This window comes from Halichoerus grypus, chromosome 1 (genome assembly GCF_964656455.1).
Source record: "Halichoerus grypus chromosome 1, mHalGry1.hap1.1, whole genome shotgun sequence".
Taxonomy (NCBI): Eukaryota; Metazoa; Chordata; class Mammalia; order Carnivora; family Phocidae; genus Halichoerus; species Halichoerus grypus.
In genome coordinates this window covers 211252925-211393715 of record NC_135712.1, presented here as the reverse complement: position 1 = coordinate 211393715, position 140791 = coordinate 211252925, and the positions used below count along the sequence as shown (strand labels likewise).

General features: G+C 53.4%; 5 protein-coding genes and 2 long non-coding RNA genes across 21 annotated transcripts; 4 read left to right on the top strand and 3 right to left on the bottom strand.

The window, feature by feature from the left end:
• The first annotated feature begins 13845 nt into the window (after window positions 1-13845).
• Window positions 13846-15096, top strand: ACTL9 (actin like 9). The gene has a single exon (XM_036066123.2). The coding sequence runs from the start codon at window positions 13846-13848 to the stop codon at window positions 15094-15096; it is 1251 nt and encodes a 416-aa protein (XP_035922016.1).
• A 16868-nt stretch (window positions 15097-31964) lies between these two features.
• On the bottom strand, window positions 31965-34536 carry NFILZ (NFIL3 like basic leucine zipper). Its single transcript, XM_036066088.2, has 2 exons — window positions 34445-34536; window positions 31965-34126 (listed from the first exon to the last, which is right to left on the bottom strand). The coding sequence occupies exon 2, from the start codon at window positions 34109-34111 to the stop codon at window positions 33251-33253; it is 861 nt and encodes a 286-aa protein (XP_035921981.1). The 5' UTR covers window positions 34112-34126; window positions 34445-34536; the 3' UTR covers window positions 31965-33250.
• Window positions 34537-60873: 26337 nt separating this feature from the next.
• LOC144378770 (uncharacterized) lies at window positions 60874-62801 on the bottom strand. Its single transcript, XR_004908931.2, has 3 exons — window positions 62200-62801; window positions 61242-61362; window positions 60874-60997 (listed from the first exon to the last, which is right to left on the bottom strand). It is a non-coding gene; the product is annotated as an uncharacterized LOC144378770 (long non-coding RNA).
• An 18051-nt stretch (window positions 62802-80852) lies between these two features.
• On the top strand, window positions 80853-100267 carry ADAMTS10 (ADAM metallopeptidase with thrombospondin type 1 motif 10). Of its 15 annotated transcripts, none has more exons than XM_036066055.2 (27): window positions 80858-80965; window positions 83255-83336; window positions 83671-83825; window positions 84555-84741; window positions 84930-85276; window positions 85635-85791; window positions 86674-86891; window positions 88515-88598; window positions 88682-88827; window positions 89244-89287; window positions 89435-89540; window positions 89628-89774; window positions 89976-90117; window positions 92782-92889; window positions 93282-93427; window positions 93527-93590; window positions 94602-94704; window positions 94985-95118; window positions 95219-95342; window positions 96273-96353; window positions 96439-96602; window positions 96697-96823; window positions 96917-97046; window positions 97415-97619; window positions 97894-98070; window positions 98144-98303; window positions 99493-100267. In XM_036066055.2, the coding sequence occupies exons 4-27, from the start codon at window positions 84654-84656 to the stop codon at window positions 99600-99602; spliced, it is 3312 nt and encodes a 1103-aa protein (XP_035921948.1). In that variant the 5' UTR covers window positions 80858-80965; window positions 83255-83336; window positions 83671-83825; window positions 84555-84653; the 3' UTR covers window positions 99603-100267. The 15 variants fall into 15 exon arrangements, 14 of the variants coding, with proteins under 14 accessions (XP_077912596.1, XP_077912598.1, XP_035921951.1 ...); XM_036066053.2 differs by having other exon boundaries at window positions 83668-83825; XM_036066052.2 differs by lacking the exon at window positions 80858-80965 and adding an exon at window positions 82773-82789.
• LOC144379231 (uncharacterized) lies at window positions 87103-88515 on the bottom strand. The gene is made up of 2 exons (XR_013441824.1): window positions 88089-88515; window positions 87103-87265 (listed from the first exon to the last, which is right to left on the bottom strand). It is a non-coding gene; the product is annotated as an uncharacterized LOC144379231 (long non-coding RNA).
• A 1399-nt stretch (window positions 100268-101666) lies between the features above and the next one.
• MYO1F (myosin IF) lies at window positions 101667-133853 on the top strand. Its single transcript, XM_036066064.2, has 28 exons — window positions 101667-101809; window positions 109880-110017; window positions 110492-110581; window positions 110664-110758; window positions 111168-111255; window positions 111369-111458; window positions 113845-113976; window positions 114138-114269; window positions 114464-114596; window positions 114787-114983; window positions 115686-115766; window positions 115889-115975; window positions 116988-117074; window positions 117528-117695; window positions 118785-118870; window positions 121346-121427; window positions 122816-122922; window positions 123407-123505; window positions 123600-123744; window positions 129326-129440; window positions 129534-129703; window positions 130409-130554; window positions 130898-131044; window positions 131161-131309; window positions 131802-131900; window positions 132426-132621; window positions 132708-132877; window positions 133393-133853. Exons 1-28 carry the CDS (start codon window positions 101807-101809, stop codon window positions 133467-133469), a joined length of 3309 nt encoding a protein of 1102 aa, XP_035921957.2. The 5' UTR covers window positions 101667-101806; the 3' UTR covers window positions 133470-133853.
• Window positions 133854-136803: 2950 nt separating this feature from the next.
• ZNF414 (zinc finger protein 414) lies at window positions 136804-140578 on the top strand. The gene is made up of 8 exons (XM_036066085.2): window positions 136804-136950; window positions 137676-137988; window positions 138318-138425; window positions 138537-138642; window positions 139188-139531; window positions 139612-139662; window positions 140110-140283; window positions 140377-140578. The coding sequence occupies exons 1-8, from the start codon at window positions 136948-136950 to the stop codon at window positions 140448-140450; spliced, it is 1173 nt and encodes a 390-aa protein (XP_035921978.2). The 5' UTR covers window positions 136804-136947; the 3' UTR covers window positions 140451-140578.
• The last annotated feature ends 213 nt before the right edge of the window (window positions 140579-140791 follow it).

Here is a 140791-nt window from a genome sequence, read left to right as displayed (position 1 = left end):
CTGGGTTGAAGAGAAGCACCTTTGGCAAGTTTCCAACATGCAATTTTACCACTTTCTTTCCCATTATCCTCAGTAATGCCAAACTTGGGGCTGGGGGTCCCTTTGTTGATGCCAAGTGACCAGGGAAAAGACACCGGCATTATTCACTTCCTGTTGCCCGTACAACTTTCATATTTCTCCACCATGACCAGGTGTGATCTGGGCCCTTGGTTACCTGCCTAATCAAATGACAGTTTGCAGGACATTATCATTTATATTGTTTAATACTCACCTCCAATCACACCAGCTCAAGGATCCACAGCAGAGCTTGCTCAATAAATAGTTGCTGAGTGAATACATTCTGTAAGGGAAGCAATATTTTGGTTGGAATTCATGTTACTGACAAATGGGCTAAGGAAGGGTATGTGACTTACCTAAACTCGCACAGCTACTGAGAGGACAGGCTAGGATTTGGAAACAGTATATCCCTGGATGCTGCCTCTTTCTTGTAGTCAGGACTTAGCTCCTGTGTCCAGGAGGTCAGAACTGAGAACTCCTCTGGGGGATCACTGTTGTGGATGGCCAGTCCTCAGGAGGGAAGCTGAAAGTGCCCCCAACCCCTGCCAGATGGGTTGTTCTGGTACCAGCCCCTTGATCAAGGTCAGGTGCCCATGTGTGGCTGCTTCCAAATGCTTTTATGGAAGGTCAACATGAGATGACCTTCAACATGGATTGAACATCAACATGGATGACCTTCTGCTGTCTAGAGACCTGGCCATCTTGGGTTCACAACAGTGAAGACAGACAAGGAAAGAATAAGCATTCAGTAAAAAAAGACAACTGCCTGGAGGTGGGCAAATGTCAAAAGAGGTGGACAAGAATTCATCCTTCCACTCAATACCTGTCAACCTAGCTTGTCTATGGGAAACGATATCACCAGTTCCTCAGATCCATCCTGCCACTAATGTCTAATCTCTAAATCATGCCTGGACCCCCAATATCCCCACAAGCCTGGGTTCCAAGTTCTTGCCCGCACTCACGAGGGTCTGTGGGTAGAGTGAAGGAGCTTTCTCAACACCCCTCATTCAAGAAGAGTCCCGGATAAAAACCTCCCTGGATTCCAGCATCAAGGGTTTAACCAGTGCTGCCTCTATTTTTGCAGGGATAGATGTCATCATCTGGGGATGGGGGCTCCAGGGAGACTTGTTGCACAAGAAACCCCTCTGCATCTCCCTTTCGGCAAGGGAGAAAATTAGTTGCAGTGGGAGCCTAGGGCCCCTGATATTTTGTCCCTGGAGGTTGTGGAAAAACATTTACTCATCTCTCAACTACAGGAAGGATGAGCAGCTCTAATGTGGATAAATGAATGTGAGAGATGTCCAGGTCTTTTTGTTTGGATCTAATTAGGAGGAGGAGATGAGGGAATCCATTGCTGCAAATGGATCCCTTGCTCCAAAAAAAAAAAAAAAAAAAAATGTCCAGGAGATTTCTTCTGAGTTAAATAATGAGGCAGGAATGGTGGTAAAACAGCTAGGAGGCAGCTTCCCTGGGTTGTGATATTTCTTCCTCTAGACTCCATTCTTTAGGGGCCTCCAAAACTTGGGAGATGCAATGGTCCAAAGGTAGATGGTCTAGTGCCTGTGAGCATATTATATGTTCACAGCCAGAGTCAGGGGGAAGGGCAGAGACCAGAGAGCCAGTCTACCCTAAGCAGGTGCCCATGGCAAGAAGTCACAGGCAAGCCTCCCAAGGCTGAGTGAATTACCAAGAGCGTTGCTGAAACCAAAGCTGAGTCAGACAGGTGACAACCAGGTGGAAGCGGAATGGAAGCAGGAATAATGACATATGTTAAGGACTTGATATATAGTAGGCAACCACCAGCAAATTCCTTGCGCCATGCCACCACACTCTACTCCCAAGCCCATGGCAGACATTAGTAACTGGTCTCATGGCTTTCTACTTCTGAGCTTGGGTGGGGCTTCTCAGCTCAGCACACCATACAGCTAGACCTTACAAACTGGATTTGACATTCACCATGACATCTTTCCAAGCAGATTCTAGACCAGTACTCAAAGCAGTTGTGACAGTGTGCTTGGAGATAAGAAGCTTGTGTCAGAAAGTTATTCAACACACTGCTTCCTTAGTTGAGAAAGTCTTGCTCTGGACAACATGTCAGTTGAACTAAAGCTTAGCAATATTGTTATAGTCTGTTTCAAGGTCCTTTTCTCCTCAAAGGCCAATACCAGTTCATGGACTACACTTTGAGTAACACTGACATAGGCCATGAGTTCCTTGACAGCAAGGCTCCTTGACAGCAAGGCTATTATTCATTTCTGTGTCACTGGTACCTAAAGCACATAGACACATGGATGTTTATTGAACAGGAAGGGCTGGAGCAGACAGGAGTTGGGAAAAAGAAATCAAGATATGGAATAGTAGGGAGTGGGTCTTGAATCCTCAACACCTAGCATGTTGAACTGCATCAAGAATGGATGGATGGATGGATGGATGGATGGATGGATGGATGGAGGGATGGATGGAGGGAGGGATGGATGGAGGGTTGGATGGATGGATGGATGGAGGGAGGGATGGAGGGATGGAGGGATGGATGGAGGGATGGAGGGATGGATGGAGGGATGGATGGAGGGATGGATGGAGGGATGGATGGAGGGATGGAGGGATGGATGGAGGGATGGAGGGATGGATGGAGGGATGGATGGAGGGATGGATGGAGGGATGGATGGATGGAGGGATGGATGGATGGAGGGAGGGAGGGATGGATGGAGGGATGGATGGATGGATGGAACAAGCCATGCTTAAAGTTATTTATGGCTGGGCCATGTTGTTCTAAAGAACAGGGGAAGAGAAAAAGATGGCAAAGAAATTGTTATTACTCTAGACTTGTGCCTCAAATATTAATCCTTTGCATACCACCTTCTTATTTTTTGCCATCTCCGTGTGCCATCTTATTTTAACAGGTGTCTCCTATTTAGCATTAGTTATCCATTCCTGAAAATGAGATGAACATAAAACTGTCGACTGGGACTCTATTTACCATTATTTTAAATGGGAAAAGTTGTATTTTACATCAACCCCAAACTTTCAACCAATTTCCTAAACTGTAGCTAAAACCAGTAAAAAGCTTATGCAAAATGAACATATTTGTTTACAGTTGTTTAGTGTGAAGTCATATTTCTCTATCGCTTCCTTTTCCAAGATCTCTTTCACTCCCTCAACTCTTTGAAGACTCACAGTAGAACATTGACCTTTGCTTTTGCCAAAATGTAGAAAGTGCTGGGGAAGCAAGCTCAGCACAAGCACACAACAGCAGAGAATGACTCACATTGAGTAAGCTGGTATGATAACCTCTCTTGGTACTGGCAATACATGAGATGCACACTCTCCTTGGTTATCAGTTGGCACACTTTCTCTGTACGTTGTTTTCTTTAAAATCCTGTATTTCACTTGATGGAAATATAAACGTCCCCTGTGTAAACATGAGCCAGAAAACATTATACTGAGAGATACATGCATTTTATGAAGTTTGGGCATTAACACCAAGAGACTTTGCATTCTGCTGGGAAAAGATTAACCAGGTGGTCTGATAGATAGTCTGCAGAATATACCTGTATTTCTCTTGAATCAACTCACTTTTAGTTGTTTTTTGAATTGACTTAATTTGCCCTTTTTTGCTTACAAGGCATCATCACTTCTTGTCTTTGGAGGACAAAAGGCTAAAATTATGGAAATCCCTAGAAACCAATAATAAAACAGCAAGTCTTTTCTCAGTTTTTCTAACTTTTTACTCGAAAAATTTTAAACCTACAGAAGAGTGAAACATCCATATACCCTTCACCAATTGTTATTCTTTAGCCACACTGCTTTATCTCTTTTTATGCACATAAACACACACACTTTTTTATTGAGATGAAATTCACATAAACCTAAAGTTAACCATTTTGAAGTGTACAATTCTGTGGAATTTAGTACATTCACGGTGCCATGTACCCATCACCTCAATCTAGTTCCCAAACATTTTCATCCTCGCAAGGATACTCCATGCTCATGAGCAGTCACTCCCATTACCCCAGACTCTGGCAACCACCAATCTGCTATCTGTACCCACAAATTTTACCTATTTCATATCAATAGAATCATATAATATGTGACATTTTGTGTCTGAATTCTTTTACTTAGCATAACGTTTTAGAGGTCCATCCATGTTGTAGCATGGTTATAGGCTGAATCATATCCCCTTAAAATTCATATGTTGAAATTTTAATGCCCCAGGACCTCAGAACATGATTGTCATTAGAGATAGGGTCTTTAAAGGAGTAATTAAGTTGAAATGAGGTCATTAGAGTGGGCTCTAATCCAATATGACCGGGGCCCTTATACTCAGAGAAGATTAGCCGCAACATCAACAAAATGGTGGAATGGGAAGCCCCGGACTTCCTTTCCCACATGGACACACTGATTCAACAGCACATGGATCAATCAATTCCCTTTGTGAAAAATCCAGAGACTAGGTGAGGGGCTCCTGCACCCTAATAGAGCATGAGGTCAGCTGCATCAAAGCCAATAGGAAAGTACATGGCACCTTCTCCCCGTAATATCTCCCCCATGACAGCACCACACAACAGGAGGAAGCCCCCAGCTCCTGGCTTGTCCCTGAGAAGGGAAGGAAAGGACTGGACTGTAATCCAAAGTTCTAATGTCTTGAGGGGCTGCCTGAGGGACTGGTTTCTGTCTTGCCTGAGTCTGAGTGCTAATGGGAAGGTGCTCCAGATTGGCAGCCACTGAGAACAAAGGTGATGATTTGGAAAGCATGCTCTCGCTGGTCACAGACCTTCACCCACCTCAGCACAGAGCAAGTGGGGCACAAAACCCAAATCCTGGTTTCCTCTGGAGGGAAAGAATTAGAGCATTCATCCAACATTTGGGGTAGCTATCCAAAGGACGGGCTTCTGTGAGAGAGTCTTTTTTGGGAATCAACCAGTCCAAAAAAAGAAAACAAAATAAAAGATAAGCACAAACAACAACAAAATAAAACAAAACAAAAACTACCATTAAGAAAATCCCAAGGAAACAGCCCAGCGAGATTACCCTAAATAGAAAACCAAAGTATAAATGAAACTAACTCGTGTCCACAGAGCTTCCAATCACCTTTTTACCCAATTAACCAAACAGTATCTCACACAAGAGACAGAGACCACAACAATCGTACTGAAAATGAAAGCACTTCGGAGAAAACAGACTGAGGGAAGAAACCAAAAAAGAAACTCTTGGTAACATTAGAGCTATAACTGACTAGAACTCAGAGGTATAACTAAAAAGGCAGTATCTGTGAAGCAAGAAAAAGATTTTCTTCTTTAAAGAACAAAACGATGTTAGGGGCACCTGGGTGGCTCAGTCGTTAAGCGTCTGCCTTCGGCTCGGGTCATGATCCCAGGGTCCTGGGATCGAGCCCCGCATCGGGCTCCCTGCTCCGCGGGAAGCCTGCTTCTCCCTCTCCCACTCCCCCTGCTTGTGTTCCTGCTCTGTCTCTCTCTCGCCGTCAAATAAATAAATAAATAATCTTAAAAAAAAAAAAAAAGAACAAAAAGATGTTAGAATTTTTTAATGATAAGAGAAATGAAAAACAATAGGATTAAAATATAAAATGTAGGAAAATATCACAAAACAACAAAAAGGCACAGAGAAAAATAGTAGAGAAATGGTAAATAAATCAGAGAATCAATACAGATGGCCCAACATCAAAACAATAGGCATTTCAGGGATGCCTGGGTGGCTCCGTCGGTTAAGTGTCTGCCTTTGGCTCAGGTCATGATCCCAGGATCCTGGGATTGAGTCCCACATTGGGCTCCTTGCTCAGTGGGGAGCCTGCTTCTCCCTCTGCCTGCCGCTCCCCCTGCTTGTGCATGCTCTCTCTCTCTCTGACAAATAAATAAATAAAATCTTTTTTAAAAAATAGGCATTTCATAAGTATGGAAATATGGGGCAAGAAAATTTCCCTGAATGAAAGTTGTGAATTTCAAGATTGAAAATTGCTCATCAGAATAAACAAAAGAATGTACCCTATAAGCTTTCAGAGAGAGAAAACAACTTTCCTGGAAAAGTCAAGAATGAGAATGACCTTGAACTTCTCTCATTTTTTTATTTTTTTTTAAATTTTATTTTATTATGTTATGTTAGTCACCATACAATACATCATTAGTTTTTGATGTAGTGATCCACGATTCACTGTTTTCATATAACACTCAGTTTACTTATTTATTTGAGAGAGAGAGAGAGCAAGCACAAGCAGGGGGAGCGGCAGAGGGAGAAGCAGACTCCCCGCTGAACAGAGAGCCCGATGCGGGGCTCAGTCCCAGGACTCCGGGATCATAACCTGAGCCGAAGACAGATGCTTAACCAACTGAGCCACCAAGGTGTCCCTCTAGGGTGGCCTTGAACTCTTCAACAGGAACACCAAATGTTAGAATGCAATGGAGCGATGTTTTAAAATGCTCTGGGAAAATTAATTGAGACCTAGAATTCCATAGCTAGTCAAATAACCATGTAAGTATAAGATAAAATAACATTTTTTTTAGACCTGATGGGTTTTTCTTCCAATCTGTCTCCACTGCACTCACTCAGGGAGCATGTGTCCCACCTAAATGAGGCATCAACCTAAGGAGAAGAAACAGAGGATTCAACCTGAAAGAGAATCCCTAGAATGATGGTGAAGGGGGATCCTAGGATGACAGCTGTCGCCAGCTCAGCCAGAAGCAGGTCAACCTCCAAAAGGGGTTTCTTCAAGATTAAACTGATAGAAGATTTTATGTGTTTGAAAGTTTTGAGAGGATATTTACATAAATGTGAAGGTTTAGGATTCAAAAAAAACCCCAAAACAGAAAAAGATTGTTTCTTACCAACATACCTGGACAAAACTCACCTGCTGATACAACAACACCTGCATAAAGGTCTGTGTGAGGACACACAGAGAGTGGAACTGGTCCCATCATACCTGGAGAGCCTGCCTCACCAAAAACCACACACTGTCATGGACTTAACCCACAAAGATGGTGTCAAGTATCCAGATATTTGGTTCGCAGGCTGGCAAAATGGGCCCTGGCCCTTCATAGTGCTATGCATCCAGTTTGCATGAGACAAAGGTAAAAGACACAACTCCTGCTGGTTCCTTCCCTACCTTGCTCTGAAGTCCACTGAGCTAGGGCCGTGAGCAGACCCAGAGAGACACACCCATAGCTCTCCCCATCTCACAGTGACTCCTGATAAACCTCCCTGGAATGTGTCACTCCCCACTTAGCCCACCAGCTCCTTCTTCAGCCAAGCAGTGATGAACCAACTGTCAAGGGCTGGCGGTTCCAGGTGAAGGTATTATATCAAAAGCCTCTTCCGGCTTCTCCTTTCTACTGCAAAGAAAGTTAATTGCAGGGGAGCCAGGTGCCCTGCATCTCAAATTTGTCCCAGGAGAGCATGAGAAAACAATGATGTTCACCTCTTAATGAACCACAGGAATGGTGGAGGAAGCACCGCATGGATAACCAAGAGGTGCTGGGCAGGGCCATCCAAACGCCACTGAGCATTCCAAGCAGAAGGATGAGCAAAGGAGTCTGTTTTAAGATATAGGTTTATTATGATCTGAGCAGGTGAGGCCAACAGGGTAGGAGAGCAGTACCATTGAAAAGCTAGCTTGTTACAATTCCCAAGAGGAAGGGTCGTGGCACACTATTGGGGGCCCCTCAGAGAGGCACTAGGGTCAGGCAGGAGACATGGGGAGTGAGGGGGAAATGTGGACAATGCAGGGCATACAGGCTTAGGACTGGCTAGTTTGAATAATTTCAGTGGGCTCTGGGACACAGGGGCTATCCGTTGTTGTCTGGAACCTGGCCCTGGGGATCAGCAGAGGGGAACAGTGGCCCTGAGTGTGAAAGCCCCACAGAGGAGGGGGTAGGGAGTGTGGGCTCTGGATTCGTTGGTTTGCCCATGAAAGGTGCACTGGCAGGTGAGGTGTGTGCTATCTCTAGGAATCAGCTAGCCCTGGGAGGGGAGCCCCCAAGATGTCAAAGCATCAAAAATATAGAATAAAAAGGCATGATCTATACAGCATTCCTATTTGTTCTCCAGGGTTTATGGCAAGACTGCTCAGGTAATCAGTGGTGCTCAGCACTGAATACACAGCAGACTCACCTGCAAGCTTTTTTTTTTTTTAAGATTTATTTTATTTATTTGACAGAGAGATAGCCAGAGAGGGAACACAAGCCGGGGGAGTGGGGGAGGGAGAAGCAGGCTTCCTGCCGAGCAGGGAGCCCGATGCGGGCTCAATCCCAGGACTCTGGGATCATGACCTGAGCCGAAGGCAGCCGCTTAACCAACTGAGCCACCCAGGCGCCCCACCTGCAAGCTTTTTAAAATGCGATGCTCAGGTCACATTGCAGGTCAAGTGAGTGAGCATTGCTGACTGAAGAATGAATGGAGTTGCTGATGTCAACACAGCCAGAAAGAGGTGCCGTGTCCCGGCAAAAGTGGCATTTCCCCATGTGAAAAACACCCTCAATTCAGCAACATGATACTCTCTAGGGGGAGATCCACAGAAGGCTTCCAGTGTGTTTGTTGTGTTTTTGTTGCTTATGTTGTGTGGTGAATACACACAGGCACTTGAGATTCTGTGTGTGTGTGTGTGTGTGTGTGTGTACACACACATATATATATGATTCTGTGTGTGTGTATGTACAACCAATCCCCATTATTCACAGGGTCCGTATTTAAGAATTCACCTATTTAAATTTATTTGTAATCACAAACTCAATACTGCTGGGACTCTCATGGTCATTTGCAGACATGCACAGAGCAGCAAAAAATCTAAATTGCCTACATGCTCCTTCCCAGCTGAGTTCCCACAATGCTCTGCCTTCTTGTTGTGCTCTCATACCATAAGCAAGTGCCCTTTTCATGGTCTGTTTAGTGCCCCAGGTTTCACATTTTTGTCCTTTATGCCCCTGGTTTCACTGTTTAAATCAGCCAGAAGCATTGTGCCGCACTGCTACCTAGAGTTGTCATGCACAAGAAGACTTTGGGGTGCCTTGCAGAGAAAATGCGTGAGCTGGACAAGCTTCATTCAGGCGTGAGGTATAACGATGTTGGCTGTGAGTTCAGTGTTAGTAAGATCAATAATATATATTAATTAACCGTGTTTTTAAACAGAATCACACGTAACACAGGGTTATGTTTTGAATGGTTGATGAAAATGTTGTAACTAGAGTTCAGTAGTCACTGTTCGTGGCAACTTTGTAGAACATAACACGGCAATAAAAGAAATTCGACCACTGATTACCTGAGCAGTCTTGCCATAAACCCTGGAGAACAAATATGAGCACTGTATGAGTCATGTCTTTTATTCTGTATTTTTTCCAGTTTTATGGAGATATAACTGATATGCAACATTGTGTAAGTTCAAGGCGTACAATGATGGATATGCTTACATACTGCAAAATAGTTACCACCAGACGTTTCACATCTCATAATCACTATTTTTGTGGTGAAAAAGTTGAAGATCTAGTCTCCTAGCAGCTTTCAAGTATATATACAGTATTGTCAACTATAGTCACTACTGTACATTAGATCCCCAGAACTTATTCATAACTAGAAGTTTGTACCCTTTGACCAACATCTCATTTCCCCCACCCCACAGCCCCTGGGAACCACCATTCTACTCTCTGTTTCTACAAATTGGGCTTTGCTAGAGTCCACATATAAGTGAGATCACACAGTGTTTATCTTTCTCTGACTTACATAGCGTAATGCTCTCAAGTGTCATGTACGTTGCACAAATGGTGGGAGTTCCTTCTTTCTCATGGCTGGATAACATTATATATATATATATATATAAGTTTTATTGTGAGAAGTTTTCCTTTCATCTCCCAGATGTCCACAAGGCTCCAGACAATGCTCCTCAAAGTGAAGTCAGCCAACCAGAAGCATCAGCATCACCTGGAAGCTCGTTAGGAATGCAGATTCTCTGCAGGGCCCTGGACCTGCTGAATCAGAATCTCTGGGCAAGACGAGAACTCTGTGTTTTAACAAGCCCTTCTAGAGACTCTCATACACATTTAAGCATGAGAACCTGCTGATCCCAGAGAACTGTGTCACAACCCCAGACTCCCAGTCCATCGTTTCTGATGATCAGGGGGAATTAAGAAATTGAGAATGAGAGAAAGAAAGGAAAGAAGGGGAAGGAAGGGAGGGAGGGAGGGAGGAAAGGAGGGAGGGAGGAAGGAAAGAGAGAGAGAGGGAGGGAGAAGGAAGGAAGGAAGGAGGGAAGGCAGGAAGGCAGGAAGGCAGGAAGGCAGGAAGGCAGGAAGGAAGGAAGGAGAATTTGAGAATGTTGAAGACCCAGACCAATGGACCTCCACTTGCTTCACATTAAGGTCTCCTGGGAGCTTTAAACAATCACCCCTGCTTGGTCTCCATCTGCAGAGTTTCTGATTCAAGTCTGGGGTGCAGCCAGAACACGGGGATTCTTTTTTAAGTTCCTCTGGTGATCCTAAGCTGCAACCAAGGATGTGAACCCCTGAGCAACTGAGCCAAGGACTTAGCAGAAAGAAAAAGAAGCAGGTGGTCTTGGACGCCCTCTCTTGGCAGGAAGCTGTACAACTCAACTCCTGGGAAACACAGACGCAGGTGGAAGGCGGCGCTGCCCACGCAGGTTTCAGATAAGCCCAGGACAAAGATCTGCAGTCTGGAAAAAAATGCCCTTTCAAGAGAAATGCCCATCTAAATCCCTAATTCCACTGCAGAGCTGTTGTTAGATACTTCCACGTACTGGTTGCTCATACACACGACTGAAGCACACAATACCTGCAATTTGTGTAAACCTTCACAAAGCAAGATGTACCAGCCACTGACTTAACCACTTCACAGATAACTCGTCCATCCACATACCTGCCCTTTGAAGTCAGTACTATTATTACCTCTAACTAGCTAATGGGGAAGCTGAGGCACAGAGAGATTTAGTAGTTTGCTTCACTATAAAGGTGGCGGGGCCAGGTTTAACCAACCCCAGCAGGTGGCTCCAGATCTGTGGTCTTGACCACATTATTTCCTTGCTGCCTCTACTCAGTGATGCTCTCTGTCCTGTTTGCTGCAGTATCCGAGAATGGAGCATCTATTATGTGCCAGAAACAACAGAGGAACCTGAGGTCAACAGAGTCCCAGCCTCCATTTGTACTGTTTCAGATGGATCTTAGACCTCACAGTTTTCCAGACCCGCACTCAGCCACTGCAGTATCTCAGAGATCTGGGTTCAAATCCTGCTCTTGTGCCATCCCAGCTGTGTGACTTTGGGCAAATTACTTCACCCCTCTGAGACTTTATTTCCCCCATCAGAAAAAAATGAACATAGTACCATAAAGATGCAGTGAGAATTTACCTGACCCCCATCCCGAACTATCAACTACCATCCCTCTCACTTGCCACAATGATTCTTGAAAAGGGAAAAAATGTTTATTTTTGTCTTAAATGGCTATAGACTAAATTCACCAAAATACTCTTTCAGGAGGTCAAGGGACCATCCTTGCAGATGTGTTGAATGAGGGGGAATAATGGAAAGTGCCTCCCCTTCTGTACACAGCTACATCACTAGCAATACCAAAGGCTGGGCTCTGAACCCTGTCTATTCAGTTCTTTATGTAACAGTCCGTCTGAACCAAACATGTCTTTCTAACATGCTGATACTTAAAACTCTATCACAACCTCACACTCATTACAATAGCTATAATTAAAAAGAAAAAAGGGGGGAAAGGCAAAAACAAGTGTTAAGAATGTGGAGGAATTGGAACCCTCTACCTTGCTAGTGGGAATGTGAAAAGGTACAACCACTATGGAAAAGAACATGATGGTCCCTCAAAATATTCTGACACCTGCTTCAACATGGAAGAACTTTGAGGACATTATGCTCAGTGAAATAAGCCAGTCACAGAAGGACACATACGGTAGGATTCCACATCTAGGAGGTCCCTAGAAGAGTCACATCCACAGAGACAGAAAGATGGTGGGAGCCAGGGGCTGAGGGAGGGGGTAGGAGTTGGTGTTTCATGGGGACAGAATTCGTTTCTTGCACACACATCATCCAAAAGGGGGTGCATTTGAGAGGAAAGAATTGTCTCAACTAAGGACAGCAGGTTCCACAACAGAATGGGAGAGTTGCCTCAAAATCCACTTCTGAAAAAAAAAAAATCCACTTCTGGTGGTGTTATCACCTGTTAGTTAAAACAAATAAATGTGTGTGTGTGTGCGTGTGTGTGTGTGTGTGTAGTGATAGAAATTGCCAGGACTAGTGCTGAATGTCACAGGAATATGGAGGTAAGAAGGCTTCATTTCCCAGTTGTGTCCAGATTTAATCCCGGCCAGAGTTTTTAACCAATTTTGTGTGCGATCTCATACATGTTTTTGGAAATGTTCATTTACTCAGCTATTTACAAGAGTCCGTGAACTTCCCCACCCCCACCTTTACTGAGATGTAATTGACATTTAACATTGTGTGAGTTTAAGGTGTACAATGTGTTGATTTGATACACCTGTATATTGTAAAACAATTACCATTTAAAATAGAATTACCAGGGGCACCTGGGTGGCTCAATCGGTTAAGCGTCCACCTTCAGCTCCAGTCATGATCCGAGTCCTGGGATCGAGCCCCGAGTTGGGCTTCCTGCTCAGCAGGGAGCCTGCTTCTCCCTCTGTCCCTCCCCCTGCTTGTGCTCTCTCTCTTAAATAAATAAATAATTTTTAAAAAAATAGAATTACCATATGATCCGGCAATGCTAATTCTGGGTATATACCCAAGAGAATTGAAAGCAGGGACTTGAGATTTTGCACAACCAGGTTCATAGCAGCATTATTCACAATAGCTAAAACATGGAAGCAATCCAAGGGTCCCTCGACAGATGAATGGGTAGGCAAAATGTGGTGTAGACACACAATGGAATATTATTTAGCCTTAAAAAGGAAGGAAATTCCCTGGTTCTGCCCTGTCCCTTTTATCTTACTGAAAGCTCCTTTTTGGATCCCACAGAGCCCCCCTCCCACCAAGGGGAAGCCGAAGAAATCCCTAGAAGGAAGGTGGACACCCCTTCATCACCACCACCATGTGATAGAGAGAAGGAAGAGAAATCAGGGAAGGCTTTCAAGAAGAGGTGGTGTCTTGCCGAGATTGGAAGAGGCAAATTCCTGCTCTGTGGCAATGGGGTAGGGAGACTGTTCCAGGTATCAGGCAGAGCAGAAGGGTCAAAGAACAGTAGAGGGATGTCTGTGTCTCTCCTAGCCTCACCCCCCACCCTAGGCAGGCTTCTGTTTCCTTCAGGAAACCAGAAAAGCCACACCAGCTAGGCGACCACCTTCTGATTAATATTCTAAGGGTTAATATTTTAAATTAATTTTAAGATTGAATTCTAAGGAGGGCTGTGACTAGCTCTCCCTTACCACACTATAAAGAGCTTCAAAAGGAAGCACCAAGAGAAGGATTCTTGGGTCTTACTGGGCTCTGGGTCAGGGAGCTGGATCAGAGGTCTCTCCTCTGGCACCCTCTAGCCTCCTCCTCCAAATTTGCCACTTTGGGGGAATCCAGAATAGATGAGTATTCTGGGAGCTTTCTGGGGCGGGGAGGAGCTCGTCCTCATCCCCTCCCCTGCATTGTGAAATCTTCTGAAGGGGCAGCAGGCAGGGTGATGTCATAGACCACCGGCCAGGCCCCTCTCCCTGCCTCTGCCTGCCCCTGGTCAGCCTCGGCCTTTTCTCCTCATACCCTCGGACCCCCAGAGGAAAGCGGTCAGCCTCGCCAAGCAGCTTACCCAGCTACGTGCAGCCATGGATGCAAACCCGTCCAGTTGCACGAAGCCCCAGCCCTCCCCAAAGGCCTCCAGGACTGGCGTGAACCCCAACTCAATCCTGGTGAACAAGACCCTGCAGCAGGACCCCCCCAGCATGGTGGGCGACAGGTTGCCACCAAAGACCGGCGCGGTGGTCATCGACATGGGCACGGGCACCTGTAAGGTGGGCTTCGCGGGGCAGGCCCGGCCCACCTACACCGTGGCCACCATCGTGGGCTGCCAGCCCAAGAAGCCGGCCACCAGTGGGCAGCCAGTGCTGGAGACTTTCATCGGCGAGGCCGCCCGCACACGCCCAGAGCTAACCCTGGTGCAGCCAGTGCGCAACGGCATCGTGGTGGACTGGGACGCGGCCGAGCTCATCTGGCGCCACCTGCTGGAGCACGACCTCCGCGTGGCCACTCAGGACCAGCCGCTGCTGTTCTCCGACCCGCCCTTCAGCCCCACCACCAACCGCGAGAAGCTGGTGGAGGTGGCCTTCGAGTCGCTGTGCTCTCCTGCCATGTACGTGGCTTCCCAGTCGGTGCTGTCCGTCTACGCTCACGGGAGGATCAGCGGGCTGGTGGTGGACACCGGCCATGGGGTCACCTACACGGTGCCGGTCTTTCAGGGCTACAACCTGCCCCACGCCACGGAGCGCCTGGACCTGGCGGGCACGCACCTGACCGCCTTCCTGGCAGAGATGCTGCTGGGCTCGGGCTTGACGCTGGGCCAGCAGGACCTGGACACCGTGGAGAACATCAAGCACCGCCACTGCTACGTGGCCCCTGACTTCCTCAAGGAGCAGGCCCGGCCGGAGCAGGAATACCAGCAGACCCTGAAGCTGCCCGACGGGCGGACGGTCACCTTGGGCAAGGAGCTGTTCCAGTGCCCAGAGCTGCTGTTCAGCCCTCCCGAGATGCCGGGGCTGGAGCCCGTGGGCATCCCCACGATGGCCAAACAGAGCCTTCACAAGGTGCCCCTGGAGGTGCGGGCCGACGTGGCCCAGAACGTGCTGCTCTGCGGGGGCTCCTCGCTCTTTCAGGGGTTCGAGGGCCGCTTCCGGGCCGAGCTGCTGCACAGTCTGCCCCCCGAGGCCCACGTGGTGGTGGCGGCACAGCCCACCAGGAACTTCTCGGTGTGGATTGGGGGCTCCATCCTGGCCTCGTTGCGCGCCTTCCAGTCCTGCTGGGTCCTGCGGGAGCAGTATGAGGAACAGGGGCCCCACATCGTGTACCGCAAATGCTACTGACTCCGGGCGGGGGGTGTGGGGGGGGAGGCAGTAAAGCTTCCAATACCCTGCCGGCTCTATCCTGCCTTACCCCAGGGCCCAGCCCAATCCACTCCTGGACCCACCACCCAGACTCGCCTTGGGTCCTGACTCCACCAAAATCTACCTCCCAGACATCGTGGTTCTGCCCTGCCCTAACTCACCTCCCACGGATCCAACCCCAGAGACACCCAGCTCCGACTCCCGAACCCCACCTTCCCCATGATCAACCCACAACCCACCACCTTGTCCTGACCCTGTCAAGCCCACCTCCCATGATCCCTCCTCAAAAGCACTCTTGGGCTGGGACCGCTTGCCAAGGCCACCCCAAAGACATCCCCAGATTCTCATCCCCTAATCTCACCCCAATGATCTATTGCTTTTGCTATAAACCTCCCCCAAGTTTCCTCTAGGCTCTAAGCCCCCAATTCACTCCCTATGTCCCTCAAGGACCCCTGACTCATCTCCATGACCTGTTCCTCCCCAAGGAAGTTGCACCAGGTGCTCCAACTCCCAACTCCGAGAACCTTTCCATGAGTGTTCCAACCCCTAAGTGCACCCTCAGAATCTTCTCCCACTTCTTATCCCCCCAAAATACCCCCAAGAGCCACTTGCCAAGACACCCCTAGTTCAAGCACCCCAAATCCACCCCCTCAGCAGTTTCCCCGTCTGATTATCCGAAGTTCTCCTATACCCTGATGTTCTGAGCATCCCCCCACAAGGGCCAAAACTCCATACCCACCACAAAGACCGATGTTCTGATCCTCAACGGTCTCCCCTACAGTGGCCCACTAAAGGATCCTCCAGTGTCCAAAGCCCATCCCCCAAATTCCACCCTCCCCCATAACTCTGCCCTCCCTGCATAATTTGTTCTCCAAGATTCATTCCTTCCATCCCACACCCACCTCCCCATCCATAACCCCCCAAAGAACAGTATGTTCTGAATCCCCAGACCCCCAGGTCAGCCTCACTGCTCTCAGCTCACCTCCTTGCTCTGTGTCTCCCACATGGCCTGCCTTACAATGCACCTCCTATCCCCTTTCCTCAGCCCTTCAAATCCTCCTAGGAAGGTTCCAGTCCCCAGGACCATCCCATGATTACCCCACTAATGCCCTAGGCCCTCTCCTGTGTTCTGACCCCCCCAACTCCCTTCCCAAAGACACTCTCCTAGGGTTGCCCCATGATGGACACCCAGGACATTCTACCTCAGGGTTTTCAGATTCCCCAGAAACCCACTCCCACAACCAGCCCCCCAGGGCCCCATCCCATTAGTTGAGGCACCAATAGCCAGCGACATTCCTGAGGGCTGCCCAGCCTACCATGACCCTGGGGCAGATACCCCAGATGGGGGCTCCACCTGGACACTGGCTCCCTCCTGCACCCCACACAGGTCCCCAGGGACCAACTGTCCCGGGCTGTCCTCCCACGGAGGCTGGGCATTCTCCCCACACGGCATCCTGGGTCCTCCCTCCTCCCTCCAACCTCGTCCTTGGCTACCCTGAGCCCCTGCTGGAGGCAGGACCCTCTGCCTCACACCATCCAGCACAACCTAAAGAATGTCAGGAACCCCAGCCTGCAGCCTGGACACATCCTCCCAGCTTATCAACAAAATAAGCACAAGCTGCCCGAGCTCATCCATGTCCACACTGGGTCCTCGTCTCCCTCAGTCCAAGGAAACATTCATTCATACATCCAATCAGTCAGTATTTGCTGAGCTTCTCTGTCTCTGTCTCCCTGAGTCTCTCTGACTCTTATTTTGGTTTTTATTTGCTCACTTGGATTCATTCTCTCTCTCCCCCCCCCCCATTTCTCCCCCATCCCTTGTTCCCTCCCTCCTCCATCTGACTCACCGGCCAGCACTCTTCTTGTGCAGGCATTTTCAGGAGTGGAAATTCATTTATTTGTGGAGTACTGAGACCACCACCCCCTCTCCACCCCCACCCCCACCCCCACATCTGCCATCAGATAATGTGGGTGAACGAGGGCCCTGGTTAGCCCGACCCACAGTGTCCCACGGTGTCCTGGGGATTAGGCAGGAGCTCCGGTCCCATTCCTGGCCAGTGAGTGGTCCTCAGCTGGGGGGACAGCCCCGTAGTCAGGCCAGGATTCCAGATCACAAACATTCGGTGTTGAACCCCCTTGCCTCACCTCCTCACCAGGCAGGCAGCCTCAATCTGTAGCCTAGGCAAGAACCCCCAGGAGGTTACAGGTAGTGAGGCGAAACTTCTCATTCTTCCCACAAGGAGGCACCACCTCCAAGCTCAAGGCACTGCAAATGGCATCACACTTAGAACCTCAAAGACTGTAGCAAAGCAGTCCTCCCCAGACCTCAAGTGAGACCCACCCCACACAGTGGTGTCAGGGCACTGCCAGCCACACTCAAAAAAGGGATGTGGGACAGGCTGGCTCTGTGATGCTACAGGAAGTGAAGAGGATGCAGAAACCCCCACCACTTCTGGGCTGCTGGGTGGACTCTCATTTAGATCAGACTGAGGTCCCCCAACTCCAAACCTTCCCTGATGCAGAAATTTTCTCTACAACCCTTGTGACATGTGCCTCTCCCTTTTGCACACTCCCGGGGATAAGGAGCCCACTACCTCAAGCCTATTGTTAGAAATCTCACCTCCTCCCTGGAGTTGTAGGTAAACCTCTGCACTCTCTGCCTGCCCCCCCCAACTCCCAGTGGAGCACTGAGAGCACCAGAGACCCCTCCCCGTGCCCACGCACATCCCTGGAGTCTGCTCTTCCATGTGGATCAGGGACCCCATCCTGGCACACGCTGCACATTCCTGTCCTGGGTCCTGTGAGAGCAATACAAGGAGCAGGGACTCCATATCATGTACTACAAAAGTAGGGTTTAAGGAGATATGTATGTACCAAGGTGACACGAGTTGGACTTGTGATGGTTAATTTTGTGTGTCAACTTGGCTAGGCAAAGGTACCCAGATGTTTGATTAAACACCATTCTAGATGCTGTTGTGAAGGTATTTTTTAAAGATTTATTTATTTATTTGAGAGAGGGGTGGGAGAGAGAATCTGAAGCAGATTCCACACTGAGAGCAGAGCCTGATGCAGGGCTCTATTCCCCAACCCTGAGATCATGACCTGAGCCAAAATCAAGAGTCAGATGCTTAACCAAATGAGCCACCCAGGCGCCCCAGTGGAGGTATTTTTTAGATGAGATTAAGATTTAAATCAATAGACTTTGAGTAAAACATTACCCCCTCATAGTGTGGGTGGGCCTCATCTAATCAGTTGAAAGCCTTAAGAGAACAAAAATTAACCTCCCCCCAAGAAAGAAGGGATTTTGCCAGCAGACTACTTTCAGGTTAAAACTGCAACTCTTCCTGGGTCTCCAACCTTCCAGCCTACTCTACAGATTTTGTGTCAACCTCCACAATCCCGTGGCCAATTCCTTAAAATAAATTGGTCTTTCACTACATATGCATCAAGATACATGCCAAGTCCCCTTCCTTCCTCAGGACTTTTGCACTTGCTATTCCCTGTACTCAGAGTGCTCCTTCTCACTTCCTATCTTATCGAAGGTAGCCCCTTTCTCAGTATGACACAAAGCCCAGAAGCCATAAAAGGAATGATCAAAGCAGTTGACTTCATATAAACATCAAAAAAAAAAAATCTGCAAAGTAAAAATCACCCTGAACAAAGTCAAGACAAATGACAATTTTTTAGAAAAACAAATAATACATAATTTTTAAATAACAAATTGAGAAAGCTGCAACTCATAACACAGAGGGAACATGTCCATAATATGTAAAGAGCTCTTGGAAAGAATCAATAAGAAAAATACTACAACAGTTAGCAAAGGATATGAACCTTAAGCTCACAGAGAAAGAAAGACAAATGGTTCTTTGACCCAAGAACAGATACACAGTCTCATAAGGAAAATGAACATGAAAACTATACTGTGATACCATTTTTAACCCATCAGATTGGCAAAGATCAAAAGGCTTGATAACACCCACATTGGCGAGGCTGTGGGGAAACTGGCATTCTCTTACCTTGATGATGAGGAAGGAAGCTGGCACAACCCCAATGCAGGACGAGTCTCAGTAACTACTTAAATGACAAATGCCCACACCTTCTGGCCCCACTATGGCACTTCCAAGAATTTCTCCTTCAGATACAATCACTCATGTGCAAAATGACGTAAATGCACTTATCCCTTGTGTACTGCAGCACTTAATGGTGGCAAAACGTGGGAAACAACATTCTGTGTTTCCGATACTGCGTGACCATCCAGAACAGGTTAAATAAATCACCCTCGAACATAGAGGAATACTGCACAGCTTTCAAAAAGGAACCCCCTGGGCACCTGGGTGGCTCAGTTGGGCACCTGGGTGGCTCAGTTGGTTAAGCGACTGCCTTCGGCTCAGGTCATGATCCTGGAGTCCCGGGATCGAGTCCCGCATCGGGCTTCCTGCTCAGCAGGGAGTCTGCTTCTCCCTCTGACCCTCCTCCCTCTCATATGCTCTCTCTCTCTCTCATTCTCGCTCTCTCAAATAAATAAATAAAATCTTAAAAAAAAAAACTTAAAAAGGAACCCCAGCAAGCTGTGTTCATTGACATGAGGTGATTACCAACATATATTTTGAGTTAAAAAAAAAGGCCCAAAGGCTATGTTACTACCATTTATGGAAAAAAAAAAAAACAGGAATAAATGAGTATGTAGAGATTTGTTTGAAAACACGCAGAACATCTCTGGAAGATTTCACAAGGAAACTGAATGGTGGTTGCTTCTAGAAAAGACTTTCCCAATGTCCCATCCTAAGGGGCAATCACTTTTAGACATTTTTTCCTGCCTGTCTCCCATGAAAGTTTAACAGCACAGATCAACTGTGTATCTGTTTGTATTTCTATGTGTTTCTGTGCCTTATACATGAAAACACATTTTCCCCACACACACCTCCAACTAATTTTTACCCCCTTGGGGGCAATATCACCTCCACTGAGGGTTGATGCTTATGAGAGGGTAACCTGGCATCAAGACCAGAAGGGGACTTCCCACTGCCCACCCTTTTGAAGTTTTAGAATTTTGAATCATGTGATTCTGTTTTTTGTTAAATATGAATATTTCCTTTAAGTTCCTCTGGTATCCACCCAGGCAGCACCAGCGATGATCATCTGATTTGTTTGATCCTTATTGATAGATGGCGTCACCCCCTGGGGCCATGAGTTCCAGGCCCCGCGTGTGTCATGCACCCAGCTTTCAATCGAGTCCAGGAAATGTCTGTTGATTGACTGAATGAATGAGCCAGGATTTCAGATGAGCTTACAGGAATCCTACGTAGGGGCCCCTCCCTCTCATTCTCTGGCATCGGAGTCAGACAGACATGAATTCCAGTCATGCCTCCTCACATGCTAAATGACCATGGACAAGTGACCTGACGTTTCTGAGCCTCACTCAACACACCTGTAAAATGAGGGTGATATCAGTGCTCACTTCAGGGGGGAGCTTTATAAGGATTAAGCATGACACAGGTGCTCTAGGAAGTGTGGAAGGACACCACTGAAATTGCCGTTGTCTTTGGGGCTGCAGGGGGTGGGGGTGTTTCACATTTACTCTAGTTATTAATGTATCATTAGAATGTTCTACAGTGTGAATGCCTCCATAAAAATAATTTCTTAAAACCATTTCGAGTAGTGCATAAAATGAACTTAACATGCTCAGTACACAGTAGGGGCCAAATAGATGGCTGCCGTTTCAACTAGAGTGTTCCAAAGATAGACCACAAGTCCTCCAGCCAGCCAGCCAGCGGGCCACCGAGGACCTAGAGACCCTCCTCCACGGGTTTGAACAAAATGAGGATCCACCCACTCAGTCGTCAGGCATCTGCCTTCTGCTTGGGTTGTGATCCTGGGGTCCTGGGATCGAGCCCCACATCAAGCGGGCATCAGGCTCCCTGCTTGGCGGGAGGCCTGCTTCTCCTTCTCCCACTCCCCCTGCTTGTGTTCCTGCTCTCACTATCTCTCTGTCAAATAAATAAATAAAATCTTAAAAAAAAAAAAAAAGAGGATCCACCCAGTCACTGCCAGGGCTTCACCCCAGGTCCAGACCCTCTGTTCTTTGGGGGACCCAGGGGAGGACGTATTTGGAGGAGGTGGGGTCAGCCCACCAGGCAAAGCACAGACGGGGTGGGATTAGGGTGAGGCAGGAGAGGGACACAGAGCCAAAGGGCACCATCAATCCTTGTCTGTGTTTTAAAATGTGATAGTTTTGTTCATCAGGGGACTTATTTTGCATGAATTTTGATTTTTTTTTTAATATTGCATTGAGGGGCACCTGGGTGGCTCAGTCGGTTAAGCGTCGCCTCTTGGTTTCAACTCAGGTCATGATCTCAGGGTTATGGGATTGAGCCCCGTGCCAGGCTCCACACTCGGCACAGAGTCTGCTTGAGATTCTCCCCCCTCTCCCTCTGCCCCTCCCCCAGCTTGGCCACTCTCCCTCTCTCTCTCGTTCTCTCTCTCTCTCTCTCAAATAAAATAAATAAATAAAATCTTTTTTAAAAATTGCATTGATGCCAGGGCCTGGAGGAGGGAGGAATGGGGAGTGACTTAAGGAGTACAGTTCATTTTGGGGTGATGGAATGTTCTGGAACTAGATAGTGGTGATGGTTGCACAGCCCTGGGAATGTACTAACTGCCACTGAACTGTACATTTTCAAAAGGTGAACCTTAGGGTACGGGAGATGCTCTTAATGTAAAACACTGCTTTGAACGGATGATTTACCTTATAAGCCCTAGGGATTTAGCACGCAGCACTGTGAATACAGAGAGCATTGTATCATAATCATCACACTTGCTGAGGGACTAGAAAACCACCGAAAAGATATGATCATTATGGAACCAAAGGGAGGTGTTAATTAGGGCTACAACCACAATCATATTGCAATATATAAATGTATCAAATGTGGTATGCCTTAAATTTACACAATGTTATATGTCAAACATATGTCAATTAAAATAAGAAACATTATGTACTTTGATCCCTGAGATTTTGGGTGCCCCCTTAAATTTTGCTCAGAGGAATGCTTCACTTACCATGCCCTAATCCCAGCTTTATGGACAGAGACACCGGGGAGATGGTAAGGGACTGAGACTGTTTGCTTGCATGAGACTGGCCCAGGAAGGAGAGACCGGAAGATCAGGCTCCTCAAGACCACGGCCACAGAACCTGCTTCCCACAGAAATCAGGAAATCACCCACACCACTGCCCCACCCACAGTGGGGCACCTGCAGCTGCTGGGCCCACCCTCACCCTGGAACAGAAGAATTAAATCCAGCCCTGGGGGAGGAAAAGTATAATTCCCGACAGACAGGGATTTCTGGGCTTGAGCAGAACTTTTGTACACACTCACACCTATCCCCTCACCCTCAGCTGTCACCTGGGGCGTCCTGAAACTTTGCACGGACAGATGGGACTGCCAGATGTGGGGAACAAAAGGGAAGGAGCACTGGGCTGGGCGACAGGGTTCAAGATAAGTTGCTAATTGATTTCGCCAAAACCCAACTGATGCCTGGCTAACCAAGCCACTGGGCAGTGAGTGGAAAAGGTGCAGCTGGCCCAGCTGGTTGGCAGTTACCCCAAAGGGGGCTCATCTTACCTCCTGGGCCTTGCTCTCCACCCCCTTCTCCCCAGCCCCATGCCTTCCACATAGGCCAGGTTGCTACCCCCTCCTCTCCATGGGCACCCAGTATTCCCACCTTCCCCTTCCAGTCTGCCCCCCTACCTCGAACCTCAGGAATCTCTTCTGCCAGAAGCAAATCTAATCATGCCCCTCTCCTGCTCAATATTCTTTGCTGGTTCCCCATAGCCCTAGAGCTAAAGGATTTTCCCAGAACCCCACTGACAGTTGGACCAAAGCCCTGCTAACCCCTCAGGGCTCCTCACTGCACTCCCCAGTGCATTCTATTCCTGCATGCCTCAGCACTTTCCCACCCACCTCAGGGCCTTTGCACGAGCTTTCCCCTCCACCCAGAACACTGTCTTTCCTCTTCTTTCTTTAGTTGATGCCTATCCCTGCTTCAGATCTCACCTCTGGGAAACACTGTGTCACCACCCAGGTGGGTCAAGCCCACCAGCATCAGGCTTCAGTCTGACCTAACATTTATCAGGCTTATACATTCTATCTGCATGTGTGACCCAACCTGTGTTGGCCTCTCCCAGCAGACTATGACTTTCAGGAAGTAACTGGAACTGGCATGCAGTAGGTTCTCAACCAACACTTACCTGCTGGTGATTTCAGAACTTTCTGCCCAGCAGAAAGAAGAAAGAAGAAAAAGACAATAAATGCAAACAGAAAGAATTTCAGATCGTGAAAAATGCCCTGAAGAAAATGCAACAGGGCGATGTGACTGGTGATCACAGAGGATCTGAAAAGATGAGAGAAGAGCATTCCAGGCTGAGGGAACCACGAGGGTAAAGGCCTGGAGGCAGGACCAGCTTGGTGTGTTTGAGGAACCCAGTAGAGCGACTGAGGGGGAGAGGGGAGGAGGTGAGAGCAGGGAGGGGATGGGGCGTGTGATGAGGGCCTTATGGGCTGTGACAATATTGAACTTTACCCAAGCTTTGTGATCTTAGAAAACAGAGAAGTTTAGGGAATCCCCCCACCCTTTGTGTTCTGGGAAACTGCTTACTGCAAGGAACACCCTCCCGTATGACTTAGACTAGACTCCCAGATGCTCCCTGTGATGGTTAGTTTTATGTGCCAACTTGGCCTGGCCACAGGGTGCCCAGATATGGCCAAACATTATTCCGGGTGTGTCTGTGAGGGTGAAGGTGTTTTGGGATGAGATCAACATTTAAATCAGTAGACTGAGTAAAGCAGATTGCCCTCCCGAATGTGGGTGGGCCTCATCCAATCAGCTGAGGGTCTGAATAGAACAAAACAATGACCGTCCTCAGAATAAGAGAGAATTCCACCTGCATGATAGCCCTCAGACTGGCTTACTGGCTTTGTTTTAGCCTTCGGACTTGAACTGAGACCTAGCTCCTCCTGGGTCTCAAGCCTGCTGATTCACCCTGCACTTCTCAAGTCTTGAGAGCCTCCATAATCACATAAACTAATTCCTTATAATAAAGGTATATACCAGGCTATAGATATATCTCTAGATAGACAGACATAGATATAGATGTTTATCTGTCTATAGATCTATCTAGATAGTCATCTGTAGCCTGGCATACATATATCTATCTATATCTACTTATAGATATCTAATAGATAAAATATATATATACACACACACATAGACATTAAAGACATACAATGTATAAAGATACCTGTAAATATCTGTAGATCTAGATATATCTCTATAGATCTCTAGATATGTGTAGTATATAAATATTATATAGATTACAAATATATGTAGAGATAGATATCTAACTATAGATTTTTGGAGAGATAGGACAATAGAACCACAGACAGACACATACATACATACAACATCCTATTGCATCCTACTGTTCCTGTCTCTCTGGAGAATCCCAATGCAAACTTCCTTGGTTACCTATGACAAGGCCAGATGGAGACCCTCCAAATTCCTACTTTGCCTCAGAAGTGATCAGCCGAAGTGCTTGTCCCCTGTGATCCATGAGAACACAATGCTTTTTAACCAAATTTTGGTTCAGCTCCTTTCCTTTCCCCAGGGCCTCTCCAGAGAACAGGCCGGCCCCAGGGGGACACCCTCTGATCCGCTTTCCCATCACACTGTCTTTACATCCCACCTCCCCAACCCTGGCTCTTGCCAGTCTTATTCACTCCTCTCTATAAAAGAAAACTGCCTTGTGCCTGAGTCTTGAGAGGCTTGCAGACCTCGTGGTCCGAGTGCTCACTCCCTTTCCTCTCTCCTGACCTTTTGAATAAAGGCTCTCCTGCCCAAACTCATATTTGTGTTTCATTCACAGTTGCATAGAAGGCTTTGGATTTTCTTTCTAGGAGCCATAGGGAGCCATGGGCGGACTGAGAGCAGGGACGTGACACATCAGGGCCACCTGAGGAGGTGTGAGCTGGTGGCCAAGTTGGGAAGTCGGCAGATTCAAGCTGCATTTTAGGAGATGAACGGGCAGAGCATGAGTTAGAGGCAGTTCTCTGGAGGTCCCAAAACCTCCAAGAGTGTCGTAGTTTGTGGCTATAACAGTCAAGGAAGGTGGCTCAGCATCTGGAGGAGTAGAGTAAGCTGGGGATGGAGGGTGCAGAGTGAGGGTTCCCAGGAAGGTCGTTCATCAGGAAGGCTTAGAAACACAGAGCATCGGACTGGGGAAACTGAGGCACAGGGCCATGCAGTGACCCATCAGAGGCCAACCAGCACATCCACGGCAGAACCAGGATTCGAACCCAGGTTCCCTGCCTCCCAGCCCCAGCTGGTCCCACTGCTCTCTGTTTCCTGTGGAACTGGGATTCAAATGACCCCTGGGTTTGAACACGGGGACAGGAGTGAGGGCATTCTGGGTGGGGGAACAGAGAGGGTAAAAGTGCAGAGGCTGGAGCAGGGAAAGTAAGATGCCGGAAGTGGATAATAATAGCAGCTAGCATGTATCAGGCCCCCTACCTGCCAGACAGTGCTCTAACCACTATCAGGGGTTGCCTCCTTCACTCCTCCCTCTGCGGTAAGAACTCTCATCTCCATTCTATGGAAGGGGAAACTGAGGCCCAGAGAGGCAACGTGAGGCCTCAGAAGCAGTGCAGAGCCCTCTCCCCTCTTTCTGAGGACCCGGGCTGGGAGGGGGCAGTTTCTTCTAGTCTTTGCCCCCATCACCAGCCCCCACCCAGTCCCAAGACAGGAAGACAGTGGCCAGGACAGCCCTGCTAGAGGGCGGGGGAGGAGCCAGGCCAAACCACGGACAGGATTTCTCAGAATTTACAGTAGAGGGAGGGGAGAGGAGGCTGGGGGAGCCCCCAGGGCCCACAGCAGTGGGGACAGAGGGGGCGATGGGGGGCCCACACCTGTGGCCACATGGGAGGGGGCCCCACTCTCCTCCCTCCTCCCCTATCTTTGAGCCTTCAGCCCACCCCACCTCCTGCCACATATGCGGAGATTTGAGGGGACCCCTACACACCCAGGCTCTAGCCCAAGTGTGCATGCGTGTGCTACACTCAGGTCCCGAGCACACACGTGCACAGTCGGGCCGGAGTGTGTGAATGTGAGTCATCCCCCCCCAGGCAGGCCCAGGCATTTCACCCCGGTCACCCAAGCACCCCACAAGGCTGGGGCGGCAGGGTTGCCTCCCCCCAGCCCTCTGAGGGCCACGTGTCCAGGCTGGTGTCTGTTGAGGGCACCTCCTCCTACATCCCCTCTGCATGCTGCATGGGTCCCTGGTCTCTCTCTGCCCTCCCAGTTCCCAGATGCCCGTATGTCTTCCGTCCTGCATCCTCTGGACATGGCAGGCTCGCTGGCACTGTTTTAAATTGGGGTGATATTCACACAACATAAAATTCACCATCTTACAGTGACCAATTCAGTGGCACCTGGTGCAGTCACAGGGTTGTGCAACCACCACCTAACATTTTCATCGCCCCAAAGGAAACGCGGTACCCAGGGCACGGCCGCCACCAGCTCTCCACTCCCAGCCCCTCACGGCCTCCAACTGCCCTCCGTCTTCTGGATATTTCGTATGAAGGGAATCACACAACATGTGGCCTTTGGGGACTGGCTCCTCTCACTCATGTTTTCCAGAACTCAGTTCAGATATCCTCCGAGGCAGCTTCCCTGACCGCCCCCCCAAGTCCCTGACTGCCCCCACCTCCTGCTCTCAGCTCACAGCCCCCAGTGGCATCTGACATAACCTGTCCATCTATCTCCTTCATACTCATTCACTCAGAGTTTGTCCATCTCCTTCTCAAAAGGGCAGGCGCCAAAGGGCAAGGAATTGGTTTCATTCTCTGGAAAGTCCTGAATGAATGAATGAATGAATGAGCCATGTGACATTCTCCTTCTTCCTTGTCTCCCTCTGCTCCATAGCATGACCCCTGCTTCCTTGTCAAACCCTGATTCACAGTATTTATCATCCACCGATTGTGTGACAGGCCCCTTCCCAAATACCAGGGATCCTGCGGTGAACACACCGAGAGGCTCCCCGTCCCCACGCTGCCTTTGTCCTCCAGGCAGGGACAGGTTATCACACCTGGTGACATGGGATTTACCTGCAGTCTAAGCTGTCACTAGGAGAATCAACTGTCGTTTATTCATTCAACAAATATGCATTGAGCACCTACCATGTGCAGGGTCAGTGTAAATAACCAGAGGCATATTACTAGAGCAGGTGTTCAGGGAAAGCCTTTCCTGAGAAAGTAGCGCTTGAGCAAAGACCTGAAGATGGGAAAGGAGAATCATTCAAAGACTCAGGGAAAAGCATTATAGCAGAGGAAACAGCAAGTGCCGAGGTCTGAGGCAGAAAAGGACTTTATGGAAAAGAAACATGCACGACGTTAGGCAAGGTGCGTAACTGCTCCAAGCCTCAGTTTCCTCATCTGTTAATGAGGATAATAAAAATGAAGCCTTTTGCAGAGGGCAGGCGAGACAAAATTCAAGGTGGCCAGGAAAGGAGCCCACTTGTCCTGGGTGACAGACTCCTGGGATCATGGTCATCGTGGGGCAGGTGTAAACCTCTACCTCCTTCTCACCTCCCAGCCTTGCACGGCTGTCCTCCCCACTGTCGCCAGCCAGAGCCACCTTATCTCTGGATTATGCCCATGTCTTCTGATTTACCTGAGCTCAGGTATTCCTGGTCACTTCCTCGCTGGCCTCCCCCATCTCAGCGGCCCTTCGCCTTTCTGGTGTCCCCCACACGCGCCTGACGGCCTGTCCTCCCATGTTTGTCCAAAGGGGTGATAGTGGAAGGCAGCATGATTCCTCCTCATGGAGCAGCTTTACCTGCCCTCCCCTCAGGTCTCAGAGAGGGTCAGAAACAGGGATGGGATGAGCACCCTGGTTCCAAGGGAAGGCGGCATGTGACTGCCCGTGGGGAGATAAACCACACCGACACTGTGGTCGGTCACCCCCTTTCTCAGACAGTGAGCCAGCTCCCCTGCACTTATGTGGTAGGTTTATTTATTTTCACTCAGCCTCACATGCCACAGGATGGAGTGGGGTGGGAGGAGGGACAGTTACAGCACAAATACACTCAGAAACTCCCCGGCACCCCCATCTCACTTACAGAAAAAGCCACGGCCCACAGTCCCTGCATGAGCTGCCCCCTCACCTCCCATCCTCACCTCCTCCCTCTCTCCCCTCGCTCACTCTTGCTTCACCCCAACAGGCCTCCTCCATGTTTCTCCAACTCATAAGGCAGAGTCCTGCCCCAGGGCCTTTGCATGGACTGTTCTCTCTTGCTTAGGCAGTGACCTTTCTCCAATACATGCATGACTCCCTCAAGCCTCTGCTCAAATGTCACCTTCTGGGCAAAACAAGGGACCTCACCTCCCTTTTTCAATTACTATAACCCACCCACTGCCCCATCTCCTAAGCCCTCTGCCTCTTTTTTCTCCATGATACTTACCACCAAGGATTCTACTTTTCTTGTTTATTTATCTGTCTCCCCAACTAGGCTGCTAGCACCACAGACACAGGAACCACATTGTTTTGTTCACTGCTCTTTCCTGTGCCTTAAACATCATATATGATCAAGAAATATTTGCTAAGTGAGTAAATTAATTTTTTTTAAGTAGGCTCCACACCTAGCATGGAGCCCAATGTGGGGCTTGAACTCACAACCCTGAGATCAAGACCTGAGCTGAGATCAACAGTTGGACACTTAACCAACTGAGCTACCCAGGTGCCCTGAGTAAATGAATTTTTAGAATGAATGAATGAATGAATGAATGAATGAACAGTTGTCATGGTTGAGCCATAAGTTTGGCCCCGAAGCCCCTGGTGACCAAAACAAAAACTGAAATAGGATTAATTACAGTCTCCATGTGGATAAACAATCCAGTTCCCAGAGGAAGGCCCTGTGCCAAGCCACATAGGTATTTCCTCTCACTTAATCTCCATAAGAAGCTTCTGTGGGGTGAGTATATTTGGAATCCCCATTTACAGATAAACAAGGGAGGCCTGATGATATGCATGAGGCCACCCAGCCAGGACGGGATGCTGCCCAGCTCCCAAACCCATCTGCTCACCACTGCACCAACTTCTCCCAAACTGGTCTATTATAAGAATCACCCAGGTGCTAATAAAAAGTGCATATTCCAAAGCCTCTCTCCTGGAAAGTCTGATTCAGGGGATTTATAACTAAACAAGGACCTCTAGGTGATTCTTCTGATCAAGGAAGTTTGAATAATGGCATTTCATGCAACAGAATGAGAGAAAGACAGAAAGAGGCTGGTTAAAAGCAAAACTTGAAAACATTTATAGGAACTTTTAAGAGACTATGTCTATGACCTTGAGACATGGAAGGGCTCTTCAGCAAGACAAAACAATGTACGAACCATTAAAAAAGATTGATAAATTTGGATACATCCCATTTTCCAACTTTTGTTGAAATAAAATACACGAGGAATAAAATGAAAACACAAGTCAGGTGAAAAGTCTGTGATGTTCATATGTGATCTGGAATATATGAAGAGCTCTGAGAAATCAGTAAGAAAAAGGTAAATATCCTGACAGAACAGGCAATTCATAGAAGAGGAAATCCAAGTGGCCAATAGATTTTGGCAAAGATGTTCAACAGAGGGATGTAGGTTAAACCACTTTACACCCTCCAAATAGGCAAAAATCAAATTGCCCATCAAAACCAAGTGTTGGCAGAACACAAACTTCCTTTACATGCAAGGAATTGCAAATTGGCAATGCCACTCTGCAGAACATTTTGGCAATATCAAGGTTGAAGACAAGCACCCCTAGCATCCACAGTTCTACTCCTAGGGATACACCATCAGCAAACTGTGGCCAACGGGGCACATCTGGCCACACCTGCTTTGGGAAATAAAGTTTTATTAGAACACAGCTACACCCACTCGTTTACATATTGTCTATGGCTGTTTTCATGCTACAAAGACAGGGCAGAGTAGACACAACAGTGGCTGTCTCACCCACAAAGCCAAAAGTATTTATTCTCTGGTCTCATACAAGAAAATTTGTCAACCTCTGCTCTGGATTGATGCTTCTCAAACTTTAATGTGCATGTGGGTCTCCTGGGGATTGCATTAAAATGCAGGTTTGATTCAGCTGTTCTGGGAGGAGCCTGAGAGTCTGCATTTCCAGCGGGCTCCCTGGTGTTGCTGGGCTGCTGGCCCGTGAACCATGATTTGAGTAGGTAGAAAGGATCCAGGTAACACAGAGTTCAGCCATGATGTGTCTGTGAATCCTTGATAGACAAGGCAGAGAAACGTGTCCTAATCAGCATCTTCAACTCCTTTGATCTCTGCCTCCAGCAATCACCAACCAAGCGGGCAGAAACTTTCACTCAATGTGTATTGTACACACTCTACGTGGGTCAGACATGCTTGAAGCAGGAAGGCAATTTCACACATTCATAACCAAAAAGATCTCACTAGGTGTGAGATCTAGGGTGTTCTAAATGTTTATGCACGTTTCCCCTTGCAAACTCTTCAGTCTGGAGCATCATTTCTCTCATCCAGTTTCTGTGTGACACATATGAGAGCTGAAAAATATATCTGTTGAAAAAAATATGTATTTGATGGATGAAGAAATGTTTCATATTCAGTTCCAAGAGTCATCATATATAAATAGCACTGACAAAAAAAAAAAAAAGAGCCAGACCAAAACAAAGGAAAGAATTTTAAAGAATGAGAGGATATTTCCCCTGAAGAGAGTACTACTCTGGGGCTGGGAACGTGAGAGCTTTCTAAAAAGGCAAAAAGGGAGGGGAATTAACATTTGTTGGACACTTGCTATGTATAAAGTGCCATGCACACCATAAATGAGATTTAATCTTCTCAAATTATCTGAGGGGTGTGTGGTGGTCTCTCCTTTGGAGAGGAGGAAACAGAGGCTTCTACCATGCCAGCTACCTCCGAGCAGAGGGAGGGAAGTGGGAGGGGGTTCTGAGCGGCCCCCTGTGGCTAGAACAAGATCAGAGTGGAAGTGTGCAGGAAGCACGTTTTGACTCTAGAGAAGGAGTGGTGATGAGTTTTAGAGGAAGTGAGTTCTCCATCCCTAGAGGTATTCAAGTAGACTGGATGAGCACCCATCAAGAGACTCTGAGGGTCCCTTCTAATGTGGAAAGTCTATGATTTGCTTTAGGCAGATTCATCTCTGGGCTTTCCCAACTGGGGCTGGAAGTTTAAAGGGGGCCTGAGTGACCCAAGTGTGACCAGCCCCTGCTCTTGTGTCTACAGGACATGAGCGAGCTGGTCCCAGACACCTCAGACACCTCACACCCCAACCAGGTGGCACTGTCAATAGCAAGCACCAAGTCACCCACATCTCCCCGCAGTGGGGTGCTACACAGCCACCCCAACCTCTTTCTTCCCTCTCCCTTAAGCATTTTTTAATATCCCTCTGGTCAGAGCCAGAACATCATTAAAGGCCTTTGTGCAGGATTAGCCACAGTTGTGTGGCACCTTTGTGTTGGAGGTCAGCTCCTCTGCACCCCCAGTCTCCGCCCTCCCAGCTAGGGGCACTGGCTGGGGAGAAACAGGCCAGAGCCTCTTCCTCCAGGAAGCCCTCCTTCCTGCCTCCCCAGGACACTCTTGGGAGACAGGAGTCTCTGAGCCCAAACCAAAGGCATTGGATATCTCCCACCTGTGATGGCCAAGCCTCCCCTGGCTACAGCTGTGACCAGCAGGATGGGAGGCCCAGCCGGGCCCTTGTTCTCTGCTCCTACTGGAAGGCCAAGCACTCAGAGCATGGCGGGGGGGGGGGGGGGGGGGGGGAGATGACCTTGCCAGTCCCAGCCTGGAACCAGAACCAAGGAGTGAGCAGGTAGAGAGGGGCCGAGCAGTGATGTGTGGGTTCCCCATGCTGCCCAGTAGGAGCAGTGCTCCTGTCTGGCACACATTTGTGACTGCAATAAACCCAGAGTGACCAAGAACGGCCCAGCTTCAGGGGCTGCTGGGGGTGTGCCTGAGGCCCAATAACCCAGCTGGCCGGGGCAGCCAGGGCTGAGAGACTGCATCAGCCCAGAGGAGTGCTCCCCCTTACCCAGTTCTCCCCACAATCAAAGTTGGGGGCTTTTCATCCAGAATCTAATAAAAACTTTGATTTTTTTTTTTTCCTAAAAAGTGGTGCCTGAGTGAGAAACTGGGGAGGAAGGGTCTTTGATGAGCTCTGGGGCTCCAGGGTCCCTGGGGGAGCTTCTCTGCAGCGGTCCCTTCTCCTGTCCACCCGGGAGTGTGTGTGCTGGGCCTGAGACGGCCTCGGGGGCAGTGGGCAGCCAGAGAGAGAGAAGAAATGGACTCCCACCCCCACCCCACTCCCAATATTGCTGACCTGTTCCTGTGGTTCAAGACCCTGACCCAAGACACAGAGGAAGCCATCTGAACTGGGTGACACTGACTCCCAAACAAGGGGGTAAGCGAGCCCCCTAGGAGAGCCCAAGACACAAGGATTCAGACACCCTGAGACATTGCCTCCTCCTTCAGCAGGACCCTCAGTATGTCTATCCCCAAACCCCCACCACTACCTCCAGAATAGGAACTGCAAAGCCAGGAGAGTTTCTTCACACTTGTCACTAAGCTGAGCACAGAAGGAGGTCCAAAGATCATGAGTGGGTGGGCAAGGGGGCAGGTAAATTGTGAAAGTAAATGGGTGAGAGAATGAATGGATGGATGGATGGATGGATGGATGGATGACCAAAGGAACAGATGAGCACACGAATGAGTGATTAAATGAATGAATGAAGGAAAGAAGGATAGATGGATGAAAGTCAGGGAGGGAGGAAGGAGGAAGAGAAGATGGAAGAAAGGAAGGAAAGGAGGGAGGGAGGAAAAAGGGACTACCCAAAACACATATTTTAGGCAGGATGGGAACCAGGGTATGATCCAAGATGAAACCCCATCCCCTCCTCCCAGAGGCCTGAACACTGAGAAGTGGACCCCTCCAAGGCCCTTGCCCAGCCTGGGAGCTGAGTCAGGGGCAAGCCACTCATCTTCCCCAGACACACCCATGCTCAGTCCCAACACCGCCTTGCAGGCCTGGCCCTGCCCAGGGGAAACCCTCAGAGGGGGCCCCGGCCATCCCCCCACCCTGGAGATCCTCTGCCCAAGGCTTGGGACTTGACGCGCAGTTTGTGGGGCAGGGAGGGCTGAGTAAGACCCTCAAGATTGTTCCCTGGGACAGGATAGGCCATCCCAGGAGGCAGCTCCATTGGCTCAGCAGTGGGTGTCAGCAACACATCTGAGGGCCCAGAGGCCTGGTAACCAGGGGCCATGGGTGACCACAGCCCCCAGAAGGGCCTGAGCTCCGGTCTGGTCCCCCCATGCCCATCCAGGAGGTGACAGCTGAAGAAGGCAGCTGGGAGGGCAGCCTGCAAGGCCATGTCCATTCTCTTGGGGGTGGGGGGAACAGGGTCCTGGGGGCACCTGGGGGAAGCGGCCAGACCAGTCCACTTGTGAGCCACCAGGCAGCCCCGGCATCCTGGAACCCCAGTGTCCAGAGCGCATGGCCTCAAAAGGCAGCCATGGGAGCCAGGGAGGGAGGGGAGTGGCTGGGCCCTAGGGCGGGGGTCTCCAGTCCAGGGGGGCTCCCACAGCAGCGCCTGCAGGGGCAGGGTCCGGGAGCCAGCGACGGAGGGCAGAAGGCCAAAGCGATGCCTGAGTGCCCACAGCTCAGCCCTGAGCAGAGCATTCTCCTCCAGCAGCGTGGCCAGCCTGCCTTCGAGGGCCGCGTCGTTGAGACGCCGCTTCTCCCGGGATTTCTTGGCCGCTTCGTTGTTCTTCCTCCGCTTCTCCCAGTAAACCTTGTCCTTCTTCTCTTCGGGCATGAACTCCCGCTGCCGCCGCACAACTGGGCCCCTGCCCCTCAGGGTCTTGCTGCGACCCTGAGATACAACTGGGAGGCCCGAGAGACCCACGTCCATGGCTGCCTGGGGGTCCTGGGGAACAGGAGAGAAGTCTTGGACAGGAGGCAGGAGGCTGACCTGGATGACTGTCTCTCTAATTTATCCTGAGACCCCACCGTCACTGATGGGGGAGGGCACAGGTGGAGTGGGAGCCCCGGATGGAGGCAGAGGGGGGTGTAGTGGAAAGGGAAGCTGGTGGGATGGTTTGGCGCCTGGCGGAGTAGTTGGGGAGGCTGCCAGAGAGGCCACATGGCTGGAAAAGGCTTAAGAACAGACCACAGTCTTTATGGAGAGCTAGTAGGGCACACTATTCTCTCGGAGGATGCAGGCTCCTTCCCCCAGGGTTCTTACCACTGAGAAGATCAGCTGACAAGCCAAGGTTTCAGTTCAATCTGAGTTCCAGGGTAAGATCCTTGGAGATTCAGAGGGAGTTAGAAAGAAGGCTAAACCTAGAAAGAAAGAAAATGTGTCCATGGAGTTAAACTGAGCCAAGTTGGGGTCAGAAAATAAGCCACTATTCATCTGAACTGTGCCAAGGTTGTGTCCCAAGATCTCCTCAACATGTGGCCAGAATTTTGCATCTGCCCATCTGCCCAACCATCCACCTACCCATACATTCATAAGGTGATCTATTCACCTGTCCACTCACTCAACTGTCCATTTATTCATCCCTCTAACCACCTATTCAAACAACTCACCATCTATCCATTTATCCACTCAACTACCCATCCACCATCTTATTTGTCCATCCATCCACTCATTCAAACATCCATCTATCCCCCAACCAATTAGAGTCATCTATACATCTACTGCCCACATGTTCATCCATCTAACTGTCCAGTCACTGATAGATTCATTTTTAAAAATAATATTGTGCCTACAAGTAACAAATGAGGAAATAGACAAATTGGGCTCCATAAAAAATCTTAAATTTTGTGCATTAAAAGATACTGCCCTTAAAGTAAAAAGATAACCCACAGAATGGGAGAAAATATTTGCAAATCATATGTCTGGTAAGGGATTAATATCCCAGAACATACAGAGAACTCCTACAACTCAGCAACAAAAAAAACAAACAACCCAGTTCCAAAATGGTCACACAGCTGGAATAGGTCCATAAGCAGACAGGATGGTCAACATCACTGATCATTATGGAAATGCAAACCAAAACTACAATGAGATACCACCTCACATCTATTCAGATGGCTACCATCAGAACAAGACAGAAAATAGCAGGTGTTGGCCAGGAAGTGAAGAAATCAGAACCCTCATGCACTGTGGGTGGGAATGTAAAATGGCGCAGCCATTGTGGAAAACAGTATGATGGTTCCCCCAAAAAATTAAAAATAGAATTTCCTATAATCCAGGAATTCCTCTTCTGGGTACATACCCAAGAGAATTGAAAGCAGGGTCTCAAAGAAATATTTGTCCACCTATGTTCATAGCAGCATTATCCATGATAGCCAAGAGGTGGAAGCAACCCAAGTGTCCATTGACAAATGAATAAATAAGCAAAATAGGGTCCATACATACAATGGAATATGATTTAGCCTTAAAAAGGAAGGCCATTCTGACACCTGCTACAACATGGATGGACCTTGAGGACATTGGTTCAGTGAAATAAGCCAGACAGAAAAAGACAAGTGCTGTAGGATGACTTCTTGGGGTAGTCCAAGTCATAAAGACAGAAAGTAGAATGGTGGGTGCCAGGGGCTGAGGGGAGAGGAAAATGGAGAGTTATGATTTAATGATTTAATGATTATAGAATTTCCAGCTTACAAGTATATGGTCGTGATGGCTGCACAAAAATGAGAATGTATTTAAAATCCCTAACTGTATACTTAAAAATGGTTAAGACAGTAAATGTTATTATGTGTCTTTTACCACAATAAAAAAAAATTTAATAATTATACTAATGTAACTTTACTGAGAGCCAGGCACCTTGCCGTCCATATATTCACTCAATGGTCTCACTCCCTCCACCCTCAACTTGTCCATTCCTTCAACTATCCAATAAGTATCCCCACCCCGTGTCATCCAGCCTTTCACAAATACATTCATTCATCTGTATATTCATCCATGGGTCCATCCATCTACCCAACCACCAAAAATCAACCCATGAGAATTTGCCATGTACCTAGTTTTGAAGAACCAGAACGTGAAGAACAGGGGTGGGAAAAAGAATCAAAATCATAAGATTCCAAGCTCCTAGGGTTGGGAGCTGGAAAAGATGCCCAGGGTCCCAGGGATACTCCCAGAATGGGGAACACCTCCTTAGCCTCAGCACAGTTTCTCGTATTGGTTTTCCTGAAAATTCTAACGCAAGGTCTGGGCTCTCTCAACGTCCTGAGTTCCCTGAACCTAGGATGTCCTCACCTTCCGTGACCCTGATACAAAACAGGTGGAGAAAAAAAGAGAAACCCCAGAGCAAGTCATGGGGATTCTGCCTGAGAAGTCACAACGGGCTCCAAGAAAGAGTAGACATCAAGAGCTGGCATCCTTGTTCAGAAAACCTATGGCTAACCTTCATGAGGGCAGGCGCATGTCTTTGCCTACCACTGTATCTCTGGTGCCAAGCATTGGGCTTGCAGACGCTAGGTGGTAAATAAACATTGTTGAGTGAATGAATGAACGAACAAACAAATGAATGAAAACAGAACTTTGTTCACAGAAAATATTCTCAAAAACTAATGATGTATTGTATGGTGACTAACATAACATAATAAAATTAAAAAAAAAAAAAAAGAAAATATTCGGCCCTCCCAAAATAAGACGAAATCAGAGAGGGAGGCAAACCATAAGAGACTCTGAACTATAGGAAACAAACTGAGGGTTGTTGGAGGGGAAGTGGGTGGGGAGATGGGGTAACTGGGTGATGGACATTAAGGAGGGCACTTGACATAATGAGCACTGGGTGTTGGATGCAACTGAGGAATCACTAAACTCTACCTCTGAAATGAAAAAAAGAAAGAAGGAAAGGAAGGAAGGAAAGGAAAGGAAAGAAAGGAGGGAGGGAGGGAGGGAGGAAGGGTGGAAGGAAGGAAGGAAGGAAATTTTTGGCCCTCCTTTTAACTGCCGATCAAAAACCATGAAGCCTACTTGCATTTCCCTTTTTGCTTTGGCCACCAAGAAAGTTAGCACTCAGTTTCAAGATAAACTGTAATAGCTGATTAGAAAAGCAGTTTTTCTTCTCCAATGTTATTATTTTAATTTAGTCTTTTGCTCTGTGCTAATAGCACTTGGCATTAGCGTCTGTGACTGCATTAGACCATTCAGATCACGTATAAAAGAGGATCGAGGCATAAACCATCAAAAAACAACGTTCCTCAGAGCTCTGACCATGAATCTAAGTCCACGTTTCCCAAAGTATGTTGTCAGGAACCCCAGTGCCAAGGGTTCTCTGCCAAAAGAAAAAATATATATAATGCATTTGAGAAATACTGTGTATCTTATTCCCTATATAAGAATCATTAAAGGTTCTGAGAAGCCCTACCAAACACACACACACACACACACATATTTAACCTTTGATTTAAAGGTTCTCATATTTTTTTGACCACAAAATATTTACTTTACCAAATACCTTGGGATGCATATTTATTCATTCATTCATAGAACACAGTGCCAGGTCCTACAGTGGTTACTGAAGCAATAGAGGAAAATCAAACAGCCTCCTGCCTTCACAAAGCCCACAGTCTCATGGTAAAGGTGAGTGAGATGGTCTGTTATCTGCCCAAGTCACACAGTAAGTTAGTGGCAGAACAAGGATTTGAACCCAGTCGGTCTAATGTGTGGGTCCATTCTGCTTACAGCTCTAAGGGGCTGCTATTTCTGGCAATCATGGCTGGGCTTGGAGAAAAAAGCCTTGTGGGGCTCTGCGGTCACCTGAGTGGCCAAGAAGTCCTAGTCATCAGAGGGACTCCCGTGCCAGTGCTTCGGACCCCCGCTGAGAATTCCTGACTCCTGGAGGGACTCCAGCACCAAGACCCAAGACCCCCTCTGAAGCCCAACAGACATCTGGGGCCACCTGCCCACCTGCTGGTGCTTGTTGCAGCGGGAGGCCGCCCCGCACTGGCCCACATCACATGGGCTAGAGAAGCATCTGCAGTCTGTGGACCCTGATCCACAGGAGCCAGGTGGGGAGCCCTGGGTTTGCACCTGCCTGCTGCTCACACCTGGGCTTTGCTCCTGGCAGCCAGACCAACTAACACATCTTTGTTCAGGAGGCCAAGTTCACTGACCCCTTCCAGACGTCTGAGGCCATCACACCTTCTAGCAGGAGTGTATCGTCCTGCTTACAGAGAATAAAACTGAGGCTCAGGAGCTTACATGGCTGGCCTGGGGATACTCAGCAATTTCACAAATAACCCATCCTTTCCTCCCAACACGGTGAGGGCCACCACCAATCTAGCCCCAGAGCCACTACTAACACCCCGGCATCCTCCTCTCCTGGCCCCACTCACCCCACCTCCCACCAGTGCCCCATCCACATGTGCACATGCCCCCTCCGTGCTCCCCACAGCCCTGGCTGCAGCTCAGGCATCTCCTAGCCCACCTGGCCCCCACCCACCTCCACCACGGTCCCTCCAAATCCACCAGCAGCCCAGAGGAATATTTTCAAAACCCCACTTATCCTCAGCTTGGAAACCTCTGGGGTGTGCTTATGAAAGTGCAAGTATCTTAGACTCCTGAAAACAGTGCTCACGTGCACCTCAGTTCACCCCCTCTCCACCCCCGGGGTCAGGGGGTAAACGGAGGAAGACACTGCATGAATGTCTTTTGGAGTGAACCGATGAATGTATGAGTGAGTATTTGAATAAATTAATGAGTAAAATGCAAGTGAATGAATGAGTAAGCAGAGGAAGTAATGCTCGAGGGTCAGGGGCGCTGAGAGTGGGGTACAGTAAGCCTGAATGAATACTCTCTCCCCACTAAAGGGCTGGGCCTGAGCCTTCCACTGAGCCCCAACCAAGACAAGCCCCTAGACAGGCTCTCAGAGTCCCTTGTCCCACCAGTCACAGCATCCTCCTGCCACCCACCTGGCCCCGTTCAGGGGGCCTCAGATGGTGTCCTGACCACCATTCCAACTTCAAGGATGCTGGCAAGAGCCCAGGAGTTGATGTGCACCAGTGTGGAGCACATCCCAGGGCCCTGGGGCCAGCATCCGAAGGCACCATCCTGGCTCGGGGAGAGAGGTCAGAAGAGAAGGGCAGGCTTAGAGACAACTGGACCAGGGGCCAGATGAGCTAGAAAGGAAGGGGATGAAGCACAGGGGTCCTCTAAGACCAAGTCAAAACCAGCAGATGGCCAAAGAAGACAGTGAGGACTGGCGGTCAGGTAGAGGGACAGGGGGCTCTTGCACCAAGCCAGTGAAGTAGATGAGGGCTAGTCTCACTGTGAAGCTCCCTTCCTGAGTCCCCCCTCCCTGTGGCTTGGCCTGAGCCCCCCCTAACCACCACCCCCACCTCCACAGGAACCCAAAGGGAGATGGGGCAGTAGATAGCTTAGCTGCCTGAATTTATTTAGAGAAGACGCAGTGAGGGCTGGGCTGAGCCTTCCTGTGGTCGCCGAGGAAGCATTCAATGGAAAGCAGTGAGTCAGGGGCACTCCTGTGCAAAAGCCCGCAGCATCAGCAAATAAGGAAATAGGAAAAGGGTCTCCCCCAGAGACGGCCCCGGCCAGTACCACCCCAGCCCCAACAGCCTCCACAGCCTCCCTGACCGGTGGTCACCAAAGCTCTGCTTGGTTTTCTGGAGTGATGGGGAGCTCATTCACTGTAAGTCAAGCCACGGCCAGGCCGCGGGAGCTCTCACGATCAAGGTTTTCAAGGAAAGGAGCTAATACCGACCTTCACCAGACCTTTTCCCATTAGAATTCATCCTCTCTGCTCGTGAAAAACTCCTCCTCCCTTTGGCCCCTAAATGCTCTGGGAATTTGATGGGTTGACGCTCACATCCCCCCAGCCCCTACTCCGGTCTGCTTTCCTCAAAGGAAAGCAGCTATGCTTGTTGAGTACCTATTATCTGCCAGGCACAAACAGTGTCTCACTTTGCACTGACCACCACTCAGAGAACAAAGTTCGGTCGTCACCCTCATTTGACAGATGAAAAAAACGGAGGCTCTGAGAAGTCAAGTGACTGACCTGCCTGAGTCAGCATGGCCAAGAATGCAGGTGCGATGAGCTCCGGAGCTCATGACTTTCTAACACACCAGGTTAAACCTTCCTGGCCTTCCCTACTCCTTCCACTGAAGACACAGTTTTGAGTTCATTTAGCACCTCTGACGGGTGGAGATCGGTGTCCACAGAGGGAAAAAGGATCCAGAAGCCACACAGCTAACAAGGGGACAGGGCTGAGATGAGCACCCACGCTGCTGGGATGATGCAATGGATGGACAGAGTTAAGACTTTAAGCCTGCTTGAACTGGGTTCAAATCCTCCTTCCTAAATAAGTGTGTTTGGGCAGGTCACATCACCTCTATGAGCTTCCAAGGCCTCCTCTAAAATGAGGATAATAGTAGTACCTACTTCATTGGCTATGTAAAGAATAAATGAGATCCTGGGTGTTAAAAGCCGGTACATAATAATAGTAAATGATCCACATGGCTACTTTTTATTTGTTGGTGGTGGTGGTAGTGGTGGTGGTATTAGAAGCCTCTTCCACTAGGGCTTCTGCTGAGCTGCTCCCATCATTATTTATGTTGAAAATACCTGTGAGAACCCTCAGAGACCACTCAACACACTGTATCAGTTTACAGATAACAAAACTGGACTTCCTTTCAACATGGCGGACCAAGTACACACTGAGACCTTCCCATTCCTCCCCAAACACTTAGAAATGACAGGAAAATACTTGAATGAGGGACCAAAGAAGAAGTGCCCTATGACAAGGGTGTGCCCACCCATGTACGTACAGGGCTTCCCTCCCCTGAATGGTCAGGTGGGACAATGGATATGGAAAAATGGCCAGCGTTCTCCTCCAAAATTAGAATTAAATTAAACAGAATCTGAATGTTAAGGAAAGGAGTTGACTGAGTAAAACAGAGAAATAGCCAATACTGGCCACAAGATGCTGGACAGATGACTTAACATCTCTGAGCCTCAGATTCCTCAACTATAAAATGGGCTTGAGGGTCCATGTCACATGCAGATGTTTTGAGAATTAAAGAGAAAGTTGTACATACAAGACACCTGGCATATCCAGGGGGTCTCACGTGGAACACCTCCCTGGAGCTCACCAACGCTTTTTTTTGAGCCCATAGAAACCCCAGATGAGGACAAAGCTACAGTCACTGGGCCACAAACAGAGGAGAGAAATTTAAAACTTTGAAAGGACAAAAAAAAAAAAGGTGAGAAAAAAAGATGAATCAAAGGAGAGAGGGTAGGCTGACTTACAAATCCCCCACCTACGTGGTCAGAGGGCAGCCTACAAGCTTTCCCTTTGCTCCGTGCTACAAGGGGAACTAAAAATGACCACAAAGTCTCCAGTGGGTGTAAGCCTTCTTAATACAAGCAAGAGATGACATTTGTGTGGCCAATGCACATCTGGAAAAATTGTTCACCCCACTTCCCTAACAAGAGAAATACTCATTTGTTTTCGTCTATGCAATGAAATACCAGTTTTTTCCTGGCTGAAATTGGCAAAGATTTCCAAACAATAAAACCCAATGCTGGCAAGGATGCAGTGAGATGGGCACTTGTGTACCTAGAAGTGAAGGTGCTGCTTCCTGGCAAAGCAATTAAGCAATATGAAATAAAGTTGGACTCACACCCTGTTTGAGGAATGAGGATATCACTTCTCTCCCACCTGGATCACTATTCAAGCCATCTCCCTATTCTGGTCTCAGGAGCCCCAGTATCCTTCCTCAAACACACATTCCAGCCACTTAGAACCTCTTTTATTTCCTAAAGAGGTGTTCTCTCACCTCCACATGCTGTCCCTTCTGCCTTACATATTCTTCCTCTTCTCTCACCTCTTCCCCAGCCAAATCTTACTCATCCTTCAGGACTGAGTATAGATGTTACCTCTTACAGCAAGCCCACAAAACTGACCACTCTCAGCTAGGCCAGGAGCTTCTTCTGGGCTTCCAGCATCCTGTGGGTTTCCACCATCACCACGGTGATCACTCTGGGTCTGTGCCCTCCCTGTCCACAGATCTCCAGAATAGGTACTTGATAAATAACAGGAGTGAAATATTTGAAAAAAGGGTGTGCTCTGTGTGGTCCTAGAAGGTTGAGCCAGGACCACAGATTAGGGCATAGAGATGCAAGTTGGAGTCAGAGTCTGAAATTTTCTAGGGGCACCTGGGTGGCTTAGTTGGTTGGGTGTCCAACCCAAGTCATGATCTCGGGGTCATGAGATTGAGCTCCACATCAGTCTCCACACTGAGCATGGAGCCTGCTTAGGCTTTTCTCTCTCTCTCTCTCTCTCTCTCTCACTCATCTTCTCCTGCCCCCCCTACTCACGAGCTCTCTTGCTCTCTCTCTCAGAATAATAATAATAATAATAATAATAATAATAATAATAATAATAATGAATTTTCTAGAAATTCCAGCTCACTAACCCAGCAGAAGCTGCCTCCAGAGGTAATGAGCTGCCCATCACAGGAGGTGTGCAAGCAGGTGGTTGGAAACCACTTCTCTTGCTCTGACTTCACTTCTCCCTGCCCAGACTCAGGGGCCCAGGGATGAAGAAGATGCCCTCCTCCCCAAATTGTTCCACGTGGCTTTCCTCTGACTCAGAAGACTGCCCAGGGAAGTCTATGGACCCACAGAGGCTGTTCCCATGGAGCTGATACAGCCCAGCCCATTCCTCAGAAAGGCCACAGAGTCCCAAGATGCTACACTCTCACGGGGTTTGGGGAGCCTGATAGAGCCTTGGGGCCCTCTCACTCTGAGAAAACCCCTGCCTCATAAAAGCCCCAGTGAAACCAACCTCTAAAACCGAGAACCCTCTGTGGGAACTCAGATTTCAAGGGTAAAATGCAAGGCACTCTGGGACTGTGGCAGGCCCTACCCCTCCCCATGGCCCCCTCCCGGGGCCCATGGAGAGGAAGCAGTTGGTACCTCTGTGCCCAACCCACAAGCCCAGCTAGAGTCCCAGATCCAGGACCAGACTGATAGGCAGGAAGCGGATGGGGCAGGCGACAGGGTGTCTGCCGTCCGTGCTGTGATAATGACATACTGCATGACCTTAGACAGGGGCCAGCTGCTCTCTGAGCCTCAGTCTTTCCACTGTCAAATGGGTACAAGATTGGTGCCTGGGTTGGTAAGTAACCCAGGTACGTGCTTAGTCCCAAAACGTAGTAGATGTTTTGTTCTTGAACTCCCTGAGCTTCAGGGAGGTCCCGGGGGCTCATGAGGTCTGATCCAATGGCAGGACGGTGTCCCCCATGAGCATCAGCTCAATGGAAATCGACCTCCTGAAACTGACCAGGAACAAAATTCGTCTCGGGGACTTTAAGTCCTCGGCTCCTGGCCACAAAGATCCCTCAGGTTCCACCTCCCCCTCTATGCAGCCCAAACCAAAACAACCCCCAAAATGAGAAGAGGCCCCCTAACCAGCCTGGGGTGGTGTCGCCAGGAAGGAGTGAGGACATCTGGCCCCAATCACCACCCAGACCCCAAGGGTAACAGTTCAGAGGTGCCCCCTGTCCAGTCAAGTCCAGGACCCAGACAGCCCCTGCTCCCAGTCAGGCCCTGGGTCTCTCTTCTGGGCACCTGAGTCCCCAAATCCCCCCCAAAGGTATCTGGACACCATCCACCCACACATCTCGTCAATCCTGCTCCAAGCCTCATGGCTGTGACTCCTTGCACTCATTCTGCTCTAGCCACATGGGGTCTCTCTCTACGCTCCCAGCACTCCAGGCACGGTCCTGCCTCCCGGCCTTTGCACACGCTGTTCCCACCTCCTGGAATGCTGTTCCTCCAGATACTCACATACAGTCGCTCCCTCACCATCTCCAGGTCCCTCTCTGTGTCCTGGTGCCGAGAACAGCACCCAGCACACAGTAGGTGCTTAATAGCTATTTGTTGAGTGAATGAATGAATGTGAACAATGTCAATTCTCACAACTTCCCTGAGAGGCAGGTTCGCCCCCTTTTGCGACAGAGGCTCAGGGAGGTCACAGAGCTGACCACACAGCTGGTCACAGGTGGGCTTGGAACCTGGGCAGCTGGACCCCAGAGCCCACCCTCTGGAGACCCGAGATACAGTCAAGTCTCGGTGTAGCAGGTCCCAAAGGCACCTTGACACCAGGACGCAGCTCCGGGCTCTGGATTCAGTGCCCAGGGAGCCCCAGGGCCTCAGGCTCCTTTCTGTGAAATGGGCCCAGGGCACTGAGAAAGAGCTTCCGGCTCTGGGGAGCTCTGCCCTCCACCCCAGGAGTGACTGTCCCTCCTCCATCCCCCGGAACTGCACTCAAAGCAACATCCCACTTTCCCTGCCCCCACCCCATGCCTGGAATACACCATGGTTCCCGGAGATAGGCAGGGCCTGGACACCCACTGGCCCCACCCAAGCCCCTTCTGGGTGCCCAGCTCTGCCCATGCTAAGCACATTACAGACACTATCTGCCAGAGGGATCTTTCACCACACAGATTATGCCACTTTCCAGCCCAAAACCCTCAGCAGATCAAGACCACGCTCTTTGCCTGACCCATGGAGCCCCTGCACAGTCCACGAGGGACTGGCCCCCTCTGTGCTCCAACCACTGGGACTCACCACAGGACCCTTGTACCTACAGTCCTGCTGTTTGGACCGTCTTCCTCCCCTCCCCTGGGTTCCTCACTCTCATCCTCTGATTGTAACTTCTCCGAGAAGTCCTCCCAAACTTCCCAGGTGCCCCTACTCTGCGCCTACCGAACATCAGGTGTTTCAACTTCTTAGCATTTATTATCCAAGTAATTTTACATTCACTTGTGTAACTTACGAACATCTCTCACAGAAAGACCTGTTTCTCCTCCCCAGTATATCCCCCGCTCCAGGGCCTGGCATGCAGTAGATGCTCGATAAATACTTGAATGAATGATTGTGCTGGATCCCATATCACAGGTGAGGAGACTGAGGCTAGCTCCCGACCCCTCCTCTGCACAGCCTACCGCCCCCACCTCCCCCAGGCAGCCTCCTACCTCACCTCCAGCTCTAGGGCAGTGGTTCGGACGTTTGTCAATGTTTGGGGACACATTTGGTTGTCATGACAAGGGGAGAGGGTTACTGGCATCGAGGGGGTAGATCCCAGGGATGCCGCTCAACACCCTCCAGTGTCCAGGACAGAGGGTTATCCAGCGTGTAGTGGAGAAACCCTGCTTTAGGAGAAGTGCCCATATCCTAACCTGACTGATAAAGACCGGCTAAGCCTGGGCCATGCAGTCAGAATCAGTGGGAGCTGTGACAGGAGATCTCAGCATAAATTTCACCTGGACCCAGCTGCCCCTGTTTCAGTTGTTTAAAAAAAAAAAAAAGACACCATCAAAAGACACTAATCACAGAGCAAAAAAGCAACCGACAGAATGGAAGAAAATATCTGCAAATCATAGATCTGATAAGGGATTAATATCCAGAATACATAGAGAATATCTACAACTCAGCAATAACGACCAAAAAAAAAAAAACCTCAATTAAAAATTGAGCAAAGAGGGGCACCTGGGTGGCTCAGTCGGTTAAGCGGCTGCCTTTGGCTCAGATCATGATCCCAGGGTCCTGGGATCGAGCCCTGCATCGGGCTCCCTGCTCAGCAGAGAGCCTGCTTCTCCCTCTGCCTGCCGCTCTGCCTACTTGTGCTCTCTCTCTGTCAAATAAATAAATTTAAAAAAAAATCTTTAAAAAAAAATTGAGCAAAGGGCTTGAACAGACATGTCTCCAAAGAAGATATCTGATTGGCCAATAAGCTCATGACAAGAGGTTCAATATCACTCAGCATTCCGGAGGACCAGTCCATGCTCCAGACATGGCCACTTGCACAGTGTTTCCTTCTTTTTTTCCAGTTTTTTTTACTTTGGTAAAATACACATAACATAAAATTGCCATCCTAACCATTTTTAGTAATACGGCTCAGTGGTATTAAATACATCCATAATGTGCCACTGTCACCAGCATCCGTCTCCAGAACAGTGCAGGTTTGGACTGCGTGGGTCCACTCACACGCGGCTTCCTTCATAAACACCCTCCAGGCCTGTCAATGCACTTTCTCTTCCTTATGATTTCCTTAACAACACTGTCTTCTCTCTGGCTGACCTCACTGTAAGAACACAGCGATCCATGTAACACACAACATAGGCATGTATCAACTGTTCTCGTCATCACGAAGGCTGTCGGTCAACAGCAGGCTGATGGTAGGTTTTGCAGAGCCAAACGTGGTATGTGGATTTTTGACTCGCGGGGGCTGACACCCCAATTCCCGTGTTCAAGTGTCAACGGTACAATGAGATACAGCCTCACGCACATGGGGACGCTACTATCAAAAAAAGAAAAACAAAACAAGACCAGAAAATCACCAGTGCTGGCAAGCATGTGGTGAAACTAGAATCTAGAAACTAGAACGCACTGTTGGCCAGAATATAAAATGGCGCAGTCCTTCACTGTGGAAAACAGTATGGGGGTTCCTCAAAAACTTAAAAATGGAACTACCATATGATCCAGCAGTTCCATTTGTGGGTCTACACCCAAGAGAACAGAAAGCAGGGACTCAAAGAGGTGTGGGCACACCCATGTTCACAGCAGCATGATTCACAGTAGCTAAAACGTGGAAGCAGCCCCCGTGTCCATCGACACATGAACGGATCAACACGACATGGCCCGTCGACACAATGGAACATTCAGCCTAAAAAGGAAGGCCATTCTGACACCTGCTACAACACAGATGGACCTTGAGGACATTTTGCTCAGTGAAATAAGCCAGTCGCAAAAAGACAAATACTGTATAAATCCACTGATATGGGGTCCCCAAAGTAGTCAGAGACACGGACAGAACGTAGATGGTGGGCGCCAGGGGCTGGGGGATGGGGCAGGGGGAGAGGGGAGTTAGTATTTAATGGGGACAGAGATTCAGTTTGGAAAGATGAGAAAGTCCTGGAGACGGATGCTGGTGACAGTTGCACATTATGGATGTATTTAATACCACTGAGCTGTATTACTAAAAATGGTTAGGATGGCAATTTTATATGTTATGTGTATTTTACCAAAGTAAAAAAAATTGGAAAAAAAGAAGGAAACACTGTGCAAGTGGCCATGTCCGGAGCATGGACTGGCATGTCTGCAGAACCCCAGACACATCCAGCCTTCCAGGGCTCCCGCCTCCCATAGGGTAAAAGCCCAAGTCCTCCCCGAGGCCCAAAAGGTCCTGCACAACCTGTCCCATTCCCTCCCTACCCTCCCGCCTCCCCATCCCCGCCCCCCCTTCATTCCACTTGGACCACAAGGGCCTCCTTACTGTTCCTCCAACACGCCTGGCCCAGTCCTGCCCCAGGGCCTTTGCACAAGCATGCCCTCCCATTTCAATACCTGCATGGCCGATCCCCTCTCTCAATGCCCATGACCCTCTATGCAGGACAGAGTTCTTGACCCCACCCAAACCCTTCTACATCAGACTTGAAGTTGGGGAGCAAGGCCTGACCTAGACAGTGGGTGGTCTCTGAGACACAAACATCCAGATGGTTTGCACCAAGTGAACCAGGGATTTCCACCCTCAGTGCCAATCACAGATGGGTGTGGGGTGTCTCACCTGCTCTCCCCATCTGAGCAGGGCCCAGAGGCCCCAGGCACCTGTTGCCACCAGATGGTGGGCACAAAGCAATTGTTCAATAAACACGTGGGTAAAAGTACATTGTGGAGGGACAGAGAAGAGAGAGACAGAGAGGAAGAGAAAGAGATACAGAAAGAAACAGAAAAGGCAGGAAGGGCAGAGAGAGAAGGAGAGAGGGAGGCCAGCAAAGAGAGGGAGAGAGCAGATCACCGCTAACCCACGAATGACACACGACACACCCAACAAACAATAGCCAGAGGTCTGTAACCACTAACTGTCTGCAACAAATGCTCGTTCCCGTCCTCAGGCCCACTGGGACCTCACAGCACTTACACTAGACCCCAACACCCCCCAATATTTACCACCAGTGCATCCCCACAATAGTCAGATCCCACAACAGACAGACCCTGAGGACAAACACGCACAGGTCTGCACAGCAGCTGGACCGACCTAACCACCACATCCCGGAGCACCGTGGGCCCCCCGCCAAGTGACAAAGCCGAACCTCCCCTACAGCCAGACCCCTAGACGACTACACCACAGCAGACCCTTCCAGGTCCCCACGCACCCTCTTCTGAGACCTCGGCCTTCCACCCAGCGCCCCCCCCCAAACACACACACAACAATGGGTGGAGTCACCCATAACGACCAGCACTATCAGGTCCTTTTCGGGGTTGCATGAAGTCCGCGCTTTTTCACCCCTAAGTGCTGACCAGGCGACAGCAGCTGTCCTCAGCCTCCTGACGTAGGGGACAGGGGCCGGGTATGGGGGCAACACCCAAAGAAGGAGCAGAGAGGAGGGCGGGAGCAAGGAGCCCGAGAGAAGGGAGCAGAGGTGGGGTGCACAGGGAAGGTGGGCTTTGGAGGCAGTGGGCTGCAGAGAGAAGGCAGTCGCTGGAGGGCCCCCCAAAATAGATGCAGGCACTGGGGGCTGAAGCCAGATGCTCCCACCCGTGGCTGTGTGAGGCCTGGCCCTGGCTGCCTCCCCGCTGGCCAGCCCTTCCTGTCCCATCCCCAGGGCCACTCCGGGTCTCCCTCAGGGCAGCGGGGTCCGAGGAGACAGAGCCCAAGAGGGGAGAGGACAGGCCCCTCCGAGTCAGAGAGAGACCTGTTCTCCCTTGCCCAGCCCGGAGCGGGGCTTGGATGAGGCCACAGAGATGTGACAGACAGAGACAAAAAGACACACAGGTAGGGAGACACACAGAGAGAATCCCAAAGAGAGCCAGAGACCCCGAGACACAGGGAGAGACACAGAGAGAGAGAGGTGGGGCAGGAAAGCTGGAGGGAGCAGAAAAGACTCAGACAGAGACAGTATGAGAGGGACAGAGATGGGCGGGGGAGGGGGCGGAGGTCCGGGTGAGGGTCCCCGAGGTTCCCCCCAGAACCCTGGATGTCGGGCAGCCCACGCGGGCCTCTACCTGCACACGGGGCTCACCTCCCAGGTCACTGTTTCCCCAGCAAGTCCTGCGTGAGCCACGAGCCACACCACATCAGCTGCACGGGGCCTCCAAACTCCTCCGTGGTGGAGGGAGTCACCAGCGCTTCCGTAAAGGTGACACCCCGGCCCACAGCCTGCAGCTCGTGGCTTTCCCTGCAGCGCTGCCCCCCCCAACCTGGTGTCTGCCCAGGGAGCAGGTGCTGTGGGCTGGCTCCAACTCAGGGGGGTCACTGGGGTGCAAACAGCCCCACCAGGGGAGCACAAAGGGAGGGGGACCTGCTGGCCTCACCACTGGGGGCCCAGCAAGGGGGGTGGTCTGGATGGCCAATGCTAGAGCATCTCATTCCACCCCCACTGAAACCCTTCTAGAAAGATCAGAGGAGCAGAAGGAAGGGTCCCTTTCTCTCCTTCCATGTGAGGATGCTCTCCTGCTCAAACACCCTCTGTGGCTCCTCATTGCCTTTCAGATTTTCTAATTCCTTGCCCTGGACATATCCTCTGGCCCAGTCTACCCAGCAGAGGAAACAAGCACAGAGCATTTTGGAATGTGCCCCCAGGGGAAAGTGAGGCCCAATCTTTAACTTCAGTATGAGTTTTTTGAATGGACATCAGTAAATGGGGATGGAAGGTTTTCCAGGCAGAGGGAACAGCACATGCAAAGGCTCAGAGGTAAGGACCGCATGGATATGTTTGGGAGGATCCTGGGAGAGATAGATGGTCAGAGTTGCTTGGAGGAAAGCCCTCGCTCATGGCCCCTTGACATGACTGCAGGGGCAGGGTGGGGGGCTGGAGGTGAGGAGGAGCCCGAGCCCGAGGCACGCCCCACGTGCTGTGCACTCCCCCCAGCACCCCACGTCCTCCCCGCTGGATTTGAGGAAGAACGGGCCTTGACTTGGGAACAGCGGCACCTCGTGGGCACGATGTGTAACTGCACCCTCCTTCCTGGATTCATTCTGCAGACGTTAACTGAAAGCCCAGCCCCGTTCCCGGTGTATTTGACACCCAGCTGAGGTCATCTTTTAATTTCCCCTTCCTATAAAATAAATTCACCTTCAGCAATAATCATGAAATGAAAAAATTATAATAGCCCCAAAATAAGTACAGATGGCGAAAATTTAATTAAGGCCAGATAGGAAAATACTTTGTGTAAATAGTGGCCAGGAACTAAGTGAATTTTAATAAAACTGCAAACAGAAGAGTTTGGGAAGCCACTAAGTCGTACCACTGATGTACCATTTTACTTTCTTGATTCATTCATTAATGTTAAAACAGAATAATTTTTTTAAAGATTTTATTTATTTATTTGACAAGCAGGGGGAGTGGGAGAGGGAGAAGCAGGCTTCCCGCTGAGCAGGGAGCCCAATGTGGGGCTCGATCCCAGGACCCTGGGATCATGACCTGAGCCGAAGGCAGACACTTAACGACTGAGCCACCCAGGCGCCCCCAAAGAATAATTTTTTTATTTTTTTTATTTTTATTTTTTTTAAAGATTTTATTTATTTATTTGACAGAGAGAGAGAGAGCGAGAGCAGGAACACAAGCAGGAGGAGTGGGAGAGGGAGAAGCAGGCCCCCTGCTGAGCAGGGAGCCCGATGCGGGACCCGATCCCAGGACCCTGGGATCATGACCTGAGCCGAAGGCAGACGCTTAACGACTGAGCCACCCAGGCGCCCCGAATAATTTTTTTAAAAAAAAATAAGTTTTCGGGCGCCTGGATGGCTCAGTTGGTTAAGCGACTGCCTTCGGCTCAGGTCATGATCCTGGAGTCCCGGGATCGAGCCCCGCATCGGGCTACCTGCTCGGCAGGGAGTCTGCTTCTCCCTCTCCCGCTCCCCCCTCTGTGCTCTCTCTCTCTCTCTCACTCTCTCTCAAATAAATAAATAAAATCTTTAAAAAAAAAAATAAGTTTTCTACACTTTAAATACCTTACAATTTTGTCAATTACACCTCAATAAAGCTGAAAATTTAAAGAAATAAAAAGAATCAATTTCCCTTTTTAAGATATCAAACTCAGCACCATAGTTCATGTATGAAATAATATTTACACTTACTTGCCAATGAAAAATATTGTGCCTCATGATTTGCAATCCTTCATGTTTTAATAAACACAAATAAAATCTTCAAGTGGTCACAGAAAAATACAAAATGATAATTATTACTATTAGTATTATTACTATTATGTGCCTGCATGATTACTAAGTGTTCTGCACTGTTCTAATCACTTTATATATAACCTTTATTCCTCACCCAAACTTGTGAGGCAGGTACTATTATTACCCCAACTTACAGAGGAGGAAACTGAGGCACAGGGGGATCAAGGTAATGGCTCAAGGTCACACAACAAGGAAGGGATGGACCAAGATATGAGCCTACAGGGCATGTGTTTTTGACGTCTGGGCTTTACTGGCCTAGATGTCAGGAGGAGGGTGGTCAGGGACCACTGCCCTGAGGACATGGCCTGGTTAACCAGGAGGAGGAGAAGATGGGGATGTCAGGCAGAGGGAACTGCAGAGGTTGGGGGGGGGCAAAGTTGGAATAAATTCGGTGATTTGGAGAAACAGAGAGGAATCTCTATGGGGCTGGAGCTGAGTGAGGTGGGCACAGCGATGGGAAATGAGGTAGAGACGGCAGCAGGGTCTGCCTCGTGTAGACCCTCAGGGATCCACTAAGGCTCTACGCAAGGGAGGAATGACTCTGATTTAATCTCTCCGGCTGTGCAGCCTTTGGCATCACCTGGAATCAGTCAGAGCCCCTTTGGGTGTAAATGACAGGAGCAAGAGGCTGGATCTCACACAGGATGAGGGGTCCAAGCATCCTGGCTCTGCCCACCCCAGCTATGTGGCCTTGGGAGAATTGCTTTCTCCTCTTTGTGCTTGGGTTTCCTCATCTGTGCAATGGGGATAATAATAATAGGACCTAACTCAGAGGGTTCTTGGGAGAATTAAATAGGTTAACACACGTCAAGAGGTTACAATAAGGGTCTGGATGTAGTAAGGGCTACATAATGTCATGTATCATTATCTTCATTATCACAATAAAGATGAAAGTCTGACGGCAGCAGGTGAGGTTTGATCCAGGTGCTCACATATCCTCAAGGCTCTGGTGTCTTCCCTCCGCTATCCCAGGCTGCCTGGGCTTTACGACCTGATTCCACACAGCAGTTAAAGCCCCAGTCCCAGCACTGCAGTCCACACCATGGTCACTGTCATTTCTCCCATCCTCAAATCACACTGTCTAGGGCCAGATTGAGGGTCTCTTCCATTTGACCCAAAGAAGGAAAAAGTCGGGAGCGGGAGGAACGTGAGTCCCAAGAATCCCTAGCAAGTCTCCTTGCCTCTCATTGGCTCTGAGGGGGTTACATGCCCACTCTTGAGCCAATCGCTGTGGCCAGAAAGATGAGGTAGTGGCCGGGAGCTGGGGCTGGAGCCAATCACAGTGGAGGATGGGGGCGGGGGGAGAGGGGGAGGAGGGCGCGTGGTCAGAAAAGAAATTCAGGGTCCTAGCTCTACTTCACCTGTCCTGATGGGTTCTGTGCTGGAGTCCTGGAGAGTCTCCCATCTTGACTCAGTTTCCCCTGCCCCGGGGGGAGGAATGAGGGAGCTCACACAGGACAGAAGGTGAGTTTATTTTGGCATTGAAAACTTGTTATCTGGGGACTCGTAGGGTCTTCCTTCAGTGGCCAGAGGAAGGCCGGTGTAAAGAACACCCCTTCAGCCCCAGAGGGACCCGAAAATGCCAGGGCTGGACCAGGCTACACAGTCTGTGTGAGTCTAAGACTCTCTGGGTCTTCCTCCACCCACATCCCTCCTCCCCCAGGCAGAGAGGTCAGAAGGGGGGATGCGAAAGTTAGTTTTGTGCCAACTTGGCTAGACTAAAGTTCTGGGTCATTCAAACACTAATCTAAGAGTTGCTGTGAAGGCATTTTGGGGATGTGGCTCCCATCTCCAATCCTTTGCCTTTAAGGAGCAGATTGCCTTCGCTATGTGAGTGGGCCTCATCCAATCAGTTGAAGGCCTTAGGATCCAAAACTGGTTTCCGGGAGAAGAAGGAATTCTGCCTCGAGACTGCAGCACAAACTCCTGGGGGAGTCTCCAGCCTGCCCTGCAAACTTCAGACTTGCCAGCCCCCACAATTGCCTCAGCCAATTGCTTAAAATAAATCTCATAATATATACATACACATACATATGCTATTGGTCCTGTCTCCCTGGAGAGCCCTGACTGAGAGAGAGGTCATCCCCCCTACCACTGCCAAGCTTGGGAGAGGGAAGGAGTTGACCCCAGCCAACAAGAAGGCCCTGGGTGTTAAGGGGAGGCAGAGAAGTTTAAGCCAGGGCATGAGGGTCTCCAGCGCCAGGCAGGTGGAAGCTCAGACACCCATATTCTTGGCCCCCTGTCCAAGCCCCTTGGGCCCCTTGGCCTCGCTGGCCAAATGGTACCCCTCCACCATCAGAAAGTCTGAATGATCCCCCCACCTGTGGAAGGCAGGACCTAGTCGAGTCAGGCCACAGTCCACACCCCCAGAACCCGACCACAGACAGGGTGTCAGCATGCACAGCCCTTGGGAGGTCAAAAACTCAAGTGGTGCCATGTTGGGGTACTGGGTGACAAGGGGACTCTTAGGTGTGAAAGCACCGGGCATTAGCCTTTGCTGTGTCAACCCAGCAGAAGTACAGCTGTTGACACGGATGGTGGGGTGTTGGCTGGTGACGACTGGGGAACAGAACTCACCGGGCGTCAGGGCGACACCATGTGGGGGGCCGGCCACCGAGCGCTGGACTCAGGCATACATACCGAGGGCCGGGCGCTGGTCTGCCCTGTCCAGTATCCGGTGGAAGCTCGGTGAGCTTGGCCAGTGGGGAGCAGGGGGATTACAGGAATAGACTGTGGATCTCTGTGAACCATGCAGGGTGTTGGAGGCAGGCCCCTTGGGTATTGGGGTGTGCTGGGTGTTTTCTGATTGCGGCTGGTTAATAGATGCTGGAGGAGGGACGTACTGCCCATCAGGGTGTCCATTTGTTGGACCATTTTGGCGTTTGGCTGCCAGACCTTAGAAGGCGGCCAGTGCCTGGAACACAAAAGGGAGCAGGTGTTGGAACACCCACACGTCAACGTGACTAGGGACAGCGCAGCAGCCTGTTTGGGTGAGCACCGTCGCCTGTCGTCTGATGAGAAGTCGGGGTGCTGACAGTGGTGGGAGTTGGGACTTCCATGTGTTGGGCTTCAACCAGCCAGAGATGGGAGTCTGCAGGGACTGAATGTTGGGGTGGTTCAGTATTGGCCTGAGTAACGACATACTGGCACTGGCTGATGGGAAAGCGGGATTTGAGATGCTAGAGTATTCTCCTATGCCCTGAGTGTGGGTACCATGTGTTGGATAACTGGATGCTGACTTGTTCGAGTATCACGGGATCAATGTGTTGGATGCCAGCTCTTGGGAGCTGGAGATTGCGGATGCTGGCACACAAAGGTTCTGGAAGTGTCCACAGACTGGGTGTGTGGGTCTTGGCCCAGTGGAGTACTATGGACACAAGAGAGCCAGAGGTGCTGAGTGTTGAGGGTGAGGGCCTTAGTGTGGGACTGCATCGGCCAGAGATATGTTGGGAACCGGCTGATCGGGCACCAGGCACTGGGGAGAGCAGGCTTGGACCTCCTGCCCCAGGTCCAGGGGTGGATTCAGCCAGTCCCTTTCCCCGACGTGTAGACCCAGCAGCTGCTCGTGAGTGTGAACGTTTGGGACAGACACCCTCATATACCCTTCCCACCCAGCCCTCGCCTGCCTTGTAGGGCATCCAGCGATAAAAGGAGGCCTCACCTATGGTGACTCAAGAAGTCCAAATGTCACAAAGGCTGGAGGATGGTGGCGAGTTAATGCACTTTGGTGCACACCAGTGGACCAGCCTATCCCCACCTCTCTGGGGATGGGAGGTGCTGCGAGGACGGGACACAGATACATTCACTAATGTCAGTACCCAGTGCCTGGGAGAGGCCAGAGTGACCTTGGCATTGTCTGGTTGACAAGCAGGACACTTGGGGCTGCTAAGAGAGTAAATCCTAAGTGTTCTCACCACAAATGCTATGGTGGTGATCATGGTAATCATTCCGCAATATACAAGTGTATCAAAGCATCCCATTGTACACCTTAAACTTATACAACGTTATAGGTCAATTATATCAAAGCTGGGGGAAAAAGAATGGGTACAGATTAAATTCAGGGGAAAAATGTAAATGCATAACAACTGCTGATGGATTAAATAAACTGAATCATCCATCCAAAAAATATTTTTAATAAAAATATAATTTGGGGGCACCTGGGTGGCTCAGTCAGTTGAGCTTCCAACTCTTCATTTCAGCTCAGGTCATGATCTCGAGGTCATGGGATCGAGCCCTGCATTAGCTCCGCACTCAGCGCAGAGTCTGCTTAGGATTCTCTCTCTCCCTCTCCCTCTGCCCCTTGCCCCACTCGCATGCTCACTCTCACTCTCTCTCTCTCTCTCTCACTCTCTCACTTTCCCTCTCTCAAAATAAATAAATAAAATCTTTAAAAATAATAATAATAATAATTTCTTACTCCCAGAATCACCTACTTGCCTAGTGTGGAGAAATCCGGCTAAGATACTGGGAAGCAGTACCCGGGTCCCTTTTGGAGAAACAGATGATAAGATTTCTGGATACCGCATTAGCGTTCACTCTGATTGACAAGACGTGAACTTATGATTAATTACCAAGGATGCAATTTAAAAATTCACTGTGATTTAGCCCAACACTTCACAGAAGAATAGCAATTTCAGGAACCTTCCTGAACAATGACCATAGGGAATGGACCACATTCTGATATTTAAACTATTTTATGTTGGGCTGAGGACCTTTTGCAACAGCACTAAATATCGCTATAGACTTCTCCCTTTGATTTGCCACTTACTACAACTGGACTGCTAAAGGAATGTTTGATGGTCACGACTATGGCATTGTTAACAATTGTTGGCAGATGTTACCTTTGATGTTTGGGGAAAAAAACTAAATGCATTGGCTATCTAGGCACAGTTTATAGCTTGGAACTATTTGAACGTTCAGAAGAATGAGAGTAATCTGACCAAGGAATTATTAAAACCAATTGAAACTTTTTTAAAAAATCACCTTATGCCATGATTCCCAAATTGACAACTCTGTTTGCATCCTAGGTGGTCCCTCGTGACATCTCAAAGGTCATGTGACCTGGTTGTCTTCCCCAGCCCGGTTCAAGGCCCATCAGTTCTTTGCTCACTCAGGCCAGGAGCGCTGGGGGACCCTCAGCTCCTCTCTCTACACCCCATATCCAATCCTTCAGCAAACCCTAGAAGCTCCGGTTCAAAATCTAGCCAGAATCAACCCACTTTTCCCCTCCTTAGCCCCACCTGGTCCAGGTCCTACCTGGGCTAGTCCTGGTCCCCCACAGTCTGTCCTCCCCATATCAGCCACCAGAGGGCGCCTGTGAGCACCTGAGCCAGGTGCAGCCCTCCCGGGGCTTCCACTTCCCTCAGAGTTAAAAACCCAAGTTTTAACCCCTTCCCCGTCTCTCTCTCTCCCCTTCACTCACTCTGCTCCAGCCACATTGAACTCCTCGTTGTTCCTCCAACTTCCAGACACAGTCCTGCCCCAGGGCCTTTGCATGGGCTGTTCCCATGCCTGACCACTGTTCCCCCAGATAATCAGCAGGCTCCCTCCCTCACCTCCTTCATATCTCCTCACAAATCACCTCCTCAGAAAGGCCTCCTCTGACCCCTGAGCTAAATAACCACATCCCTCCTCTGGTTCATTCTTTCTCCTTATCTTGCTTTGTGTTAATTCAGGGCACTGATCACTATCTCCTACCTTATTACTTACTGATCTGGGTAGTGTTTGTCTCTGCCATTATAATGCCATTATAATGCCAGCCCTTGGAGGGCAGGGATGGCTGTTCTCTGTGTATCCAATGTCTCGAACAGACCCAACTGCCTGGGATCAGATCCCAACTTCACCCCTGCCCGGCAGGTGGGACCTAGAGCAGGTTTCTCATGTCCACGTGGGGATCATTACAGTGAATGAGCTCGCACAGTGCTGGGCTTGCAAAATGACGCACACGTCTAGCCAGGTGTCCTTGCCTATGCATCAGCATTTACCCAAATGTGTGTGTCCACATACCTATGTGTCTACCTGCAGGCAGGGCATGCACACAGAAGCAAATCAAGTCAACCACCACAGGCCAGGCTGAGACCCTCCTCCTCCCCGGGCCCAAGGACCCCACTCGGTCCTGGCACAGGCCCCACCACACCCCACCTCCACCAGCTCACCTGGTTCAGGAGTGGGTCTTCCATCGGAGTTGAAGGTGTCCATCTATCTCTGAAGCTAAAGGTCATGGGTCAACAGGGCCCCAGCTGGGGGGACCCCCTGTGGCCGCCATGAAACCCATAGTCTTTGTAGGACTCCACAGGGACAGTTCTGGGAGGGGGTCCTCTTCAGCTCCATAGAGGACCCCTCCCATCCATCCCAGTCCCTGTGGGGTCAGGCTTCATCTCCCACCCACCCAGCTCCACCCCAGAGCCCCCACCTCTGAGATGCCCACCCGACCCATGGGGACCACTGTGGATGGATGGACCAGAAGTCTGAGAGGAGCAGCCCTGGGGGAGGCAAAAGGGACATTGACTGGTGTGGGGAACAGGGTCTCCCCAACCCAGCCCAGCAACTCACCTGAAGTGGCCGAGGCACCATCACCAGGCAGGCCTTTACCATCTGGAGGCAGGGGAGTCTGGGCAGAGGCTCCTCTCCTCCCATCACAGCACGCCCCTCACCCAGCGTTGGACAGACGGGAGAGCAGGTAGCTTGGCCCCTCGGGAATGCACTATGTGCCCACCTGGTCCTGACCGATGAGCTTTCCCCATCGATCAGGGGCAGCACAGCCATGTCCTGCTCCTTCTGGGTGGAGAAGCAAGGGAGGGGGTGTCACCCCTGCAGCCACCTGGACTCCCACCTGTGGTGCCCCCCTTCTGGACCTCAGTTTCCCAAGCACACCTGTGGGTTCCACACACCAGAGCTTCATAGCCAAGCAGCAAGGACTGGAGAGGGAGGGCGGGCTCCACCCAACCTCCAGACCTCCGAGTAACAGGTGGAGAAAAGGAGAGAACAAGGGAAAGACAGTGCTCAAGGGCAAACACTCGGTTGTCCGTGGTAGTCACTGGCCATCCACAGCCAGACACCCGGCCATCCACGGCAGGCCCTAAGCCACTCACAGAGGGACACGCCACTTCCATTGGGTGGGCTTGAAACCATTCTCTTGGAGAAAGCAAGAGAGTCATTTCCATACCGTTAGTGTCTTGTGACCATTTGTGACCATTCTGGAGGTCAGAAGTCCCTCCCAGGGCTCGCCAGGCTAGGGAGGTGTCCACAGGCTGTGCTTCTTTCTGGAGGCTCCAGGGAAGGATCCGTTTCCTTGCTCATTAGGGTTGTTGGCAGATTTCAGTTCCTTACATTTGCAGGGACTCAGGTCCCATTTCCTTGCTGACTGCCAGCTGAGGGCCATTCCCAGCTTCTAGAAACACCTGCACTTCTTGGCTCGTGGCCCCTTCCTCAGCTTCAAAGCCCACAGCAGCAGGCCAAATCCCTGTCACCCTTCAAATCTCCCCTCCCCTTATTCCATGTCGCTCCTGTCCCAGCTGGAGAGGGTTCTCTGATTTTGAGGGTCCACGTGGTTAGACTGAGCCCGCCCAGATGATCCAGGATCACCTCCCCATGTCAAAATGCAGAACTGTTATCACACGTACAGAATTCCTTTTGCCATGAACCTGGAGGGGAACATATTCAAGGTTCCGGGGATTCCGTGCCCAGTTTGGGGGCTTTTCTGGCTGCCACACACATGGACACCACACAGGCAGACAGGGGTCCATGGCTAGCTCACAGGCGACCTCCATGCAAATCATAACCAGTCACCTTGCCATCGCCGCTGGACACTTCAAAGTCCTGCCATAGACTGACCAGAACGAGACCCTTGACCGCCCTCTGCTGGAAAACAGTCAAAATAAATGTACAAATCCACCCTGTCCCTGATGCGAAGGAAGCCCCTCAAAGATGGGGACCTAGGGCAAAGAAAATCTGCACCCTCGCCCAAAACATACACACAGACCGACTTAGAGACGCACGCTTACTCCCTTACGTCCCACGGTGAAACCAGTTGCCATCTCCCACCAGAGAGTTTGGTTTTGAGTCATTGGTGCAAGGGTCGAGTCTAGGGTTCAGGGAAGATTTCCAGCAGAGGAAGGAGGACAGCTCATTCTCTGCTGTGGAGAGTCTGTGGACTTTGTAGGGAGCTGGCCACAGTCACTAAGGGGTCGCACTCAGGGTTCCAGAAGGCTGTGGACGGTAGACAACAGGAAGTAGCCCCTTGGATGGCACACGACCTCAGAGGTGTAAAACCTCAGACGGGGCTTGGGCTCTGCCTGTAAACATTCATCCACTGCACTAATATTTATTGAGGGTTATAGCCACATGCCAGGCACTGTTTGAAGGCAACTGGTAGACCAGACAGGTACGAGCTCACCTTGCCGGTGGGCCCTTCCTTAAGCCAAAGGACAGAGAAATAGCCCCAAAAATGCCATGGCTGGGGACAAGAGGGTGGCTGTGACCATCCCATCCATCCCTAGACAGCATGTTCTCCTGAGAACAATGCAGGGAAAGACTATACAGTTCCCAGGCTAGCCCACAAGAGTCTGAGCAAACCTTAAGGCAGGTGAAAGGCAGAAAGGTATGGAAGGGGGAGGGAGGGAAAGACGGGAGAATGGCGGTGGGTGAGGAAGAGAACCCCACAACAAAGAAATGCAAATGTCCCATACAGAGGAGGTCACTTTCCATAACTAGACTGGTGGGCTAGCCTGGAGGTTATGGTCTCCGATTATAAGTTCTCTTCTTTTGAGAAATAGAAACACTCATTAGGGTCAAAACTCTTTGAGTTTTAAGCTGATAACTCAATACCCAGCCACTCACCAGCAAACTGGTATGGGGCACGGAGAGAAAAAAAAAAAATCCATGACATTTGGCAGCTTCTCCAAGATATGGATTCTGATTCTCTACTTCCTGAATCTGAGCTTGACCATGTGACTTGTTTTGGCCAGTGAAGTTATTAGCAAACACGCCACAAGGGTAAGCTTGAGAGGCCCTTGCATGCAGAGCTTGCACTCTCTGCTTTTCCTGGCAACCCTGCAACCACCACGGGAATGAGCTGGAGCTCACCTGCTAGAGAGGCCACGTGGCAGGGAACCAAGGGACCGCAGCCAAGAGCCTGCTGACTACCAGACACGTGCATGATGCCTCCAAGACCGTGCAGCCCCAGCCAACCCCCCCAGCTAACCGCAGTCCCATGAGGGAACCCAGGCATGCCCAGCAGAAGAACCACCCAGCTGAGCCCAAATTGCCAACCTACAGAATCAGGTGTTAATAAATGATTATTGGTTTCAGCCACTACATTTTTAGGGTTGTTCGTTACACAGCTAAGGCGAACTGATACAATGTTCAAACACACTCTCTTTAGAAGAAGACACGCCCACTCATGAAAGAACAACCACTAGTTCCCTGACAATAACCACAGGGACAAAGACATTGGTGTGATCAGTGCCGCAAATTGTACTTTATTCACCACAGAAGGACTAGGTGGCAGGAATTCTTTGGTTCAAACTTCCACATAAACTAGAAGTACAGGCGAAGGAATCAACCTGTGTCTCCACTTAGAAAAAAAAAAAAGACAATTATTGGGACACCTGGGTGGCTCACCTGGTTGAGCATCCAACTCTTGATTTCAGCTCCAGTCATGACCTCGGGGTCATGGGATCAAGCCCCACATCGGGCTCCGCACTCAATGCAGAGTCTGCTTGGGGTTCTCTCTCTCCCCCCTCCCCCTCCGCCCCCTCCCCCCATTGTCTCTTTCTCTCTAAAATAAATAAATAAATCTTCAAAAAATATATTATTACCTTGATTTGGCAGATAGAGAAACTGAGGCACAGGTGGATTACATCTCTTGCTGGTAGGGGGTAGAGCCAGGGTTTGCATCCAGTTCCAACTCCATGGTCAGTTGCTATGTGGGACTGACGCCTAGCTCGGCACATCAAATGAGAGAACCAAAGTAAAATCAGAGGTGCTCAACCTGGACAACCATGGGACCATACCACTGCCCAAAAAATCATCTGGGTAAATACACTTTGGGGCGGGGGGCGTGCAGCAGGCACTGAGTCAGAGGTGGTCTATAGATTTGGTTAGATTCCCAAATGAGTCTGTGATCCAGGAAAGGTTAAGACATACCAGACAATGGGCAGAAGGCCCATTCCAAGGGTCAAGTTGACACCAAATGCAACGATTACAGTTATGCAGAAACCAAGCGAGCCTCACAGAGAATAGTCCTGGGTACGATTCAGTCCCATTCAGTCCACGTCACAGCCGCACTGAATTGTGGTCAAGGTTAAACATGACCCTGGTTTCAATTCCAGGCTCGAGCAGAATGCATCTTTCTGACACACCCTGTGTCCTGGTCTTGGAACCAGACCAGTTCTGGGCTTTTCCCAGCATGTCATGACTGCCCGGGGAGGTTCCTCTCACCCCTGCCCCGTGAGAGGTTCTGCTGCTTCAGCTTTGACCCCTGAGCCCTGACTAGCCACACCCTGAAAAAGCAGTCAGTGGTTATTACAGGAGCTTCCAGAAGAATCTACAGCAGATTCTGTCTGGAGCAACCTCTGCCTAATTGTTCAGGAGTCTGGCTGAATCTGGCTCATCATCATAACTGTTTCTGGTCTCGATGTTTCCCGGGACGGGGGGGGGGGGGGGGGCATCACTGTCTTTCACAACTTGCTCACCACCAGCGCCCCACTGTTGGCTCTGTACCAGCTCCTCTCTCCCCCTGCCTCGACTTCCCGCAGCCAACCCTGGTCCTCCTACCTGCCTCCAAGTCTTCAAACAAACTTGACGTCAAAAGCACCTACAGCTGCTCCTGGGCATGGCCCTGGGTGTCCAGAGTGAGGCTCCTCTTCACACGACAACCCAGTTCACTTTAAGCTGGTCATAAACTTGGCTGGGTCAGACAAGAGGCATGCAAACTTTTCCTTTGGGTAGTGGAATTTTTTCAAGCAACGTTTTAACAGAAGCTTGTCGCGGAAGCTCAGACAATGTTAAAACCGTCAGGACAGCGGGATCCTGGGGAGGGCGTAGCATCTTGCACAGGACCTGCAGGCAATGGGGTACATATGCAAGGACCACATGGGGTGGTGTGGAGAAATCAGGAATACGGGACTGTTTCTCTGCAGGGCAGGCCCCAGCTAGGTGAGTGAGAGCAAGGGTTCAGCGGGCAGCAGCTCAGGCCAAGAAGGAACCATGGGAACAGAGGCCCTGGGAATTTGCAGACATCTCGGGGAGGGCACTGGGCTTCCCGCAGGTCGTGGGAGAGAGGCAGGCGCCAAATCTCCGAGGCCCGAGTGACCCCAGCTGACATCTGGATAACATCTGTTATACAAAAGAGCCCGTCGAAGCCAGAAAGCAGTAACCCCAGCAGGGCTTTCAAACACCCAGCAGAGTTTTTTTAAATAGCTTTGGAGAGATTCCTTCACAGCAACAAACTCGCTAGCAGCCACCCCGCTCAGCTGTGGTTCGGACACACCTCAAGACCCACATGTCCACCACACATAATAATAACTTACTACATAATGTATGTTTAGTAAGCCCCAGACACTGTGCTATCACTTTACACGGATTAATTCATATAATTCCTATAACAAATCCTTGGGGTAAATGCTATTATCATCCCCATGGAAGCCAGAGGGAGCTGCTTCTGCGCCCTTCCACGGGGGGGGTTGGGGGGGGGGTGGGAGGGAGCCAAGCCCCTCCCCACAGCCCACAAGGCCCTGCAGACCCTACCCCTGTCACCCCCCTGCCCTCACCTCCCTCTCTCCCCCTAACTCATTCTGCTCCAGCCCCACAGGCCTCCTCAGGCCTCCTCCCCGTTCCTCCAACATGCCGGGCCCGATCCTGCCCCAGGACCTTTGCATGGGCTGATGCTCTTCTTCCACTGAAGCACTACAGAGCTCACTCCTCACCTCATAGGACCGTATCCAAATGTCACCTTCGCAGGAAGGCCTCTCAGTCTAAAACGGCAACCCTCTCCCCGTGTACACACGCACCGCACTTACCACCATCTGGCATACCGTGTACTTAATTCTTCCTTTGCTGTTGGCTGGGCCCACCAGAGCAGGGATCTGTGACTGTTTTGCTCACTGCTGCGACCTCCAGGGCCTGGAGTAGTGCCTAGCACTCCGTAGGTGCTCGGTAAATATTTGGTGGATGAATGAATCCACAAGGAAAAAGGACACCAAAGCAGGAAGAAACTGGGCAACTTATCCAAGGCCCACGGTCTTAAGGGCAGAAGCCAGATTCCAGCCCAGGCAGTCTGACTCCGCAGGCTTTCTAACCACAGTGCTCCTTTCCCCTGAACACATCCGCGGACACGTCCCACAAATGCACACAAAGCCTAGCTACCCACCGTACACACGCACACACTCATAAATGCGTGCAACCCCCTGCAGCCAGGAGCAGCCCCACGGACTTACCACAGGCACATACCGTCACTCTGCCCCACACTGAGCCGCCAGGCTCCTCGCCCCAGCCCTCGCCTCCCCCAGGCCCCAGACCCCAGGCAGGCCTTGGTCTGCACCCTGGGGTAATGGGAGCGCATCCTCCTCTCGCGTCCCTGGGGAGGGAAGGCCGGGGAGAGTCGCTGGGCTGGCGTGGCCAAGGGCACAACGACGCGAAGCGCCTCCCCATCACCCGGGCCCTCTCCATGGGCACCGTCCCCTAGGGTGCGTGGTGCAGGCTGTCCTGGACAGTCCCCGCCGTCTCCGTGACCCTTCCCCCAGCCAGGCCTGCACCCCAGCCCCGCCCCGCGCTTCTCCAGCTTCCAGGTCTGATACAGGTGGCCGCGCACGGTGGCACGGCTCAGGCTGCTGAAGAGCACAGCCGCCCCTCACCGCCCTCCGGTCCTTTGCCTCCCACCCCCCATGAGCTCAGGGAGTCCTCAGGCTCCTCCCTCAGCCCGATCCCCGCCCCCTCCCGGCCTCGGGCGCACCCTCAGCTTCCCGGGCGGGTGCACCAAGTCAGCACCAAGGCATCGCCCAGGCTGTGGGAGAGGACCCCCAACCCTGGCCGGTCTTACCTGCCAGCTCAGGTGCTTCTGGGCCTCCAAGCGCGCGAAATGCCGCGGAGGAAGAAGAGCGGGTGCGAGCCCCGCGTCCCAGCCACCTCCCTGCGCCCAGTACGCTCCCCCTGAGCCTCACTGGACCCTGAAGGGACAGAGAGGTTTTGGGGTACGTGAAGCCCTCTATTCCTGGTCCATCGGGGGCAGAAGTAGCAGAGCTGAACGAGCTGATGGTAGAGAGCCTGCTTTAAGCCGGAGTGGGTTTGGAGAGGAGCCCCAGTCTGCTGGGCTCGATTCCCGGACCCGCAAGCCCACCTCTGACTTTTCGGAGAGCTTGTCCGGAGCTCCCAGACACCCCCACTGGTCCCCGTCCCCCAGCACCTGGAACCGTCTGTTCCCTGCACAGACACGTGTTGAACTCTTACTGTGTTTTAGACCTGGTATTGGAGGTGGGGGGAGGAGGGTTAAGGGAATCATATAACCTCTGCCCTCTTGAAGCAATACCTCAGGTGGGAGAACGGAGTGCGATGAACAAGTTAGAGCCAAAAAATAATACTGACGGATGGAGGTAAGTGCTGTAAAGGAGATAAACAGGGACTAGTGAGAGAGAAGACAGGCGCCCGTGGCTGGGACGGTCACCTTCTCTGAGGAGGTGGCATGTGCGCTCAGATCTGAAGGACAGAAGAGCCGTTCACACAGCCAGGGGAGAGCAGACCAGGCGGGGAGCAGTCTTTGCCCACCAGTGGGCTTTGCTCCACAGCCTTGCTTTCTTTCTCTCCACTGATCTTCCCCCTCAGCCTTAGAAATTCCCTATCATCCTGAAAACCTCTTCCTTGCCCCACTCCTCCCACATGATGGCCAAGGTTCTAGAAAGCATGAGCTAACCTGAATGTCCATCAACAGCGGGTTTGATGGAGTGAGACGTGGGATTGAGGACTGGAATGGAAACAGGTCCACACTACTCTTGGAGAACAACAGGACATTTGTATGATCCTGTTTGAGGGCGAAGTGATCACACACACTTGGACATCTAAATAAATATCTAGCAAGGCAGATAAGGGAAAATTGTCTACATCCCGCTCTCTGCGGATGCTGTTGATGTTCTCTGTCTTGACCTAGGTTGAGTTACACAGGTGTCTGCATTTCTCAAAATACAGGGAATGTGCACTGAAGACGTGTCTGTTTCTAGCAGGGAAATTTCACCCCCTCCCCAATAACAAAGAAACAGAAAATAATGAACTCTAGGTAGCAGGGTGCATACTGAAGTGTTTGGAGGTGACTGATACTGATACTGATGAAAAACACCATTAACTGGCAGGTGGAAGGAGAGGGGGAGGGAGGGATGGCCGGAGAGATACGTGATAAAGTGAACACAGCAACATGTTCATTGTAGAATCTAAGGGTGGGTGGGCCAGTGTACAATTCTTTCCATTCCCCTGTATGTTTGAAAGTTTTTGTAATATTGAGAACATTTGTCTCCCCACCACAGCCACCAGTCATTTCTCTACTAGGGTGAACCCAGCAGGGTCCCCCTGGTGCAGATCTGTGTTGAGAAAGGGTCCTTCAGGGTTTATCGTAGATGTGCAATAGGAGTATGAGGAAGCTTTCATAGATTGAGGTGGGCTGCTGGTCCCCTGGATGCCAGGGGACATGCAGGGGTGGGGCTGGGGCCACGGGAAAGAGAAGGAATTGGAATTAGATGAGGTCTGGGTCAGATTGGCTAAAAGAGGAGCCAGAATCTTCATTCTAACCAGATCCACCAATTTAAAAAAAAAAAAAAAATGGGCAAAGGATCTGAACAGACACTTCTCCAAAGATCTACAAGCAGCCATCATGAAAAGGTACTCAACATCACTAGTCATTAGAGTGCAAATCAAAACCGCAATGGGGGATAGCACTTTATGCCCCCTAGGATGGCGAGAGTCCCAAAGTCAGATAACAGGTGTTGGCAAGGATATGGAGAAATCATAACCCTGCTAACTGCTGGTGGGCATGCAAAGTGGTGAGCTGCCTGCAGGTGCCCCATACCTGTCTGGCAATGCCTCAAAATGTTCAACATAAAGTTTCCATATGACCTGGAAATTCCACTCCTGGGTATCTATCAAAAAGAACTGAAAACAAGTATTTAAAAAAAATACTTGCACAGAAATGTTCATAGCAGCACTATTCACAGTAGCCAAAGGTAGAAACAAGCCAATGACCATCAGCGGATGAATGGACAAACAAAGTGTGCTACGTACATACAATGGAATATTATCCAACCATGAAAAGGAGGTACTGATACACACTACATACGGATAAACGTCAAAATGTTATGCTTGGTGAAAGAAGCCTGTCGCAGAAGATCACATGTCCTATGATTCCATTTATATGAAATATCCAGAATAGGCAGATCTATAGAGATGGAAAGCCTAGGGCTAGGGGGCGGGGAATAGAAGGTGATTACTAGTAAGCATAGGGTTTCTCTTTATGGAGATGAAAATGCTTTAAAATTAGATAGTGGGAATGGTTGCATAGCTGTGTGAATTGTGCGCTTTAAATGGGTGAATTGCATGATGTGTGAACTATATCCCAAAGCTGGGGGGGTGGGGGGGAGGGGCAGGGGAGGAGAGTCAGGACTCCTAGGTATTCATCCAAAAGAAATGAAAACTTTATGCTCATACAAAAACCTGCACACAGATGTTTATAGCAGCTGTATTGGTAATTCCAAATTTTGGAAAGAACTCAAGTGTCCCTCAACAAATGAACTGGTAAGAGGTGGTATATCCACACCACAGAATACTCCTCAGCAATAAAAAGGAATAATAAAATACTGATACACCCACATCAGGGGTGAATCTGCAGTGCATTCTGCTGAAGGAAAGTAGCCACACTTAAAAATCTGCTTATGGTATGATTCCACTTACACTATATTCTGGAAAAGACAAATTATAATGATAGAGAACACATCGGTGGTTGCCAGAGGCTGGAGAAGGGGGCATACTCTTATCTTGATTGAGGTTGTGGCTGTATGGTGGTAAGCATTTGTCAAATATCATAGAGTTGTACCCTAAACTGGGTAGATTTTACTGTATGTGAATTATACCTTAATTTTTTTTTTAATTAGGCACCACGCTCAGCATGGAGCCCAACGCGGGGCTTGAACTCACAACCCTGAGGTCAAGACCTGAGCTGAGACCAAGAGGTGGACGCTTAACAACTGAGTCACCCAGGTATCCCATTTCTTAATTTTTTTTAATGAAAGCAAAAGATCTGGAATGAAAAGACACACCATGCAGTAAAAATCACAGCTGAAAAAGAAGGGCTGCCCATGCTCCCCAGATCTGCTTCCTTCCCCCTGTCCTCTCATCCAGCCTTAAAGACCCTGCTCCTTTGACTGGCTGAGGCAGATGGCTAAGGAACCCCTTGCCCCGTTCATCCCCCTTACCCTCCTTGTTGCTAAGTCCCATGAGCAGTGGGTGCTGGGAATACTCTTTCCTGCTTGAGACTCAACAGCTCTCTCTTGGGTCCTTATGCCACATCCCCAGCTTGGCCCTGCATCTGTGATGACTCAGCTCTGTCCCAAATTTTCATCGTCCTACATGGGCTATCCTCCTGTCCGTGGCCTCACCAGCTGCCAGCATGTGAACCACACCCATTTCTACCCACCCACCCAGATCTCTTTCTAGTGGTCAGTTTGTGCTGACATCACCTCCTTGGATCTCCACAAGCTATTCTTAATAATATGACCTGGATCCAGATGTGGCTCTTACTGTTCCTGTGGTTGGCTGAACCCCCAGTTTTTTTCCCGCATGACCTGTGCTCTGGGGTCTCAAGGTACTGCCTGGCAAGTCCTCCCTGGGATGTTCCTTGCTCAAGAACCCACCGTGGGATTAAAGACCTAACCCTAAGCTCTAAAACAATAAGACTCTTAAAAGAAAACATTAGGGAAAATCTTCATGACGTTGAACTTGGCAAGGATTTCATGCATATAACATCAAAAGCACAGGCAGTAAAAGACAAAATAGATAAAATGGACTTCATCAGGTTAAGAACTTTTTGCATCAAAAAGACACTATTAAAGGGGCGCCTGGTGGCTCAGTCCATTAAGTGACCGACTCTGTTTCAGCTCAGGTCATGATCTCAGGGTCCTGAGATTGAGCCCCACGATGGGCTCTGCATTCAGTACACAGTCTGCTTGTCCCTCTCCCTCCTCCTCTGCTCCTCCCCCAGCATCCCTCTCTAAATAAATAAATAAATAAATAAATAAATAAATAAATAAATAAATAAATAAATAAATAAAATCTTAAATTTAAAAAAAAGACACTATTAAGAAAGCAAAGAGAGGGGTGTCTGGGTGGTTCAGTCAGTTAAGCAACTGACTCTTGGTTTCAGCTCAGGTCATGAACTCCCTCCCAGTCATGGGATCAAGCCCTGCCTGGGGCTCTGCCCTCAGCTGAGAGTCCCCCTGAGACTCTCTCTCTCCCTCCCCCTCCGCCCATCTCCCCGCTCACACACTCACACTCTCTCTCACTCTCCCTCTCTAAAGATAAATAAATATTTAAAAAAAAAAAAAAAAAAAAGGAAAGAAAGAAAGCAAAGAGAGAGGCACCCGGCTGACTCAGTCGGTAGAGCATGAGACTCTTGATCTCAGGTGGTGAGTTCAAGCCCTGCATAGAGCTTACTTAAAATAAATTAATCAGGGGTGGGCGCCTGGGTGGCTCAGTTGGTTAAGCGACTGCCTTCGGCTCAGGTCATGATCCTGGAGTCCCGGGATCGAGTCCCGCATCGGGCTCCCTGCTCAGCAGGGAGTCTGCTTCTCCCTCTGACCTTCCCCCCTCTCATGTGCTCTCTCTCTCTCTCACTCTCTCAAATAAATGAATAAATAAAATCTTTTTTAAAAAAAATTAATCAGGGGTGCCTGGGTGGCTCAGTTGGTTAAGCGTCTTCCTTCAGCTCAGGTCATGATCCCAGAGTCCTGGGATGGAGTCCGGCATCAGGCTCCCTGCTCAGCAAGGAGCCTGCCTCTCCCTCTCCCTCTGCCTGCCGCTCCCCCTGCTTGTGCTCTCTCTCTCTCTCTCTCTCTGACAAGTAAATAAGTAAAATCTAGAAGAAAGAAAGAAAAGAAAGCAAAAAGACAATCTACAGAATGGGAGAAAATATTTGCAAATCATATATCTCATAAAGGATTAATATCCAGAATATATAATAAGCTACAATTCAACAGCAACAAAATCAATCCAAAACTCGTCCAAAGACTTGAACAGACATTTATTTGTGCAAAGAAGATGTGCGAATGGCCGATGAGCACGTGAAAAGATGCATAACGTTGTAAGTCATTAAGGAAATACAAACCTAAACCACTTTACACCTACTATGAGGGCTATTTAAAAAAAAAAAAAAAAAAAGGACCATAGCAGGTGTTGGTGAGGATGTGGAGAAACTGGAGCCCCGTGCACAGCTGGTGGGAAAGTGAAGGAGAGAAGCTACTGTGGAAAACAGTTTGGCAGTTCCACAAAAAATTACACTGGAAGCTACCATATGACCCAGCAACTCCACTCCCGGGTATCTACCCAAAGGGGAGTTTTGTACACAATAGGTAATCAAACATATCTGCACACAGTTGTTCACAGCAGCGTTCTTCACAACGGCCAGAAGGTTGAAATAACTCTGTGTCCATTGACGGATGAACAGATAAACAAAATCTAATCTGTCCATACAAGGGAATGTTTGTTATCCAGCCATAAAAAGAGTGATGCTCTGGTGCATGTTACAACGTGAATGAACCTTGAAAACACGTAAAGTGAAAGGAAGCCAGGGGTGCCTGGGTGGCTCAGTCGGTTAAGCATCTGCCTTCAGCTCAGGTCATGATCCCAGGGTCCTGGAATCGAGTCCCAAGTCGGGCTCTCTGCTCTGCGGGGAGCCTGCTTCTCCCTCTCCCATTCCCCCTGCTTGTGTTCTCTCTCTCTGTCAAATAAATAAATAAAAATCTTAAAAAAACAGAAGAAGCAGCAGCCACACAGATTCCAAAAGGACACATCCCGCAGGACCCCAGTCCCAAGACGTCCCCAGAGGAGTGCCATCCACAGAGACAGAGAGGAGAGGGTGGGAGCTAGGGCTGGGGAAGGGCGTAGGGAGTCCGTGCTTCTTGGGGACAGTCTCCGTGTGGGGAGATGGAAAGTTCTGGAGACGGAGGGTGGGGATGGTTGCGTGACATTGTGAATTACTTCACGCCACTTAAGAGCCGTGCGCTTAAGAATGGTTAAAATGGTAAATTTTATGTTATGTAACTTTTTTATTATGTTATGTTAATCACCATACATTACATCATTAGTTTTTGATGTAGTGTTCCATGATTCATTGTTTGCGTATAACACCCAGTGCTCCATGCAGAACGTTCCCTCCTTAATACCCATCACCAGGCTAACCCATCCCCCCACCCCTTCCCCTCTAGAACCCTCAGTTTGTCTCTCAGAGTCCATCATCTCTCATGGTTCGTCTCCCCCTCCGATTTCCCCCCTTCATTCTTCCCCTCCTGCTATCTTCTTCTTTTTTTTTTTTTAACATATAATGTATTATTTGTTTCAGAGATACAGGTCTGTGATTCAACAGTCTTGCACAATTCACAGCGCTCACCATAGCACATACCCTCCCCAATGTCTATCACCCGGCCACCCCATCCCTCCCACCCCCCACCACACCAGCAACCCCCAGTTTGTTTCCTGAGATTAAGAATTCCTCATATCAGGGCGCCTGGGTGGCTCAGTTGGTTGGGCGACTGCCTTCGGCTCAGGTCATGATCCTGGAGTCCCGGGATCGAGTCCCACATCGGGCTCCCTGCTCAGCGGGGGGTCTGCTTCTCCCTCTGCCCTCTTCCCTCTCGTGCTCTCTGTCTCTCATTCTTTCTCTCTCAAATAAATAAATAAAATCTTTAAAAAAAAAATAAAAATAAAAAAATAATAATAAAAAATAAAAAAATAAAAAATAAAAGAATTCCTCATATCAGTGAGGTCATATGATACATGTCTTTCTCTGATTGACTTATTTCGCTCAGCATAATACCCTCCAGTTCCATCCACGTCGTTGCAAATGGCAAGATCTCATTCCTTTTGATGGCTGCATAATATTCCATTGTATATACATACACCACACCTTCTTTATCCATTCATCTGTCGATGGACATCTTGGCTCTTTCCACAGTTTGGCTATTGTGGACATTGCTGCTATAAACATCGGGGTGCACGTACCCCTTCGGATCCCTACATTGGTATCTTTGTTACGTAATTTTACCACAATTGACAACAAAGCAAGAACCTGCCATGGCTCCCTCTTGCCGACCTCACTGGTCTTCTCAGATGTTTTCATATGCTCATATGTTTTGCAAAATTTTCCAGAAGCTACTACACTCCTCAGCCCTCTGCTCCAGCCAGCCTGGCCTCTGCACCTTCCTCCTGGCATACCTCCATCCTTGTGTCATGCTGCGCCCTCCCCTGGGCGCACCATCTCCACTCCTCTCCGTCCTCCCAAATCCACCAGCCCTGCCTTGCACTCGGGTAGAGCTGCTCCCCACAGAGATCCATGGCAAGGCAGCGCAGTGGGGGCTGGTCCCAGGACCAGAGAGGGGATGGGAGTCGCTGCAGGGCGGAGAGCTCTTTCCTGTGGTGCCAGCAGGTGCAGCGGGAACAGCCAGAGGTGGGTGAGAAGAGAGAATGGCAGGGGGCCGAGCCTGGGAGCCCTGTCAAGCGCCCAAGGTCAAGGTATCCTGGAGACCATGCATTTCCTCTGCTTTCTCAGTTTTGTCCCAGTTTCCCTGTCTCGCTGGCAATGCCAAGGACAGTGGTCATAGTAACAGCCACACTGCAGGACAGGCCGGCCCAGGGGCAGCCAGCCCCCATCTGCCTCAGCTCCCCTGGGCCTTAACAGCCTGTACCCATCAGGAACACACAGGGGCCAAGGCCTGGAGTGACCAAGTCCCCGGCGTCCCCACAACCAGAGAGGCTGGAGAGGGTGGACAGAGGAGGTGGAAGATGAAAGATCAGCGAGCCACGGCAGGAGGGGGGCTGGACCAGGGCCGGGCAGCTAGACCGAGGGGAAGCCAGGCCAGCGGCCCATGTTTACTGTCGGAAGAGCAGGGCCAATCTTCAGCTTCCCGCTGTGACCCTGGACTTGGGCCCCAGGAGTGATCAGATGTTTCTCTCCTGAGCTAAACTCTGGGCTTCATCCCAGGGGACTCCACAAGCCTTCCCAGAAGACACGCCCCCCCCCCTCGAGAACCCCTGGAGATCCAGGGACGTTATCCAGCCCAGGAATCCTGCCTCTCCATCCCCCACAGAGCCCGTTCATCCCACCAGCCCAGCCCCCAGTCCTGCCTGGGCTGACCCCATCCAGCCTCATCCTGAGCTCCTAATTTGGCTGCCCAGTGTTTGCAACCCCACTGGGCCACCCCAGAGAGAACCGTGGGACACCAGCCTTGTTCTCAGTGCCCAGGTCCTGGGAAGAGGAGGAGGAGGAAAGCTTTGATGCTTGGCCAGGAGCCTCAGCCTGAAATTCTGCCACTCCAGTTTCCCCTTTGGGCTAAAGCAGTGTTTCCTTTATCTGTTCCAGGAACCCCGAGCACCCCAAAAGTGCTTCAGAGGGCCAGAAATGTCAAAGGGGCAGATACGTTCTGGAAAATTTTGCAAAACATATGAGCATATGAAAACATCTGAGAAGACCTGCACGGAACAACCCCATTGAGCTTTGCTTAATCCCTGGTTTGGCCACGGTTCCATGGAACGTTCTCTGAGCATCCAAGGTCCCAATTAAATGCCCACTGTGAGAGCCCAGAAGGGCGATGGGGGCGGTCAAGCTGCAGAGGGAGTGAGTCAGTTTGACTGGAGGGAGGGAGGAGACAAGGGGGACACAAGCTGGGCCTGGGGATCTTGCATGCCACCCTCAGTCAGAGACCAGAAATGTCCCCAAGAGCCTAGAAGGGGATTCAGCCTTCCCTGCTGCCACCTTGCTCTTTGCTCCCGCTCCTGGCTCTCTGACCAAACCCCCAGTCCTCCACCCAGGACCTCAAATTCCTCCCCCCTCCCCCCAGCCGTGTCTCCTGCTCCTTCCCCCTGGCCATGGGGGGGGCCACTGTGCCCATCAACAGAGTTATCGTGGAGACATCACGGGCGCTGTCAGCCCACTATGTGATGACATTAGAAAGACTGGAGGTAGCCTTTAGTGGACACGACGCTGCATGGACAGTGATGGACACTCTCGTGTATTATTTCTGACACAAGGGGGGCAGACGGGTGGGGTCACCACTAAGCAGTTGTGCGTTCCCAGGACAGTGAGTTAAATTCCACTGTCTTAGAGAGACGCTGTTTTTTTGGGGGGGAAGGCTTTTGCAAGTCGGGGAACAGTGGTGGGCTGGGAAGGACCCGGCTCAGGCCAATGGATGCCAGTGGGGACAGAAGACAGCCGAGGATCAGGCCAGTCGCTGTCACCCAACCAATTCTGCCCCCCCAGGAGACATTGGGCAATGTCTGGAGATGGTTTTGGTTGTCAGAATTGGGGGTGCTCCTGGCATCTGGTGGGGAGTGACCAGAGATGCTGCTAAACACCCTATGCCGCATAGGACAGCCCCCTAGAACCAATACCTCTCCAGCGCAAAATGTCAGTAGTGTTAAGGGGGAGAGACCCTGGATCAGTCACCCACAATCCACTGGGGATCATCATCATCATCATCACCATCATCATCATATTGATTAGCTTCAGTGTGCACTTACAGGGTCCCAAGTTCTATTCTCAGTGCTTTATACACATTGACCATTTTATTCTCATAATGACCTCTTTATAAGGTGGGTACTATTATTGTCCCTGTGTTCAGAGAGGTTAAGTAACTGTCCCAAAGTCACACAGCTAGTAAATAGCAAAGCCAGATTCCAACCCTGATCCTTCTCTTAACTCACCCCCACCCTGGGTGGGAGAGGGGAGCCTGAATCCATTCAGATCACAGTTTCTCCCCACCCCCCCACCACCATAGCTGGACGAGGGCTCAAAATAAAGGTTGGTTAAAATGGGTTATAAAATATCAAATTCTCTTTCTCCAACGCTCGAATCCACATGCCTCCCTGAGCAGAGGTGCTTACGGACATTTTCTCCAGTGGTGGTAAGCGCAACTCTGCCTGTTCTGGTATCAGAAGTAAACCTGCTTGGCTGTGGGGCCACTGGGGTCTGGCAAACAAGGGCTGGTTATTCCGGGAGGGAGTTCAGAAATCAGATGCCAGAGCAACAGACGACACAGGCCACCACCACCACCATCGTCCTCGCTGTCACTAATAATAACTCATCGATAACAACTGTCCCACACTGAGCACTTGCTGGGAGCCAGGTCAGGTCCTAAACCCCCTCCATTCTGAACCCACTTCCTGATCCCAAGAGTCCTGTGTAAGCACTACTACCTATCATCCCCATTTTACAGACAGGGAAGCGAGTTCAGAGGGGAAAGCCACCTGCCCTGGGCCAGGCTGTAGGAGGTGTGACTCTGAGCGTCTGCTCTTAACCCAGAGTTTTTCCACCTCCATACTGTTTGCATTTGGGTCACGATCATCTCGGTGATGGGGAAGGTCCTGGGCACTGTAGGGTGGTTAGCAGGACCCCTGGCTTCTACCCACCAGCTGCCAGTAGCACCTCCCTCAAGCATGACCACCAAAAATGTCCCCAGACATTGCCAGATGTCCCCTGGGTGGCAGAACTGCCCTTGGTTGAAACCACTGCTTTGACCCTACATTTTGGGATGGGGCAGGGGTTGATCAGCATGAAAAGGTCTGTTTGCTGAAGCCCCCCAGAAGAGTCTAGAGCCTGAAACCCAAGCTAGCAATAATAATCAGCGTTATGGGGGTGCCTGGGTGGCACGGTCGGTTGAGCATCGGGCTCTTGGTTTTGGCTCAGGTCGTGATTTCAGGATCTCAGCCCTGCTTTGGGCTCCGCACTCAGTGTGGAGTCTGCTTAAGACTCTTTCTCCCTCTCCCTCTGTCCCTTCCCCCATACTCTCTCTCCCCCAGATAAATAAATAAAATCTTTAAAAAAAAAAATCACTGTTATGGCAATGTGGTCCTATAGCACCTACTACGTGCCACATGCTCTAGGTCTATTCTTTCATTTAATCCTCAGAAAGACCCCGTGATGAGAGGACTGTGATTAAACCTCTCTGCAAGGCAGAACCAGAAATACGAAGAGGTGGACTGACTTGCCCAAGGTCACACAGCTGGTAAGCAGCAGAGGTAGGATTCAAACCCAGGCTTCAGAATCTACACTTAAACACCACGTCTGCCTGCTTGCCCAATGGTCCTGCCAGGGCTGCACAGGCGAGGCTGGAGGACAAGTTAGAGAAAGAAAAAGAAGCTCTAGGTTTGCAGGTGGCACCTAAGGACCCTCTCTCCCAGGAGTCTTGGACCCAAATAGCTTGGCAAGGTTTTCTTAGGCACTTACAGTGTGCTGCATGTTCTGGACAAGAAAAGAGCAACAAAACTAGTCTTGAGCTGTTCACCTTCCTGCCAAGACTCTACCTGCAATACCTCTCCCAGCCTCTCATCCAACAGCCAGGAGCTAAGCACCTATTGAACGCCGATATTTGCATTCATATTTAACAGATGCACAGAGAGCCCAAGCAACTTGCCAGGGACACACAGCAGTTAAGCAGGAGTCAAGAGGCTCCCTGCTCCATCTCTCCAGTCTCCCATTAACCTTCAGAGCCCCCCACCCAGGGGCCCCTCCTGGGGATCATCAGCATTTTGTTCTTTGGATCCACAGTCCTGTTGAAGCATCTTGGTATTTGCAGGGTCTAAGAACCAGAGCACACATTTGCTTTCTCTAGAGGTCTCTCTGCTCCCTAGGGCTGAGGATGCAGCCCTGATGGGGCCCAGCAGAAGCCCAGGAACAAGGTGTCCCCTGGATGTCACCCCTCGGCGCATCCTCTGGAGTGGAAACTGCATCCCTTATCCCTCAGGATGTCCACTGCATCTGCTTCTTTCTCCAGCTGGACCCCACCCATCCCAGGCCCCCTCATCCCATCGTGTTCTCCCCAGCAGCCTCCTGACTCCCAGTTAACACTCTGGCCTCCCTCTGCTGGACCTGGGCCACCCTGGAGAAGGGGGTGGGGGGTGCTGCTCCATCTGGGCATGACTTCCCCCCACGCTGAAGATGGGAAATGATCCCCAATGCTAAGAGCTTGTTCTGGAGGAAGAAGCCAACTTGGGCTTTGCTGAAGCCACATCCCCAGCCTGAGAGCCCCCCGCCCCCGCTCACTCACCACCCCCACCACACACACATGGACAAGATGTAAGGAGGTCACAACCCCCTGGGGTCTCTTAGTGAAAGGTGAGGGGGGATTTTATTCATCCTCTGCCAAGCGCGACTGAACAAGAACAGAAGGCTTGAGGACGGCCACTCACCTGGACGTGCCCAGGGCAGCACAGAGATCCAGCTGGGGCAGGACAAGAAAGGTGCCACATCTGAAATCTACATCACAAAGTGCTGGGCTGGAGGAAAATGGCTGGCCCCATGCTCGGGGAGTGGCAGAGGGGGACAGCTGAGTCACGAGTCTGCCCTAGCAACAGGGGAGAAACCTTGAGGCCAGCCCTCACATCATCACTCCGAGATCAAGTGTGATGTTTCCAACAGCAGGCCCCAAAGCCGGAGAGGAGAGACAGGAGACCCTTCTGGGCCAGAATGGGGGCCAGGGAGATGGCTGTGGGAGGCAGGAATCTTCAGGGCTCTGGAAAGAGGGGAAGGTGAGAGGATTGTGTTGCATTTACCGGGCAGGGTTTGTTTTTTTTTGTTTTACCTTTGATCCCCAGCTTCATTGAACTAGAATTGACGCACAGCACCGTGTAAATTAAGGCATGCAAAATACGGGCTTGGTGCACTTACATACGGCGAAATGTTAACCACAGTCCCGTTAGCGAGCAACCCACCTCACCCGACAAGTTACCCTGTCATTTCTGTGCTGAGAACACTGAAGATCTCCTCTCTTAGCAGCTTCCAAGTATATAAGACAGCATTGTTAACTATACTCACCACGCTGTTGGCTGTCCAGTGGACCCGCAGAACTCACTTTGTAGCTGGAAGTTGGTACCCTCTGACCAACATCTCCCCATCACCCCCACCCCACAGCCCCTGGTAACCACCATTCTAGTGTCTGTTTCTACGAGTTTGGCTCTTTTAGATGCCACATATAAGTGACATGACACAGTGTTTGTCTTTACCCCTCTGCCCTGCCTGGCGGAATCTGAGCATATATTCACTCCAGACACGGGAGGAATCCTGGGGAAACTCGGCGTGGCCTTTGCCCATGCTGTGCCCTGAAACCCTTCCTCACCTCTCGCGCTGCCCCATTCCTACTCGCCCCTCAGATCTGCTATTAAACGTGCCTTCCTGGGAGAAGCCCTCCCTGACCCCCTAATTGGGAGAGATGGGGGTGTCAATTTCACCTGGCCTGGGGCAGGCAAGATTCATCTCAATATCTAAGGGGAAAACACCTAGCAGGAGGGCTAGAGGTGGGGCCTCCAGCCCCTGAGAAAGGGGTCCCCCCGGTCTCAGAGCGATGATCCCAGGTCTTTACCCTCAAGCTCACCTGCCTTCCCCGAGTGGTTTACCTTGGTTGTTCTTTTCTCATTCCGCCACCTGTAGCTGAGCAACCTTGAGCAAGTTACTCAGCCTCTCTGTGCCTCAGTTTTCTCATTTGGGAAATGGGTACGATAACGGTGCCTACCTCATGAGCACTCGCCTCAAAGCAAGTGCTCTATCATTGGGTCACACGCTTATCATTGACTCTCTGACCTCCCGAGTTCGGACAGCCCCCTGGGCAGCAACGGGATTGCGGGGGGCCTCCTGTGGCTGCACTGAGTACTGCATCCCTCCAGGCGCGCTCTACATCACCTGGATTCTAAAGGTTCTAAGCCACCAAAAAACAAACAAAACACTTTTTAAGTCAGTCCAAGCTTGTTTAAGTCAAAAGAGAATGTGCTGGCCATAGCAGCCTTTGTATTTGCTGTGCTTTCCCCCTAGAATGCCCTCACCCCCTCAGCCTCCTTCTTAACATTTAAATGTCCATGTCACCTGCCCTGGGGAGCCTTTGGGTGGCTCCCTAGTTACTCAGGACTGAGCATCACCTGTGTGCCAGGCCCTGTTCTAGGCGCTAGGGATGCTGCTGTGGACCACACAGGTGAAAACCTCTTCCCTCAGAGCTGGCATTGCGGTGAGGGAGAAAGAACCAACAAAAATAAGTATTCCACAGTGTCAGGTGGTGACTCGTGCTAAGAGTAAAATAAACTAGGAAATGGGAGAGAAGGTGTGTGGATGTAATCTGGAAGTGGGGGGAGGGGCGGGCCTCTGGGCGGCGGGCAGGGGGGGGTTGATGTGTGAGATGAAACTTGAAGAACAACGTGAGTGGCCATGGCAATATCAGGGGGAAGAGGCAGGATGGTGACCTCAATGGGGTTGCCGTGTTGTTGTTGCTGACTGTGTCCCCAGTACCTGGACCAGCACCTGGCACATAATGGTACTCAATAAAGATTTCACAAATGAAAGCCCAGTTGTGGGCTTCAGGAACAGCTTGCTCAAGGCTGAAATGATGGCTCTGGGGCCATAACCCTCCTCCACCCAGTGGCTTTGTTCTTACAAGAAGCCTCTCCCTGTTGTCTAAGATGGGGACTCGGCTCCCAATGCTACTCAAGCCTCCAAAGTTCCCAGAATTCCCTGCAAAAGTCTGGACATGCCCATCCCCCAATCAACCCCTGAGGCCTGGAGATGGGGATGTGGGAGTGGCTTGGGGCTGAGTCACATGCCCTATCCAGACCACACTCCGAGGGGAGAGGGAGACCCCATGGGACATCTGGGGTTGCAGGGTGGTAGGAAGGAGAAATGGACGCAAAGAGCCAGTTTCCCAGAATAATTATAAGAGGTTTAGTAAGCTAGTAAATGACAGCCTGGGAGCTCCTGGCTCAAAGCAGCCCTGAAATTTCCAGCACTGTCTGGTGGCCACCCAGCATCAGGCTAAAGACCCAGTGGCTGTAGGAGCCACTGGGCTAAAGGTGGGAGCGTTCAGCATTAGGGAAATTGAGAATGCCAAGGCAGCCAGCTCTTTAGAGAAAGAGGTAAATTGAAGGCAGCTCAGGGTGGGCTCCCGGGGGCCCTCATGAAATGGAGGGGCTGCTGGCAGAGGCCAGAGCTGGCTTACTTGGACTTGTTCCTCAAATGGGGGCTCAAGAGGCTATGGGGGGGTGTGGCTAGCAAACCCACAGGCAGGCCGTCCCTCAGGTCTGGCCTGGGGCGGGGATGGTATGGAAGCCGAGCCGCAATCTGGTAGGAGCTCCAGGAGCAGTCCGGTATTTATGGAGTACCTGCTGTATGCCTGAGCCCTGACCTAACCTTCCAAATTCAGGACAAAAGAAACAAATGTTTGCTGTTGAACGAACCCCTCTCCCAGCGGCCTGTAAGGTTGTTATTACCCAGCCTGCAGGGAGATTCAGGAAGACCAAGGGTGAGGCCAGGCCAGGCTCTGTGAGGTTGGGGGTCTCTGCCCTGAAAGCTCCTGGAGCACCAGCGGGAGGGCCAGGCACCTAGAGGCCTGTGGGGCCACCGGCCACCTTGGGTTGGATTTTCACTCCTGCCCTGACTGTGCAGGTCAGCCCCATCCATGTGTTAGCTCCACATCTACTGAGAACCCACCCAAGGGTGAATAAAACCCACTGGGCCCCTGCTCTCATGAAACTGTCACTCTCCCCGTCTCTAGCCTCAGTTTTCTCTTCTGTGAAATGGAACCAGCCAGGCCCACGGCAGGTCAACCCCCCAGAGGGGAGCTCTGGGAGGGCAGGGGCGGGCTGAGATTTATTCAGCCGCCCTGGGCACGGTGCCTGGCACACGGGTGGCGCCCAATAAAGGCTTGTTTGAGCAGGACTAGCCCTCAATAAGTAACAGCTGTTGTCGATGCGGCGGAGCGGGCCGATGCCGGCGAGGGAAGGGGCTCTCCCCTCCCCCACCCTCCACCCGCTCCCCCCTCCCCTCCGCGCCCCATTCCTTCCCCTTGCCCCCCACGCGACGCTGCCTCCTTCTCCATCCCCCACCTCCTCCCGCCTCTTTCCATTCAATCTCCCCTCCCCCCAACCAGCCCTACTCCTCTCCCTCCTTTTCCCCTTACCCCTACCCAATTCTTCCTCCCTCCCCTCCCCCCCACCCCGCCTGTCTCCCCTCCCCCACCTGCCACCTTACTCTCCCCCCTCACCCAGCCCCCACGGCGGGGCCGGTCCGGGCGGGGCCGCCCGGGCTCCCGGGTCCCTGGCTCGGGTCCAGCTCGCGGCCCAGGCCGGGCGGCGGCGGCGGCGGGCGGGGTTCTGGCCGCGCGCGGTTTGGGGGTTTTTTATAACCCTGGCAGGCGGCTCAGGAAGTGCCTTCCCCGCGCCCCCTCCCCCGGCCACGCCGCCGCGCTCGCTCCCTCCCTTCCTGCGCAGGGCGGCGAGACGGCGGCGGAGACGGCGGACGGAGGCCCGGGCGGGCGGCCGGCCGCAGGTAGAGGCGCGGGCGGCTCGGCGGGGAGCGGGCTCGGCGGGGCCGGCGGGCGCCCAGGGGAGGGGGCCGGCGCGGGGTGCCCGGGGGTGACCTTGTGTGTCTGCGTCGGGCGGGGACGGCCGCGGGCCCCGGTCTGTTGGACCGTCCAGCCTCGGGGCTTGTGTCGGTGTGTGATGTCCCTAAGTGTGTGCGACACTGAGGTCATGTGGGCGGCTGTCTGGGTGTGTTTGCTGCGTGTGGGTATGTGTGTCGGGGTGCGTGTGGGCATCCACGTACGTGTGAGTGTTGTGAGTCTGCATGTGTGTGTCCGCATGAAATGTCCCTGAGTGTCTGGGTGTGTTCGAATTTGTGTGCGATCATATAGGGTGCTGTGTGAGTGTAAGCCAGTGTCTGCTGGGTGTGTAAATGTCTAGGTGAGTGTGAGTGTCCCTGTGCTGAGAGTGTGTCTGAGTGTAACAAGTGTGTAAATGCCCGTATGTGAGTGCGTCTGGTGTGTATGTCAAGTTCTGTGGGACTCTGAGTTTGTCCGTTGTCTGGTGTGTGTGAACGAGTGTGTACGTGTCTGTGTGTGTAGGCCCAAGTGTGTGTGTGTCTCTGGGTGTCTTCTGTGAATGAGTGTGTACGTGTGTGTGCACATAGGTCTGCGGAGTGTGTGGTTGTGTGTCGTGTGCGTTCGCCTCTGGATGTGTGTGTTCTGAGCGTGTCGGTGTGTCGGGCCGGGCGGGAGCCCTTTGTGGGTCTGCGGTGTCCCGTTGTCGGTCCCCGGCTGCGCAGGTGTGGTCACCCTCGAGTGTGTGCGTCGCTACCAGTGTGTGTTTGTGTGTCTGGGTGTGGGAGTGGCATCTCCCACTTCCCTTGAGTCGGTCACCGAGGCCACAGCCGTCTGTCTCCGAGTGTCTCCAGCCCGTCGGGCTCAGGGCCTTTAATTAGTGGCTAGTTGAGGGGGACCCGCCGGGGCGCCGGCCCCCTCCTCCCGCGGGCCGCGGGCGGGCCTTTGTCTGCTCTCCCGGCAGGGTCTGCCTCCCGCCCAGCCAGATGTGCAGCGCCTGGAGGAGGCCTCTGCCCGGGCGGCCTCGGCCTTGGCCTCCACAGAGTGGCCGGGTCTCCCCGGCACGGCCCAGGAGGTCTGGGTGTGGAGCGGCGGGTCCTTCCCGGATCACTGGGATGGGATGGAGCCTCCGCTGTTTCCGGGCCGCTTCCGCGCGGCATTTCCTCCTCCAGCGCTGGCACCGTCCCCGTGCTGGCCGCCTCCCTCCTGCCTTCTGGGAGGAGGGGCTGGGAGGAATGGCCAAGCCTGGGCACGCGCGCGCGTGCGTGCGTGTGCGCGCGCACACAGCCACACGGGCACACGCATGGCCACACACGGGGTCACATGGGCACACACACCACACAAAAAGTCACCTACATACATACTTACACGGTTACACGCACACACACAGAGTCATGCACATGCAGTCACACACACACCCCGGTGTAGATCCCCTGCTGTTGCCCCCAGCCAGGCTCTGGCCGGGAACCCCCTAACCTCCCTGCCATCAGTATCATTTTCTCCCCAGACCCACTGACCTGTTCCCAGTACTCCCAGTGCCCTGGGCAGGTCACACCTCACCACCACCCTGCAGGCAGGGCCACTGTCCCAGATCCTCTTTCCCACCTCGCCCTGGTGGGACACCTGTGTGCCCTCCCCCTCCAGATCCCCCCTCCCCATCCCCACCCACCTATGCCAGGTCCTTCCACACCCTCCCCACACACCTCAACTGAGCCAGAAGCACAAGGGAAGCTGTGAGGTCATTGGGAGAAGGGCCCCAGCCCTGGAGGACAGGGGTGAGGACCTCAGGGGTGGGGAGCAGGAGAGGCTCAAAGACACTGCAGCCAGGACCAGAGCCACAGGGCCACTGGGGGAGGAAGATTCTGCACCGGGCCTGGCAGTGTAGGAAAGAAGGAGAGGGACAGGACTGGGGGAAGGGGGCTCCAGCCTCACGCTGCAATGAGGCATGGGAGGGGAGGGGGGTTAAGGCAAGAGGAGGGTCGGGGAAACTGACCAGGAAGGGGTTTAATCAGAGCTGGTCAACGTCTCCAGGATGGAATAGGGGAGAGGAGGCAAGAGGAGATGGGGGCAGGGGGAGGCCGAGTAGGGCATGAGAGAGCTTTGGTGGGGGACTAGGAACTGAGGGAGGATGAAATCCAAGAGGAGGTTCACCAGGGTCAGGGAGAAGGACAGAGTATTCTCAGCCACCCTTGAACTCCAGACCCAGCCCAGCTCCTCCTCACTGCCCCCTCCCCGTCCAGGCGCTGAAGAAGAGGCACTGAGGCCCAGAGGGGCTCGCGCACAGGTGTCCAACGCCAGGCCGTCAGCTGAAGCCCCCAAAAGGTAAAAACAAGGGGTAATCATTAGCCCAGCTGAAGGGAGCCGTAGGGTCGCAGAGTGTCTTGGAGTGAGCTCCCCATTGCTGGAGGGGTCCAAGCAGAAGCGGGTAATTTCAACTTCTAAGTCTGCATCTTGTTGAAAACCTGGCTCCCTCCCTCATGTGCTGAACTGCCCTGTTTGGAGATCGACTCTCAGACTTGGCCAGGCTGCAAAGAAAACAAGACAGTGTGTGATTAAGGGGGAAACAGCACAGAGGAGGAGGAGGAGGGTGGAGACAGGAGTGGGGAGGAGGGTTTGGCACAGGGTAGTGGCCCAAAGTGGTTTCTGTGCGCAGCAGGCTGGCCTGGGGCAGATGCCAGAGAAACTGAGACCTGCCGGGCAGGCCTAGAGCTTCCAGAAAGAAGAATCTGAAAGGAGAAGGAGCCGAACCAGAAGCAAGGCTGGAAACAGAGGGTGGAGGAGAGGTCACAGGGACAGACGCCACCTGTAGGGGTGAATAATGCTACCCCGTGGCGGGGGATCCAGTGGCAGGGCCTAAGTCAGATGGGGTTAGTGGGAGGAGCCAAGCACTGGCTTCTGGTTTAATCTGGGCTGAAAATGCCCCCTGACCAACACAGCCTTCAAGTGTATCCCAGGCCAGCCTCCCCTTGCTGCCCTCCTGCATGCTCCTCTCAGGCACTCTGCCCAGCCACACTGGCCCTTGTGGTCCTGGGTCGAGCTCCTCCCTGCCTCTGGGCCTTTGGCCCTGCCACTCCTCTCCCTGGGCACCTTCTCCTGTCTCCACATGATGAGTTTCTTCTCATCCTCTGCACCCCTGCTTCTGAGCCTCCCCGTTATTTCTGGAGAACTTGACACTATCTGAACTCCTCTCATTCAGTCACTCCCAGGAGACAGCCCCTCGGTGGGCAGGGACAGCATCTATACCATGCATACCATTAGCCAGGGAACGAATCCTCGGGATTATCGTGGAAATGAAATGAAATGGTGTGAAAACGCTCAGGCCAGTAGCTGGCACGTAGTAGATGCCCACAGAGTCAAGATCCCTGTGTATCCTCAGAGTATAGTGAGGATGAGGGGGGTGGGGACAGGGGGACGGGGGACTTCTGCATGAGGAAATGCCACGGGCATCCCTGAGGCTGGGAGTGAGGGGCTTTGGCACTGGCCACACTGGGCAGCAGGACCAGGCACCCGCCCCCCCCCAACCCAACTCCTCTCTCCCAGGAGCCCGGTGATGCTGCCCAGGCTGTGAACAGGGGAGGCAGTGCTGTGGGGGCTGCCGGCAGCCGGGGCTGGAGAGAGACATGTGGACACGTGGTCTCTATGGCTCCCGCCTGCCAGATCCTCCACTGGGCCCTCACCCTGGGGCTGGGCCTCACATTCGAAGTCATACACGCCTTCCGGTCTCAAGGTAGGGGTGTTCAGGGGCAGCATGGGGAGAGAACAAGGAGCCGAGGAAGGGTCAGTGGGGCTGGGATGGCAGTCACTTGGGGGAGGGCCCTGGGGTCAGCGAGGCCAACATCATTTGCCCTGTAGCCAAGCAGCAAAGACACGGATCATTCCCAGGGCTTGCCCCAAGCCTCTGACCCTCGCCCACAGATGAGTTCCTGTCCAGTCTGGAGAGCTATGAGATCGCCTTCCCCACTCGAGTGGACCAAAATGGGGCCCTGCTGGCCTTCTCGCCCCCGGCTTCCCGGAGGCAGCGTCGGGGCACAGGGCCAGCCCCAGAGTCTCGCCTCTACTACAAGGTGGCCGCACCCAGCACCCACTTCCTGCTGAACCTGACCCGCAGCCCCCGCCTTCTAGCGGGGCACGTCTCCGTGGAGTACTGGACACGGGAGGGCCTGGCCTGGCAGAGGGCTGCCCGGCCCCACTGCCTCTACGCCGGCCACCTGCAGGGCCAGGCCGACAGCTCCCATGTGGCCATCAGCACCTGTGGGGGCCTGGTGAGCGGAGGGTTCTGGGAAGCAGGGGGAAATGCCCACCAGTTTGGGAGTTAAGAAAAATACTTCTAAATATAGGTCAGAGAAGGAATCCTGGTGGATATTTTTAAAACATTTTGAGCTAATCACAAGGATTAGTTATTTTAGGATGTAGCTAAAGCAGAACTTTGAGGACAATGTGTAGCCGTCGGTCAGGCTGTAAATGAATGAACCAAAATTCCACCTCAGGAAGGTGAAAAAGGAAAAGCAACATAAACCCAGTAAGATGGAAAGAATGAAATCGTAAAGACAGAGATAGGGTCCTGTGGGTCCCGGGAACCAAAATCTGATCCAAGCCCTCCGCCCACTCCCCAACCCCCAGCATGGCCTGATTGTGGCAGATGAAGAAGAATATTTGATCGAGCCCCTGCAAGGTGGGCCCAGAGGGGCCCAGGGCCCAGAGGAGAGTGGCCCCCATGTGGTATACAAGCGCTCCTCTCTGCGTCACCCCCACCTGGACACAGCCTGTGGAGTGAGAGGTACCTCTGTCTTCCTGGGGATGGGCAGAGGGGCCGCACATCTTTGCCTTGAGGCCGAGGCAGGCAGCGGTGTCTGATGGCCCAGGAGTGAGTGAGACAGGTTGCTCAGGTGTAAAACCCTCCGTCTCCAGGATGACAGTGTGATCAGACAGCTAAGTGACCGAGGAGTGGCAGATACTCGAGCCACTGCACAGTGTGCAAACCCTGTTCAGAAGGTCCGATTTACAGCCAGACTTGCAGGAGGACAGGGGTCTGATCAGACGTGCAGGGGGCGGGGGAATAAGAAAGCTGGATGAGATAGATATTTATAAGGGCCATCGTCCAGCTGCAGGGACAAGTTCGGAGCCCTGGGACATGACATGAGGGGCGCCATCCGACCGTCTGGGAGTGGGACCCCGTGTCGGACCTACAACCACAGTCGGTTGTACGAACGGAAGGGTGGGTCGTTGCACAGTCGGACGGCCGGTGAGACCGGTTGGGCGGTCAGACCCTCCAGCAGTGGGGTGTCCCCCAGCTGCACAGGTGGGCAGCGCGTTGACGAGAACGTGGCACGGTCGGAAGGCCACAGAGTCCCGCCAGCACACAGTTCCCGTGCTGAGGCGGACGGCTCCACGCCTACGGTTGGGCAATGGAACTTTCAGGAAGTGGCACGGTCTTGCTGGTTGTCGTGGGGCCCGGGGCGGCTGTGCAACCGACCCGTGTGACGGCGTGGAGCCCGTCATCTGGGTAGCAGGCTGTTGTAGAGCCAGACGTTGCACAACCAGGACACCCGGTAGCCGAAGCATGAGCGCTGTGACGGCCTAGGGGGCAGATGTGCCGTCAGACAGGGTCGGTCGTGGACATAAGAGTAGGCAGCACAATGACCAGAAATTGTCCATCCAGACGAGAAGCCGTGGAAGGGGCGGCCGTGGTGGCTGCGCACGCTGAAGCCGCCACCTGCCAGGCCCCTGGGGAATGAGACTGAGCGTGGCCAGCCAGGCCTGAAGCGCTCGGTCAGCCGAGAGCGCTACGTGGAGACCCTGGTGGTGGCTGACAAGATGATGGTGGCCTACCACGGGCGCCGAGACGTGGAACAGTACGTGCTGGCCATCATGAACATTGTAAGTGCCTCCCCCTCCCTGGCCGTGGAGCCCCGGGACCTGGAGCCGGCCTCCTGAGGTCAGGGAACCCGAGTGGAGGGGGTGGGGTGAGAAGGGTGGCCGGTGTCTGGCAAGGAATGAGGAGAAGCAGCCTCGCTGGGCGGCTGGGAGCGTGGACTCAGCAGCCTGCAGGGCCCGGCCGAAATCTCGGTTCTGCTGCTTTTTAGCCGTGTGCCCTTGGACCAGTCACTGCCCCTCTGTGCCTCGGTTTACCCACCCATAAAATGGGGATAGTAATAGTACCTCCTTCACGAGGCGCAGGTGGTTGCAGTGAACCGACGTAGTGTGTGGAAGAGTACCTGGCACGCGGTAGGGGCTGCGTAAGTGTCCGCTGTCTAAAACAAGGACGCAGCTTGAACTTGAGGTCAGCAGTACCCACATGGGCACACGTCCGAATCCTGCAGGCACCTGCCTATAACTTCACACAGGTGACCTCACTGACCCACACTCAGATATGCCCAGGGCCCACACCAGCTCTCAGTCAAGACTCCAGATCTCTCCGAGCCTCAGTTTCCAACTTTGTAAAACGGTGTTGCCATAGTATGTACCACAGAGGGAAAGACTGGGGGCGGCACCAGACAGAGCATTTGGCACGCAGTAAGAGCCCGACAAGGGGCGTTGTTGTTTCGCTAATGCGAAAAGGGAAGAGGAGAAGGTTAGCAGACAGAGAGGTGTCCCGATGTGTTGACATGACATTGCATGTGACAGCGCTGGGTTCCGCCCTAGCCCTGCTTCCCTCCCCTGGGCTTTCAAAGTTGTCTGGAACCTTCCAGGGTTTCTGTGGGTTCCCGCGTGGGACAGTGATGCCCCAGGCTGCAAGATCACTGCACACCGTGGCCCCCCTCTCCCCTGGGCACTTCCTTCTTCTCCCTCAGCACTGTCTCCAGAGCTCCCTGCCCCTCACACTTCCACCTTCTTCTGGTGATGCTCAAATTGGTACCTTTATATATTTTTTAAGATTTTGTTCATTGATTTGAGAGAGAAAGAGAGCGCACAAGCAGAGGGGAGGGGCAGAAGGAGAAGGAGAAGCAGACTCCCCGCCGAGCAGGGAGCCCAACGCGGGGACACGGGGCTCGATCCCAGGACCCCGGGATCCTGACCTGAGCTGAAGGCAGATGCTGAACCGACTGAGCCACCCAGGTGCCCCCAAACTGATACCTTCAGACGGCCGTGGAATGAGACCAAATGTGCACTCTCTCAGGCCGCCTCTGGGCAGAGACACTTGAGGCTGCTGCAGGGGTGGGTAGGGATGGAGGACAAATCGACAAGCTGAATGGGGGTGAGTCAGAAAGAAATGTACTGGTAAGCAACCCGCGCTTTGTACGCAGCCTTACCCAGACACGAAGCCCACTTGTGGCACCTTACCCGCGGTGTGTCCTAACCTCTCTGTGTGTCGGTCTGCCCCTCTGTAAAACGGGAATGATAATTGGACCTACTCGTGCGAAGATCTGCACAGCAGGCTTAGTCCGAGGCCCAGCACACAGGAGATACTTGGTGAAAGAGAGCTGTTGCCATTGTTTCGCTTTTTGTCTCCTCCTCTGGGCCCCTCTTAAGACTCGGTCTCTCTTGTTTCTTGGAGGTCAGGTTGCCAAACTTTTCCAGGACTCGAGTCTGGGAAACATCGTTAATATCCTGGTGACACGCCTCATCCTGCTCACGGAGGACCAGGTGCGAGGCCCCCCCCACCTGCCCCTGCCCCTGCACGTGCCCCCCGGGGTGGCTGGCGCCCATGCCCCTCTGTCTGTCTGCAGCCCACCCTGGAGATCACCCACCATGCCGGGAAGTCCCTGGACAGCTTCTGTAAGTGGCAGAAATCCATCGTGAACCGCAGCGGCCATGGCAACGCCATTCCGGAGAACGGTGTGGCCAACCATGACACAGCGGTGCTCATCACGCGGTGAGGGGCGGGGAGGCCTCCAGGACGTGGGCCGGGGGAACGAGTGGTCCCGGGGACCATCCAGGTCCAGGCAGGGGTCACTTCTGCCGGGAGATGGGAGAGGCTGGGGAGCCAGGGGTGGGGAGGGGCTGCTGGGAGCCTGAGAGCCGCGGTGCGGGGGGCGAGGGGAGGCAGGACAGTTGGGCCACCGCTTGGACGCAGACACACTCGTTCACTCACCGTGTCATTGATGCAGTTGGTCAGTCACATACGCACCCCAGCATCCCCGAGGTCCGCTGGGGGCAGAGCGCGGGGCTCCGGGCGAGAGGCAGGTAGTGCCTCCCAGGCAGAGGGGAGCCTCCGGAGCTGGTCATGGTGGCACCAGCGGGGCTTAGGGAGGTAGCCCAGCCCCTGACCGCCCCCCTCTCCTTCCACAGCTATGACATCTGCATCTATAGGAACAAACCCTGCGGCACACTAGGTACTTCACCCCTGTAGGTTTCAGGCACCCGTGAAGGCAGCGGATGGGTGCCCCCGGCCCGGCCCTGGCAGGGTGGGGACCTGGCAGGGTGGCCGGGCCGGCCAGCACAGCCTGAGCCCACTCTCGCCCCACGCGCCCGTTCCCCAGGCCTGGCCCCCGTGGGCGGCATGTGCGAGCGGGAGAGAAGTTGCAGCATCAACGAGGATATTGGCCTGGCCACTGCCTTCACCATCGCCCATGAGATTGGACACACGTGAGGCCGGGGACACCGCGGGGTGGGGCGGGGCGGGGGCAGGTTCCTCAGCCCTGGTGGTGGAGCTGACCAGGCTGCTCTCCCCAGGTTTGGCATGAACCACGACGGTGTGGGGAACAGCTGTGGGGCCCGTGGCCAGGACCCGGCCAAGCTCATGGCCGCCCACATCACCATGAAGACCAACCCTTTTGTGTGGTCGTCCTGCAGCCGCGACTACATCACCAGCTTTCTGGAGTGAGGACGTGCCCGCGTGCCCGCCCACACTCCCACTCACCTTGGCTGGGCGGGGAGGGGGGAGGGTCTGGAAACCAGAGCTGCCTCTGAGAGGGGTCCTGTTCCCTGCAGGGCTGCGCCCTAGGACCCGCACCCCACCGGGGCTCCTGAACTCTTCGCCTGCAGCCCCCTAACATAACAGCTCCTTTCTTCTCGCCACAGCTCAGGCCTGGGGCTGTGCCTGAACAACCGGCCCCCCAGACAGGACTTCGTGTACCCCACGGTGGCACCTGGCCAGGCCTACGACGCAGACGAACAGTGCCGCTTCCAACATGGAGTCAAATCGCGTCAGTGTAAATACGGGGTAGAGAGAGCCTTCCTGCTTTCCTTCCTGGGAGGGGAGGGGCCACAGGGTATGGGAGAGCCGGGAAGGGGGTGAGCCCCCGCAGGGGCCAGGGGGAAAGAGGTGCACGGGTGTACAAATGTCCCGTGCACTCAGACAGTGACGGGGATGAAGAATGGGATCTCCTGGTCCTCCAGACCCCTGATTTTGGGGGCCGGGCTGGGGAGACCTTGGGTACCACCTTCTATCCAGCCTATCAGGCCACCTGTGGGCTGCAGCAGGACTAAAGTCCCAAGCCCCCTAATTGGGCAGTTTTTCACCAAACATTCCAAATGGGGTGGAGATAGTTCCCTGGGGACGGACCATCTTTCCCACTTGGCAAAGAACTGGGCAGAGCCTTCCAAGGACACCCTGTCTTCATTCCCCACATCCCCCACCAACTGGTTCACAAGATCGCCTGGCCCTGATGCTTGGCTAGACAAGCTCTGAGCCTCCGGACCACCCCTCACTCTTTGTGAGCTTTAGATTGACTTCCCAAAGCCCCGTCCTTTTGTAGAGAAGCAAGCTGGGGGTCCCACTCCCAGCCGCCCACAGGAAGCTGGAGGCCTGCGGGCTTCCTCAAGACTGCAAAGATCAGAGTCTGGACGGCCACGTCCAAGCTAAGGCCATGTTCACTCAACACAGGAAAAGGCAACTGTTGAAATGCCCTCACTTCATCCCAGGGCAAGACAAGGAGACAAACCCTGGAATCATTTCTATTTACTCTTGCCCACCCTCCCCCAACGTGGCCGGTAACTAACTGCAGCACCCTTAACGAGTTTCCAAAGAATCTGGAAGCCACATTGAGCATCTGCTGTATTCCAGGTATCCTAACGACAACGACAATGGCTGACATTTACTGAGCACCCACCATGTGCTAAGCATGTGATACATCTCATCTCATTTAAACTCTTGACCATCCTGCTACTCCCACATTACAGATAAACGGACCGAGGCATAGGGAGGGTGCCTTGCCCAAGGTCACAGTTCAAGAACATGTCAGAGCTGGGACTCAAATCCAGGTCTCTCTGTGACTCCAAATTTTATAATGAGGTGGGGGAGGGGAGGAAGTGTCAGAATATGGAGCATGGACCAGTGCTGGCTGTATGTTGAATTGATTCTTTCTTTTATTTCTCCAAGGAACATCTTCCCGGCGCCCCTGGCAAAGGGGGAAATTATTGACTACATATAACTTGGCTAACGTGTGTAAAGAGCTGGGCCTAGTGCCTAGTCCAGAGATAGCTGTGGTCACTGTTACACAATAACAGGGAGTTTATGCAATCTCTTTCGCATGCCTCTCAGCCTTTTATGTAGGCAAGGCCCATCTCCCAGATGAGAAAATAGAGAGAAGGGGCCGTGTCGCAATTCCCCAGCGGAGCTGAAGTCTCCCAGAGCGGCCCAGAGCCCGTTCATATGCACCACAGCGCCTCCTTGTGGAGAGGAGGAAAAGCAGCACTGGAATAGCCGGTTCTCTTTAAGAGGGGTCCGAAGTGGGATGAGGGGGCCCGTGATATTTTTACAAACGGCCGGGAGGACACAAGCCAAGAGAAGCCAGAAAAGCAGGCTGGAGTTTTTAGCTGAGACATGTCCTCTGAAGGAGCAGAAGGCAGGGACTCTGGAGGACGGTTGAGGGAGCGGACTTGAGAAAAACTTCCCGAACTTCTCATGTGTGTGCACGTCTTTCAGAGGCTGGCCCTTCCTACAGCCATTGATTGGCCCAATCCCAGATCGTCAAAACTTGAAAGGATTAGGTTCAAAGAGGAAATGGCACATGGTTATAAAAAGGAGAATGAAGGCTCTCCACTTTGGGGGGGGGGGGCGGAGACCCTGGGAGGTGGGGCAGGATGTAGGCTAGAGGGTCAGAGATTTGGCCACACCTGAACCCAGTGGGGTTGGTCCAGGGATATTCACCTAAAGGGTCAAGAGTGACTTCCTGGGACTGGTCTAGCCCAAGCAGGATTTGGACAGGAAGGTGGGCAGATTTTTCAGTGGGAGAAGTAGAGGAAATGTCCCACCCAGATCCAGCCTTACCTTGTTCCTGCCCAGCCTTCCATAGAGTAAAAGCTCCAGGAGCTTCCTCAGTTTGGGGGGCGGGGGGGGGGGGTGGCAACAAGGAGGACCACCAGCTGGAAAAAATTAGAGATGAGGCCTTTGACCTGAGCCATCTTCCAGGCCCGAGTTTTCAGAATTCCTGTTCTCCCAGGGGCCCCTGCACCCATCCCAACAAGGAATGCAGAATCATCTCCATTCCTCAGCAGGTCTGGAGACTCAGAAGGTACCAGAGTGATGAGATCACAGAGCGGTCCATTAGCGGTCCATTCTAACCCGGGCCGCCCCTCAGAAGCTGCGTGGCCCCTCGCAAGTGACTTTTTCTGTCTGAGCCTTGGTTTTCTGACAGTGAAATGGGGGTAGTAATGCCTAAGGGAGCTTACGGCACACACGGACGTTGGATAAGTGCAGCTCATAAGGCAGAGGGGAGGTCTCAGGCCATGCCCCACAGGAGGATTCAAGAAGGCTCCTGGAGACCCAGCAGAGGAGCGCCGGGGCCCCACTGCGAAGCGGCAGTGAGCGGGTCGCCGCCCGGCGGGCGGGCTGCCGGAGGGAGGAGGGCGGGGGGCGAGCCTGAGCGGGCGCCTTGGCCCGCAGGAGGTCTGCAGCGAGCTGTGGTGTCTGAGCAAGAGCAACCGGTGCATCACCAACAGCATTCCAGCCGCCGAGGGCACGCTGTGCCAGACGCACACCATCGACAAGGGGGTGAGCGCCGGCCAAGGCCGCCAGCCGGGCCCCGCCCCCTGCCCTTGAGCCACGCCCACCGCGCCGCCGCTGGGATTCTCCCGCGGCTCTGGTCACGCCTACTGCCCGCAGGTCCCGCCCATGGCCTGAGGCCACCCCCCCCCCCGCCCCTACTCCAGCCGCGCTGGTCCCCGCGCGAGTTTCACCTCCAGGCGGCGACCGTAGGCTTAGGCCACGCCCCTGTATTGCCAGGGTCCGAGTGCCCAGACCCCACTGCCACCCTCGCCCCTTCCGTCCCATCCCAGGGGTGCTGAGACCTCGGGCTGGGAGGAGGGGCGGGGCAGGAAGGAGCGCCGAGATCCCGGAGTCTACCGAGCCGGACTCACCCCCTCCCTCTCCCCGACCTCCGGTAGTGGTGCTACAAGCGCGTGTGCGTCCCTTTCGGGTCGCGGCCGGAGGGCGTGGACGGGGCCTGGGGCCCGTGGACCCCGTGGGGCGACTGCAGCCGGACGTGCGGCGGCGGCGTGTCCTCCTCCAGCCGTCACTGCGACAGCCCCAGGTCAGCCCTCAGGCCCCTTTGTAAAGAGAGCGGGGCGGCCCCCCTCTATCTGCCCCCGGCCCCACATCTCTTCTGTCCCCCCACCCCCACCCCTTCCAGGCCAACAATCGGGGGCAGGTACTGCCTTGGTGAGAGACGGCGGCACCGCTCCTGCAACACCGACGTGAGTTCCCCCAGGACCCCAGGCCGGGATCCTCGGCCCCTCTTACACCTCACCCCTGCCCTGCCCCGCCCTCCCGACACCGGCCGCTGGGCCCTGGTGCCGACAGGACCTGGCTCCCCTGCAAGCGGCTGGCTCCTTCCAATTCTCAGATGACTCTCCCACCTTGAGCTTGCTTGACCTCCACAACCTCCTCCAGCTATAGCGCGCCCCACCCCCTCCCTTCAAAGCCCAGTTTCCCCAAACTTCCCCCCCACGGCCCCGCCCCAAAGCCGTCGCTGAGCTCGCTGTCACCAAACCCAGTGGTCACGTTTGGGTCCACTACTGCACTCCCTTCCGACTAGGAAGCACGGCCTCTGTCCAGAGCTCCCCACCCCACCCCCGCCCCCCTTGCTGCCATCACCGGGCCCAGTGCTCCCGCTCTTCCTGCTACACTTTCTGTCTCCTCTTCTCCACTGCTCTCCCGTATTTAAATGCTGGGGTTCCCCATGGCTGGTTGTGGTTTCTGACTGGGAGCGAGTCTTCTGTGTACGCACCTAATAAGCACAAGGCTTACTGCAGCAGGGGGTGCTCAGAGGGCAGGGAGAGCTTTGGAGTGGGGGGTGAGTGGTCTTCCCAGCCCCACCTGGAGGGGCTCGTGTCTCCAGGGAGTCCACACGCGCGTGCCCCCCCCCAAAATGAGTGTCCCTGGCTCCTTTCTAGGCCTGCTCTCAAGAAAGGCCTCGTGGTCTGAAACCAGAAACCCAGCCATCATTCCCAGCTTGCCCCAAACTCTAATGAGTCATCTGCTCCATCTCAGATGTACTTGTCCCTCCAGCCCCACTGCCTGGACCTAGCCCGGGCCACCAACCAGTCTCACCTGGCCCTCCACAGCCTCCTCCCTGGCCTCTCTGCCTTCAGCTTCACCCCTCCAAGCCATCCCTACTCGGAGCATCCGTCCTCCATCCTCGGGCCTGTGCCCTAATTCCATCCCCCACACCTGGCCTCCATCCCGCTCCCCTCTCTTGCCCCCAGGACTGTCCCCCGGGCTCCCAGGACTTCAGGGAAATGCAGTGCTCCGAATTTGACAGCGTCCCCTTCCGTGGAAAATTCTACACGTGGAAGACATACCGAGGAGGTGAGTGAGGGACCCAGGAGGCCATGGGGCAGTGGAGGGCCGCAGCTGGATACAGCATCGTGGGGTCTGCCCTGAGCGCCCCCTCACCCAAGGGGCCGAAGAGCCCAGGATGTGGCTCAACAGTTCCTTGACTGGACGCTGGGAACCCCGACGCCCTCTGCCCAACCTGCCCAACCTTGTTGGGTCTGGAGTCTGTCCCTCTTTGCCTCACCTCCCCCGGGGAGCGAGCAGGGAGTCCCAGGTGGCCTGGCCCTCGGTCTGACGGGGCTGTGCCCCCCAGGGGGCGTGAAGGCCTGCTCACTCACATGCCTGGCCGAAGGCTTCAATTTCTACACGGAGAGAGCGGCGGCCGTGGTGGATGGGACGCCCTGCCGCCCCGACACGGTGGACATTTGCGTCAGCGGCGAGTGCAAGGTGGAGGGGACTCCCAGAGAGAGGGCAGGGGATGGGGGAATGAAGGCAGGGAAGGGGGGCTCACTGACACTCCGCCCCCCCGCCCCCCCCACTTCCCCAGCACGTGGGCTGTGACCGGGTCCTGGGCTCCGACCTGAGGGAGGACAAGTGCCGGGTTTGCGGTGGTGACGGCAGTGCCTGTGAAACCATTGAGGGGGTCTTCAGCCCAGCCTCGCCTGCAGCCGGTGAGAGATCCCCATTCCCTCTCCCTCTGCCCACTTGGTGACTGGGGGCAGGACTGGCCCCATCACAGTAGCCAACATCAGCTACTCAGACCCAGGGGCCCAGTGGGGACCCCAGAAAGTCCCAGGGGCACAGCAATGCCCCAGATCAGGGTCAGGGACTAGCTTGGGCTCTGGTGCCCAAACCTTGGCAATTAACAGGCCAAGAGGGCGCTGACCTAAACCTTTCCCCTCCCCCATCCTGGGAGCCTGGTGCTGGGCTGGAGGCAGAGAGGGGTTGACCGCTCTCCGTGGTTTGAGCCAGGGGCTTGAGGGGCTCTGTGCTGGAGGAGAAGGGTAACTAGGGGAGGGATATCTGCAGGCTGTGGTGAACTTGAGCATGCTTTCCAACCTTGGGCTGAAGGAGAGAGACCCCAGGGAGGGGGTGAGGGGGGCTCCTGGGAGCAAACACACACAGTGAGGCCCCAGTGTGGGGCTCAGGGGATGGGAGGGGACCCAGGTCGAAGTGGTGGAGCCCACTGCAAACCTAACTCTGCTAATGCCACCCTGCTAATGTCAACCCCACATGTCACCTTGTGGGTTGGGGCCTCCACAGCACCCCCGTCCCTCTACGCTGGGGGATAGGGAGTGGATCAGACCATTGTGGTGGTCAGAGAGGCAGGAAAAGTTTGGGTTCAAACCCCAGCCCAGCCACTTCCTAGCTGTCAAACTTGGGCGAGTTGCTTAGCTTCTCTGAGCTTCAGTCTTGTTGTCTGTAAAATGGGCGTGATGACACATCTGCATCACAGGGCCAGAGCTGGGGACGCAGTGCGATGTCCCTGGAAGCACTTAGTGCAGTAATGGTTAGCTGTTATCATCAAGGGCCAGGAATGGGGGAGGTAGGAAGGTGTGGGGGAAGGGTCAAGTGGGCGACATCTGAGCTCCACCGTCCAGGGTATGAGGAAGTCGTCTGGATCCCCAAAGGCTCCGTCCACATCTTCATCCAGGACCTGAACCTCTCCCTCAGTCACCTGGGTGAGCTGGAGGTGGAGGGATGAGGACTGGGGGTCAGCAGGGGGTCAGCATGGCTGGGGTTCTGACCCCGATGCTGTACCCCCAGCCCTGAAGGGGGACCAGGAGTCCCTGCTGCTGGAGGGGCTGCCCGGGACCCCCCAGCCCCACCGCCTGCCCCTGGCTGGGACCACCTTTCAGCTGCGACAGGGGCCAGATCAGACGCAGAGCCTAGAAGCCCTGGGACCCATAAATGCATCTCTCATCGTCATGGTAACGATAGTGGGAGCAAGGTGCCGGAAGATATTAGCATCCTTGTGGGGACCGGAGCTTGGCTTCCACTTGATGGCCCCCTCCCCCACCTCAGGTACTGGCCCGGACAGAGCTGGCAGCCCTCCGCTACCGCTTCAATGCGCCCATCGCCCGAGATGCACTGCCCCCCTACTCCTGGCACTATGCGCCCTGGACCAAGTGCTCAGCCCAGTGTGCCGGCGGTGAGGTCGGGGTGGGGTCAGGGACGGGCACCCGTCCCCTGGGCTCACCTGCTGGTCCCAGCAGGGCTGAGCGGGTCTCTTGCCCACCCCCAGGCAGCCAGGTGCAGGCCGTGGAGTGCCGCAATCAGCTGGACAGCTCGGCCGTGGCCCCCCACCATTGCAGCGCCCACAGCAAACTGCCCAAGAGGCAGCGAGCCTGCAACACGGAGCCCTGCCCGCCGGAGTGAGTGCCCGCGGGGCTTGCAGGGTTAGGGAGACAGAGCAGGAGTGGCAGTGCTCCCAGGATTAGGGTGACAGTGCTCCCCAGGGTGGGGTCAGGGCTCTCCTGGAGGGGGAGTCAGAACCATGACGCTCCTTAGCCTAGTCGGGGGAAATCCCGTCTCCAGCGGTGTGATGCACCTCCCCACCCCCAGTGTGGGTGATGACACTCCACGTGCGCACTGGGGGTGCTCCCTGCAGAAGCGGCAGGCATGCCTGTGCCCGGTTCCGTAAAGATGCTGGCTGTTGGGGAGGAGGAGGAGGATATGCCAGCACCCCGGACCCGGGGCGCCCTCCCCTGCATACTCTCTCAGACCCGCCCCCCCCCCACAGCTGGGTCGTAGGGAACTGGTCGCGCTGCAGCCGCAGCTGTGACGCGGGGGTGCGCAGCCGCTCGGTCGTGTGTCAGCGCCGAGTGTCAGCCGCCGAGGAGAAGGCGCTGGACGACAGCGCGTGCCCGCAGCCGCGCCCGCCAGTTCTGGAGGCCTGCCAAGGCCCCGCTTGCCCGCCCGAGTGGGCCGCCCTGGACTGGTCAGAGGTCAGCCGCCCCTTCCCGCCCCCGCACAACCCGCTCTCTGTGCAGCGGCGGGTAGGGACTGGGATGCCCATAGTGGGTGCCCACCGAGGCACCTGTCCGCAATCACAAGCCCCTCCTGCTAGACCTAGTGCCCCCCCCGCCGCGCGCGCGCGCGACCGGCCCGAGGTTAGCTGACCCCTCCTCGCCTCCCTCTGGACCACCATCCTCCCCCCCCACCCCCGTGCGTGAGGGGACTGGAACCCCCAAGAGCATGAAACCCCTTCTCCGACTGCAGTGCACCCCCAGCTGCGGGCCAGGCCTCCGCCACCGCGTCGTCCTGTGCAAGAGCTCTGACCACCGCGCCACGCTGCCCCCCGCGCACTGCCCGCCCGCAGCCAAGCCGCCAGCCACCATGCGTTGCAACTTGCGCCGCTGTCCCCCGGCTCGCTGGGTGACCGGCGAGTGGGGCGAGGTAGGCCGGCGCCCTGGGGGCGGGGGCGGGGGCCGGGGCGGCCCAGCCGAGGCTCAGCAGCGACTCCCCGCAGTGCTCCGCACAGTGCGGGATCGGGCAGCAACAGCGCGCGGTGCGCTGCTCCAGCCACACAGGCCAGCCGTCGCGCGAGTGCGCAGAGGCTCTGCGGCCCCCGGCCACGCAGCAGTGCGAAGCCAAGTGCGACAACGCGCCCCCTGGGGACGGCCCCGAAGGTATGCGGGACGGGAGGCCGAGGGGCACCCAGAGGGCCTTGTCCAGAGCGTGGGAGTCCTGACCATTGGCCTGGAGCATCTCCAACCACCGCAGTGCCTTTCTCTGTCCCCTCCAGGCTCTTCACCCTCTCCCTGCAGACATGTATTAAGTGCTACTGCATGCCAAGCTCTTTAGGCACCTGATCCTTCTGGGCACCCAAACTCAGGTCATTCCCGCAGCCACCTCCATGACCCTCGTCCTGTTCATCTCCACCTGTACCATCAACTGCCGAATTTTTTTTTTCTTTAATTCAGAGTTTCTCAACCTCGGGCACTATTGATGTTTTGAGCCAGATAATTCTTGCGGGACTGGGGCTGCTCTATGCCCTGTAGGATATTCAGTAGCGTTCCTGACTTGCGTCCGCTAGATGCCTGTAGCGCTCCTGCCCCCCAGTGGTGACAAGCAGAAATGTCTCCAGATCTGGCCAAATGTCTCCTGGGGAACAAAATCGTATTCCCTTGAGAATTGCTGCTTTAAATATGTCTTTTTTTTTCTTTTTCTACCTAAGTAAATTTATTTTCCATACAGGGCAATAGATCGCTTACTCCGGGCACTGGAACCAAACTGCCCGGATTGGGCTCCCTCCTCTGTGCCTTCTAATCTGTCAAGGGGGATAAATAATATACTCACTTGAGGGGGGTGCTGCATGAGGGAGATGGAATAAAACAATCCACGTGAAACCCTTTATTAGGCACCAGGCCCTGTCCTACATCACTGGCCAAGTGGGAGCCCGCATCATTGTCGCAAACAGATGGTCGATTACCATGAACACAAAATACTCAAATACCCTAAAAAGGAGCGACTTCTCTGGAGCTCAGGGTCCTCCGTCTATTACAAAGGATAACGAGCAAGGATTACAGCCCCAAATGGATCAAAAGGATAACTGAAAGGGAATACTTTTCTCGTGATTTAATGCTGGGTCTGAGTCCCAGACCCAGCACTGTCTCTCTCTCAAAGTCCTCCAACAGCCTAATGACCGATTTACCAGTCCCCCCCTTTGAGTTAGTTATAAGCTCCCTTTGAGAAGCGAGGAAACTGAGGCAGAAAAGCTAGGAAGCTCAGTGCAGGCTGCAGACGCGCCCCTCAGGGAAGGGGCGCTGAGATCTGATCACTCCCTCCCCCCCACCCCGTTCTCCCGCCCCACTCCAGAATGCAAGGATGTGAACAAGGTCGCCTACTGCCCCCTGGTGCTCAAATTTCAGTTCTGCAGCAGAGCCTACTTCCGCCAGATGTGCTGCAAAACCTGCCAGGGCCGCTAGGGGGCGCGCGGCCCCGGAGCTACAGCTGGGCGCTGGCTGGAAGGGACCCGGCCCGCAGCTGGCCAGCCTGAAGGAACCCGAGGGGGCGGGAGCTGGGAGTAAAGGGTGAGACGAAGCCGGAAGTTATTTATTGGGAACCCCTGCAGGGCCCCTGGCTGGGGGATGGAGAGGGGCTGGCCACCCCAGGGCCCCCTCCTCATCTCCTCTCCCAGTTCATAGTGAGACCCCCTCCAGGGTGGGTTTGAGGAGGGAACAACTGTTCGCCCTAGCGCCCTTTTCACCCACTCCTAGGGAGCCCCCAATACTGCCCCCCCTTTGACCGGAATATGTACTGTGAAGAGTGGGGGTGGGGAGGGGGTCTGCCTGCGTCCTGCCCCCAGCACTGCCCTATCCCTCCACTCTGAGCTGGGGGGGAGGGGGGAGGGGGAGGGTCTATGTCCGCTATGGGGGAGGGGGATTAGCACCACCCCCCTGACACCCTCCCCCTGACCAGACTAGCTACAGGGCTGAGGCAGAGTTGGCAAGATCCGCCCCAACCTCTGCCCTGCCTGCCCCAGGGGGACCCCGACATCCAGGCGCCCCCATCATGGTGCTACAGGCCCTGCCCTGGGGCCCACACACCCCTCGCCAGGAAGCCCTCCATAAATAAAGTTCTGTCTTGTGTAGATTTCCGAGTGTTGATTTGTGTGCGTTTCAGTGTGTCTGAGTCACACGCAGTCCCCACCACCGAATGGAAGCGGCCGTGCCCCCCTCCCGCAGGTGGTCCCCATCAGTCCAGAGGGGCCTGTCACCAGCACAGACGAGAGCCCAGTGATTTTACAGCTTCTCAAGGAGGGACTCAAAGCTACCCGGTCTGACACCCGCCGTCCCCGGCCACCGCATCCCCAGGCCCTCGGCAGGCTCCAGCCGCACGGGGCTCCCGGGCCTCGCGGAAGTTCCTCAGTCTCCCGCCATCTTCCCATCTCGGGGGGCCTTTGCTAGAGCTGCGTCCTCTGCCAGGTGTACCCTCCCCTCCCCTTTTCACCTGGTGAACGCCAGCTCACCCTGCGGCCTCAGCGTCCCCTCCGTGCAGAAGCCCCCTGGGAAGCCTCCAACAAGGAGAAGGTGCCCTGCCTGCTCATTCACTGGCGCCTGGAGGCATGGGTGCGGTTGGCAGGCGCCGAGCCCTCGAGCAACCTCGTGCGGGAGATCCCGGGAGAGACGCGCTCCTCCCCCGACGTGGCCCACCAGGGGGCGCCGCGCCTTGCCAACGTCCCGGCGCGACGCTGTGTACCGCCCGGAGCGCAGGGATACCCGGGTCCTCGCCTCCCTGCCAGGCTCCCAGGGTCGGCGTACGCCTCCTCCCCGCTGTGTGGCACGGGAGGTGACAACCTGTCCGAAATGCCACTTCTTAAATGTCAAGAGGAGACCAGGACGTGGCCTGCTGCTCTCCCAAGATCGGGACATGGGCCAACACTTGATGAATCCTATGTGTGCCGGGCACTGCGGCGAGGGCCTGCACCCCCATTTTATAAGAAAGTGGGGGGCCCCGGAAGTAGCAGAGCCGGGGGGTATTAAATCCAGAGCTGGCATCCCAAGTCTGGGATCTAACAGCTGCCCCCTGGTTCCTGGTAACTTCCACACATGATGTGTGTCGTCCGCCCCCGACCCCGACCCGCATGGCTCCCCACTGGCCTTTCTGGGGAAAAGACCCGCAGAGGCGGCTCTGGAAGAGGGAGTTTGCTTAGGGACGCCGGAACAGTCGCACATCTGAAGTGGTTTTGAAGAGACCTCAGCAGCCCAAGTGCTTCCCGAGGTTGCTCTGAACGAGCAGTCAGTCCTGCAGCCAGCTGACCTGCGTGCTATTTGCTGCAGCCTCTGTCCACGGAGTTGGAGAAAGGGCCTTTCCGGAGCCTGGCAGCCGCTGCCATCAATCCTCGACCTCTCCCTTCAGGCTCAGAGCCCCAAACGGCCAGCACCCTCAGCCCCAGGGCTGCAGCGGGAGCTCTCTCCCCGCCCTTAGCCCAGCTTCCCTCCCCTGTAGCAGTGGCCCCTCCCGCTAAAGGAAGTGGGAGGGGGGCTGTTCTAAGAGGAACTAGGGCTGGGAGTCTGGTGCAGGAGCAGGAGCAAGGCCATGCCCGAGCCACCCCCCAGAACACCCTGAGCCTCTACCCCTGCCACGACCTATCTGGGTGCTCCCCAGAGGCCCGATACAACCTCCGACCATGGTAAGTCCTTCAAGGGCGGGCCCTGAAGTGCAGGGGTGGGGGGCACCAGCCGGGTGGAGGTGCCCTGGATGCCACCAGTCAGAAGGTGGGGCCGTGGGGATGGGCACAGCAGACCCTTTGGGGGTCCCTCACTGTAGCTCAGGTGCCCCCAGCATCCTTCACCAGGGACCAAGCTCACATCTGGTGGTGCCAGGATGCCAGAATGGTGATGGGGGACCAAGGATGGACCAGTAACTGAAGGACAGAGGATGACCCTGTGGAATCACACGGTATCTGCAGGGACAAGGACAGACCCCTTTCTCGGGGCTTCGGGAACCAGTTTCCAGCCCAGCTGGGTCCCTCATCTTCCTGTGTGGCCTTGGGCAAGTCACTTCCCCTCTCTGGGCCTCGGTTCCCACATATGTCATATTTGGAAGTCAGCTGAGATGTAGAAGGTGGTCGGGGAAACTCTCAGAACTTCAGAAAGTCTGTGGGTTCCACCGCTCTGAGTCCACAGCTGGGAGCAGAAGCTGGGTCGAATGGGCAATGGGGGGCAGCGATGGTGTGGTGACATCCTGCCTGTGTAGGGGTGGTCTGGTCGTAGCAATCCCAGAAACAGAAGACGGTGAGACCCGGCCCGGCCATACCACCACTGGTACCCTTCCGAGCATGTATGGCAAGGGATACTCTGCGGCCAGAGGTGTCACCACCCAGGTGAGGTTGAGATCTGGTGACGATTAGGTGACAGGGTTCAGGAGACTGTCACTGACACAGGTCTAGACCCAGCAGCATCATGACACATGTGAAGAGAGAGCCCGGGCTGCTAGAAAATTTGCCCCCACCGCTCCTTCAAGCCACTTCAGCTTTCATTTTTTGTCGGTCTGTCAATGACAGCATGTGGCAGGGACAGTCACAGAGCCAGTGGTGACAACTGCAGTCTTCCTGGCAGTTGCATCAGATAGCTGACCAAGGTGGAGGAGGCTGGGTGGTAGACCAAGCAGCAGGGATTGTGTTCGTCTGAGAGAGAACCTCTCCTGACTTCAGAAAGCCGAGGATACATTGGGCATCACTGGCCAAGGACCCCTCTGGGTAACTCACAAACCAAACCATCAGCTAGAGCTCTGGGCTTGGGATGGAAATTCTTCGAAGAAGGAGCCAAGCCAGGAGGGCTCAGGAGATCAGATGGGCAGACTTTGATCAAAAGAACACAGGAAACGATTTGCTACTTGAAAGAAAAGCAACCCCTCCCAAGGAAGCCATATGAAATGCTTAGTCAATAGTTTGCTACGCCGACGGGCTGTGGGAGGGGAGAAACTCCCCCAAGAGGACCACGGAGGGAAGAAAAAAAAAGAGCAGACCCCATCCACGAGGCTAATACTTCTATCGAGGGGTGCTGATTGCTTCCTGGAGGGATGATGACAAGTGCCAGGAAGAGCGTTGAAAGATTCAATGAAACAATGTCCATAAAGTGCTTTACAGGGCACCTCCTATGCCCTCTAAATAGTAACCATCACTGTGGGTGATGCTCATTCATTGCTGGAGTTAGTGATGGTGGTGGGTGGAGGTGACTCATTCTCAGTCGCTGTTGAACGATGGTAGTTGGGTTGTTGGTACCATTCGCAGTGATGGTGCTCATTGCTGTCTGTGGTTGCAAGTTGGCGGTGACTGTAGTTCTCGTGGGTGTGCTGGTGGTGGTGATGGTCGCTTTTGGTGCCAGCTAGTGTGGAATGTCTGCAGTCGGCGGTGGGTCATTGTCAGGGTTGATCCATGGAACAATGGCAGTTGGTGGTCCCTGTCCTTCGGAGTTGGGTGGGGATGGTGTAGCATCCTTTTGCTGTTGGTTGGTCATGTTGGTTTCGGGATGGCCGTTTCCATGGTAGCTGGCCATGTGTGGTTATTGATGGCGGGTATTGTGAGCGTGGGTGTCATGGCGGTGGGTGATGCTGGGGAAATTGGTGGTGCAATTCGTCATTGTTTTCCTGTTTGATGTTGGCTGCTGGTGCTGGTACTGAGGTTCAGCAGGTTTTGTTTGACTTTGATGGCAAGGTGGGTGAAGGCAACAACTGACTGTCCCCAGTTGGCGGTGGTGGTGGTGGTGGGGTGAGGGTAAGGGTGATTGTAAAGTACAGACACAAGGCAGGGAGACCAGTGATGTGGCTGCTTGGTCCACAGGCAGCAGCCGTGGGGATGGACAGAGAAGGCTGTTGGCCAAGAGAGAGTTGGGGTGGAGGACTCTAGAAGGACAAGGGTCCCCACCTGTCCCCTCCAGTTAGGCCAAAAGGAAACTGAGAGCCTTCCCCCCAAGGGAGGGGGGACCTCAAGAGCCTTTGGAGGCGAGGATGCCGTTTGCACAGTGCAGGGATGCAGGGTGTGGCCCCAGAACCCCACTGAGTCGGGGGAGGACAGGACCAAGGCTGCAGTGACACGCCGGGGTGGGGGGTGGGGGACAGGAGCTGGGGGCCGGTCCCAGCAGCGGCTGCCGTGGCAGCTTCACATCTCTTCCCTGCTTGCGACCACAGCTCGCAGGACCCCAACGAGGAAGGAAGTGGCTGTTTCGTTAGTCTCTCCATCTGGGGCTCTTCTCATCAGCACCCAGGAGCTGGGAGGCCAGAGCAGTTAGGGCAAATTGCAAAAGCTCCCACGTCCAGCCTCTCCTCCTGGCCTAGCACCCTGAGCCTGTGGGACCGGCCAGCTTCAGGCTGCTGCCGCTGGGCATGGTGAGGACGGCTAGTGTTTCTGCTTCCCAAGCCTGACCTCATTGAATCTGCACGGCTAGCTGCCCCCATGAGGCCTACAGCCCTCAGTGTTCCCATTTGCCCGATAAGGAAATAGCCATCACTGTTTCCAGATGAGGAAATAACCTTCCCTTCCAGGGAGGTTAGGTGAGCTGCTGGACAACCCAAAAGTGGCAGAGGATATCAACTCAGTGACTCCTAAGGTCATGCTTTTAACAGCCACCTTGACCTGCAACGTCCTGCTCCTCCCTACAAGATGAGGGGCCGTGGGGGCTTGGCGGTGCTGACATGCCCCAAGCTGCCCAACCCTCCAGCCTCATTTTGACCTGGAATCTCCACTCCAAAGAAACCAGAAGCCCCACTCCACATGCCCTCTGTCTTAGACTGGGGGGGAGTCTCTCCGAAGAGCCAAAGTTAGAAGTTACCTCCCACCTCCCACCCCCTGACTCTCTTTCACAAGAGCCCCATCAGGTTGAGTCATACTTGGCTTGTGGTCAACTGTGACCACAACATCTTCGTTGCACCCCCACCCCCAAGGAAGGGACTCAGAAATTCAGTTTCAACTTGATCTAGGAGACTTGGGAGCCACAGGGAGATGAGTACTCATGACACAGGGCAGGAGGCGGCAGTCTCGTCCCAATGGTACCTCATTCATTCCTTCACTCCCTCAACAAGCATCTATCCACCAGCTCCTATATCCTCTGTCAAACACCGATCACCTCCACTAAATGCTCTTGGGGTCACCAGCTGCCATTTCCTGAGGCATCCAATGCACCTCCTCTCTGCACTGGCTCACTGACTCCTCTCAGTGAGAGAACCAGTGGAGGAGGTTTATTATGGAATCCATCCTACAGATGGGAAAACCGAGGCTTGGAGAAGTGAAGCAGCCTCCCTGGGGTCACACAGTCAGTCAATATCAAGCCAGGCCTCACACCCAACTGGTCCCATGCCAAAATTCTTGACTGTCCTTCCACACACTGCACTCACTTGAGCAACACCCTCTCTCCCTCTACCACCAACAACCCATGGTTTTTGTCCTCACAGGGGGCTGGGAGTGGATCTGGAGGCTCCAGGTTCCCCAGGGGCAGGCCACAGAGAGACAGAATGGCAGGGGCTGCAAGAGGCAGAGGGCCACTCAGCTGGCTGGGGGAAGGAGGAAGGGACAGGAAGAGGAACCAAGTCCTTGGTGTCAAGGGAACCAGCCAGACACAGCAGCATCAGAGAAAGGAAGTGGCCTTGAACCTCGGCCCAGCTTGAGGGCCCCAGGAGGGTAGAGACCGGACTGACCCCCCAGAGGAAACTCTGGACAGGACCAATCTTGTCTCCACCCCATCTTCATCTGATCTGAAGCACCAACCCCAGCCACCTCTGACCTGCAGACGGGGCTGAGGGCGGCCATCCTCCCTTCCTGCTGTGTGACCTTGGAGAGGACAATGAACCTCTCTGTGCTGTAGTTTTCTCTTCCACAAAGTGGACCTGGTCACAGTACTGATGTCAGCATGATAAATGAGGTCATTCACGGAAGAAGCCTAGACCGCGGTGTGGCACACAGTAAGTGCCAGTGGGCTGTTAACTATCCTTATGATGGCTATTGGTTACCATAGTTACCACCCGAAGCCCCACCCCTCAGAGGTCTTCAGAGAGAGGATCCACTTCCTGTCCCCCCCATCAGCCCCCCACCCACCCACTTCCCCACCGACCTTGGCTCACAGAAAGAGCAGACCCCCGCCTGCAGCCCCTGGATGACAGCAGCCCACAAAGGATACCACTTTGCTCCCAGATTTCATCCTCTCTTCTCACCAACATGCTCTGGTCTCCCCATCTTGAAAACAGGAAACCTGCTCCCTGACCCCTCCTCTTCCCACAGCATCTTTCCCTCTTCCCCTTCTCAGCGAGACTGTCTGAAAGCCATCCTCACTCCCTGTCTACACCTCCTGACCTCCCAATCTGGCTTCTGAATGAGGTGGCCAGTGCTCTCCACGGGGGCCCCTCTGAGCCTCCGGTGAGCTGGACACTCTTCAGTAGCTCGGGGGTCTGGTCGATGGCTCCCTGCTTCTCCCAGCTGGCCCTTTTCGTCTCCAGGTCTCACCGGTCCTGGATGCCTCCAACCTCCCAGCTGACGCCCTGCTCAGCCTCTGTCGTAGGCATCCTCTCCAACCCCTGCACAATGCTGCTCCCACAGCTTTGTCCTCCCCACCGCCCTTCCCACTGCACCCCGGGGTTCTTGGTGCATCACACCCAGCACCCCCTTCTTATAACAGACCCCTTGGCAGGCCCCCTTGAAACCCTGCATTGAAATTCACAGACAGTGAAACACACCGACTCCCATAGTTTCAAAAACAATGTGATCTCCTGTAATTCAGAGGAGAAAGTCACTTGGAAGAAAATATGCACATAAAGATGAAGATGCTCAGGCCAGTGGCCCACGAATGCCCACTGGAGCCCCCAGGTGCTCACGTGGGGACACAGGAGCATCTAAATGAGCTGATGCCAAGTGACGCGTCAGCCACGCTAACACGATGAGCAGCTTGAGCTTCCAAAATGCCGAACAAGTCTTAGTGCAATCTGAGTAACACTCAAATCTCCCCTGATACAGGTAGTCTGGAAGATGGAGTGGGTGTCAGCCATGCAAAACATACCTAGCTTTTCTGTGTACACATAAAATAGCATTTGATCCTAGATTCCAATGATTATAAACAGTTTTGTCGCTTACGTGAGCAGCTGGTAGGGTGGAGTGGGGGCTGCGGTCAAGGCAATAATTTGTGGGCCAATTTGGCACCTGCAGCCCAAATGCCAGCCAGTCCCCATTCCCGGGACAATGAAAATGCTCTCACAGTTCTTAGAGCGTCCCCAGGAGCCCTGCCGAGAATTCTCCAAGCTGCGGACAATCGAGGCTGAGTTCCTTTGCTCCGCATTCAAGGCCCTTCGGGACCTGGCCCTGGTTGACCTCCCTTCCATTCATTCACGGGCTATTGCACTCTTGGACTCGCTCATTCAAATGAGCCCTGACGCCACGTGCAGCCAGGCATTGCCCAAGCCCCCGCCCTCGGGAGCTTGCACGCCACAAGATGCAGCCAACGTACAGGGTGTCCAGCATGTGGCCAGGGCTGCGGTGAGGGGCCCCGGAGGCTGTGGGGTTCCAGAGGGAACCTCCACCTGGCCTGGGGTCGGGGAGGGCTTCTTATAGGAAATGTCACCTGAGCCAAGTGTGAAGGCCAGACAGGGTGTTCTGAGCAGAGGCCTGGGCATCAGCAAAGCTCGGAGGCGCCCAGGTTAGGGCCTAAAAGAGTGTTTCCCTGGGGTCCGAAGTTACCAGCACAGAGTAAGTGCCCCAGAATCTTTTGTGGGATGGCTGGGAGCGTGATGGGAAGCCACAGATGGGTTCTCAGCCCCGGAGCGAGGAGACCAGGTTTGCCACATGAAAAACTCAGTCTGACGGCTCAGGCTGGAAGCAGTTTGAAGGGGTTCGAGCCCTAAGCGCCCACATAGGCTCCCTCCTCTGCTCTCGGCTCCTGCTTCTGCACCCGCACACTGCCTGGCGCGCCTTTTCTCCCAGCTCTTGACCAAAGCCCTTCTTGACTTTCGAGGCCCACCCAAACACCCGTGGGCCCCAGCCACTTGTGGGTGTAGACGCAAGAGCCTGGCCTTTGCTGTCAGATGGATCCAGACTCCAGTCCCACACCCTCGGAGACAACTGAGCCGGGTCCGTAGTCAAGTGTCAAACACTTCTCGAACCTCCATTTCTGCCCCTAGACTCCCCTGAGCTGCCGTGAGGACTGCTCCTAATATTGGCTTCACCCCCGGCCCCCCAGCAGCAAGCATGTCATAGGCGCTCGGTGAATGTTAATTCCGTCCAGTGCCCCTCACCCGGGGCCCGTCCTCACCATTCCTTGGGCTGGAGAGGAGTGCCAGCCCCTCACCCCATTTTGGATTTTGTACCCCAGAGCAGTTTACTCCCTCCCGTTAGCCCTGGAAAGTGAGGCTGCTTCTCCCATTGCACAGATGAGGCCACTGAGGCTCAGAGTGGTGTTGGATCACCCCACCTGGATTGGAACCCAGATCTACCCCCCACCAAAAACTGGCCTCATTTAATGTCTGTGGGCGTTCCTCAATGAACCCTGCTCTGGCTGTCAGCATGTCCAGAATGTGACCTTGCACCTCCCCCGCTCAGGAATTCCCCAGGGTCCCCAAGAGAGACTGGCCCCTCCTCCACCTCTGTCCTCCACGCCCGCCTACATCCTCTCCGCCCCACGCACCATCTCTCTTCCCCGGAATCTGTGTGGCAAACACTGGTCAGCTTTGAGGACTTGCCTCTGATTCCCAGCATCCTTTGCTCTTGGGTGTTCCTCTGAAGCTGGGTTTCTTTCTTTGCCACTGTTCCCTGTTCATCCATCAGGTCATCCCTTCTAGAGCTGAGAAAGGACTCAGTCCCAGTCCCTGCCCTCTAAGAGCTCCTGGTCTGAGAATGAGGGGTTTCCTGGAGGGGGGACATCTCATGTAGGCATGAGCACGCCTGCCAGGGAAGCTCCAGGCCGCCATCACTCACCTGTTTGCCAGACTCCTCCATGGCAGGGGTATAGTGAACAGAGCGCACCTGAGACAGCCAGTATGTTTAAGTGTCCAAGGCGCTGGATGAGCTCAGTCGGGCTGAAAAGAGAAAACATTCCAGGCAGGCTTCCTGGAGGAGGGGTCTGTTGGGGGGGAGCCTGTGTCTGAGTCTCCTCCCAGGGGCCTAAGGAAAGTCTGACCTGATTTAAAAAAAAAAAAAAAAAAAAAAACTTAGGGAGGAAATGAGAAGGGAAAGCTGTGGGGGCCGAGGAGCAGGGTCACGGCCAGCCAGAGGGGCACAGAGGACAGAGGTCACAGCCAGGACAGGCTAGGATGCGTGACCATGAGGGAGGAGGAGAGGAAGAGGAAGGAGGCCATCTAGAGGTGGAAGGGTGGGCGGCAGGTCAAATGCCACAGAGAAGTGAGAAGGAGGGTGAGTCAACCCCCCCAAACAAGCCTCCCCCGGCCCCCTTCTCCCCTCCCACAGCCGCCAGAGCCCCAAGCACACTGCCCCCCACCCCAGGGCCTGGCATCCGTGACAGTGGGACACTAGGTGGAGGGATGGGAGGACAGAGCCCCCTCCTCTGGGGCAGGGAGCCCGGACTCCACCTCGCCCACCTCTCCCGGTGTCCCTGAATTGGGGAAGGAGGCTGGCCGGTGGCTGAGGTGAGGCGGAATCAGAAGGAGGTGATGGAGGTGAGCCAGGCGGGGGCACTGAGACATCAGGACCACCCCCACCGCGCCCTCCCCCCCACCCCACCCCCGCCCCTGGCAGGGGCTCACTCCCATCTGGCCACCCCCACCCCAGGGCAGCAAGGAGCGCTTCCACTGGCAGAGCCACAACGTGAAGCAGAGCGGCGTGGATGACATGGTGTTGCTGCCCCAGATCACCGAGGACGCCATCGTGGGCAACCTCCGCAAGCGCTTCATGGACGACTACATCTTTGTACCCTGGGCCGTGGGTGGGGGTGGGCAGATGATGGAGACAGGGACAGGAGGGTGACTGACCAGTGGAGGGAGGGATGGCATGTGGATGAACGCAGGGAAGGGCGGCAGAGAGACTGCAGCACGGAAGGGACGGACAGATGCCTGAGCAAATGAGCAGAAGGAGGGATGGGCAGTGAGAGCATCGGGTGGGAGGAGGGGACAGATGGGAGTGACAGCAGGGCTCTGCTTGGGGGCGGCTGGGGTCCTCACTTCTCCCTCTGCCCTGGATAGCTCAGCCACAGTACATTCCATCTCTCCTTTCTGGACCCAGCTCTGTGTTTTCCCGAAGAGACCCAGAGCACATCTGAGTATCTCCATCTCTCGCTCTGAGCAGTGGGACTCTGGAGGCCCCAGGGGATTAGGATTTAGGGGACAGGGGCCCATGAGGAACAAAGCCAGCCAGAACACCGCACAGCCCTTAACGGCACTCCAGACCTATATTGGCTCGGTGCTCATCTCCGTAAACCCCTTCAAGCAGATGCCTTACTTCACTGACCGCGAGATCGACCTCTACCAGGGCGCGGTAAGACCGGGGCCAGGTGGGAGGCATAGCCCCGGGACCCCCAGCCCCTAGCCCTGGGCTAAGACCTGACCTTCCCCATCAGGCTCAGTACGAGAATCCCCCACACATCTATGCCCTCACGGACAACATGTATCGCAACATGCTCATTGACTATGAGAACCAGTGTGTCATCATCAGGTACAGAGTGGGGGGGGTCTCCACACCCTCCTGCCCAGGCCCCACAACAGCCTCAGCACCCTAGGGAACTTTGCTCAGAACTCCTGATCCAAACAGAACCTTACTGTCCCTCTCTGCCCCTGGCCCTGCTTTACTTTCCTTATCACCCCCGACCCATGATATATTTATTCATTCATTCTGTTATTGTCCATCTGTCCATTCGAAATGTCAGCTCTGAGACAGTAGGGATTTTTGTCTGTCTTGTTCACTATTGTTTCCCAAGAATCTGGTATAGTGCCTGGCACACAGTAGGGAATGAATGAATGAACGAATGAATGAATGAATGATCAGGCACTAGAAAGGGTGCTTATCCCCCCCAACCTTCCCTCCCCAATGACTGTTGATCATTCCTTCCCTCACCCACCCCCAGTGGAGAGAGCGGAGCTGGGAAGACCGTGGCAGCCAAATACATCATGGGCTACATCTCCAAGGTGTCTGGCGGGGGTGAGAAGGTCCAGGTGAGGGGAGAACAGAAGGACGGGCTGGGTCTCCCCAGGAGCACAGTAATTAACCCCCACGACAACCTACCTCGTCCTGACCTCTTCCCACCTCCACCTGCCTCTGCCCCCAGCACGTGAAGGATATCATCCTGCAATCAAACCCACTGCTGGAGGCCTTCGGCAATGCCAAGACCGTGCGCAACAACAATTCCAGCCGCTTTGTGAGTCTGCAGCCCCGCTTTGGAGCAACTGCTCCCTCCATACACACACAGACACACACACACACACACACACACACACACACACACACACCTGTGTTCTCAATAACATAGGAACTCCCTGCTCCTGGATGGGAGACTCACTTCCTGCTTATAGGAGACTCACTTCCTGCTTATAGGAGACTCACTTCCTGCTTATAGTCCCGAAAAGACTCCCCCATCAGCTGAACTGTAGAAGCCTTGACTTGTAACATTCTTTTTTTTTTTTTTTTTTTAAAGATTTTATTTATTTATTTGACAGAGAGAGAGAGAACACAAGCAGGGGGAGTGGGAGAGGGAGAAGCAGGCTTCCCGCCGAGCAGGGAACCCGATGCGGGGCTCGATCCCAGGACCCCAGGATCATGACCTGAGCCGAAGGCAGACGCTTAACGACTGAGCCACCCAGGCGCCCCATTGACTTGTAACATTCTTAAATATTTCCCTGGCTGTGACCATGCTACATCCGTTCCTATTCACAGTTCAGTTCCCAATTCTCTCATTCATTCTTTCTTTCAACAAATTGTTCTTGGGCTCCTTCTTTGTGTCAGGTGTTAGTGCTGAGCCTAATGGAAGACAGAATAGGCCAACAGATCTGGATTTATGGTCTGATTCTGTCACTATTTAGATTTGTGGCTTGGAAAACAAAAACAAAAATAATGTTTCAGTAGCTTAAACCTCCTGAGGCTCCTGTTTTCTCATCCATAAAATGGGGATGATGTTAATACCCATCTCACAGACCTCAATAATTCCAGTCCAATACCTACACATGAAATGATTTAATAAATTCCATACACTAATAAGATTTTTATTCCCCTAAATATTATTAATTATATTTTTATGTCTAACATATTCATCATGTAATTATTTTTTTTAAATTTTTTTATTGTTATGTTAATCCCCATACATTACATCATTAGTTTTAGATATAGTGTTCCATGATTCATTGTTTGTAATTATATTTTAAGTATTTTCCTCAACATTTTATTATTAAAATTTTTAATGGGGCACCCGGGTGGCCCAGTCAGTTGAGCATCCAACTCTTGGTTTCAAGGTCATGAGTTCGGGCCCCGCATTGGGCTCCATACTGGACGTGGAGCCTACTTTAAAAAAATAAATAAAACAGAAAAATTGGGAGAATGGTATAGTGAACACCTGATGTCCATCTCCGAGATTCTATCGTTAACATTTTGCTATACTCACTTTATCATATCTCCATCTGTTCATTTTTTTTAAAGTAAGCTCCACACCCAATGTGGGGCTTGAACTCACAACCCTGAGTTTAAGAGTCACACACTCCACTGACTGAGCCAGCCAGGTGCCCCTATTCATCTTTTTTTTTTTTTTTGATGCACTAAAAAGTAAGACAGCAGACACCATACTTTCTGCCCTGCCAACACGTCAGCATGCAGATCATTAATTATAGTCCAATATAAATTTGCAGTGCTCTTTCATTTCTTTTAAAGTAAAATTTGCATATAGCAAAACACATAAATCTAAAGTGGACCATTCACCGAGTTTAGAAAAATGCATACATCTGTGCAACCAAAGCCTTATCAACACACAGAACATCACCGTCACTCCAGAAAGTTCCCTCCCTTTTCAGTCAACCTTTATTCCCACCTCATCCCAGAAGCAACCACTCCTCTGGGTCTTTTTTTTTTTTCCCACCATTTTTCAGCTGTTCTAGAACTTTATATAAATGGAATCAAACAGTATATATTTTCAAACTATTGATACACACAACAACATGGATGAACCTCCAACACATAGTTATGTTTTATATTATTTTATTGTACAAGAGAATAGGTATATGTCTTGTATTACAGGTGTCTGTGTAGTGGGATGATGTAATGGGTATTGTCATTGCATGACAGTGGCAGAAAGGAAAAAGTAAGGGGGCTTCTCTGCCCTCCAACTTCTGGCCAGAGTAGAACCCAGATATTGTCAGAGACCAAAGAAGGGGCTTGTGGGGCCCTCGCTCTGGGCTCAGGGACAACCTGTGAGGGACAGCCAGGATCACTGAAACCAGCAGCAGCCCGAAGAGACACGGAGGCCTCTGTGTTGGGGTCGAAGGACCAGGAAAGTGGTCAATAAAATGGGGTACTTCTATGTGCCAGGCACAGGGCTGGATGCCCTGATGAGGGGAAGTTACTAGAGAAGGAGCAGCTTAAACAGAGACTGGAGGGAAGGAGCTGATGCAGAGAGCAACCAGTCCGTAAGTGGGAGGTGGAGAGAGGAGAGTTGAGATCACGTGGGAAAGAGGCTGGACTCCTAAGACCCATCCTCAATTCCTCCCCTACCTGCACCCTCGGGGAACCCTGGGCGCCTCATCTGGCTCTCTCGGCTTCAGGGCAAATACTTTGAGATCCAGTTCAGCCGTGGCGGGGAGCCGGACGGGGGCAAGATCTCCAACTTCCTGCTAGAGAAATCCCGTGTGGTCATGCAGAACGAAAACGAGAGGAACTTCCACATCTACTATCAGGTGCAAGGAAAGGGGCCGTGAGGGTGAGGCTGGGGCAGAGGGAGAGCCCAAGGGGAGACATGGGAGGGTTAGTGTCCCAGAGCCCAGGACAGTGAGGACCGGGGCATCACAAGGGCTGTGCCAGTCCAATGCCAGATGCATGAGCATTGCTCGCCCTCCAGCTGCTGGAAGGAGCCTCCCAGGAGCAGCGGCAGAACCTGGGGCTCATGACCCCCGACTACTATTACTACCTCCAATCGGACACCTACAAGGTGGATGGCACCGATGACCGGAGCGACTTCAGTGAGACTTTGGTGAGCAGTGACCACCACTCTAGAAAGCCGAGGCCCAGAGAGGGGCAGGGACTTGCCTCAGGCCACATAGCGAGTGGGTGAAATAAGCAAGACAGGGATCCAGGTGTCCTGACTCCCTGCGTCCGTGCTGTGGCCCCAGAAGCCTAACCCGGGAGGGCGATCGTGGTACAGGTTCTGCCCCTGTGTGCCTGCAGAATGCCATGCAGGTCATCGGGATCCCGCCCAACATCCAGCAGCTGGTCCTGCAGCTGGTGGCGGGAATCTTGCACTTGGGAAACATCAGCTTCTGTGAAGATGGGAACTACGCCCGGGTGGAGAGTGTGGACCGTGAGTGTGGGTGCTGGGGAGGGCGGGGTGGATGTGTGTGTCCCAACTGCTTCCTCCTAAGAAGGGTCCCAGGAGGGTAAGAACCCACGAGGACAATATCTGTGTCACTGGGCACAAAGGAGGGCGACGGAAGTACCACAGGAGGCCCCAGAGCCTAACTGGCTGCTCTCTTTCCCCCCAACCCTGGCAGTTCTGGCCTTTCCTGCCTACCTGCTGGGCATCGACAGCAGGCGGCTACAGGAGAAGCTCACCAGCCGCAAGATGGACAGCCGCTGGGGCGGACGCAGCGAGTCCATCGACGTGACCCTCAATGTGGAGCAGGCGGCCTACACCCGCGATGCCCTGGCCAAGGGGCTCTACGCCCGTCTCTTCGACTTTCTCGTGGAGGTGAGAGGGGCCGGGGCCGGGGAGTGGGAGAGGCCCTGCCCCACAGCGCCCTGGGCTTAGACCAGCCAAGTGTGGAAGGCAGGCTTGACAGTCACCTGACCAATTCCCGGCAATGGGAGGCATCAAGCAGGGGCAGGAGGGGATCAGGTGGAAGATTTAGGAGGAGGCTCCATCTGGCTGTGGCACAGAGCCCGGGAGGGAGGGGGCTGCTGGAACCATCCAGGCCTGGACTGGGGTTGGGGCTGTGGGGACGGAGACAGATGGATGCATTTGAGAGCCACAAGGGGGCTGTCAGGAGGACAAAGGGATGCACTGGACGTGTCAAGGCCACACATGATGACAATGCTCTAGGAGCCAACATTACAGAACACTTAGCCTCCGCCAGCTACCGTTCCAAGTGTTTTTACATGCGTCAATTTAATGCCTTTATAAAGCCCTCCAGAGTGGCTGCCGTTATTACCCCCATTTTAAAGATGGGAAAATAGAAGTGCAGAATGGTTAAGAGGCAAAGCGAACTCCCAAGGTAGGAACCCGGATTTCTAACACCTGGGTTTCTTGTGCGGTGTCTGGGGGCGGGGGACAGAGAGCTGGAGAAGGCAGGAGAGGAGCTGACAAGAGAGGACACAGCCCACGAACGTGGTTCCGAGCCCACGCAGAGGGTGACAAGCTGGCACTCCCCTACTCTCCCCACCCACATTGCAGGCCATCAACCAGGCTATGCAGAAGCCCCAGGAGGAGTACAGTATTGGTGTGCTTGACATCTATGGCTTTGAGATCTTCCAGGTAAGGCCTCTGCTCCCCAGCCCGCACCCTGTGCCTCCCTGAGCCTCCTGCGGTAGCCCAGTGGCCCCAGCAGGCTCCAGCATAAGCCCACTGATGGCAGCACCCTTGGCCTCCCTTGGCAGAAAAACGGCTTTGAGCAGTTCTGCATCAACTTTGTCAACGAGAAGCTGCAGCAGATCTTTATCGAACTCACCCTGAAAGCTGAGCAGGTGGGCAGGGGCAGCCAGGAGCCAGGGGACACGGAGGGTGGGGGCAGGACCATGAAGGCTGCTGAGCAACCAGGGGAACCCCCCCCTCCAGCCTCCCATTCCCACCTCCCTCTGCTGACCTGTCCAGGCCCCGTCATGACATTTCCTGTGGAAGCAGTTCTCTGCCTCTAAGACTTTGACAAGGGCTGGGGCGTAGCCTCTTTGGTCATTCCTCCAGTGATTATTTATTGAGCACCTGCTGTGCGCCAGGCAGTTTGCAGTGCTGGGGAGACTGCCATGCAAGAGAGGCACAACAATTCCTGCTGTTTTCATCCAACCCATCCCACAGAAGCAGAGCCTGAGACAAGGATTCAGAGCAAATATCAGGAGAGGAGTGAGGAAGCGGGAGACATATTTTAAAAAAAAAAAGTTGTTGCGGGGGGAAACGCCTGGGTGGCTCAGTCGGTTAAGCGTCCAACTCTTGATTTCAGTCAAGTCAGGATCTCAGGGTCCTAGGATCGAGCCCCAGGTCGGGCTCCATGTGGGGAGTCTGCTTGGGATTCTCTCTCTCCCTCTCCCTCTGTCCCTGTCCCCCCACAAACAAATAAATAAATCTTTAAAAAAAGAACAAATAAATAAATAAATCTTAAAAAAAAAAAAAAGGCCAGAATAGGGTGTATTGATGAGCAGGTTACACTGCAGGCAGTTGGGGCCAATTTCTGCTGAGCCCTGGGGGGACGCTTTGTAGCACAGACCCGAGTTGACCCAGCCCAGAAGCAACGGAGCCAGGATATTTATCCACCAGCTCCTGTCTGTCGGTGGTCAAGGGCGGTCTGGGGTGGCAGTCCCAGCCTGCCCCACACAGGGCAACAGGCTTTGTTACTGGAGATGGTCCTGAGTGATGAGATGGGGAGATATAGGGAGACACCCACCACACCTCCTTCACCCACCCCTGTGAAGCACGCATTCTAGGAACATGCACATCCTTGCCCAGACACCCACCCCCATCCCTGCCCCCTTTGCTGCTCCCCAGGAGGAATATGTACAGGAGGGCATCCGCTGGACCCCCATCCAGTATTTCAACAACAAAGTCGTGTGCGACCTCATTGAAAACAAGCTGGTGAGGACTGGGCCAGCTCTGTGCATCTTGCTGGGTCTGGAGCTGGGCCCGGGAGAGGAGGGGGTGGGTTAGGGCCCCTTCTCTAACCCTGCTCGCCGCTGAGGGCAGACAGAGCACACCGAAATATCCCACCAGCCGCCTCATCCACTCACTCAACGAACCTTCCCCAGGGCAGCCTGCTCAGGGACAAAGGGGTCAACCCTGACAGGTCCCCCACCAGGCCATCCCAGTCTGGGGAAGGGAAAGGAGCATGGATCCTTTATGGGGCTCCTCACCCCAACTAGCTTCCACAGCAGTCCCGCACACCATCACCACCCCCACTTTTGCTCTTGTGTTTGCATCCCCCCCCTTTGCCCCCCACCCCCCGCCTCCTTCACTCCCTCCCCATTCTGGGAACGGGATGGGGGCAGGGCCGGGCCAGGCTGAGCCGCTGCCCACCTCCCCCACCCACAGAGCCCGCCGGGCATCATGAGCGTCCTGGACGACGTGTGCGCCACCATGCACGCCACGGGCGGCGGCGCCGACCAGACCCTGCTGCAGAAGCTGCAGGCAGCGGTGGGCACCCACGAGCACTTCAACAGCTGGAGCTCGGGCTTCGTCATCCACCACTACGCGGGCAAGGTGCGCGGTGTGCCCCGCCCCCCGCCCGTCCCACCTGGCTGCCGCCTCCCCAGCAGCCCGCAGGGACCTCCCAGCCAGAGCTGCCGAACTTCACGACCCCTTTCTCCACCCCTCCCACTGACCCCCCAGGAACTGGCCTGGCCCCGCACCCTGTTCCTTCAGCTAGGGCTGTGGAAACCCCCACTCGCCCCCGACCAAGGTCAAGCTCTCTTTACTAACAGGACAGCTCCACGTAACAGGACAGAAACTCCCTCCCATTGACCCCACATTGGGCAGCAGAATCCCACACCCCGATCTGAGCTGCAAACCCCACTAACCCCCTGACCCAGGACACAGCCTTCTGACGCAAACTCAAAGACCCCAGGCCCAAGCTGTAAGCCACCGCCCTCCAAAATGGGCTGGAACCCCCTACAGACCCCTACCCAAGACTATAGAAATCCGCCGGCCTCTGACCCTGGTCACAGTCCTCCTCCCCAACTGACAGGACTATAGACGCTCCCATTGACCTCAAGTGGGCAGCAGACAGCCCCAGGGGTCTCCTGGCCATCCTGCAGCCCCCCCAATCCCCAAACTGGGCTAGAGCTCCTGTGTTCCTTCAGCCAGGGAATAGCAGCAACCAGGACTATGGAGAGCCCCCCACCTTGGATGGCAGACCCAGCCTACAAGCCAGACTGAAGCCCCCCATGGATCCCCAGCCAGTGCTCGAACCCTCCTGACACCAATCCCAGCCCCTCAATTGACCACAACACAGATACTCAATCTGACCTCCTGACTTCAAATTAAACAGCAGACCCCCAGGGACCCTCTGTCCAGGCTGCAGCACCTCATCCCCCACTCTGGGCTAGAACTGCTGCCTCCCCCTGCCTCTGGCCCAAGCTGCAGCCCCAGCCCTCCAATCTGCACTTGAACATCAGACCTCCAGGGACCCCAAGCCCATGCTGCAGCCTCCTGCCCCTTATTGTGAACTATAGGTACCGCTCCATCTTGTCCCCCAGGGCAGGTCCCCACAGGACCCCTGACCACCTGGGCTGTAAGCAGCCCCCCAGGTCTCAGCCCCTCATTCCCCCAACACTGTCTCTCTCTCTCCAGGTCTCCTACGATGTTAACGGTTTTTGTGAGAGGAACCGGGATGTTCTCTTCTCTGACCTCATAGAGCTGATGCAGACCAGTGAGCAGTGAGTGGCCTCCGGGCACAAATCCGCTTAGGGATGGGGGGAGGCCGGGAAGCTCTCCATCTTCCTGGGAGTTCCCATCATGCCTTGTGGGGGGTGGCTGTCCGCAGGGACAGTGTTTCTAGTGACCGGGTCTGACTAAACAGGAGCCTGAGGTCCACAGGAAGAAGTAAGGACAGCATTAGGGGCGGTTCCTTATGGCCCATCCAATCCTCCCCCATGCAAGCCCAGTCCATGCAGGGTGTAGACGGTGTCCTGTGGTACACCGTGAAAACACATCACACCCTGCATTTCTCTGCATTAACACATATGGATCCATCTCCCTGACCACAGCTGCATACCGGGTTCCATTTTTTGCCTTTTTAACCTCCAAACTTTACTCAAGCTCTGCCATGTGCCAAGCACCATTTATTGGAACCTGTGGGGAAGGACACTGGAGAGGTCAGAGAACACGGCTGCTCTCACTGAGTGGAGAGCCAAGTGGGGAGGCAGGCATGGAACTGGAAGAAAAAAAGGCAAATAGAATATAGCATCGCGTGAAAGGCATAAGACAGTGGTCGGTAAGAGGCTGAAATTACGGCTCCTGGACCAGCAACAGGAGCATCCTCTGAGCTGGGTACAAATGCAGACTCTCAGGCTCCGCCCCAGACCTACGACATCAGGATCTGCACTGTAACAAGATGCCCCCGGTGCCTCCTCCAGAACCATGTGCACATTTGAGTTTGAGATTCAGCGATCTAGAGCCTCGCTGTCTGTTACATTCCACATCCATGTAGAATCTGGGCTACACACATCATGACTTTAAAACAACCGCCCTCATGTACAATTTGCATGCCATGAAACGTGCCCAACTTCAGAAGTGATTCTTTGGAAATGTATAGAGCTGTGCAACCATGACCACTACCCAATTGGGAACATTTGCATCACACCCAAAAGATCCCTCGTGCCAAATGGCGGTCGATCCCTCTACCCGTTACATGTGTAATTTAAAATTTTTCTTTTTTTAAAAAAGATTTTATTTATTTATTTGTCAGAGAGACAGCACAAGCAGGGGGAATGGCAGGCAGAGGGGGAAGCAGGCTCCCCACTGAGCAGGGAGCCCGATGCAGGACCCAATCCCAGGACCCTGGGATCATGACCTGAGCTGAAGGCAGACGCTTAACCCACTGAGCCCCCCAGGCGTCCCAGCATGTAATTTTAAATTTTCTAATAAGCACAGTTAAAAAGTAAAAAGGTGAGAGGCACCTGGCTGGCTCAGTCAGAAGAGCACGCAACTCTTCATCTTGGGGTCGTGAGTTCGAGCCCCACCTTGGGGGGGTAGCGATGACTTAAATAAATAAACTTTAAAAAAAGTAAAAAGGTGAATAGATGACATTTAAAAATGTTTTCGTATACCCAATATACCCAAAATATCATTTCGACATGCAATCCATATAAAAATTAATGATGAATGAATATGAATCAATTAAGAATGAATGAACTACACTCTCTTGCCCCATACTGCGGTACTCTTTGAAATCTGGTATGCATTTTAACACTCCCAGTGCATCATGATTCAGACAGGCCAAGTCTCAAGGGCCTCGATAACCAGTGACCAGGGGCCGCCATATTGGAAAGCACAGAGCCGTGGTTCTCAAAGTAGGGTTCCTGAACCAGCGGCAGCAGTACCACAGCCCAGATATGTGAATGAGAAACTCGAGAGGAACCGGGTGGGGGCCCAGCCAGCCGTGTTTTCACAAGCTCTCCTGGTGATTCTGGTGTCCACTGGGGCAAGCACTGGATAGAAAAACTACGTTGATAAAGGGCTAGAGCGTGTGGTGGGCATCATTCACTCTTTTTTTTTTTTTTTTTACTTTCTTTTAAGTGTGATAAAATACACTATAAAGTTCACCTTCTTCACCATTTTGCATTGTACAGCTCAGTAACATGAGGCACATTCACAACGCAACCATCCCCACTCCCTCGTTCCAGAACTCTTTCATCCTCCCGAATATGTATGGATGAGCAGTGCACTCGTTCTGCGTTATGGCGGTCGGGGAAGACCTCACTGAGGAGATGAGGGAGGGGATTGTGACTGGAGCAAAAAATGTCGAAGCAATCCCCTGCTGATGGGCAATCAGACTGGGCCTATCTAGGACTACCACAGGCAGCGAGCACGCTTGTATCTCTTCGCTCACGCATGTGAGCCTGTGCGTGTAGGATCATTCCTACAAGGGGACCTGCCCCTAAAGCCCGAGATGCTGAGATGTTGCAGCCCTAGAGGGACATTCCTACTGAACTGAACTTTGTTCTACTTTACTTGCTACCCAAGTCGTGCGTGGTCGTAGCAGCAGAAGGAACAGTGCAAATAGATCAAGGAACCACAAGGACAAAACGAACTCTGCGGTTCTCACCATTACACCCCCCACACTCAGGGAGAACTATGCTAGCGCCCAAGGTTCAGCTGCACCTCTGATTCCTCCTGTCCCCCCTGCTTAGGGCCTTCCTCCGGATGCTCTTTCCTGAGAAGCTGGATGTAGACAAGAAGGGCCGCCCCAGCACGGCTGGCTCCAAGATCAAGGTGGGCCTGGGGCAGGAGAGGAGAAGCTGGGCATAGGGAGGGCTGGGGTCTGTCTCTGTCTTGTCCTGGAGCTTCCGCTCCTCTCTCTGGCACCCCCCTGTACTGCAGGGTCTTCTTCCAGCTCTGGGGCTAGTGGGAAGGTTGGACCAGTTTCCCTGAAGTCCCCCCTAACTCTCTAAATCCAAAAGTGAACCATCATCTCAATAATTTTTTTGGTCTTTTGGTTACTTACCGCTTTAATTTGAATTGTGGTAAAATATACATAAAATGTACCATTTTAACCATTGTTAAGTGCAGAGCTCAGTGGCATGAAGCACATTCCCATTGTGCCACCACCCCCACTATCTGTCTCCAAACTTTCCATCTCCCCAAACTGTCTCCAGAACTTTCTCCAGAACTTTCCATCTCCCCATGTGGAGACTCTGTCCCCATGAAGCACGGACTCCCCACCCCCTGCTCCAGCCCTGGCTCCCACCCTGTCCTCTCTGTCTCTGTGCACGGGACTCCTCTGGGGACCTCCTGGGAGTGGGGTCCTGCGGGATGTGTCCTTACGGGTCTGGCTTACCTCACTCAGCATAATGTCCTCAAAGTTCGTCCATGTTGTAGCAGGTGTCAGGATGTCCTTCCTTTTTAAGGCTGAAAAATCTTCCAGCGTATGAATGGACCACATTTTCCTATCCATTCCTCCGTGGATGGACACTTAGGTTGTTTTCACTTTAACCTATTATGAATAGTGCTGCTATCAACTGGGTGTCCCAGTCTAAAAAAAATCTCTTCATAACCACGCATTGAGCCCTGCCAGGCCTGGCTGCAAACGCGGGACACTTTACACATATGGGACTAGTCCCACCCGGTGGATGGGGAGACCAAGGCTCACAGCAGCAGTCACCAGCCCGGACCACACAGCAGAGCACACTCCACATCGAGGTCTCCCGTGCCCCTCTCTCCAATCCCCCCGCCTGGAACAATGTCCTTTCTAGTCTCCTCCAAGGGACTAAAATGCACAACCCAAGGGACACACACATGATTCCCTACTCCCAAAGCAGGACAGGCAGAAATGTTCTATGCAACATGTTGTCTTGAGTGCTCAGTTACTCCATCAACAAACATTTGCTGAGCACTTACTACGCGCCAGATTAAGCAGTGAGTGCTGCAGACAGGAGAGCTCCTAGTCTGAGGTTCAAGGATCAGGTACACACACAATATCAAGCCCCATGGTGTGTGCTAATGGAAGAATGCACAGACCAGGGACACCGGACCCCTTGGCTCACTGGGAGCCAGCCCCCCACTCAGGGTCTCTCTGTCCCCTGACCCTGTACCCAGGGTGGGAGGAGAGAGGGTCCAAGGGCCCCATCTGTGCACCACCCCCGCCTTCTCCCCCACCTCAGAAACAAGCGAATGACCTGGTGGCCACCCTGAAGAGATGTACGCCCCACTATATTCGCTGCATCAAACCGAACGAGACCAAGAAGCCCCGTGACTGGGAGGAGAGCAGGTGACTACCAGCTGGACCGATGCACACAGCCTGTCCCCCCAGACTGACCCTCCCTCGAGAGCCCACCCAGAGTCATGGGACCCATCCCGAGGATGACCCCTAGGACCAGCGCAAAACCTCTCAGGGTCCTGGGGTTCTACCCAGCACTGACCAAGACCCTCCGGACTGCAGGGATGAGCGGAACTGAGCGTCGGGTGACCCAGGGATTCGCACAGTCCCCTCTGTCCCCAGACCCTAGGACGCACCCCTAGAATTAACCCTGGAACTGACCACAGAACTCACACAGACCCCTCCCCCCAGAAGCTAGGCCCCCACTCCACAGAACTGACTCCCAGACACTGAAGTCACCCCCCAAACTGCCCCCAGCACGAATCCAGACCCCCCTGGTCTCACATCTGCCCTCTCCAGCCCTGCTCAGCAGCACCCACTCACACCCAGGACCAGGGAGTATCCCCCAGGGGACTCACAGTGCCTTCCCCCTTAGGGTCAAGCACCAGGTGGAGTACCTGGGCCTGAAGGAGAACATCAGGGTGCGCCGGGCTGGCTTCGCCTACCGCCGCCAGTTCTCCAAGTTCCTGCAGAGGTGAGGCTCCCCCGCCTGCCCCAGGCCCTCCCCACCACCCCGCAGAGGGACTGCCAGCAGGGACCCCAAACCCTTCCACACCCTCTGCCTCCAGGTACGCCATTCTGACCCCTGAGACGTGGCCCCAGTGGCGTGGGGATGAACGTCAGGGCGTCCAGCACCTGCTCCGGGCGGTCAACATGGAGCCAGACCAGTACCAGATGGGGAGCACCAAGGTCTTTGTCAAGAACCCTGAGTCGGTGAGTGTGAGAGAGAGGCAGACACCTGCATCACCGCACGGGAGCAGGTCCTGCTCTTCAGGCCACTTTAGGCCTCGGGCATGTTGCCTTACCCCCTCGGAGCCTCCGTTTCTCCTTTTGGAAAGTGGGGAGAGTGGTAGCCCCCCTGCAGGATTGGGGTGAGGCTCAGACAAAACAGGAAGTCCGCTACGCAGTGTGAGCGAGTGCTCAGAAAAACCTGAATTAGCCGGATAGTCCCTGGTGGCCAGGCGGCAGGTGGAGAAACGCAGAGCCAATGAGGGGTAAGAACTCACAGCTTCTCCAGAACGTCTCTTGTCCCTTGTTTCCTTCTCTCTGTCCTTCTCTTTCTGCTTTCTTCCTTTTTTACTAACTTCCTTCTGTGCTTTCTCCTCTCCTACGTTTTCTTACCTCTTCCCTCCTTCCTTCCTTCACGAACACACTGAGTCCCTGTCCAAGTGGTGGTTGGTTGATCCCAAGACCTGCCCCAGGCCCTGATCTACCACAGACAAACCTCATTCCGCATCCTCCATGCACAAATGATCCCTCCAGCACGTCGTTATCAGCTCTTAGCCTTTTAGCGAAAGGCTGGGAGCACCACCAACTCCATGCTGCCTCCGCTTGCATGGAAAAAATGAAGTCACAATGACAAATCTGTTCTGGGGACCTACTGTAAGCATGGCGACTATAGTTAACAATGCTGTGTTGTATACTTGCAATTTGCTGAGAGTAGATCTCCCATGTTCTCACCACAAAAAAGAAATGGTAACCGTAGGTGCTAGTTAACAGTTCGGCAATATATACATAATATTGCATCAACTCATGTGCACCTTAAATTTACACAATCCTATATGTCAGTTATATCTCAATAAACCTGGGTGGGGGGAGTTTTTTACAAAAGCAACAATGACAAAGAGAACATTGGGGCCCCTGGGTGGCTCAGTCGTTAAGCGGCTGCCTTCGGCTCAGGTCATGGTCCCAGGGTCCTGGGATCGAGCCCCACATCGGGCTCCCTGCTCCGCGGGGAGCCTGCTTCTCCCTCTCCCCCCCACCCCGGCTTGTGTTCCCTCTCTCGCTGTGTCTCTCTCTCTGTCAAATAAATAAATAAAATCTTTAAAAAAAAAAAAAAAAGAGAACATAAAAGCAGGGCCAAGTGGGGGAGGGGGCGCCCGGCTGGCTGTCCGCACAGCACGCAACTCTTGGTCTCCGGGTTGGAAGTTTGAGCCCCCATGTTGAGTGTAGAGATTACTGAAAAATAAAATCTTAATAAATAAATAAATAAATAAATAAATAAATAAAAAGGCAGGGCAAGGAATCCCCTTGGGGGGCCTGCCTGGCCACCTGCTTCTATGCGAGGATTGGACAGCAAACCAGGAGCCGGCCCTCTGGATGAACTGTGCTAGCTCACCACAGTCCCACGCAAGTCTTATGTCCTCCAGCCTGGGCCACGCTCCAGCACTGGGGAAAGGGCTGCTGCCTGCCCAGGCCTCGCTAGGTGCCTCACCACCTGCATGATCAGAGCACCTGCTCTGCTAGCACCTTAGGGACTTGAAGACAACTGGGAAATTGTCCAGATGATTCCCTTGATGTTACTGTAACTTACAAGTAACTGTTCTCTCATCAAACCAAACACATAACACTGGGGTGGAGATTCTGGAGATTTTATGGCTACAAAAATAGTCTGTCGGGGCTCCTGGTTGGCTCAGTTAGTAGAGCATGCGACTCTTAATCTGGGGTCAAATGTTCAAACCCCACATTGGGCATAGAGGAAAGAAAGAAAAGAAAGAGAAAAAGAGGAGAGAAGGAGAGAGCGAAAGAGAGAGGAAGGGAGGGAGGGAGGAAGGGTGGGGGAAGGAAAGGCAAGGAAAGGAAAGGAAAGAGAGGAGAGAAGAGGAAGGAGAGGAGAGGAGAGGAGAGAGGAGAGGAGAGGAGAGGAGAGGAGAGGAGAGGAGAGGAGAGGAAAGGAAAGGAAAGGAAAGGAAAGGAAAGGAAAGGAAAGGGGAGAAAGAAGAAAATTGTCTTGGGAGGTTGGGCTCTTGGTCCCCCAAACTTGTCTGTACCTACATCTAGAGCTTCTCCCTATAGATGCATTTGCCCCAAGAAATAAGAACAGTCTTTGGGGCACCTGGGTGGAGAGTCGGTTAAGCATCCAAATCTTAGTTTTGGCTTAGGTCATGATCTCAGGGTCGTGAGATGGAGCCCCATGTCGGACTCTACACTCAGCATGGAGTCTGCTGAAGACTATCTCTTCCTCTTCCCTCTGCCCCTCCCCCCGCCGCGCTCTCTCTCTCTCTCTCTCTCTCTCTCAAATAAATAAATCTTTTTTTTAATTTTAAAAATTGACACTGAAGAAAACAAATAGACAAACAAAGCTAGCACTGGCTAAGACTATATAAGGTACAATCAAATTCTGACAAAAAATGCAGTCTGCACATTTTGAGGTGGGGAAGATGAACTGGCTGGAAATAATGAAATTCACAAAGGGAAACATTTCATGGAAACATTCTGTAAGGAAAAAAGAAAGACTGAAAATTTGCACGGGACAAAACTGATCCCAATGAGAAACATTTTAGTAAAATGAAAACAGAAGAAAGAAACAAACATGGGAACAGTTTTATGACTGTTCATAACTGTGCTGTATCAAAATTGATCAAAGAACTAATGGAGTTGGGGACTTTCTCGACCATAAATGCACTTACGCTGGGATGATTCTGACTTGGATTCTGTGTCTTGTAAACATGGACTCAAAATATCCTCGGTGTTTTACATACCTGCTGGCCTTCACTGCCTGTCATGCCGGGCAGCTCTAACAAAGTACCACAAACTGGATGGCTTAAGTCAACAGAAATTAATTTTCTCATGTTTCTGAAGGCTAGAAATCCAAAATCAGGTGTCAGCATGGCCATGCTCCCTCTAAAGGCTCCAGGGAAGATCCTTCCTTGACTCTCCCTAACGTCTGGTGATCGCCAGGCATCCTTGCCACTCCTGATCACCACAGTCTCTGCCTCTGTCATCACATGGCCTTCTCCTCTGTGTCTGGGTCCCAATGTCCCTCTTCTTAGAAGGACACCAGTCATATTGGATTGAGGGCCCATCCTACTCCAGTATGACCTCATTTTAACTTGATTACATCTGCAAAGACCCTCTCTCCAGGGAAGGTCACACTCACAGGTTCCGGGTGGACATGAATTTGGGGGGGAACACTATTCAAGCCAGTACACTAGGATAAGCTCAGATTTGGGGCCTGTCTACCCACCTCAAGCACATGCAGCTCTGCCCTCTGCACATGAAGGAGATGAATTTCATTTTTAAAAAGGTTTTATTTATTAGAAAGAGAGAACACAAGTGGGAAGAGGGGCAAAGGGAGAGAGACAAGCAGACTCTCCCTGCTGAGCTGGGAGCCCGACTCGAGGCTCCATCCCAGGCCCCTAGGATCACAACCTGAGCTAAAGGTAGATGCTTAACTGAGCCACCCAGGCACCCTGAAGGAGATGAATTTTATTTTATTTTCTTAAAGATTTTATTTATTTATTTATTTATTTATTTATTTATTTATTTGAGAGAGCGTGCATGCACGCATGTACAAGCGGGGGTGGGGGCAGGCAGAGAGACAAGCAGACTCCCCGCTGAGCAGGGAACCCAATGTGGGGCTCGATCCCAGGACCTCAGGATCAGTCGTTCAACCAACTGAGCCACCCAGGCGCCCCGAAGGAGATGAATTTTAAACTCTGTAGACAGGAAGATTCCTTTCCCAAATTGAAAACGAATTCCCTTCCCTGAGCAGAAATAACGAGGTTTCAGGACATTCGTCCCATCTGCCCTAAACAGCTAAGGCAGAGAGGACTCCTGGTTGACTGGCCCACCCCCAGTTCTGCAATTTCTTTATTCATACCTGATGTCCTCTCAGCAAACTGCAGAATGTACTTCCGTGCCGTCCAGACACCCTATACGAGGCATTACTTGGGCATGCTTTGCACACAGACCCACTGACCCATATAATACTGGTCTGAGAAACAAAGGAGTATGGAAACTCCACTCGATTCCCTGCAGGCTGTGAAACTATAGCCTTGGTGGGGTTAGGATTCCTTCCTGGTGAAAAGATCCCCACCTTTCATGAATACTTATAAACACTCACAGCTTTAAAAGTTCTCAAAGATATATAAGGGATATATCTGAGCTTATCCCGTCTGGCCAGACACAGGGGGGCGGGGAGGGGCAGAAGGAGAGGGAGGGAGAGAGAGAGAGAAGCAGACTCCCCCCTAAGAACGGAGCCCCACTGGGGCTCGATCTCACGACCCTGAGATCATGACCCAAGCCAAAATCAAAAGTCAGATGCTCAACCGAGTCACCCAGGTATCCCTCCAAGATATATTTTTTTAAAGTGCATTTGAACCAAGTATCTACAGACTTACTTTGGTCCTTGCGGCGAACCCTGGGGTTTCTGGGAAACATCAACCACCTTGCTCAGCAAAGCAGGCCTTAGCAGTGATGTAATATTTGTGTATTTGACAAATCCGTCTGGGTGAAGTGCTAATTATTTTTCTAAATAAAGCCCCATTTCATTTACAGTATTTCCCATTTCGGTATTTCCCTGATTGACAATGCTGTCCCTTTTATCACTAAATTTGTTTGAATTAGGGGTGCCTGGGTAGCTCAGTCATTAAGCGTCTGCCTTCGGCTCAGGTCATGATCCCGGGGCCCTGGGATCGAGCCCCGCATCGGGCTCCCTGCTCCCCAGGAGGCCTGCTTCTCCTCTCCCTCTGCCCCTGCTTGTGTTCCCTCTCTGTGTCTCTCTCTCTGTCAAATAAATAAATGAAATCTTTAAATAAATAAATAAATTTGTTTGAATTACAACGCTCCCCAGTCATCTGTCTTATCCCACTAGGTTGTTCTATTCTTCGATCAGCACCCCATTGTTCTTATTACTGAGATTTATAACTTTTCATATCCAGTGGGCTCCTCTCCTTGATATGTTCACTGTTATTATTCTAAGTGAAGGGACATCCTTCATGGCATTGCGACTCTGACTTGCTCTAATATAGTTTATACCTTAAGTCCCCTCTGGACTGAGACTCTTAAAACTCAAAAGTCTGCTCTCTGCAAAAACTTCTTTTCCAGGGCGGGCATGTATGGCTGGGCAAGTTGTACACTATACAACTACTTGGTCTCCAGGTACATCACAGTCCTATACACCAGATTTTCACATTTACAGTATTTTGTTGGTTTTCTAAGATGCACATTGGTTCACATTTCTAACATCTCTGAAATTGGGGTGCACCTCAGGTGGGTGACGTGCCATAACTTAATTAGCAGTGTGAGAAACTGATGTTACACTATTTCTGGCAAGACGGCACAGCTAGAAGAGGCAGAGCTGGGATTCGAACCCTGCAAGACCAGCGCACAGTTTCATTTAATGCAGGGGTTTGTGCCCCATATTGGGAGGGAACCCTGGGTCCAGTCATTTGGAGGAAGAAAAAAAATTTTTTGACCATAGTGCATGAGCATGCGTGCAGGTGCCTGTAAGCAAGAGCAAGTGGGTGGGGTGGGATCAGAGAAAGACCCACCACCCCTCCCTCTCGCCCAGCTTTTCCTTCTGGAGGAGATGCGAGAGCGCAAGTTCGATGGCTTTGCCCGCACCATCCAGAAGGCCTGGAGGCGCCATGTGGCGGTCCGGAAGTACGAGGAGATGCGGGAGGAAGGTGAGAGGCTGCAGACGGGAGGCTCAGGGTGGGGACAGATGGACTTGGAAGAGCCAGGCCACAACCTCTGCCCCCGACCCGGTGTCCCCACAGCTTCCAACATCCTGCTGAACAAGAAGGAGCGGAGACGGAACAGTATCAACCGGAACTTCGTCGGGGACTACCTGGGGCTAGAGGAGCGGCCGGAGCTGCGCCAGTTCCTGGGCAAGAGGGAACGCGTGGACTTCGCGGACTCGGTCACCAAGTACGACCGCCGCTTCAAGGTGAGGCACTAGCAGGTGGGCACGTCTGGGATCCTGGCCCCAGCCTGGCACCCCCACCAGAGGTACACCCTTACCTGGCCCAGATACACCTGTCCACAGGTATATATTCACCTACCTAGATACACCTGCCCCATCACAGGTACACCCTCAACTGGGCCAGACACACCTGTACACTCAACTAGTGTAGATACGTCTGGCCATTAAATATGCCCTCATGTAGCCCAGACACACCTGTCCGTCACATACATCTTCGTCTGGCCAGACACAGCTTTCCACAATTACACACTTCCCTCACCCAGAAGCCCCGGCCACAGGGCCACCCCCACTTACCCTGGACACACCTATCCATTAGGTATACCCTCAGCCAGTCTAGATAGATCTGTCACTTAGACGCATCTTCGTCTGGCCCAGACACACCTGTGCACATGTACGCTCTCATCTGGCCTGGGCACCCACGTCCAGCAGGTACGCCTCCACCTCTCCTGTACCTGTTCACTGGCCCAGAAACCCCTCTCTAGCCAATATACCTTAACCTCCTATTTCTTATATAATGTAACTCCTCATACACCTTCACATGGAGGGAAACACTCAGCTGACCTGTCCTTCACCTGCCAGCACCACTCCCCTGCCTGAGGTTGATCTCGTGGAGCCAGGCGGCCCATGCCCAGGGCTCCAGCCACCAGCTCTGCTCCTGCATCCTCACAGCCCATCAAAAGGGACTTGATCCTGACGCCCAAGTGTGTGTATATAATCGGACGGGAGAAGGTGAAGAAGGGACCAGAGAAGGGCCAGGTGTGTGAGGTCCTGAAGAAGAAGCTGGAGATCCAGGCCCTCCGAGGAGTTTCCCTTAGGTGAGGCCAGGCCCTCCCCTGCCCCAGTCCCCCTCATCTGCCCTCTTGTCATCCTCAGCTGCCCTCACACTTCCCACCCCATCTGTCACTCTGACCATCTAACCTACGCTATACCTGTAACCCTCTCTTGGCCCTCCGTGTCACCTTCCCCTGCCCCCACACTCATGATCCTTATGTGCCAAGAGCACCTGTCCCCTCACCTGACGCTTCTCTATGACCACCTTCCCCAGCTCCTTGCCCCCTCTCTCATCACCCCTCACTTCCCTTCACCCGACCCTCCCCGTCGCATCTCACATGTCAGTCCTGCCACCCTCACCTGCCTTTCCTCCTACCCCTCCCCCAGCACAAGGCAGGACGACTTCTTCATCCTCCAAGAAGACGCCGCCGACAGCTTCCTGGAGAGCATCTTCAAGACCGAGTTCGTCAGCCTCCTGAGCAAGCGCTTCGAGGAGGCGGCGCGGAGGGCCCTGCCCCTCACCTTCAGCGACACGTACGCCCCCCGCCACCGTCCCCGGGCTGGGCTGGGCACAGCGCCCCCTCTCGCGCCCCGCGGCCCCGGCCCGCTTGGGGAGTGGGCGTCCCCGCAGCTTCCTCCTCTCCCCACAGACTACAGTTCCGAGTGAAGAAGGAGGGCTGGGGCGGAGGTGGCACCCGCAGCGTCACTTTCTCCCGTGGCTCCGGCGAGGTGGCCGTGCTCAAGGCTAGCGGCCGGTCCCTCACAGTCAGCGTGGGCGACGGGCTGCCCAAAAGCTCCAGTGAGTCTGCGCAGAGCTGGGGGCGGAGCCAAAGAGGCGGGTCCTATGGAGGCGGGGCCAGCGAGGGGGGGACTAATCAAGGCTGTGGGGGCGGAGCCAGTGAGGCTGGCCCGGAGCGGGTGAGGGGCCGTGGAGGGGTGGGTCGAGAGAGATGTAATGGAAAGGACGCGGCCACGGAGAGGGCAGGGTCAGCGAGGTAACCAATGAATGGGAGAGAAATGTGGAAGGGGCGTGGCCAGGGAAATAACCCCCCCCAGTAGTGGGCGGGCCTAGAGAGCCGCGCCAATGAGAAGTGGGCCCTGGGGGGCTGGGCCAGTTACTGGGCAGAGCCACTGTTCCAGTAACTACGGGGCGGTGCCGATGGGACAGCCAGGGAGCCGGGGGGGGCGGAGTCTGGGGCGGGGCCACAGAGAGGCCTGGACTTGTGGGCGGGGCCAAGAGCCTGCTGTGGTCTGGTCACCACTCAAATTCCCATATCCTTTCCCCTTTCAGAGCCTACACGGAAGGGAATGGCCCAGGGAAGACCTCGAAGGCCAGTCCAGGCCCCTACCCGGGCGGCCCCTACCCGGGCAGCCCCTGGGCCTCCCAGAGGTGAGGAGATGTGTCTTCCCTTGCCTCTTGTGTGCTCCATGACCCAAGCCATGCCTGCTGTCAACAGATAGAACTCTGCACAGCTCCCCCTCTTCCACAGAATACAGACTAAGCTTAGTTTGATATTCAAAGCCCTTCAGAAGCCAAACCCAGCTAACCACCAACCTCTTCTCTCCTCCCATCTTATACTCCTGTCACACAAGCTAGATCTTATTCTGCCAACTTAACAAATTTGTTCATATCTCCAAGCCTTTGCTTGGGCTGTTTGCTCCTCTTGTCTCCCAAATTCCCACTTAGCTTGAGCTCCTATTCATCCTCCAAGACCCACCAACAAAAGCCCTCCTACAGAAGAGGATGGTGGAAATCTTACCCCTGCAGAGACTCCCTCTGGGCCAGTCCTTACCATGCTGGGTTGAGCATGTGACTGGCTGCCTCCCCCCTCAGACTGGGATCTTGGAGCTAAGTCCTCCCCAAATCCTCCTACCATCACCCTGATAAATGCCTCAACTCTCGCTCCTGCCACAGGCCTGGACCACAATGGAGTGCCTCCTTCTGCCAGAAGGGGGCCCCTGCCCCTGGAGATCACATCTGGAGGGGGCTCCCAGCAGCCTCTCCGGGGCCCTCCATCCTCAGCCCTGAGGGCCAGCAGGCGCCCCCGGGCACGGCCCCCCTCGGAGCACAACACAGAATTCCTTAACGTACCTGACCAGGGTGTGGCAGGGTAAGTGATGAAAGAGGGCAGCCCCAGGAGGTGGACAGGGGGCAGGGGAGTGTCTGGGCCTTGACGAGCGCTCCCTGTACCCACAGCATGCAGAGGAAGCGCAGTGTGGGGCAGCGACCTGTGCCGGGCGTGGGCCGACCCAAGCCCCAGCCTCGGACGCATGGCCCGCGGTGCCGGGCACTGTACCAGTATGTGGGCCAAGATGTGGACGAGCTGAGCTTCAACGTGAACGAGGTCATTGAGATCCTCATGGAAGGTGTGTGGCCCAGGGCAGAGGGGGGAGGAGTCAGAACCCTGCTGGGCAACCCCCCATTCCTGCACACCCTTCCGGAAGAGAACAGAAGCAACCAGCCCCCACCAGAGATACTCTCTTCCGGGCCAGTGGCTGCATAGGCTAGAAGGCCTTGGGTCTGGAGGTTCCCTCCTAAGGCTCTCTGGGGGCCTGGCCTCACAGCAGCATGCCCAATCCCCTGGGCCTCATTTTTCTCTCCTGTCAAGCCCAGGGCTAATAGCAGAACCCATCTCAAAGAGACCCCTTATGAGTAAAAATGGGTCAGTCGTGTCTGGATGGCCCAGGCCACCTTCCTACCTTAGTCCCCTGGGCTGCCCGCCCACCCCAGAGGGGCTTGGGACTCAGCAGCACCCTCTGCGGGTAAGTGGGGAGTCCCAAAGGGGTCATGGTGTGGCAATGAATAAAACAGGCAGGGAGCCACATGAAGGCTTCCTCCTGGGTGGGCCGCACACCGCCTCACACTCCCCTCTCACCCACAGATTCCTCGGGCTGGTGGAAAGGCCGGCTGCACGGCCAGGAGGGCCTCTTCCCAGGAAACTACGTGGAGAAGATCTGAGAGGGGGCCCGGATTCGGCCTCCTGCCCACCTGCCTGCCTGCCAGGGAGCCAGGCCCTGCCGGCGAGGGCCTGGTTTTCCTTGGCCACATTAGCCAGAAGGTCCAGTCCTGGGGCCTCCAGCCCAGCCCAGCCCAACCCAGCCCAGGCCCTGGGTCTGGGTCTGGGGGTCACCACTGCAGCCACCCCAGGGCCCTGGCATCCCCCATGTCACACACCTCCTGTGTCAAACAGGGCTAACAGCAGAATCTACCTCCCAGCTGCCTTGTGAGTATAAATGAGTTGTGTCCCGTCGGCAAAGTGCCAAGCACAGTTGGGGGCACCTTGACAAGTGAGACTCCCCTTCTTCTGTCATCACTGAGGCAATAAACATTTGCCAGGTGAAAGTGTGAATTAAATTTACTGAGCACTAACCAAACGCTGAGGGAGAAGCCGCAAATACCCCATTGCAGGTGCAAAACTGGGGGCCGGGAGAAGTTTTGTCACTTGCCCGAGATCCCACAGAGCCAAGCCTTGAACTCGTATATACCCCCAGCCCACATCTCCCAAAGCTGGTGTTTGTCCCACTTGCCCACTCACCCACTCTTGGCCGTTTGCATCCTGGCCTTCCTGCAGAAAATAGTCTGATGGGTCCTGTTAGCTTTGAATCTGCAGCCCCCAAACCCATCCAGGACCTGACTGGACCCTGAGGAAGGAGGCAGGTCCCACATGGTCCTTCACAATCCAGCCTGGGCCACCCCTGGCCCCTGCACCACCACCCCCATGTCTGTGCTTTCTTAGCCCTCACTCACCTGGGGTCAGAACCAGTTCTGATATGCAAGGGCCCTGGCTTTCTGCATCTATTGTCATGGATTTAGGGGGTCAGCCTGGCCACTGGACTCCCCACATGTTTCCAAGCCAGTGATGGAGACTGAGCCTTTCAGAACTCCCTGCAGATGCAGCTGGAACTGCTGCGGATCCCGCCATGGTCTGAGCCTAAGTATTCCGACTTTCCAAACAGACACCCACTCTGGGCTCAGACCCTCAAAGAGCAGCCAGTCTGGGAGAGACACAGCCAAATTGGTGGGGTCAGGACTGGGCCAGAGAAGGGACAGGGGCTGGGCAGGGGAAGGGGATGCAGAGAGAGAGTGGGCATTGCTGGAGGAGCCAAGAAGGAAGAAAAGGATTTGGGGTCAGCAGATCTTGACCGGCAAACACCACATACAGCGATCCACGCTGTGACAGTAGAACTCCAGGCTGGAGGAGCAAAGAAGGAAGAAAAGGGTTTGGGGTCAGCAGATCTTGACTCGGCAAACACCACATACAGCGATCCACGCTGTGACAGGAGAACTCCAGGCAGAGGACACCTACCCAACTGGAGGATGGGAGATGAGGTATCAGAGAAAGACTGGCCAGCAGCACCTTCTGCAGGATCCTCTCTCTTCTGTCCCTGCTTTGGGAAGCTGAGCGTGGCCGAAAAAAAATCCCAAGGTTGCAACTGGGTCTCAACAACTCTTTTATTAGCCAATCATTACACAAAAGCATTTAACCAGTCCCTTGAATGTCCGTGGTTTCCTCCATCTCTGATTTTCACCCCTCCACTGCCCAACCACCACTGTGCATGTCTCTCTCTGCAACACTTAGACATTAGGACAGGCTGGGGAGGAAGTGCATGAGCCACCACTCTCATCAACTGGGCATTTCCTGGTGCTGAAGAGGAATTGGGGCTTCCACCTCCTTCCTCTCTCCTTGAACTCACCATGCACACTGCCTGCCCCCTGACATTTTGGGGTACAGTCCCAGGGCCCCACTGCCATGGCGGTCACCCCATTTACAGGAAGTAGGGCTTTCTGGGCCTCACATCTAGGTTACAGCATCTTCAGACTGCAAACCTCAGAATCACCTTGGCCCTGCCTACTCCACAGCCCCACATCCTGTTGACTTATAGAATTTCTTAAGCCTGGCCCCTCCTCTCCCTTCCTTGGGTCCATGTCCTTCTGAGGCCTCACCCCACCCTTCCCCAGATTGCACCAACCTCCCCTCCACACACAAACACACCTCCACCCTGCGTCAAACGATCCATTTTTTTTTTTTAGATTAATGAGTTTTTAACTGTATTAATGATAATCAAAACCATGTTTTTTTAAATTCAAACAGCACAAAGTATGAAAAGACAGTCTCTCCCTCACTTGAAAATCTCTGTTCCCCTCCCCACTTTTTAAATGTCTCCTTCTAATGCTATTCTCCACATATAAAGGCACATAGGTATATCTTATGTACACAGATGGAAATACACTGCACATAAAGTCTATACTTGCTCAGAACTCAACAGACACCTCTTGAATGTTAAATAATGTATTATAGAGACCTGAGATCAAAGATCCACTTTACCATCCCCCCAACTGCCCATCCTCCAAACAACAGCCAAGAATCAGATGGTGGACCTACCCCTGCTAAAAATACATCAATGATGTGAATAGAAACCGCACTCCTCTCTATGGTTCATGAGGTCCTGTGTGACCCTCCCTGCACCAAGTTCACTTACTGACCTCCACACTCTGCCTCCACTCTGTTCCAGCAGTGAGCTGATCTCCTTACTGGTCCTTGAGAAGCTTGTCCCTCCCCACCTCAGGACATTTGCACAGCTATCCACTTTCCAGAGTCCCCTGACCTTCCATTTGCTCACTCCTTCCTGACCATCAGGTAACAGTTCAAAAGTCAACTCAAGAGAGACTTCTCTCCCTTCTGTGTGTGTTTTCCTTTGTAGCACTTAATATCCCTAAGGTGGTTTTCTGAACTTGTTGACTCATTGTCTGTTTCCCCCATTTTAAAATGTGAGCAGGCCCCTGAGGGCAAGGATGTTCGTCCTGTTCCCCTCTGGGTCCCCAACGCCTCGCACACAGTAGGCGCTCAAGGAATGTTGGATGGATAGGTGACTTATTCCACGCGGGTCCACCCAGGGGTCTCCATCCTTAGGCTACACCTGTCCGGAGGACAGACAGCTTGCTTCCTGCCCCCGGCTATCACAGGGAGCCTATTGCAACTTCAGAACTCCGTGCATTGACAATGTTGACGATCACTGCCAATTTCTCTCCAAAAAGGCGGCCCAATCAACATCACCTCTTCAAAAAGGAGAGCGGCTGAGAGCTGGTGATGGGACGGGAGGGGATAAAGATACCCACTTAGCAGGCGAGAACAGAGGCCCCGAAGGACTTTTCGCCAGGATCTCTGAGCACAGGGTCTTTAAAGGTGCACTCTTTGATAGGTCTGGGCTTGCAAACCTGCAGCACCGCCTACAGAGCTCTCCTCCTGGAGGACCCAGATCTCGGGCCCCGCCCCCTCGAGGGGCGCTGTGCGCAGGCCCTGCCCGCGCTCTCGCGAGATCTGGGAGGCGGAAAATGGCGTCGACGTGAGCGCGAGCCCGCGGCCGCCCAGGGAGTCGCCGCAGTCTCAGCCGGAGCCGCCGGAGCCGCAGGAATAAGAGGCTGAGCCGGGTCGAGGATGGTGAGCGCGGCGTCGGGGATGCGGGCGCGGCGAATCAGCGGGTACTGGCGGGGCGCGGCCCTGTCGCACGCGCACCCTCCGGCCGACCCCGCCCCCACATCCGGGCACTCTCCCGTCGCTGGCTGTCACTTGGGGAACACCCCACCCCCGGCTTCCTGGCCCGGCTTCGACTGGGCCACGCCTACAGGACTCGGGCTCCGCCCCTGTTCCTTACACATCGGGGCCCCTAGCCCCTCCGGGTTCGACCGCACAGCTCGAGCCGGGCCGGTGTATGTATTTCCGTCCGCAAACAGTCCACTTGATCCCTCTGGCCCCTCCAGCATGTTCCCAGCGGCGCCCTGTTCGGAGCCCCGTCTTTGTAACCTTCGTCCCGCCCACACCCCATAGGCCACGCCCCTGCCGTGTAAGGGGCGTCCCACTGTCCCAAGTTAGGGACGAATGACTGCTACTTTCGTAGGAGTAATTCCTGACAGATACCCCCTTCTGCAATTGGGACACTTCCCGGCTCCCTCCCAGAGATTGGAACACAGGAGGCTCAATCCACCCTTATCCCCTGCCCTCCCCTGATGGTGACTCCTTAGGATGGGGGCTGACCAGGTGATTTCTCAAAGGCATTCGCTGCTTCAGGAATGTCCAAAGGTGTTGGCGGGGTGGGAGGGGTTCCCCTGGCTGGCCCAGGCCGACCTGGGCCCAGAGGGGTTCTCCCTGCCTTTTCCTTCCACTAGGAGGAGGAACCCTCGGGGCCCAGCCCGGACATGCCGGCCGCTGCAGAGCCCAGCTTCAGTGAGACTGACAAGGAGGTGTTGTCCCCAGTTGTGGCCGCAGCAGCCACCTCCTCTTCCATGGGGGAGGAGCCAGGCCCTGAACGGGCAGCCACACCCCCATCGTGGGACCGAGGAGGGCCTGGAGGGACCCAGCAGGGTGCTCCCTCTGCCCCAGACAGTGTTCAGCCTGGTCCCGGATCCAGCCTTGGCCCCACCAGCACAGTCTCTGGGATCAGCGAGGACCTGAGGCCTCCCAGACGACGCCAACAACCAGGTGATATGTGATGGAGCCTTCTGGGGGTGGTCACAGGCCTTGGAACAATTGAGAGGAGTACAGAGTATCTCCAAACTTGGGCCCCATCAAGAGGGAATCACCATTTACTGAGCACCAAGTGTATGCCAGGCTGTGGCTACAGTGATGAGCCAGCCAAGCCAGCCCCTGTCCTCTGGCAGCGCTGTCTGGTGGGGGAAGAAGATGGTAAAGGCCCTGGTAAGAAACCAGTAGAGTAATTCCAGCCTCATATATGCCTCTCTGGGGCAGAACTCTGGACAGCGTGGATGGGGGAAGAGTGGGTGACACCCCCCTTTCTGTGCATCCTGCAGGGAAGCAGATACCCTGCTCCAGCCCTGGCTGCTGTCTCAGTTTCCCCAGTGTTCGTGATCTGGCACAGCATCTGCGTACCCACTGCCCACCCACACAGTCCCTGGAAGGTAGGGCCAGAGTAGGTGGTGCGGAGGCAGTTTGGGGTGGGAGGCAGGCAGAGCCTCCAGGCCGGCCTTGGCCACCCCTCTCCACTCTGTCCTTCATCCCTGCCCTGCCAGGCAAGCTCTTCCGCTGTTCCGCCCTAAGCTGCACCGAGACCTTCCCCAGCATGCAGGAACTGGTGGCACATGGCAAGCTGCACTACAAACCCAACCGCTACTTCAAGTGAGACCCTTACCATCCCGACTTCCACTGGTGCTCCGTTATCAGGCCTCTGGCAGCTCCTCCCACCCCTGATTTGATTGCCACTACCTGGGGGGTCCTTCCTGGTCGGGGGGGGGGAGGTGGTGAGTCTGGCAGTGGGCGTGGCCTCGGGCAAGCCTTGCCCTTACCTGCCCAAAAAGAGAGATTGGTTACTGGAACGAGTCCCAGAGACCCGGAGGGCGGAGCTCGGAAAGGGCGGGGCACACGTGGTGCGTCTCCGCCCAGTCCCTCCTGACCTCCCTAGAAGAAAACTGGCCGTCTAAGTCAAAATTGAGACTTCCTTCCTCGTTTTCCCAGGGCAAGGACCCGGAGGGGTCCGGAAGGGTCGCTGCCACATTTGGGGGCGCTTAGAGCAAGCTTCCCCCCCCCCCGCAAGTGGGGAATCTGTGATTTGGGCCTTAGGCTCCCTTACTTACCACCCTCGCGCCGCGCCTCCCCAGGTAGCATCGGATAGGCCCTACCCTCGTCCCCCAAGAGACCCAGCCCAGCCCTGTGCCTGCCCCCAGGTGTGAGAACTGCCTCCTGCGCTTCCGCACGCACCGCTCGCTCTTCAAGCATCTGCATGTTTGCGCCGAGCATGCGCAGAGCCCAGCCGCGCCGCCACCCCCAGCCCTAGACAAGGAGCCACCGGCGCCCGAGCGTCCCCCGGAGTCCGACACTGTGTCGGCGCCGGGCCTGCCGTTCCCGCTGCTCGAGCCCTTCACGACCCCCGCCCCTGCCCCCACCGGGCCCTTTCTGCCCTACTTGAACCCCGCGCCCTTTGGCCTAAGTCCCCCACGCCTGCGCCCCTTCCTGGCCGCGGCGCCCGGGCCGCCCGCCTCCAGCGCCGCAATCTGGAAAAAGAGCCAAGGTGAGTGTGGGAGCAGGGCCGCCCGAAGGGTGAGCTGGGCTCACCCAGACTTCTGACCTTCACCCGCCCGTTTATCTCAGGTGCCGGCGGCAGCCCGCGAAGACCCCAGGGCGGCTCCGACGCGCCCTCAGGTGCGTGCAGGTGACCACCAGGGAGGGGTGGAGGGGATTTTTCTGTCCTGCGCCCTGCTGGGCCCAGGGGATGCTGGGAGGCAGCGTTGCCCGCCCCTTCCCAGGTGGCCAGAGCTGCCACCCCCGAAATACACGATTTTTGCCTTAAAAATTGTTGGCCCCTGAGCCTTCATCTGCGCCGGCGTTTCCGTGTAAAACCCGCGCCCGCTTCACAAGTCCTTTCCCCCTGCGGTGGTTCCAGGGATAGGAGTGGGGGATTCGGATAAGTCAAGTTTAGTGCCCCCCCTATTACAGGAGGGAACACGCTCGGGAGCAATGGATCAGCCAGGCCAGACCAGCCAGGTGCTCGGGAGCTGATGGGGAGGCGGGGAAAGGTCTGACCCGCACTCGTCCACGTCCACCGTCCCTGGGAGTGGCCGGGACTGACGGGGTCCCGCCTGCCCGCAGGGCACGCGGCCCCGAGCCGCATCGTGTGGGAGCACACGCGCGGCCGCTACTCGTGCATGCAGTGCGCCTTCTCCACGGCCTCGCGGCCCGCCATGACACTGCATCTGGAGGACCACCGGCCCATCGCCCCCGCGGCCCCGGGGCCCGGGCAGCCGCGCCCCGACGCGCCGGCGGGTAAGGCGGAGGAGCGCTCCGGTGGGGAGGGCGGGGGCCCCGAGGCGAGGGGCGGGGCCGAGGCTCAGGCGCCCCCTCCTCTGCCCCACCCAGACCCGGTCCCGCTTGCACCCAAGGTGTCTCCGCTGCTGTCAGAGGGGGAGTGTCCGGTTTTCTCGCCGTTCTGAATCCCGCCGCGGGGGGTGGGGGGAGGAGGGGGGGGACTGGACTGTAGGATGCGGGTAGTTTTGTAATTTTAATGGGGCTTAAGATGGAGGGGGTGGGGAGGCAATAAAGGAGGCGCGATGAGCCAGCCCGTGCTGTGTCTGGGTCCCTTGCCCCTCCGATGCACAGCCGGCCGGTCTAGCAGTCCTGGGGTGCTCGCACCCTGAGAGGGGACAAGCCTCCCCTCAACCTCACTACTCCCCTGACACTTTAACTGGGACCCAGGTGTCCAGCCCAGTGCTACCCTATCCAGCTGTAGCTGGGGCTGCCAGTGCCTCTTGGCCCATTTCCAGAGACCAGATGG

Excerpts from the sequence above, each read along its gene's own strand:
- ACTL9 (XM_036066123.2), top strand. The coding sequence starts at position 13,846 with ATGGATGCAAACCCGTCCAGTTGCACGAAGCCCCAGCCCTCCCCAAAG.
- NFILZ (XM_036066088.2), bottom strand. The coding sequence starts at position 34,111 with ATGGACGTGGGTCTCTCGGGCCTCCCAGTTGTATCTCAGGGTCGCAGC.
- ADAMTS10 (XM_036066049.2), top strand. The coding sequence starts at position 84,654 with ATGGCTCCCGCCTGCCAGATCCTCCACTGGGCCCTCACCCTGGGGCTG. Across the intron at positions 86,892-88,514 it reads TGCTGGCCATCATGAACATT|GTTGCCAAACTTTTCCAGGA; the intron begins GTAAGTGCCTCC and ends CTTGGAGGTCAG. Across the intron at positions 93,428-93,526 it reads CGTCACTGCGACAGCCCCAG|GCCAACAATCGGGGGCAGGT; the intron begins GTCAGCCCTCAG and ends CACCCCTTCCAG.
- MYO1F (XM_036066064.2), top strand. Across the intron at positions 132,622-132,707 it reads CCTGACCAGGGTGTGGCAGG|CATGCAGAGGAAGCGCAGTG; the intron begins GTAAGTGATGAA and ends CTGTACCCACAG. Across the intron at positions 132,878-133,392 it reads CATTGAGATCCTCATGGAAG|ATTCCTCGGGCTGGTGGAAA; the intron begins GTGTGTGGCCCA and ends TCTCACCCACAG.
- ZNF414 (XM_036066085.2), top strand. Across the intron at positions 137,989-138,317 it reads CAGACGACGCCAACAACCAG|GGAAGCAGATACCCTGCTCC; the intron begins GTGATATGTGAT and ends TGCATCCTGCAG. Across the intron at positions 138,426-138,536 it reads ACCCACACAGTCCCTGGAAG|GCAAGCTCTTCCGCTGTTCC; the intron begins GTAGGGCCAGAG and ends CTGCCCTGCCAG.